We start from the raw sequence: 144,179 nt of genomic DNA on the forward strand, positions 1-144,179 counted from the left end.
CACCATAGGAACATACCTTCAATAGTGTCATGGAGTATGTGATTATCTGAAATTTAATGTTGGAAATTTTAGAGAAATCACTGATGACTCTCTATAAATTCTTGACATATTGATTGAGTCTTTTATCAATGTCATTGGTTTGAAAAATGGCAAAATTCTGATAATGGAGTTCTTTAATTTGGCAACTGTGTCAAAATTCTTTTATCATTGAGATCAACTTTTACATCAAATTTCTTCTTTAAGGATATTTTTAGGTACAGCTTTTCTTCAGATAGCAAGCACAAATTAAAAAGACGGAAGGAAGCAGGGAAGGAAGAAAGGGAGGGAGGAAGAGAGGAAGAGAGAGAAGAAGGGAGGGAGGGAGGGAAGGAGGGAGGAAGGAGAGCAGGAGGGAGGGAGGGAGGGAAGGAGGAAAGGAAGGAAAGGAAGGAAGGAAAGGAAGAAAGGAAGAAGGAAGGAAGGAAGAAGGAAGGAAGGAAGTGAGAGGAAGGACAGGAGGAGAGGAAGGGAGGGAAGGGAGGGAGGGGAGGGGAGTGGGGGAGACAGGAGGGGAGCGGTGGAGATGGGAGGGGAGGGAGGGAGGTGAGAAGGGAGGGAGGGAAAAATAAATAAAGAAATAAGTAAATAAAGATGTTACACAGCAGAATGCAGGTATACATTCAGATCTTCTCTCCAACTGAATTAGTGTAGAGAACTGAAGAAAAGATTTGACCTCTCACTAAAGATTATTATACTTCAAGAATAAAGTGAGCTAACAGTAATTTTCTTATTAAGAAGAAACCAGGGACATGACACAGTTGCTGGAGAGATGCTTGCATAAACTGTCAGAGAACACAGAAGATGGGCATTTTTTAAAAAAAGTATTTGGGTAGCAGATTGTACAATCATACTTTCTCAAGAAAAATTAAATGTATGTAATTGAGACTAAATTATTATTTTCTCCTTTACCAGAGGAAATACAGGACAGAACAGATGAGGCAGTTATAATGCCCTTATCAATTGCTCAAACATCTACCGCCTGACTGCTATAAGTAACTTTAAGTTAGCTAAGCAAATGAACATGCAAAGCACTTTCTTTCAAAAGCCTGATTTAGACATGAATAAATAAATAAATAAATAAATAAATAAATAAATAAATAAATAGAGGTTGAAACCGAACAATAATTACATTTTTGCTTCATTTAGCGTCTGGGACTTTTGCTACTGTGCTGCCACTTGTAGTTCTGTGACTACCTGCAGAATTGCACAGTGTTTTCCTCAGTTGTGATTTTCAGTGGCTTTAGAATTGTGCATTGTTTAACAAAATAAGAGGATAACATATAAAAAAAAATAGTCAGAACACTCACAAAAGTTTGTTTGTTTGTTTGTTGAGTATGCTAAAATGCCAACATGACTTCACCTCTGCCACCTGGAGGAAGCAAAGCACGTTTTTTCACACCTATCACTAAATTTCTTCTGTATGTGACAGCACACTGGGAAGAAGTACAGTTTGGTTAGGGCAGATGCCTGAATAAAAGGGCTTCTGAGTTCATCCTTGGCTTTGTGTTTGATTCAGGGTTTGGACTTTGGTTTGTTGGTTTGGGTTGGGGTTCTTTTGTGTTTGTGGGTTTTTGTGAGATTTAGTTACTTTTTCAAAAGGATTTTAATACCTTGGTAGAAAAGTGTGAAGGTTTTAAAATTACTGTTGCTATTGTTATCATTATTTTTGCTGCTGCTGCATCTACTACTATAATATGGATTAATTAAAGTGAGGTATAATGCTGTACATAGATTTCTGGAAAAAATAAAAATTAAAAAAAAACCACCAGGAAAATAACCTCTGTTATAGACAACACAAACCTTATCATATGCTACTGAAACAGACTGCCTGATTTAAAGACAAGGAAATTAACTGAAGTTAAAATGTCAGTGGTTAATCCACTAAAATATCACCATCCTCTGATGCAGTTTTCTCTAACTGTGCAGCATAAATAAACACTTAGCTCTGTAACTAAGATTCAGTTGTGCTTTTATTTGACCATTTTATGGCCTCATAATAAACTGGAGATCATTCATAGGGAAAATGCTAGTTCGCTGTGCCTCAAAAGATTTGTTAGACAACATTTGGATAGTGAGTGAAATTGCTGTACAATGCATGTTGGCAATATTGCACTCACGGATAAATGAAAATGTTGCCACCTAGGTTGACATGAGTCAAAGGAGTTTATATATGTATATATATATATGTAAGCATGTGTGTACACATACCTGTGTATACATATAGAAAAACATATGAAAACATACAAATGCATTTACACACACAAATGATTTTACCAGTTATATAAACCCAATACCATTCTTTGTATTTTGCAGTAAGATTAAACACTTGGATCCATTGAAGTTATTCTCCCACAAAAATAATGTGCTGTGACATGATTAATGATGGTTTTATTAGCAGAAAAAAAAACAAACAAAAACTGTTGAAGGCAAAAATATTTTCTGTAAGTAAACCAATTCCAGGCTAATTTGTTGCTGTTAAAACAATCTGTCTGTGGTCTGGTACTGATTTATGCGGTAAAGCTTATGTAGCTGCTTTATAGAATCATAGAATGGTTTGGGTTGGAAGGGACCTTAAAGATCATCTAGTTCCAACACCCCTGCCATGAGCTTCCACTAAACCAGGTTGCTCAAAGTCCCATATAACCTGGCCTTGAATAGGGATGGAGCATCCACAACTTCTCTGGGCAATCTGTTCCAGTGTCTCACCACACTCACAGTAAAGAATTTCTTCCCAATAACTCATCTAAATTTATGCTCTTCCAGTTTAAAGCCATTTCCCCATCTATGTCCCTGCTCTTAGTAAAATGGTTTAGTGGTGGGCTTGGCAGTCCTGGGTTAAAGGTTGGTATTGGATGAGCTTAAAGGTCTTTTCTAACTTAGTTGATTCTACAATTCTATTATTCTACATGCTCTTGTAAATAGCCCCTCTCCAGTATTCTTGTCGGCTCCCTCTGGATACTGGAAGGCTGCTCTAAGGTCTCCCTTGAGCCTTCTCTTCTCCAGGCTGAACAAGGCCAATTCTCTCATCCTGTCTTCACAAGAGAGGTGATCCAGTCCACTGATAATCTTTGTGGTCCTCCTCTAGACTCTCTCGAGTAGGTCCATGTGCTTCTTACGTTGGTGGCTCCAGAGCTGAACAGAGTACTTCAGGTGGGGTCTCACAAGAAGGTAAAGGGGCAGAATAACATCCTTCAACTTGCCGGTGATGCTTGTTTTGATACAGTTGGTCGTCTGGGCTGCAGGTTCACACTGCTGGGTCATGTTGAGCTTCTCATAGACCAGCACCCCAAGCCCTTCTCCTTAGGTCTGCTCCCAATCCATTCTCCATCAAGCCTGTAGTTGGGCTTGGGATTGACCCCGACACAGATGCCTTGCACTTGGCCTTGTTGAACTTCATAAGGTTTGTGCTGGCCCACCACTCAAGTGTGTCAAGGTCCCTCTGGATGACATCCTTTGCTTCCTGTGTCTTGGCTGCACCACACAGGTTAGTGTCACCAGCAAATTTGCTGAAGATACACTCAATACCTCTACCCATATCACCAATGAAGATGTTAAACAGTGGCAGTCCCAATACCAACAAATGATTGCTTGAATTTTTTTTTTCTCTTTTGGTGATCAGATATATTTTTTAATATACTTTGTTTAGTTTTTAGCAGAAAATTAAGTCTTCTGAGGATTAGTGGTGTGCTATACCCTGAATTATCTGCCAAAGATACAATGATTTTTCCCTTCTGCTTAATTGTATTGCGGAAGCAATCAGTCATGCAGCAAAAGCAATTACATTTTTGTTTTTATTCTATTTTCTTACTATTTTTGTTAATATCAAAGTGCATACAATGTTTGAAAAGTCACACTTTCTCAAGCACACTTTGTGAGAGCTAAGAAGCAAAACAAATCCAATGGTAATTATATGAGTTTTGAGGTACAGTGTAGAAGAAAAAATGCTTATTCACAAATACGTCATCAAAAATATATTATCAAAACATATTTAAAAGAGTTTTACAAAAATAACACAAACTTAGAGAGATGTGTCTGCCCTCCACAGAAAATTGCATCTATTCAACAAAAAGAAAACACCTGAATGTCAAAAATTCTCAACTGAAATATTTTTATTCCCATCAGCTGATAATAATGCCCCACGGGAATTCAAAAGTCTCATGCCACTACTCTCAGTAGGTTTGGCTCATTAGCAAAGACTTCTCGCCTTGATGCGTTTTTGGCCAACATGTACAAGACTCTTTTTTAAATGTTCTGAGTTTTCAGCTCCTAAGGGAAAAATATATCTATTTGCTAAAATTTGAAACTGTTATTGAAAAAATTCATGGATTTTACAATTGAAATATTTTACATCGAAAGCTGCCTGTTTCTCAAGCAGTTTTGTTTGTAAACTTGGCATTACAGAGATCCAGTGCTACAGAGTATAATACCAAAATAAAGGCTGGATCCCAACCTCAGCTACTGCATAATATAGGTAGAAAACCCATAGGACTTTTGAACAAATTTTGCTTTGCTTTTCAACAACACTCACAAGAATGTTGTCCATTCATTTGTAACACACTAAAAGGACTTAGTCCATCGAATGCTGCATCCAAATATAACGAAATAAATTTGTCTTCCCCACTTTATAATGCCTAATTATACACCGTTCATTTTCATCACCCAAAGAGTCAGATTTATTCCCAACTTACAAGTGATGTTCTGAAACCTCTAAGGATCCAAACCTCTAAGTTTCTGATGAGAAGAAACACCACAGATTTCTTTGGATCACTTTTTTTAAGCATGTCAGAATTCATCAAGTTCAAAAAAAATTAAATAGTCTCCTTTTTAAATATCTTGAACAACAAAGAGTTACTAAAGCTGGCTTAGTAGTATCCGATACCTAAAAAGATAAATTCTACATTAAACACGGAAATCTCATCAGTAACAACCAATTCATGGACTATAACACTTATTGGTCATACAAAACAATAGTTTCGATTGATGTCTCATTATGCTGTTCATCAAATTACACATGTAATATATTTTCTCACATTTTGTACATAATATTTAAAAATACCTTGTATACATTATTTGTTGTACCATGGCCTCAGTTGGAAAAATCTATGAATATATTTACCAAACAATTCATTTAATAGATTTTACAATTTTTCAGAATAAGATCTTGAACATGTTTTTTATTATTCCTCCAGCTCTTATTATGTAAAATATTGCGCATCTTAACATTATTGATTTTTTTTCCCTTAATGGAATACTTTGGCTTTCAAATTAATATTAAGTAACTTTGTTTAAAGCTCTTTTGCTCAAGTCTTGAGCTTAATAGGCTGAAATTGAATTATTGGAGCAGAGAGGAGGGTGACTGGATAGGGAGAGCATGTGATTTTGGAGTGTGCAGTGCAGCTGTGTGTGGTGGGACTCAAGATCTAGCTTCTGAGTTTCCTGTATCATGCTCAGTGTAGACTATTGTAATGCACTTTATATTCAGGATCAATTCCAGCTGCATCTGGAATATGACAAGTATCTAAATCAGTGCACTGCAAGACCCATTGTTTTTTATACAGTACAATTCACCAGCTGGACTCCAGATGTCTGCCAAAGCTGCTCTATCACTTCCCTCCTCAGCTGGACAGGGAAGAGAAAATATAATGAAAGGCTCATGGGTTAAGATAAGGGCAGGGAGAGATCACCCACCCTTGGCTATTATGGTACTGATACCTATACTGCCACAGGCAAAACAGGCTTGACTTGAGAAAATTAGTTTGATTTATTACAATGAAATCATAGTGGGATAATGAGAAGACAAGCAAATCTTAAAACACTTCCCCTCTTCTTCCAGGCTTAACTTTGTTCCTGAATTCTCTACCTCCTTCCCCCCAGGGGCACAGAGGTATGGGGAATGGGGGATTGTGGTGAGTTCATCGCGTCTCTGCCGCTCCTTCCTCCTCAGGGGAGGACTCCTCACACTTTCCCTGCTCCAGCGTGGGTCCCTTCCATGGGTGCAGCCCTTCAGAAACAGACTGCTCCACTGTGGGTCCCTTCCATGGGTGCAGCCCTCCAGAAACAGACTGCTCCAGTGTGGGTTCCCCACAGGCTCAGAAGTCCTGCTAGCAAACCAGCTCCAAGGGCTGCAGGTGGAGATCTGCTCCACCATAGACCTCCATTGGCTGCAGGGGCACAGCCTGCTCTAACATGGTCTGCACCATTGGCTGCAGGGGAATCCCTGCTCCAGTACCTGGAGCACCTTTCTTCCTTCTGCCCTTGGTGTCTGCAGGGCTGTTCCTCTTGCATATTCTCACTCCTCTCTCCAGCTGAAGTTGCTGTTCTGCAGGGTACATCCCCTCTCCCCTCCCCTTTCCTAACTGTTATCCCAGAGGCACTGGGATAACCTTTGGCCTTGGCCAGCGACAGGTCCCTCTTGGAGCCATCTGGCATTGGCTTTGTTAGACACAGGGAAGCTTCTGGCAGTGTTTCACAGAAGCCACCCTTGTAGGCCCCCTGCACCAAAACCTTGCCATACAAACCCAATATATACAGTTTTAACAAAAATTGCTTTAACTTCCTGTTTCCTTAAGAACCCTGGAAAATGACCTGCTTGAAAGGCTACCCTCTCTCCTTCCCATGCTGCCATGCTGCAGATGTGATCAGCAGCCAGAGCACGCCTGTAGCCTCACTGTAGTGAAGAACTTGTGCTGCTGCAGGGTCCACATGTCCAGAATATTCCAGGGGCCTCTCATTCCAGGGGTCTGGCCTAGGCTGGAGTCAGGTCATCATCAGAAACTGGCAGACCTCAGAAACGCTAGCAGGATACTCAGGAAGACACACTTCCCAAGCAGCAAATGGGGCCTGAAACAGGCTAAACCCAGGACATTAGGGAAGATGTTTAGTTTTGGTATTAACCATTTTATAAGAATTCTCTACTATATGCTAAAAATGAGGAAATGAGTTGCCATAGCACTTAAATATCTACTCTAATAGCAGGAGCAGACCTGAACTTTTGTCTGAATCTAGAAACAAAGACCTTCTGTGTCCATCCAAAGACTACAGAAATCATCTGGAAATCTCTGGTACTTCAGACAGTGCTAGGGAATGATAACTGTGCTCTTCATTGAAATGGTTTTCATTTAGCCCCATCATTTGGAGATGATGAAAAAGGGGAAATTAAAGGTAAAAGATGAATATACCTACACTGAATGGTGCATGTATGCATGAAAGATGATCCTATGCAGCAGACCAAATATAGCTCTAAAGCAAAGATCCATGAGTTAATGAGAATGTCAGTAGTGGTTAATGCATTGCTCTGCATGAGATATGAATCAGGCCATACCTTCCTATGGTAAGTGTAATTTCAAATTGTCTCTGATATCAACATGCACTGACTGTGAACAAATATTGAACTCATAATGATAATCACTGCATTTTAATTACTGAATAAATTATGTTGCATATTGTAGACAGTAAACTTACAAATATTTGCAACTTTGCAAATGCTAAAAATAAAAATCAACAGAGAAAATGAATCCTGTTCTCTCAAAAGCATGGAAAATTCAAAGGAAAACAATATTTTCCTGAAGTTGATAACAATTTTTTTTTAAAACAAACACGATAATTGGAAAAATTATACCATAATAGAAAGTTTTTCCTTATACTTATCTTCTACCTTCTCCTCAACTCTTGGCTTAGATATTCACAACAGTATCATCTGACCTGTGTAGAGAACTCAAAGTATGAATGGCATTGCTGAGTAATCAGAATTTTCCCCCTAGAATGCCCATTCTGTAGTCTGAGCTAATACACTATTCTGAAAATTGAATATCTTTGCAATCATTTTAATATAGAACAGTACAAAACTATGCTGAAAGATGGTTACATTTAAATAAATTAGAGCAAGCTAGCAAATTTCAGAGGCTGGGATACAGGATGAATTGTAGGCATAAGGCAACTTTATCTAAAAAAAGGTTCAAAACATGTTTTATCTCTGAATTCTTGAGAGGTGAAAATAAAATAAAAAATAAAGAAAGCAATAGAAGAAGCTAGCATTTTTACACAGTAACCAAACCTTTGTAAGGGCAGATCCACTGCATAATCCCTATTTACTGGAGTCTAAACTCTTGTAGGCAGATGTAAATATTCAGCATAAGAATGTGTGCACAATGCAGACATTCTTTATTCCTCCAAAGCAAGGCCTCTTCAGTATAGCTCATTGTCAATACAGGATAGCTGTCTATGTACAGAAAAGAAAAAAACACATTATCCACTGTGATTAAGCCCTTGCTCCAAAATGAAGGTTACTCTAATTTGAAACAAGGCATTCTTGAATCTTGGAATCAAGATATTTTCAGGCAGTAAATATGTATAAAGCTCCTTATTAGAGATTCCACAAAGGGCTTTATTCAGGTCTCTAAGTGAAGGTTTTAAGAAAAGCCTTTGTTTTTGTGGGTGTTGGTAGTTTCCACATTTGTTATATTTGATTAATTTTTTAAACAAACCAGTCAGGATTTTATTAAATTACTGTGGCATTCAGAGACACTGTAAATAAATATGATTATTGAGCATAATCATTTCTGGAATACACAATGTCTGGTAATCTTTTAAGATTAAGGATTCTCTAGTTCATTGTGTTTGTTTTGCATGCTGCCAATGCGTTCTAGTGATAGTGTTTTGGTATTGTGAAGTTCTAGTTTAGTTAACGGCCATCTTGCACCATGCAGTGTAAACAGCTTGAATGTACCAAAAAGAAAGGGGGGTGTGCGTGTGCGTGTGTGTGTGCAGGGTGTGTGTGTGAGTATTGTTGCTCAATCATCTAAAAAGGTCACTATGTCATTTTTTTTTTATTTTATAATTATTTTGCAATTTTGCTTCCCTAGGTAGAGATTGGCTGAAGAATTCATTACAAACAGAAGCCTTCGGGGAAGAATGTTGCCTAATGAAATTAATCATTATACAGGTCTACTCTTTAATAAAGTACTTAATAAGAGATTATTTCTGGATGTAATGTATTAGTGCAGATTTGCTGTTTTGACAGTCACTACAGTATATGAGAAAGAGAGAGAGAAAAAAAGAAGGAGGAGGGAGGGAGGGGAGGGGGAATAACTTTCCAGTGACCATCCAGCAGTGTTAGTAGATGTCTGGCACTTCATGAATTATCATCTGAGATTTATACAATTGGAAAATTGTGTTCTCATCTTTCTTTTCATTAGCTTTCACAAAAAATTTGTGTTGCCAGCAGAGTTAATTCTACAGGCAAAAAAATCAGCATATTATGTTGGGCATGAAGTCAGAGTTGTCCCACAAGTCAAAATCAGACAGTTTGGCAAGTCATCCAAGGAAGATGGAGCATGACGGAGGACACCCTGCTTCAGCTTCATGTGTGCCCGGTTAGTTTTCTTCAGGCTGCATTTGTACAGGGAGACATGGCTTCTGTCTCACTGCTGGAGCAGGAGGAGCTGTTTACAATGTCACACGTTCCTAACAAAAAGGTGTATGGTGGACTATTTCTCCCTCTCTTTTCCATCTGTGTGTATTACCTCTTGCAGGTATCTATTTGTTTTTTTTACTTCAATATTTGTTCTCAGAATTCACAATAAAAGACCTTCTGAAGCAAAAACTTACTATCCTCCAGCAAAAGGTCTACTATGAATTTAACATAAAAATAAGAAATGTTAAATATGGATAAAGCTTATGAAATAGCATGGCATTTTACTTAGTTTTATTGTTGTGAACCCAGGTTTAATTCGCAGAAATTAGCTAGAGATCTACAGGTTTAGTATTTTTCTCAGGTAAAAAAATACAATCTGCAGAAGAAAAGAGGAAAAAACTATTATTTTTATGAGCATAAATGATAAACTAGCAAATTTGCTAATTTGGACACTAGCTTCACTCCGAAGTTTAGCCAGCCTTTTATAATTTAACAAGCAGCCCTGATAATCTGCTACATTGTGCATGATTCTATAATCATTGTGCCATTTCTAATTAAAATTGACAAGCCCTCTGAAATTTCTTTTAAACAAATGTGGCAAGTTTAGAACAGCTTGAACTGTCTTAACTCCTGGGGACTGTATTTTTAAGTAGGCACTTTTTAGAAGAAAAGCAACAATATTATAAAATATTATAAAAGAAGATGACCATTTCCTTTTTGGGTAAGAAATGACACCAGATGCATATCTGCAGCTACTCATGTTAGAGACTTCTGGCAATGATGTTAACACCTTTGCAGGCAGAGTACTGAAGCAGCTTTTGCAGATGCATTTCATTCTGGAATGAAAGTACATTTTTATAGATAGTGGCTTCTTTTCTCTTATGAATACATAATAGAGGACACTGAAGTCCCAGTCATGGCTAAGACATCTAGCTAGTGTTCAAACAGATATAATATAAAGCACATATTCAGGAAGCATCTGGTTTATAAGACGAACAGAACTGTGTTCTCTGCATGCATGTTTTGCAGGTGGTGAAATCAGGAGATTTGTTGAAATATGTGATTTTGCATTCCTACCTCTACAGTTAATGAAAAAAAAAAAAAACAAAAACAACAACCAAACAAAAAGTATTGGCCAGAATGCTTGTGGTTTCTGAAAATATATATTTTCCTCTATCTTGCTGTTGTGCCTTCACATGTGACTATAAGGTGCAGGAAGAGAGATTTGTTTCCTTGAGAACTTAATGACAGAGAAATTTGTTCAGGGAAAGGAAGATAGAGTTCTACATAAAAGTTCTGTGATTTAGAGAGAAGAAAATTATTACAAAGGAGGAAAAAAAAAAGTACTATCTCTGTATTTCTCATCTTTGTGTGTGTGTGTTTTGTTTTCTGATGCAGATTAGTGAAAGCAAGAATTTTGAGAAAACTACTTCCATTTATGGCTTTAATTTGAAACCAATTTTTGTAAGTTACTTGTGAAAAAAGGGGAGATATAAAAGCCCATGAAAAGCTATAGACACTCAGATTTCCTAGTGCAATAAAATGAGTCTCTTTTGTACACCTGTTACTCCTTTAGATTGAGGAATGCACCTGACCTAGCCTATGCTTCCTTGTTTCCATCTTTGCTGGTGAGACACATGAACAACATTTATTCCCTGGCTGCCCTCTCCTCTACCTTTTCTCAAGTACTTGGATTCATGTATCGCATATTTTGGCTTCATGCATCTTGTTGCATGATGAAACATCTGCCTGTGGTGCCAAAGCTACTGGCAGTGCCTGTGTTTGCCCCAGAGCACATTACAGATGGTAGTGTCATTGCAGATAATGATAGCCTAATATACTTATGGTCGCAACAGGGGACAGATGCTGCTTTTGCTCAGTTTTCAGTGGCTGATCCACCCTACAGACTGGGCCGGAGAGGTGAGAATACTAAAATGCAAGCAGAGCTGGCAATTTAGGTAATGACCACTGGGTGGGGCAAAAGTGCACATCAGTAAAAACCAAATAAACAAACGAGCTCCCCACCCCCACCCCCCCGACCCCACCCCCCAAACAACAAGAACAAACAAAAGAAAAGAAAAATCAAAACGTGGATGATTTTTCAGAAACATCAGGGGACTCAAAAGAAACTTTTTTAGGGTGGTCAGGAGATTCTCAAACATGCAAAATAACAATTTCTATATGTGAAACAATAGACATTATTCATTACTTTTATTATTTCCACAACAATCTACATCAGATTGCGTGGGAGACCATTTCAAGGCATTTTATCTCTCAGGATATGAATGTGAGTAAATCACACCCTATAATCTTCCATCATCCCCATTCCTTTTTCCAGGGGGGATTTATGCTCACACATAAAATAAACACTTAAACCTCCAGTGTAGAATGACAGACCTTTCTTTCAGAGACTGCAAGGGTCTAAAGTACATGTTGTTTATCTTTTGCCTTTGTGCAGCATAGTCAGAAGAGGAAAATCTTACCAGATCATTATATTAAGTAGGCATTTATTACTATTTTTGAGTGGAATATTTTAGCAAATTTCATTTTTCCTGTTTCTCAGTTTAATAGCTTGAGACCCTAAAACAAAATTTATATGTTTTTGATGATTAACATGATTTTAGTACGAAACAACATTTTTTCCTCCTATAGTGAGCAAGACTCATGAGATCATGGACCTCAGGTTATTCCTCATCCATGTACAGGTAGCTTATCAGAAACACAGGAGAGAAGCTGAGTAAAAAAACCCACCACCCTGCATGAACTTAACTTCCTGAATATCCTGTTACCCATACTCAGATCCACAGTCTGTTTTCTGCTCTAATGTGATTGCTCTGCTTGTGGTCATTAAATAGATTTCTTTCTATAGAACTTTTTATTTTGTATTTTTCTGTGGGAGAGAAAACTGTTGGCCTGATTTCAGCAAGTTCTCAAAAAGGAAGACATAAGGAATAAGGGAGGAAATATTACAGATATTTGTAACAATTTTTCCCAGACTTATTCCTGAACAGCAATCAGGAAAAAAAAAAAAAAAAAATGACCTTTTTCTTTATAAGATTATAAGAATAGTTATCTATCTTCTAAATTAGCCAAAGGAACTGATCTGCATGTGGTTGTCCAAGCACTAAATACAGGACAGAGTATTGCCTTTTCTCTTTAGAGGGGCCTTAAAAATACAATTTTTCTTTTCCTCTTCACCTTCCTACTTCTTCATGACTGTGTCCATCTATAACTCTAGATCTTTTGCATTTATGAACTCAGTAACTATTATCACTTGTGTCATAGGGTCAGTGGACAGGACAGTTTATAATACAGTATCATTTTCTGGAGGGTGAAAAGAACACCATATCTTATTTTCAGCAAAAAGACTAAAGCAAGGTGATAAAAGCCATTATATTTCCTCAGTCCTTTAACTCCACATCTGGCATCATTTTTCACTGGCCTCACAACTTGCTCTCTTTCTACAAACATTAGAGATACTTCCTGTGACTATGGCAGACATCTGCCAATGCTGCAAGTGCTTTTGTCCCTAGAGAGGATGGCTTCACCTCACTTTTTTTTAGAGGGACAGGCCGCCTGGATATATTTCTACTTGCTGTGTCTGGCCAGAAAAGGAACTGCTGATTTAAGCCTGTTTCCTGTTCATCAGATACACCGATCAGCAAAAATCATTAGAACAGATGTTACTATCTGTTAGTGGCTTTAAAAGTGAAGACACTGGTGAGCTGAACTACTTTGTACAAATTTCAGGATGTGGAATGATCTAATGCATGTCATTTTCTTAACGTTCCTAGCCTATGGGTAAATGAACTTCATTCTCCGTTGTTGCCAGTTTTGCATTTTTCAAAATATTAAAAACTAATGTGAAGAAAAACAAGCACAGTCACAGACAACAGAGCTTGGACTGCATAGAGTGCTTCAGAGGACTTTGTCTTGCACTAAGATAATAATGTTTTTTAATAATGTTATTACTGATAGTATTTATTACTTAAAAATTAGTCAGTGTTGTAGTACAAGTGCCAGTCAAACTGTATCTATCTGCTTATACCAGAGCTGAATTTGTTTCATAAGGTATTTCATAATAATATTTGAAGCACTTCCAACATGTAAGTAACCATGACTGTATACAAGTGAGGAGATTGGAAAATAAGTTCTGTTTTTTCCTCCAGGTAACTCTATCTATCCACCACTACAGTAAAAATCAGTCTTTCAAATTAATTAAATTTTGGATCCTAGTACTGACTTGAGCATAATCAAGCTAGGTCTTCAAAGGTATCTTCTTCCAAGCATTGGAAGTTTGTGACTTGATTCTCTTCTAAAAATCAGTCATGACCCTATCTAAAGTAGTCACAGTTTTCCAACCTGCACAGTGAGTACACTGCAGATTTCCATTTAGATTTATACCTCCTGTCTTCCTACACTTGTCTTCAATCACTGAGAAATTCTGCTCTTTCATAATTGTGTAGGGAGTTCAATGTGGCAATACATTAAACGTAGGTTCGATAGTCAATAAACTATTGTCAATAGCAACTTGAAATATTCATTTAGGGCCTAAAGTAAACTTAATAAAAATTGCATAAGAGCTAATTAACATAAAACAGCCAAATGCAAAATGAATTAAATAAACTAAAATAAAGTTCATGTTTTAATCAGCAAAGCCTTGTTGCTTAACAGCTCCTCCAGGCTTAATGTTCAGCTTAGTTTCTGGATCACACTTTCAAATTGCTCCGCAGAGACATAAATCTGACTCTAGCTACTACGTACTCTTGTGAGAGTGAGTACATGTGTATATTTCTGAGTGGGAATGTAAAATATAGTGTACTGGTGCATTGCATGCAAATTAATCTTTTCTGTAGTAGGAAAAATAGATTATAATATTTTTTAATTTACAGAACACTTTCAAATATTTTCAACTTTCTTTTGTTTCAGGTGATACCAAGGAAATTCAAGAGTAATATTGGATTCAATTAGACTGTATGAGAGCAGAATAAGATTTGTGAACTCACTGGAATTTTCCTGAATAAATACTATCATATTTGAAATCTGATGCTAACCCAAAGTTCCCTTCTTTGGAGAGTCTTTACTGTAATATTTTTCTTTCTTGAGACAAATAAAAAAAACCCAAACATTTCACAATCTGTTAATCCATTGATCTAGGTCATATATATTTCAAAATAATGTCCAAACTTTCACTTAAAGCCATGCAACTAGATAAATTATCTGGATTATGCCGTATGTGCTAGCTTGCTGTGACTGATTCATCATGCAATCATAGGATCTCAGAATCATAGAAATGTAGAATGGTAGAATCATTTGGGTTGGAAGGGTCCTTAAAGATCATCTAGTTCCAACTCCCCTGTCATGGGCAGGGACACCTTCCACTAGACCAGAATGCTCAAAGCCCCATCCAGCCTGGCCTTGAGCATTTCCATGGATAGGACATCCAAAGCTTCTCTGGGCAATCTGTTCCAGTGCCTCATCACCCTCAAAAAGAATTTTTTCCTAGTGGCTAATCTAAATCTCCCTTCTGGAAGCTTAAAACCATTCCACCTAGTTTTGTCTCTACATGCTCTCGTAAAACATACCTCCCCAGCTTTCTTATAGGCCCCCTTTATGTACTAGAAGACTGCTCTAAGCTCTTCCTTGAACTTTCTCTTCTCCAGGATGAACAAGCCCAAATCTCTCAGCATGTCTTCACAGGGGAGTGAAAATGCAGCTTGAGATGTCTTCTCTCTCCAGCTTCTTACTGAAGTTCAGAAATATTTGACCGCAATATGCTGTAAGCAACAATGTCACTATTGTTTGACACGATACAGGAACTAAGCAATCAGTACACTAGGTGACCACTAGCTGAATCTAAAGTGAACAGGCTGAACTCCCACTAGACGTCCACCACCACTCCTAGATCCTGTTCGTGTTGCTGTATCTCTGTCCGAGGAGATGGTGAGATAAATGTTGTGTAACGTTAGCTGCAGCATGGAGTTCAGGGTGTATTAGACAGGTATTTTTCGTGTGCTCAAATACATGTCTGAATTTTTCCAACAAATGTAAAAAGCCCTTTAAGTTGTGTTAATTAACTACATGGAAATCTGTTTTTATGGTCACCTAGACATGGATATTAATAATCTACTCTATTCATCAGTCTATATTTCTGTTAGGGACTTCCATTATAATTTAAGTAATCTGATTTTTTTTCCTAATTTTTCCTATCTGCATGATCATAACGGTACTATTCTTTGACACAAAGATTGTGAAATAAAAGTGTCAGGAAATTTCTCACAAGTGGAAAGTGTCTTTTTGCTGTCTGAAGTCTATAAATGAATCTGCAGCTCAGAGCAACCTTGTGAAAAGCAATTCACTGAGGCAAAATAGTTCACACAGTCCTACTTAAGCAGGCAATTTTTGTTGTGGAAGTTATGTGCCTCAAGTACAACTAATTGAATTTGAGAAATGTTTATACGGGACTAATTACTGAATGAAATCATGCTAATATTAATTATTTATATTAAGCACAACTTGTTGTTTTTTTTTTTTTAACCAGAAATGATTTTAAATATCTGATTAAATGACTAGAGATCACTATTAAAGTGTCCCCTCTGACAAGCCTGTACCCATCAGTACTGAATGGTAAAGCAACACTTGTGACAAAAAGGCCAGTCAGCCTTCTATTTATTGATATGACCTAGGGAGTCACTGCATGAAGTTTTCTGGGGTTAATCACATATTCACTTGAAAAAGATTTTTAAGGGAGAAATGTAGCAACATATTGGACAGCCAGGAGAAGGCAACCCCTCAGGGTCATGCTTGACTTTAAACAAAGTTGCTAAGATTACAAGCTTTTGATGAATGATGTTTATATTTTGAAATGCTTTCTCTGGGACCAGCAACTCTGCATCAATATCTATCTCACTGATAGACTCACCTGGTAAGGCTGATTTGATTTTGATGATGTGGAGGAAGGTGCTCAGACTTCTTTAAATACAATTTCCTACCATTTCTCTTTGGTAAAACTTTCCAAAAGAATGAGACCTAGTGGATATCCAAACAGGTTTAAAGGCATCACAATCCAGAAGAACATCGCAAACTGCAAAAGTAACTACTGAAGCACAGGTGAGCTTTCCCTGTGTTGTACACAATGATGTAACGTTTCTTGTTCCCATGAAATCTCTTTAGATGGTGTGGTGAAAAGTGAGGCAAATAATAGTCCTTAAGATAATATTTCTTGGGATTTTTTTTTATTACCTGAGCATTGATATTGCCCATAAGCAAGAGTGGTCCTGTTAAGGCATCCAAGAACTTGTGACAAGGCCTTTAAATCTATTTCAAAACAGATTACATGCACTTAAACAGAGCAAGGTTAGCAGCTCTGGACCTAACATAATGCAGTGTCTCCACTGAGTTCAGATATAGAACATGCTGCTGCAAAAAAAAATGTTTCACTACAAATTTGTCAGCAGAGTACCCCCAAATCAACACAAAAAAAAATAGGTAAAGAAAAAAAAAAGAAGATGGCAAATCAGTTATTGAACAATCTCTAAAGAAAACCAAGGACAAGTTAAATGCAGCTTATACAATCCTTTTTAAAGAGGAGATTCAATAAATTTGTGGAGCTGCAATTCTGATTCTCAAGCTCAAGCAAATGAGAGTTAAGTGAAGAATACATTTTCTTCGTATCAATCTTCACTGTTGAGCCACAGACAGCTGACCCCATGGATGTCTTGAAATACAATTCTATCAATTATTGGGTCCTTGAATTGCTGTGTTTCCTTACTTGGGATCTCTGCCCAGCAGAACATTTTATCTTTTGAGAAACTATTCATCAGTTATAGGGACAAATATTGAGAGTGAAAAAGAGTATCTCTCCAGACAAGGAAGAGAGGCTAATGTCCCAAAATATTAAAAAAAAAATTAAAACATTCTAAGACAAAGCTTAGATGATCTATGATTAAAAATATTATGATTTCAGAGGACTTGAATTATTTACAGTTGTTTCAATATATGAATTGCGTATGACTTGCTCATCTCAGTCGCTATATATACAGACTAGTAAATGATTATTTTTCGTATTTTATGTATTTTAATTTAACTATTTAACACATCTTCATAGGTTTTGTGTTAATTCAGCATCTACAGTACTTCTAAATAGTGTAGCCTTATTGATTTAACTTGTAGTGTCCCAGAAGACATTTGATGCATTTTTTTCCTACAAAGTGAATTGACTTGAAAAGTGAATTTACATTTTGTTTGCTGACCACATCTCAGAAGTACTGGTGAATATTAGATGAACCCAGCAACTAAATGAATTTGTCATATTCTTGCACTCCTAGTTTTCAGTGCATATTTATGTTTTAGGTTTTTTATAGCAACATTTGTAATTTATGTCTCAGATATATAGAATCTCCTTTAAGAATTAGAGGTAGAATGATCAAGGTATTTTATTTAAATAAATGAAGTACCATCTGCATCTTTACAAACCTGAAAATCTTACAGTTATTTGCATTCTTACTGTCAACAAACTCGTCTGCGTATGGTCAGCTTTGCTAGGGGGATAGTATATGCTCAGGCTTAACAAATCAGCCCAGTATTCTACATAGTTAAAATTAGTTCTAATAACAATGATTATTGCACACAATTTTAGGTGTCTGCTGTAATGTTTTTTCCAACCTGAGGTGTAGTGTCTTCCCACTGATTATTACTTTATACCCATGGAATAAAAAATTCATAACAGATATTAAGGGGGTTTATTTCTACATAATAAAGAAGCATTCCCTCAGATTCCTTTTTTTTTTTTTTGCTTGTGGGTTTTTATTTTAATCAGTGTTTTCTTGCAAACACAGATTTCTTTTGGCTATTTGTATACTGCATTAAAATATTATGATTCTATGATTTTATCTTTTAAATGTATTACTCAAGATTTCTTCATTCCACATTACAGCAAAATAGATGTACTGAATTGTTTTTTACAGATTTCAGTGTCTGATAGATGACTAAGATTTTCAAAAGTATAGGGGGCAATTGATATCCAGTTCAATTCCTTCATTTCTCTGGGAAAATAGTAACCTTATCAGACGTAAGTTTTGTAGGGTTTTTCCTCTTTTCATTTGAGAAGAAAAGTTCCTTTAAAATGTGTTTTCTTTTGAAGGGGCTTGTAGCAAGCAGTTGTGGAATGCCCTTCGCCATGATTTCTCTAATTAGAGATCATGCTTGGGACAAAGTGACCCTGTGTGTTCCCATTTCTGAAAAATAAATTTAGTTTGTGTACTATCTGGGACCATTTCTGTTTAAAGACAGCTGTATTTACTAAGCATGAAAAGACTAGAAAAAAATACTGTTTACATTCTTTAAGGATGAAATTTTTAACAATAGAAAAAAAAATGTCAAACAACTCTAGAAATATTTTACTTCTTCCTCTACTTCATGCAAAGAAATTTTCTTAATATCTCTTTAGAAAAGGCTTCAGGATGCCCATAAATATTTCTTGGGTGATCAAAACCAAATTCTCAATTAAATTTCAAAGAAAAAGAACCTGAAACTTATTTTAAATGCATTTAATTTGATATGCAAGTTTTCACGGCTTGTGTTTTATGTTTCAAGACTTTAATGTGATTATATTATGCTTAAGCTACTTCTTATTCCTGTTCATTTTTGATAGGTGTCTTCTGCTACATTATGGTGTACTCTCACTTAATTTCTTCCATAGCCTTTTTTTTTTAAATTATGAGGACTGCTGGTGGACCATATAATTGGACTGGTAAGGACCAAATACTTTTGGATGTGAATCTATTGCAGAGTTCTGCAGTAATTATGTGAGTGTTCTTACTGTTTCTGAAGGTAAGGTGAGGTAATCTGTGTATCCCTCAGCTATTCTACAAAGGGAGATACTTTATAAAGTTTATTTTGTGACATCAGAGCAGCTGATACATTAATTAACACCATATTTCATATACCATTTATTGTTGTTTTTTTTATGGGACTTGCCTTTGAAAGTGAACTTTACCTATAAATTTATTAATAAGAACAACATTAAAATATCTTTGAATGTCCTAAAATCATAAAATGTGTTGAAGGCTTCTAAGTCAGGGAAGTAGCTATATCACCTTTGTAACTGTCTCCTAATGGAAAATCATCACAATTATATTTGAAGTCTAGTCAAACTGAGAGCAGTGTTTTACTCTGAACTGAAAATAGCAAAAGTAGTCCAAAATCACTTTTCCAGTCTTTTAAGGATCATGCATTCTCAAGATGTCTTAGTCTCAAGTTTTCCTATAGCTTGGTGTTTTTTCTACCCCACTTACTTATTTCTAACGTGAAGAGCACCAAAAGGAGTACCAAATAGGGCATTTAGGGAAGTCAAAATATACTGAATGTAAATGAATATATTAATGAAAACTTCTGTACTGGCAGGAAACTTGTTCTTGAGTTTTTTGTGATACTCAACCCAGCGGCATATCTTCAAGCTCATGTAGCCTGGAGGATTTGGGGAATATTACTTTATGAAACACTTAATCTTGAAAAGACATCTGTATACTAAATCTTCACTTTATGGCTAGTACAATTCTTCTTGTCTGCAGTAAGATTCTTGTCTGAATTAATAGTAAAGGAACTGTTCACATAAAAATAAAAAGAATATAAGCACACACACAGATGTATAAACATACTTATAAAAATATGGAATAGGCAATCTCAAAGTATGATAAATGAAAAAGAAATATAAAGAAAATAAATAAAAATGAGTGTCAGATTTTAGAAGTGGTGAGAGTACCATTTTGGCTGCCAAATAAGAACTGCATTTAAATTCAACAACAGTGAAATCCTTTTATTTCAAGATAGTGTGATACTATTCCATAAAAAAAGGGGGCTGAGGACACTAAATGATGTTTTTCAAGGAATTTCTAGCATTTAGCATATGTCTCAATGTACAGATAACTACTATTTGATATCTTGTGTGCAAAAAAGGAAAGTTCTACAGGTAGAGGCAGGTGAAGAAAAGTTTTTGCCAATTGTGCACAAAAGGCAATTGAGTGAACTGTTGTGCTGCCATACCTCTCATAATCACGTGAGGGCTGGTCAAGGAATAACAGTGTGTGCTAGTACACTCCATCACTCAGTTACTTTTCATGCCCTAAAATTGTCATCACATCCATTATCCATCATCTCATTTTCAGCCAACTAATTTATATCTATGTCCTGATTTTACTTCCCTGATGTTTTATTGCATTATCTGGGGATTATAGTGCAGTGTAACTTTCTATATATGCTAATCCTCTCACTCATAAATCATTTCTTTATTCTGGGTTTAAAACTAAACCAAGATCAAAAACCTTCATAATCTTTTGTTCTGTGTTTCATTGGGATATTTTTTATTATTTTTACAGATACTATCCAAAGACTAAAATGATACTGCACAAGTGGGAATGACTGAAGCCCTTTTTCTGTGAAAATACTATTGAAATTGATACTAAAACATTGGTTACGTTCCTAATTTGTTGGTATTTCAGTTTATATTTACTGTATCTCTTATCAGGTTCTATTAACTTTTAAAAATATGGAGTATAGTAGATTCCTGTGCAATAGAAGGCTTTTCACTTTGTAGAGAAGTTAGTTACCTTAGGCTCTTAACTTCATTGGGAGACTAACTACTCTTAGTGGCCTCAAGGGCCAAACAGAGCGAGAACTGTGAACTAAACTGAGATAATGAGTTCTCATGGGGGTGTGATCTGGAGCCAGCATGGTGTTAGGAGGATCACCCACCCCTTCAGCATGGCCATATGCAAATGGGCACCAGAGGTTCTGGTTAACAAATAATCACTACTGAAGGGGGCCCATGAAGGGCTAGAAATGAATGGAATGAGCAGTATTTCCTGAAGGGTTCCAAGGGATCCATAGTGAGTTAAATCTCCGAGTTGTTTTGAGACAAACACAAAAATGGTCTCTTGACCATCACACACATAAATACTAAATTAGGCAGGTGATCACCATGCATGCCAACTACTGTCAATGAAAACTGTGGTCTCTGCAGAGAAAGATGACACTTCAGAGCTGAACACTCCCTTTCAGGTTCCATCAGCTTTCTTCAGGTAGAAAGACTATGCTAAGTAAGAGTTATCATTGCCTAGTAACTTCTTTCTTCCAGGTAAATAGTCGAGGACAAAACTAACACACTGTATCCTTAAGACCAGAACATTACTGTAAACCCAGTCCCAGTGAGAAAGAAAAGATTTTAAATAGTGTTTTGGTTTTGTTTTCTTTAATTTGTAACAATACTGCAGAGCAATAGATGCAGCTTTGTGCAAATGAGGCTTGCTTTGGCATTGCTTTGTAAAGACACTCACTTCTGGGTTGTGAGTTGGAATACATTCCTACTCTGTTTTCTCTCTCCTAATTAGTTTTTAATCCATAACATGACTGTGCATCATCCCCTCTCATTACTTAATGTCCTCAAATGAGGAATTTTTTCAAAAGACTCTTGAAATACTATATCAGTTATATTGCCTGCTTCTATTATGTATTTTTCTAATTGTCCCAAGTAGTACTAAACCTTTAATAATATAAAAATCTCTGTAACAATCATCTTGTAATTTTTTTTTTTCCTTTTTTTGAATTCACCAGAGTTTCTTCTAGACCTTTGGTCAGTGATATCAATTAGGAGCCATACAGACACGGAACCTCAGGCTTAACTCTGTAGAGTTCTTACCTGCTCTGATCAGTACTCAATATGCCTTCAGTACAATTAATGTGAAATGAATATTCCCTTTATTAAAACATGGCATAGCAATAACATTCTATTAATTCTAACAGTGAAGATCTTGCTTGGTTTTTTTTAGTAGCTTATCTGCTTAAATTTTAAGGGCTTGGGTATTTGGGTTTTAGGCTACATCGTGCTGAGGCATATATGTGTATATATATATATATATATATATAACTTCTTAGATATTGTTAAAAAAAATCTGTACACACCTGAATATTAAGACTTGTGCCCTCAAAATGAATGTATGGGAACTGATACTAGTTTTTTTAATAGGATTTGCTATCCAGGAAGGGCAGGCTTTTGTACACTCCAGGGTTTTTTAGGGTTTTTTTTTGATGCACAAGAAGAAGCAGTGTAGAAGGCCAAATAACAACTCACTTCATCCAATCCATTTCTGTTCCCTGGTGCCTAGCTTATTAAAGTGCATATCAGCTCAGACTGACAACTGGCACATGCCCATACCCTTTCTACTGTTCTCCTCAGCATTGTTTGACACTGTCATTCATACGTTCCTGCTTACATGCTGTACAAATCTGGCAAGTGCAGGCAGAAGCATGTTGAAGTGACTCTGATCTTTCTTGTCAGATTAATCCCAGGAGACACCATTTCCATCTCCAGAACTTGCCATTGAAGGACTTAGTAAAGTTCAGTTCCATCCCCTTTCTCATTCAAAATCTATGCTTTAGCAAACTATGACTTGGCAGAGGCTTAGGAAAAGACCAGCAAGAACGTATTCTCTGCTAGCAGAATGAGATAAAAAACGAATAATATGCCATAGCTGATCTGCCCAAGTACCTTTTATATTGAGCTTCCCAAAGTATGCATAAAGTTTCTGAAAGAAACTTCAAGGTTGATTTGCTTGCTTCTGCCCTGTTTGTCCCTATTTTACATTCTGCATAGTTACACACGGACTTGTGCTGTAAAGTTGATTAGGGAAGCAACCAGTGCTAAATAAAACAAACTGGAAACTTCTTTGTTTTATTGCTTGATTTATCTTGAATCATTGAACTGATCTATTTCACAACATAGCCTCACGTAGTGTGATGTCACCCACTGACGGATGGTGAGTGGTAGCCCTGTGGGTAGGAAGGAAGGAGAAGAGGAATGTCTCAGATGGCTTTGTTGCCAGTGACACTGAAAAACACAGTTCCACCCCTTGCTTAGCTGAAAACCACGTGTCTTATAAACAGGAGTGAGTTTTCAGATGTAGCTCCTCAAACTCGTATACTTGGTATATCCAGTGCCTTAAAGAAAAGAAAGCTCTAAGAAGCAATATGAAGGGGATTTCATGATGCATATATATATATTATATATATTATATATTTTTATATTTATATATTATATATATTATATATTATATATATTATTATATATATAATATATTATTATATATTATATATATTATATATATTATATATATATTATATATTATATATATTATTATATATATTATATATATATATTTTTTTTTTTTTAAGGCAAAAAAAAACCCAAACAAGTGAATTTTCTGTTGAAAATGCAAACTCATCCTGGTCTTCTGATTTAAAACTTTGCATTGAACATACAGATTTTTTGTTTGTTTTCTTATACAATAGCAAGTTATAGGATGGAATGCTAATAAAGGAAGATTGAGACATACCTCAGTTTTGTGTTCATAATTCAATGGGTTAAAAGATTATTTTTTTTTTTTCCTTTTTGTGAACTCGAGTCATAGACTCTAACATACCATTTGGGCACTTTCTTTTCTCCATCTCAATGTTTCTGAGTCAATGGGCAGAATTTTACTTACCTTTTCCCTTAGCTTCTGTTTCTATGCCTGCTGACTGAGAACACAGCAAAATCTTTTTTCTTTCTTCTCCAGCTTACTAAGCTACCTCATGGATAACTGTACTTCAAAGGCCACGTGTTACACCCAGCTATTACATCTAAATGCAGAAGCAGAGTAAATGCTATAATTCCTAATTTCCCTTGATCCTAAATCCACGGTTTTATGAATTAACATAAACATCCATTTTTTGACCAGTCTGGTAAAATTACCTACATATCTGTAGAGATTTTGCTTTCCTTTCAGAGGCATCAAAGAGTGCTTCCTTTTGAAGTGGTAAGTGCTTGGTATCGTAGCTTAATGCAGTACTGTATTGTTTTGTTTAGCCTCAGAGAGATGTTGGTCTGATCCTTCCTACAGCAGAAAATACTGTGATCTGATATCTGGGACTGAACCAAGTAATTGCAGGAGCTTGGCTGTGCCAGGGGAAGGGGGAGGGTTATGCCTTCATCTTTCCCTACTAATGCCTGTTACGTGTTCTTATCTCATTTGGTGCATTAAAAAGAATTTTAAAGAGGTAAATACCAAGTTATTTTTTTTCTTTTAATTTCCTTTTCTTATTTTTGTTTTTGTCTTGGGTAACAGCTATGTAGCAGCTTCCAGTCACAGAACAGGTTGGTAATATGGTAGGAAATGGTGATGGTGATTATTCTTTTATTCCTTTCTGTAAATTGACCTCAGAAATAGTTTACAGAACTTGCAGACAATATTTCAAACTATACTGAGGTGTGGGGGAAGACACAGCAGAACTCGAATCACACTTCCATCAAGAATATTCTGCCAGTGGTTAAACAACCTGAACAGCTCCTGAGCCTGAACTGTCAGTGTTACAATTTTAAATGTTCCCCAATTAAATAATTAGGTGTAACTTAATAAATGTTTGAACACCACTTTGTCTCTCTCTTCTTTCAACCCAACTGTCTTGTAGTTTATGTCATTATGGCCCACTTTTCAGAAAGAACATGTCTTAGTATTGAGTGTATCAAATCTAATCCTACGGTTTATTGTGGGCAGCCACAGTTGGTCCAGCTCTAAGGCTTTCCCTCCCTTTCTGGTGAAAAACACTTGTACTGTGGCCCTGCTGGTGGCCTGAATCGCCTCAATTTGTTCTAGCAATCAGAGGCAGCTGCTCTATGTGAAAGGAGTGTGGACCACTGAACAGAGCATTAGGACTGACCTCAGGCTGAATGCAAAAGGCTCAGCCTTTTCTGTGAGGCCAGTCGAGCATGTGCAAACAGATTTGCTGAAGTACAAAATGGTCCAGTGATGTAAAGCAAGTTTTTTTCCTCCTTTTCTCCTTTTCTCTTTCAGAAATGAAACAGGATAGAGGATAGCCTGGGTACAATCTTAGCAACATCTGTTGCCTTTCAGTAGGGTCTTGGCCAAAGCCGCTATCTATTCAAAGAGGTACTGACATTTTACTGAAAGAGAAAAAAACCTTAAGTAGAGAAGCATTTGGACGTGTTTCCCAACACACACAGTTGGGTCTTTTTACAGGTCAGAATGCTTTTGGAGAAACACTTTCCCCCCCTCTCCTTTTTTCTGCTGAAAGTGTCAGAAAACAAATCTTCAGCAAATTATAGAGCTCAGTGGGCTTAGAGCACTGACGAACAGTTAAATTTTCCCTTCTTTGTTTCTATTCTTTGAACCAAAGGGTGTTTGACAATCAACATCTTAACCACACTTAATAGGAAGCGTGAAGGAATTTATGCTTAATATTGTTTCACATCTGTTACTTTCTAATTTCCACATTACTTTATCTTTTTTAAAAAATAGTTATAGCAGTGGAGCCACTGAAAAATTTTAGAACTATTGTGATGACTGAGATTGTATGAAGATATATTTTGTAAAGTTGTTATGTTTTCCTGTGTGCTCTCCTGCTGCCATAAACATTAATTTCATCCAGCACTTAAGAAGAGGTCGTTACCTGTTTCACTCTCCCTTTTTTTCTCACATAGCTTTTCACAGGCAATTTTGCTCTGTCCAACCATGACATGTCTTCATAAAAATGACAGATGAAGCAGCTGACTAACTCATGGGTATATTATCCTCCTGCAGGCATCTGCTGCTCAAAAGGCACCTATTCTTTTGTTGGTCTTGAGGCTGAGCATGTATATTGCATCCCATACATGAAGCCATTCTTATCCTCTATTTTGAAGGTGAATTAATAAAAGCTACTCAGAGAAGTCTAGTAGACATTTTCAATTACATAGATTAGTAACAAATCAAGATTTATATAAGCACATCTTTTTATATGCAGAAGGTAGTGCTAGAATCCTCAAGAAGAAATCTTGCAGTATCTCTAGTTTTCCAGAATTTTGGTTCATCAGGCAATGGTTGTTAAGTCCAAAGCAGCATGAATATGCAAGGATGAACAAAAGCTCCATGACATGAGATTACTTAAAGTAGTTGGCTTACATGTGACTTGTGTGCATGTGTGTAGTAAAATATTATTTATCTCTATGGTGGTCCTTCACACTGACATCAGGGTGCTGGTGCTCTATGTCTGACAACTGACATTAAAAAAAGCCTTGTCTTAGAAGGTTCACAACAGAAATACATATAACAAACTTCAGGGACTCAAAATGCCCCAAAGCAGTACTTCTGTCAAAATAAACAAGGCATGTAGGACTGGTAACACTAAGGTCAATGTTGCTGCATGATTAGACATAGCATCTTAGTGACCAGTGGCTGATGTCTCCAAAGGCCAGAGTGTCAGAGTAAAGGAAATACACTAAAAGAGTGAAGGGGATTGAATGGCTCTTACTTCTGGTGCTAGGGCACTAAACCATTAACCTGCTAAGTGTAGGAGGGTGTAGGTTCCAGGAAAGTGCTATTTTCTTTCACCTGACCTCAGCCCTTTATTATTTTTTTCCTTATACATACAGGCATGGAGAGAAGTAGGAGTAAATGGGAACTGATCAGCCTCTGGTTTTATTCTTGCAGTACAACCATTGGTGAAATGCCTTGGGATCTGCATCTTCATAGATATGGGCAAAGATTTCCACCACCTTCTATGGGAAGGGGACAAAACATTTTGCTTCAAACTCTGAAGTCTTAGACCTCTCATAAAACTTAGTCTTCTCTCACTGAATCAGAAGATGTTTTCCCACTTATTTTAGTGAATGCAAAATCTACCACAAGAACAGGTAGAAGCTGGATAGGATTAAGGAATTTATAATGTGTTTAACATTTTAAGTATAAAAGTAATGTCTGAGTTGTCATTCCTAAGAGATAAAAAAATTGATGGATACATTCACTGGGTGAAAAATTGACGTACCAAATTATGTCTCCTTTGGCACTCACACCAAGTAATTGTGAAAGTGGGCAGTTCAAGATGATGAAGACAGACAGATTTTTCTCTAGCTCATTTGGAAGATATTTCTATCTATCTGCTTCCTGTACAACTGCTTGCATGACATTTCAGAATTCTTTTTCCATAAATATTCAGGTATAGAGGTTTAGCATTTAGGTTACCATTCAGACATGAAAAGTCTTTCGCTTGAAGGTGAAAAAAAAAGAAGGGTCACCAGCATGCTCCTTGCTTGTAGTATTTCTTGTACTTCTAATGCTCAGAATGTACGTTTTGTAGATGCTTTGTATTTTGGGGTTGGTTTGGGGTTTTCTCTTGCTTGTTTTTTCTTTTCAGATTGTTGAGGGTTTTTTTAGTTCTTGGGGTATTTTTTTAAAGACAGACCAAGCTTGTCCAATTATTTCTGTGGTCAGAGGAAAAACATACATATAAATAAAATTTTCTTACTTAGCTGATGTGTTCACATAGGGAAGGTTATAGGCATCTTGAACACTAGTCACAATGCAGAGCTATATATAATTTTCACCATTATTCAGAAAAGTCCCCTAAAATTGTAGCGATAATCTCTGATCTTGTTCATGCCAGTATTGGAACTTGTGTCGACACGCTACATAGGAACACCGAAATCTGATTTGGGCTTAGAGGTCAGTGGAGGAGTTATTCACATTATTTTTTTTTACAGTTGATGCAGAATATAGACTCTGACCTGAAGTGATACATCCTGCTGTGTATGGGCAGCTACTGGCTTATTTGTGCATACAGTGGCTTTTTTTCACAAGTAATTTAGCTGCAGATTTTCAGATACCTGCTACACAGTAGCAGTCCCCTGAAGTGTACAAAACTCCCTGAAGTCAATTTGACTTCCTATGTAAAACTTTTCATAGGATCAGACAAATGTTTTCAGTCTAGATTGCAATTCCCCTGAAAAATTGACCTTAGTTGTGCCACAGTGTGAATGCCCTGCAGAACTGAGCTTAATATCCAGCAAAAGCTTATCTAACCTAATTTTTTTCTGCATACATCAGAAAAGAGAGGAGTGCTGATTATATAAAATGGTGATTCTTCTTCTCCACCAGCAGGATCTTGCTGGCATGAAGCATTAATCTGAGCCCCAAGTGTTTGTGGATTTATTTATTTACAATTTGAACTATTGTGTTCATCAAGAGACGCTCATAAGTGTGGCTAGGTGAGATCTATTAAGGAGCTGCTGTTTAACTTAGTACCGCTGCAGTGTTAGTTCAGGTCCAAGGATACACAAGTAGTTTGCACTTCTCAGAAACTGATTTTCTTCTGCTTTTGCCTTGACTGTGCCTTTCCTAGTATTTTTGTTTGAACCATCACCTTGAATGAAATAGAAAAAAAAGGATTTTTAAGCATTCTTCTTCCCTTTAATGCTTTTATTCTCAGCACCTTTCTTTGGCTGCTGCTGGCTTTTTCTTCTTCTTTTATTTTTTATTTTTTCTTCCCCTATTGGTAATCCATACTTCTTGCAGAGTGCTCAGTACATGACACTGCCAGCTTTGTCCTGCCATTCTCTATCTCAGTGCTGGCTAGCTTGGTACATCCACTTATAATATGATGAATAACATCTGGAGCCTGGCCACACAGCCTACATTCTGGTCTTAAGGCTTTTTTAAGTCATTTATCCTTCCCTGTACAAATAGCCCATTCCTGTGTGGCCGTAATGAAATTCTCCATTTCTCTTTTCAGTCTTCTGACAGCCTACCTGCCATTTGCCACTGTCTTCTTGTGAGGTTTTCAAAATTCTTTCCATGAAGCTCTTTTTCAACTGATTCTCCTTGTTTTGTTCTTACTGCTGTGTGACTAATAAATTACCTCCAATGGCAGAATCTTTTCCTTTTAATTTTGGATTAAACAAGCCTGTTTCTTATCTACAGCGTCAGGTTCCTTTCCTACAACTGTTGCCTTTCTCTGATCTTCCTGACAACATAAAATCCATTTTTATCTGCATTCACATTTATTACCTTAAGCAACAGTAACTTATTAGTTTTACAATTGCATTGTCTTAGATTAACTGGATTTACTTCTGAAGAAGAATACTATTCTTTCAAACATATCAGTTAGTTACACAGATTTGGCAGTATACATGGACCAAATAGGCCATCAAAAGATTGTGGAATCTAAAGTGAAGGTAGAAAGGAACCAGAAAAGAATAGGTGACGCCATGATGTTAATTTTGAATTGATAAGCTAACACTTCCTAAATGAAATGGGTGGTTGTGGAGAGAGAAATTCCCCGGTTGAATCACCACTTGTTATTTGCTACAATTTAGTTCATACTATTGTGTCTTTTTGGCTGCCCTATCTATTGAGGATATTCTAAAAAATGTCTTCTAAAAATCAGGTTGCTGAAATTTTGGGGGTTATTAGGTAGGTCCCCCTAATTACCATGGCTCTACAGGGGGTGGGAAAAAGCTCCTGGAATATAGACAACAAAGTAATTGCCTCAAAACTTCAGTTTAAATAGGGAATTAAGCCATAACTGGGAGGACACAGAAAGGCAGAGACATTCCTGTGTTATCTTGATAAAGGCAGTGTTTTCAATTTCAAAAGTCCTTTTGTTTTTCCTTCTGCAATTTGTAGAAATGAAAACAAAAGAAGACTGAAGGCAGCAATGCTCAGTTCTAGATTTGAATCAGAGCTAGTGCAACCACAGCAACGGACAGTGACTTCCCATGTGATACAGAAGGTGAGAAATTCACATCAGAATTATAGCCACCTGTAAATAATACCTATGGACAGCAGAATCCTTAACTCAGAGTCGTTTATAGAGGCATTAGTACTCTATAGTTAGTACAGCGAAACCATGTGCTAATGGTGGTAAGAAGAATTTTCTTTTAAAAAAGATCTTAAACTGCAAGCTCTCCTACTTGCCTATGAAAGACTAATATCCATATAAATTTTTAGGAAACATAAGGAAAAGTTAGCATTTTGCCTCTGAGCATAATATATTCTTGCATTGAAGGAACTCTGCAAGCTGTCGCTGAGTGCATAATGGAAGTTATTTCTGCCCACACAGTTGATGATTTACCAGCATCCAGTAGCAGTTACCAGATATTGCCTTTTTTCAGAATATATATTATGAGTGTTCAGGTAGCAATGCTAATGTTAAGAGATTTCAGTGTCTCTGAAGACAACTATAAAAAGTTTCTGGGTTTTGCCTTAGGTCAAAATCTTCCCTAAGCAGTGGACACCAAAGCTCTCATTGTCTAAGACACATTTCAAAGCATGTTTCAGAGCAGGTTTTGTGGTCCTACATCTGCTTATGGATCCACTATAGAGAAGAGCAACACAGCTTGTACTGGGAAGATGCATCCTTGACATTTTCAGAGGTCAAAAGATGGGAAAAATGCCAGTACCAATGCACCCATTGGTGCCTGAGGTCAGTCTTTATAGGGCCTATCTAAGAGACAGTCTAGCACGGTCTAATGTTTGTTTTTACAAATCGTAGACCTTTTTGTGGAAACGGTACATCCATACCTCTCAAGATGACTAAATACACTACAAAACATATTAGAAAGAAATGCAACAGTACTGTGAGTATGGATTACAGCCAAAACGATTACAGTCAATGCATTGGAATGGACTGACTCTTTGGCAAAACCCCACAAGCAAGACAGTCAAGAACAAATTGTATTAAAAAATATACATTTGCTTATGTTACTATAAATGGTAGATTGCCAAAAGTGACGAAGAATAATTGCTTCTTTGTATTTTATTCTGCCTGTGCAATGAAATTAAATTGGTCTGCTTAGTCACATTTTTTGCTTGGAATCACTGGGCTGTTTTGCTCCCATGAAGGTTAAAGAGTTTAATACATTTGATTTTGATATGACAGCATAAGCATTTAGAAAAATAATCAGACAAAAATATCTATCCTATTTTCAACATAGTAAAAATAAGTTCAAATATTTTCAGAGACATAGAGTTTAATGAAGGGTTTTGCTTGAGAGAATATAGATTTTTTGAAACATAAAGCACAGCCTTGAGAGAAGTCTGTTACATTAGTAAGAATATCATGAAATATTCTGTGGAGGTCTACACATGAAAGCTTTTTAATTGGGTGATAATTGGCTATTCCAATTCTCCATTAGTAATATCTGGATCATAATTAAAAAAAAAAAAAAAGGTAAGAATCCTTTCTTTATAAAGATTTTTAAGTAATTGTAAAACTATTTAGACCCTAGTTTTAACCTGAAGAGCAAACAGAAGTTTGTTAGGTAAAGTTTATGAAGCTCATGAACCCTTTTAGATTCATTTTTTTTTTATATCATCCTACTTCCAAATAATGATCTCTCTTTTTTTTATTTTCTCTCTTTTTTTAAACTGTTCTATTTTCACCACTGAAGTCATAGCTACTGAATTAAGTCGGAAAAGATAAGGTTTCCAAGTACTGGTTACATCTCAGAATGAATTTGAAAGAAGATGAAGAATAGGTGTTTGTGGTATTCAGTTATGAAAAAAAAGATAATCTGTCCTTGAACCTTGTCCTCTAAGGATCAGTACAAAGAATGTTATTTTGATTAACTTGTGAAAGATGAATTAGGGATTGGGGGGAAGGAGAACAAAAGGAAGAAGAATCCTTAATTACAATCTTAAGCAACTGTGTGCAATCATGTTTCAGGATTTTCTTGCCCGAACACATCTTATTAAGTTGTAACCATGCACTCAGATGCTCCGTAACTTGGAGGATGAAGATTGCTTCTACTTTTCCTCTTTAAACCACTTCTTCTGTTCACAAATGCCATGATGCTGTATTGCCTTTCCCGATTAGAAGGGTGACATTGGAAATCACATGTCTGAAAGTGAAGCTAAAAGACAAGGAACACATAACAGTTACATATTATATTTATTAAAATACTCATGCCTGTTTGCATCTGTGTATTCAAAGGCTGCAAACAAATTCAGAAATTAAAATTATTTTAAAAAAGAATCCTTCGTGATTTAAACCAATTACTTTGTTATTTTATCCTCACATTAATTACTGTTGACACCACGCTTTGCAGCACGATGTATAGGAATAAACATTAATTATAAATGCATGTTACTAGTTTGTTCATAGTCTGTTGAGAATGCTTTTCAAAAACCAGAAAACATTGGTCAAAGCTCATTCCTTACAGTTGCCCTTGGTGTGATCCATTGTTCTAAAAACAGTACGTGTTAAAAATATTTTTGCCCGTGGAAAATGTCAGTTCAGCAGCTCCGCCAACATTTGGAACCTCTGCCTGATTTTTCTTTTTTTTTTTTTTTTTTTCAGGAGGCGTCCTGACATCTGGGTGATCATGTTTCATTTGTAGATCTGTTTCATTCTGCAGACCCAAAAGGCTTCAGCAGCGCTGAAACGAGGCAGAAAGTTTGTGCTGCAGCTTTCCCAGCCGGACCAAGTCCAAACAAAGCAGGTATTCATTTCCCAAAGCAGCTCCGGGGTTGCGGGGCTGTGCGTGGACGCTGCCAGGCATCAGCCCCAGCGTGACACTGCTCCTTCTCCTCCCACCCGGCCGCTGAGCTTCAGCACGGCCACAGCCGCCTCTCCCTGCGGTTCATTCTGTGAAAACACCTGATTTACTTGTTCCAAGGTGGGGTTTATTATTTTTTTTTTTTAAATTTTATCCTCTTCCCTCACCATCCCGGTTTAAACAGGGGGCGGATAGGAGGGACAGCAGCATTGGAGAGGCAGAAGGCAGCAGGGGTGACGGGTTTTGGGTCCCTTGAGCCCCTCGGTGACAAGTCCGAGCCTTGCCCCAGGAGCAGGAGAGGGGACCCCGACCCTGTCCGCTGACCCCGGCCCCCAGCTTCCCCATGCCGGCCAGGCGAATGGGTCGGGGGGTGAGGTTTAGATTTTCAAAGTGGAAGCAGGGTAGGCTGGGGAGACTGAAAGGGCAGAACTATAAACTGGGGACCCCTCAAGTTCAAATTAGTTTTGCGACTTCGTCTTCATGCCTCGAGAGCTCAAGGCGGCTTCTAGGACAAGTGTGGAGGGGGGGTGGAGAGGGAATAAAAAATTTCTTAAACTCTCTCCTTGAGCTCCGCGTTTCAAACACAAATCGAGAGATACATTGGCTCCCGCCCCACCCCCTAGCCCGGCTCCTGATTTTTATCCAAAGCACTCCATCTGTATATCCTGTCAAGGAGGAGGAGGAGGAGCGGCGTGAGGAGTGGGGTCGAGCAAGCTGCGTGTTTGCTGGATCCCTTCTCAATAGCCACTGCTGGGTTTTCGGGAGGTACAAATAGTCCCGGTACCTCCTCCTCGCGCCCTCGGACGGAACTGGCAGCCCGCTCTGGCCGCCCAGCCGTGATATCCCCTGCCCAGAGCAGCATCCCCACCTCCTCTGCCTCCTTCCCTCCCTCCCTCCTCTTTCCCTCCCTCTTCTTCCTCCTCCTCCAGCAGCCACGATCCGCACCCAGTCGTAGCTGGGCTTGGCACCGGCACCCACTTCTCCCACCGTGTGCCCAGCAGCTCTCCGTGCAGTGCCGTGCCGCTCTGTGTTGCGAAGGAGGAGCGGAGCGGTGGCTGTCCTACCTCCGCGGGTGCGGGCGAGTGCGCGGGCGGGGGGCGCAGCCCCCATGCCAGGCAGGCGCCCGGCCGCCCGCAGCCTGGCCGCCGCCTGGGAGCATCCCGCCATCGTTTCGCGGCGGATGCACCGTGGGTCCTTGGGATTAAAATACTCACTGCGCTGTGCAGCCGAGGGAGAGGGGGAGCAGGTAAGTGCCGGCTGCACCTGTGCCTTTCCGTGCCTTCCTCACCCCTTTTCCCTCTCACGTAGACAGAGGGAGACCGGGAGCAGGAGAGGGCTTTGCGCGGCTTAGTTCCCCCGCCTTGCCCCGGCACTGCTCCCGCTCGGCAAAGGGGCTACGGCTCCGCGTGGCGGCGCGGCCGCAGCCGCAAGTTTCCCCGTGCCCGCGCCCGGGAGCGGCCCGTGCAGCATGTCTGGGGAGGAGAGAGGGGAGAAGCCGGAGCACCGGCACCAGGTGTGGCGGGGGAACCATGGGAAGTAAGAGCGCCAATGCTATAGGCGTCTGTGCACCTTCTGAAAAATAAGAACAATAGTATCTCTCCGACTCTTCGGAGAAGTCTCACAGGCACAAGCGGGGAAGTAGGTTGGGGGAAGGGAGGACCACAGACTTCTGGAAAATACAGGGAGCGTTAGGTCCCGACTGTCTCAGTCCTTTCTGCGGAGCCAAAGCACCTGTGTTGCTTCGCCTGAGAGTCCGGAACTGATGCTACAGAGCAAAAGATTACAGGGGACAGGAAATTTCCTGACTTATGTCACAGAGCTTGCCCCTTTTATGTCAAGGGTGTTCTAGAGTTTGCAAATGTTGAAATGATGGGAGCTTTTTTCTTTGATTAGTATTCAGCTGGTAAGACTAGATCTGCAGTGCTTGGCTGTTTGACACCGACCCTTCCCCCTCCACCCCGTCTCCCCATCTACCCACGTATCCACACAGAGGCATGTCCTGCTTTCCTACAATACGTTGTTTGCACCAGTAGCAAGTGGTTTGTGACCTGGATCCTCAGACTTCTAGATGCTAAATGAAAGAAAAATTATCCCTTTTTGGGTGAGATTTAACCTTTATACTCGTGATTTCAAAAGGTGAGGTAGTTCAGGTGAGCCAAGATTCTGCAGATGATATCTTCCCTGACAAATCAGGGGATTTAGGGAGGGACGTGAGATGAAAACTAGTGAGACATTCTGATTCTGGGAACTGAAATGCTGACACTTTAATCTTTTTCCATTCCAAGGATAAAATTTTGTGTTCTGATAGATAAGTTCTCAAGTCAAAGCAGGGACTTGAAAGGACAGCATATACTTCATGGTCTCTCTAACAAGACATACTGCCTTTCCATTTTTCAGCTAAAACATAGGTGATTGTACAACTTTGCAGAAAATAAATCACTTTTCCAGGGCAAATTTACAGCCAAACTCTGAAGAATGCCAGTTTCTGAAGCAGTCTCTTCTTGACAGTGATATATGATTTTAGTTTTGTACCTGTATTGCATTTACTAATTGTTCCTCTGTCACATAATTTAAAGTTAGCAGGGATTTTTTACTGGTGAAAGCTGGATATTTACCCCATTTCTGAAAAAGATAGGTCTACATATTCTTAGGTGAAGAGCTATTCAAGATGGGCAATAGCATGAAGTTGCATAAGTAAATTTAGTTTGCTTAGAGCATCACTACTCAAGATACAACAGGTCAAGAGATAAAGAACAGTTGGAAAATGATGCTCATTTGCTCGTAGTGATATCATAACAGTTTTAAAGATGCAAAAGTGAGGTGAGGATGTTCAGAAGTAATATGACTGTGCCTCATTAGAACTAGTTCAATGTGACTGGTGAGTTATCATTTTTTTTGGGAAAAAAAGGAACAAAAACCCCATTAAACAAATCCAAAAGAGCTATCTAGGGACCAAATGTAAGATCCTGTTTAAAGTCCTTGTGCATGCTTTTCTAGCTCTTCAGCCTGCAACTACCAGGGGATCTAATCTAGGCACACTTTTATAGGGTCAAGAAGAGGGGCTAAGTAAGATTTAAAAAACAATTATGATAAAATCCACAGCAAAGTGAGAAGAGCAAAGGAGCTAAAAGCTGCCTCTGACAACTTTTGATATTAAGCATGTGAAGTATTTTGGGTTTGAGCCCTTAATATAGATTAAAAACTACCTGGAATAATAGGGATATATCAAAGGTAATAATCTGAGCTACTACTGCATGTTAGAAGTGTGCATCAGTTAATGTTAATAAAGATACAAGCATAAGTAATGTTGACTATTTTCTTGCAAAAAGCCATTAAAGATTGCTATTTTAATCAGAGCATATTTCACCCTTATAATAGGAGTTCTTGCTGTAATTAAAGGCTTATTTAGGTCATTGGAATTGTGTTAAGAGTCAGATGACAGCCTCACAACTCTCTTAAATCTACTTTTGCTGATTTAATAACAAAAGACTCTTGATTATTTGCTATTGATCTAATAGCAAAACATTGCTGTCTTTCATCTAAAAGGGTAATTGTAAAGGATTTGTGTAACTGGATATTATCCGTGAATTATCTGATGAGAAGAATGTATAACTGTGTGTGTGCATGTTGTGTCCATAATTTTCTATGTTTCTTCAACAGTCAGAGACTTGACTGAAGAAAATCATTATTAATGCAAACCCTTAGATTGCTCTACTCTAAATTAAAGTCTCTGCTATAAACCTGGTTAAGCTTTTCCTCAAAAGTATTCAACTCACAAATTAACTCCAATGCGCAATGCAAATAGAAAATATTTGAAAGTTCAAATGGTTTGCTGTTAAATGTACTGCCTGGGAGTCAGTTCTAGTATCAGGTTGGCTAGTAAGCTTCTGTATATATTTTGAGTATTGGCTTCAGTATCTGATGTGTTCTGTGGTTCGTCAGTGAAGGCCTTTCTTGAGCCATTCAGTCTAGTTTATCATGCACTTTTTTTTTTTACATGTACGCTTTCATGCTACTGCTGCGTAGTGTTTTCTGATGTCAATAAAAGTCAAACTCTAGCTGAGGAAAGGTGCATAAAATAGATCATTGTTATTTCAGTTCTTGTGTCAAACCAGGCTTAACTCTAAGCAGTAATGCAGGAGTGCCTCCTCTGGGAATTCAGTGGTTCTGCAAAAAGTCATCCCCAGGTATTATGCGAAGTTCCTCAGCTTAAATGAGGCTGAAGAAATTGACCTTGTAGAAATTTAAATATTTGACTTGATTGGTCACAGACATACAAATACTGCTGGCTTTTCTTTTCAATAACTTATCAAATTAGCATATTCCTTTCCAGATCTATAAAATGTTCCACAGCAAGGTGATAAAGCAAGAAAACACTTTGTCATGGAAAAATGATATTAAGAAAAAAATCTTTATTTTGTTAATTTTTCTTGGGTGAAGAAAGAAAATTACCAAAACCCCAAACAACTTAGCACTCTAACAATCTTATGATCAGCTGCAGAGCAGTATGAAAGACCAAAAGCTGTTGCCTGGTTTTCTTTACACATGTTTTTTGAAGCCATATCATGTGTTCAAGAATGCCTAGTGTTTTTCTGCTGTCTCATCAGGTCCTTTCACCTGAATCAGAGGGTATTGGAGCCAGTTTAGTGTAACAGTGCCATATGTTTGGAGCAGTGATAGTTTTTTGCTTGATAACCAGATGCAGACTGCAGGATGTGCACTACATTTACAGATCTCCCATGTGCATATTTAGGCCAGTTAGCAGCAGGAGGATATGGTCTGTAGTTGTAATGTCATCTGACACAGGGAGCTAATAGGTTTCATCATATTGCAAAGCTTCATTTCATGGAAGGGTCCCCACCTCACTTACTCTAAAGGGACCCTCCTTCTCTGCCTTTTTTTTCCTCGCTTTCCAGGATAACCAGACATTGCAGTCGACACCATTATTAGACATGTTATTGTCTCTAAACCCTTTGTTTCAAGCATCACAGAGTTCTTGTGCATGTGAAGGAGTCTCCTACGGTATTTAGGATGCGTGACATAGATGAGGTGCAGGCTTATAACGAAAGGGAATTTTCTCTGCCACAGAGGGTGACACCCTTTCCAATGGGCACTGTAAAATTGAATGTCAAAACATAAATATTTCAGTGAGGGTAGTTCAGCTCTCAGGAGGCTCACCTACTCATTATACAGTGTTTAAGGGATCATGCTTCAAGATCCAGTGGCAACAGTTACCCTCAGAGTTACCTCAAAATGCAGGGTCTTATTTTATTGAATGACTAAAGTAGGGGAAAAAAATCCAACAAACACAGTGTCTGTCCACTACTGACCAAGCTAAAACAGGATTTACTAGCGGGTGTTGTCTGGGCTGCACTTTCAGGGTCAGTGAGGTCCAGGTTTTCACAATAAATTTTGCAATGGTATAAAAAATTTAAGCAATTTATGAGAGGAAAACAGTGGTGGGGCAGGGGGGAAGAGGCAATAGCAGTGGAAAACTCTTCAGTTACAACTTCAGTGAATGCCCTGAGCTGACAGCAAGATTTCAAAATAGACAAATGTAATCCAGACTGGTGGAGTTTACTAATGGAAAAGGGTTTGGATTTCCACTTCTTCCTGAAGGATTTTACACATTGGAGAGACTTCAGGACAATATACCTTGAAGTACAAAATCTGCCTTGAAGGGGTGGACAGGGAAATGGTTCATAGGTGCAGCTGGCACTATGATACTGGTAGCAATGTGTGAGTGGAAGTCTGCAGGAATTTGCACTTTGGCTGCAAAGGTTAGGTGGTGTGAACATAAATCTCAAGAATCTTCAGCAAACTGCCGTACAAGGCTGGGAAAATCTCAGGCCTGGGGGGGCTTCTGTGAGGATATCTGTGAGACTGAAGATGTTTTGTCCATATCTACTCGTGCTTACTGCTATACACAAACAGCAAGGACTAGTCATGATGCGTTGTTTTAGAAATTATGGAGCAAAGCAAAATATTCAGAGAGATTTTCAGTGGGTGTAAATTACCCTTAATTGCTTGCAATGAGGGGAACTGTTCCTTAAAGCTTAGGATCTTATTCATGATCTGAATGTTTTCAACAAATCAAGATTGCCCCTCAGAGACAGTGCATAATAGTGTCTTTTTGACACTAGCAGATTGTTTTGGCAGAGTAGAGTAGTAACATTTTTCAGATTAGCAGTGTTCACCAGAACACTTCTGCTACTAGACTGTGGCTTAAATATAGTTCAATTTCTATATAGCAGATGGAAGAAAAGGAAGGTTTTATGGTGTATATTGCATAAGGAGGTTATTATTTTTCCAAATGTATATTCTTCAGCCTGATGTTTTATACATCAACCAGCTGTTTAGGAACACAAATATGACAGATATTTAGTGGATATTTTTTATGTTTTAGTGATTTGGTTGGTTGGTTGATTAGTTGTTGGGTTGTTGTTTTTTTTTATTCTAATAGTTGTTCACATAGTATGTTACTGTTCTATTAAGACATACTATGCACGCAGTCCAGATCACATAACATACTCTTTGAATTACACACCAGCTTTTATAATTTATATTTTTCACGTTTTTCTGATTGTCAGGATTATATGTAAAATAAATAGAGGATAAAATCTTATACAAGAAAAGTAGTACCTGGTGACTTAAATATACCAGCAGACAAATGAATTTTATTTTTAAAGCCTAAATTATGTAGGCAAAGTGTGAGTGAGGAGGCATGATTGTATTTTGGCCCTGTTTGCAGTGAGGAGCAGCATTTTGCAGATCCCGAAATAAGATGTAAAGGTGCACTTATGTCCTAGGGTAATTAATGGCATCAATTAAGCAGAAATATTTCTCAGTTCTGTGTACTCTGAGTCCCGTTTATGCAGAAAGTGATGCATTTTATACAATAACATCTTTAAACACAAAATACAAAATGGTTGCAGGTCAATTTTGCCTTCAGATCACACTCAATCCTGTAAACGCAGATCACGGAGAAGGCACTGAAATCAGAGCACTGCATTACCTCTGTTGCTTTCAGTGTTAGTCATATCCACCGCTACAAGTGCAACCCTAAACACTGAAGTTATACCTTGACAAGGAAAAAATTCTAACAGCACCTTTTAGTTTTTAGTTTTATGAATGCTGTGAAGTTGCTTATGTGGACTTGTGGACTTCATGCTTATGGACTTCATAGAACTGGTGATGTTGAAGTGCTACTTGGACAGATATATGTATGTGCATATATATATGCAAATATATAAATTCATGTATATATATTTAGATATATATTTTCTTGAAAATTCCATATAAAAATGCTTATCTATATCAGTTAGAAAGGTAATAAAATGCAGTTTAACAAATATTTATTCCACAAAAGGAAAAGATTTTTAAATACCAGACACTTTTAATTTTGCTTTGGAAAGTATCGCACTCAAAAGACAGTGTGCTGAAAGAGCTATAAATAAAAAATGAAAAAGAAGGGCTCTAAAGAGGAGTAGGAAGACATCCTGTAAAAGGCAAGGAAGAGAGGAAAAAGTGTTCCAGAGCAGAAAGTGTTGCCCCACAGCTGAATAAAACCAATCAGAATTCTGGCAACTATGTGGTGAAAGTATTTGAGAGTGAGTAAATGACAACATTTTTTTTTTTTCAGGGGGTGTGAGTATTCTGCTTTTTATCAGATTGTGCTGTCTAGCATATGGACTGTTTTTCAGTTTGTATTTTGGGTGCATTTTTCAGTTCTGTGCCGTGGTGTGTGTCTGGGGACCATGGCACTCCATATGGTGGCTTTCATACTTTCCTGCAGGTGTAAAAGAAAGGATACAAGAGAACACTACTTGAGAGAAAGGTTAGAGCAATTCTAGGTTTGAAATATCTGTTCAGAGCAAGAGCAAGTCACTTCAAACTGCTCAGTGAAAAGACACCAACATATTGTAAATGTTTTACTGACATTTCTGAAGAAAATCCATTTCGTATTTTTATCTGTTAAATAACAATCTGCTGCATCTTTGAAACAAACTGACAGTTTATCAATATCAGATGTCCTTAACCCTATGTAACTTAGACACAGAGAAGGAAAGTAAAGGGTGCACAAACAGCCTCTACTACAAACAATGCTTTTCTAATTTGAACTGTGTGGTAGGAAGTGAACATAGCACAGAAGCAGCACAGCTACTCTTCTTAACACTAATGGCAACCCTCTCAGTAATTACTATCGCATATGGTCATGATTTACTCAAAGGGCCAGATCAAAACTGGGCTATGACTTGTTGGGATTAACCATTTTAAACTATGCTCTGCTAGTGAGGATGACACCTGCATGTTAATCCCACTGTGGAAATATCCTTGGTCCATGTTGGAGAGACATCCTTTATAACCATAGCATCACATTTTGGAAATTAGGGTCTTTAGGTAAGACATTGTCTATTTTCTTTGTTTTGGCTGTAGGGTGACCCTGGATTTTCACATACAGAAGCTTTCAAATTGCTGCTGCTTAACAAACATGCTCAGTGGGTTTCTAGTTTATCCCACCAGTCTCTAAGTAAAGCCTTTCTGGTGCAGGGCAGTGCCACAGAAGGGATTACTATAAAAAGGCTTTAAATACAGTCTGTAATCAGAAGAGCTTTTTATTTGTTTCATGTTTCTGCCTTCTAGGTACCTTTGGCAGCACGATGCATAAGTGTTCTCCAGCTAAAAGAGCCTGACATACTGAAAATAGGAATCCAAGTTCACATTTCACTCAGTTTTAATAGCAGTGGGTAGGGTTATAATGATGATGTACCTAGAGCATTTAACGAGTATGTGATTTAATGTCAAGCCTTTTTAGATTAATTAAATGTAAAAAGGATGAAATCTTCTTTATTCCATTGCTTCCTAAGTAGCAGTGGTTCCCTCCAAATGAATGCCTTGTTATCTGTTTTAATTTCATCCTCATTTTAACCTTGTTTTTGCCACTTCTTAAACACTTCTCAACTGCCTCATTACTCATTCAGGCAAGGAGGATGCTTATTTTAGGGAGAGCATTGCTTACCTGGGTGATATCCTGAAAGACAGGGCTATGTTTGGTTCTGATTGACAAAACTTGTAGTTTTAGAAACATTATAGTAAGTATATATTTTTATTTGGCCAGGAAAGGCTCACAACTGTAAAGGGCAGAAAAAAACCCACTTGATTAAAGTTTTGGGTTTTTTTTTAATAAATCTTTATTTTCTTGTGGTTTCTACCAATTATTTAATGATCAAGATTTTGAAATAAAATTGAAAAAAATGCACAAAAAATAAAATTTTTATGTGTTAGTGCTGACAAATCATTTGTCATTAAATCAACATTTCATTGAAAACACAAAATCGCATTGTCCTCTGATTTTCTGAGCATATTTGTGTAAAAGTATATAAATTAGTCTTTCGTGCTTCTTACTGTGCCTGATACATTCTCTAGGAATGTAGTAAAAATGAGTGGGGTTTTTCGTGGATCAGATTCAGATCAGGATAAATCATAACATCTGGTATCCAGTGGCTAAGAATCAATCAGAATGTTCCAATTCATCTTATACTCCTTTATTTTACTTTTCACTTATCTGGAAGAGAGTTTAGCTACCATATGTCCTTGCCGTTAATATAACTTTCTGCCTATAACTAGTTTGGAATTATATCATGGTAATGGCCAGTAAAAGCAGACTGTAACAGACAGAGGAAAAATCAAAACAAAATAGCTGTAAATAACTACACTTGATTTGATTATTTTAAAGTGAAAAAAAAAACATCTGTACTGTGGAAACTGGTGTATTAAGAGAACAGTCATGAGAAAACTTCATAGCTACCAATACAGATATATCAGCAGTAGCAATGCTATCCAATGAACATGCTCTAAATGCTCAGACACTTATTATGTAAACTCAACTGTGTTGATGATAAGAAAATTCATAAATAAACATTTTTGATGCATTATGTGAAAGCTGCTAATAATTTGCATTTTGGGGGAAAAAAAAAGTAAATAAAAAGGTTCTGACAACAGTTCTTGTCTTTTTCCTGGATAGGTACCTACTACACCATTTCTTTGGTGAAGGCTATTCAGCAGTGGTGACTTCTTCCAATCAACCACTTCACAAACTATTATCTCTGGACTCCCAGCTGACACCCTGCCAGAGGCTAGAGCTACTGAGACAACTGGAATTGTGCCCATTCTCATCAAGGTTTTTTCTTTCACAAGGGAAAAAAAAAAAAGATGAAGTTTGGCAAAGTGGAGTTCTGCCATTTTCTGCAGATTCTAGCTCTTTTCCTCTGTCTTTCTGGGATGAATCAAGCAGAGTTCTCAAGGTCCAGGTCAAAGCCCTACTTTCAATCAGGGAGGACAAGAACCAAACGCAGCTGGGTGTGGAATCAATTCTTTGTGCTGGAAGAATACATGGGTACAGACCCACTCTATGTAGGAAAGGTAGGGGATTTAAACAAACTTTGGAGGGTGCAGATGCTTGCTTTTTTATGTGTTTGTAGGATGCAACCTCAAAATTGTGATTCTGTCAGCAAGGTTGACTTAAGCCAGGATGGGACAAGGTTTCATAGTTTGAAAAAGAAAATTCAGCACTTCAAAACAATTACATTCCAGATTCCCCTTGCTTTCAGAGCTTTACGTATGACCTATGCTTCTTTAAAGGGTTCAGTAATGAAAGTATTTTGCCACCCCTGATACAAGGAAAATATTTTATTACTAATATTATGTATACTTCTTTACATAGGAATAGAGAAACATAATGATGAATATTCTTTCACGAGAGCTAACAGCTAGACCCAGAAAAATAGAAGTTCTGTGTTGTGTTTGAGAAACCTGGTCTAGAAGGTTTCCCTGCCTGTGGCAGGGGGGTTGGAACTAGGTGATCTTTACCATTCCTTCCAAATCCCAAATTATTCTATGATTCTGTGATTCTGTGATACTATGATTCTGTGATTCTATGATTGTGTGATTCTATGATTGTATGGTTCTATGTCATTTGCTGCTTAAATATCTTCACTACTGAAGGCAAGAGAGAAAGAATCGGATGTCTGGGGGTGTGACAAGTAAAAATGAGGGCATGTCTGCATTACAACTTTGCTTTGACGTTGACTGGCTGGCAGATTGGCACCTTGGGGGCCTTGCTGCCCTCCATGCATATAAGAGCCTTGTGGCTTTACCTTCCTCTGATGGGCACCAGGCCAGTAGAGAGGAAGCCCTCACATCAGTGGATCCCAAATGGCTCCTTTCGAGTTCCTGTCACTACACATGGAGCACACTGAGCACAGCTGTGAATCCAGGCCTTAGCTTGTGCTGGTGAATAATATGCCTCCTTCAGCAATTCTGAAGGAAAAAAGATAACCAGGGAAACAAAAAACCCTCTTGTGTTTCTATATAGTATTTATGTGTAACCATCTTCTTGAAAGAAAGTCCCATTTTTCTATGTAATAACAGAATCAGTAAATACAGTTTCTCATTAAAATATTTTGCAAAGGCATAGAAAACAAGGGAGTGAGAGCTTTTGGCAAAATGGCATGCTTACAGAAAAGGAAGTGAAATAATCTGAAATCCACAACTTCAAATATATGAGTACAATGAATTTAAGCTTACTTAATTTCTCCTACTGAGACAAAAACTTTGATGTTTGTGTTTGCACAGTTAAGCACTTATAATTTAATCCTGCTAACTGAATAATCAGGTTAAATGGAGGATGGCTCTCCTGATCACAGCTATGTCTGTGTTTAGGTGCTTTTCTGAACTGGGGCTGGTGATTTTCACAGTTGAGCTGTAAGAAAGATACGCTGGAATTAGAAATATTTCTTATTACAGCAGATCTGAAGGTTTTTGTTAAGTTTTAAGTTATTTGACAGTTTCCATTCTGATGCCATGCAGCTCTGCTTGGCTTTGTGAGTTTTGTCTTTTAGGCAAATTTGGTCTTAGCTTGGAGCTTCTCTTGTCTTTGGAAAATAGCATATTGGGCATTGTGGCCTCTGATAAAAAAGGAAGCATGGCTTGCAAAGTAGAATTTCTCTCCTGGAAAAGAAGTGTCTTTAAATACTTGACTAAAGACTGGTTTTGATCCATAGCAATTCTCATATTCATTCAATTGCTATATTATGGCCAAAGATGCTGTGGTAGCAATAGAGTACATGATATTTGCATGTGTGCAGTTATTTTTAGCTTCTCAGTCTGCACTTTCCTGTCCTTTATAGGTTTCATAGCATTCATAAGCAGATATCTTCTGAAAAGCCAGCCTTTTTTTCTGAAACAATCTGTACCCAGGCTGCTTTTGTATCAGCAGTAAGAATTGTTGGCTCAGGAACTCACATTTGTAGCAGCAATTCATTTTGTAGGAAAAGCAGATAAAAATTTGCACTTGCTAAAGGAAGCCCATCTTCCTGGAAGCAGAGCCCTTGCTGAGCATCTTGTAAGATAAGATGTGCCAAGTTCCTAACCTTCTCACTGGAGAGGATTTTAACTGTGCAGTTTCTGAGGTGCAATCATGACCGAAGCTGCATTCCCACGCAGGGTGGCAAAAAGGTGAAGAAGTGATTTTTTTTCTGTATGTTAACATACTATGTATAGAACCACTCTGAAGTGAGCAGCAGTTTCCTTCCTCCCCCTCTTCTTCCCTTAAAAATATTGCTGTTCTTGTTTCAAATCCTTTCCAGGCAGGCAGGGACTGAGAGGACTGAGATTTGGATAGGAAGGTTGTTCTTTTTCTTTTTTTTTCACTCTCCCCTTGGTGATGAAGCTACGGCAAGCAAAGAGCAGGCATAACTCACTTCTGTCATCAAGTGAAGTGCAAGCAGCAACCAGACTCTCCCTCGTGTTCTGCAGAGCACTCTGCTCCTGGGGAGGTCAGTCCTCCACTACCTTACATTCAAGATGCTTTGCAGGGTGCCAGTCTAACTGCACATCCAAGAAAGAGGAACCTTCTTCCAGATTTTAAGGGCTGTGAGATAAAAACGTTTCAGAAACAGTCAGGCAAATGGAGCTGCAGCAAGGAATATTTTCTCCCTGCCACTATTCAATTTTACAATGCCCCAGGCAATTCTGGTTGGAAGGCAGCATTTGGAGAATGCTAAGGTTACGCAGCAAATCCTTCAACATGTCATGAAATGCCAATGTTAATTCCATGTTGAGCATTAACTCTGTCCTTCTGTGTGTGTGAATTCTGACACTCTCATTACATGATCATGCAAACCAAAATCCTATTCCTTTTAAATAGTCTAACAGGATTTCTATTCACCTCAGTAAGATAAGTCTCTCACTTAAAATAATTTTTCAGCATTCTCATGTTTGTTTAATAAGGATTCAGATCCATACTTGAGGGATGTTACAGCATTCCTTCTTGTATCCCTGACATCCATTTATTGGCAGGATGTTTTTGGGTTTTGTTTGCTTGTTTTTGGTTGTTTTTTTGTTGTTTTTTTTTTTTAAGTATTCTTTTTTTCTTTTTAACATGGCAGTGTCTTATTTCTCGTGTCACTCTGAAGAAATGTCTGGAGGAGTTCCATTAGTTTTATACTAATAGGAGTCAGAGGTGACTGAGGTTTTCTGCTGCTTTTTTTTTCTTTTTTTCTTTTTCTTTTTTAATGTAGGTCTTTCCTCTCCATGGTATGAATTTTAATCATCTTGAATTCAATTCTGAGTAATTCTGAGTGCCTCTTGGGAGGTGCTTAACATGTAATCAGATTGTGGACTGAACCATATACAATTTCTCTCTGTCCCTCACATCACAGCATATGTTATGTTGACTTAAAGGTCTGAAGCATGTAACTATTTAGCCCATTTACCAGTTTGGATAGGCACTGCTATCTTTCTGACATGCCATGTAGGAGATTAGGTAGTTAACTAATTTAGCTAGATACATAGGTGGCTTCTGTTTTCTGGAAAATGTTTACCATTGCTTGGTAATATGTTTTCTGAGATCCTTTACCTCATATTTTCCATATAAATGACTTTGATGGAATGTATTTGGACATTAATAGTACAGAGTAGTTTTAAATTATTCTATACGTAAGCATAAAAAAATTGGAAAAAAGTGTATCCTATTATATTGAATATTTGAAAAGATGTGTACAGTCCTGTAATTAAAGTCTATATGTGCACACATTGGAAAAAAGGGGTGCAGTTCAAATAGAGCTTTTAAATTTTGTTTTTTTGTTTTGGTTTTGTTACATAAGAGCCAGACATCCAGGATTTGTTTTTGTTTTGGTTTTGGTTTTTTGGTTTTATGTCAGTTTTTGTTTTGTTTTTAGTTTCATTTTATGTGTTCTGCTGCAAGAGTGTCAGTCTCCTCAAAAGCATTACAATGGAAGTCTTAGGCAGCAATTCTTTCATTTTTCTCATTAAAAAAAAAAAACAACAAAAAACTAAAGAAACAACAAATAAACCTGAAGAAATGAAACAAGACTGTGAACTTCATGTGAGAGATTGTTTGATCGCTGGCTTCACTGTTTACTTTTGGATCCAAACCAAAGTTCCTTTTCTAATATCTTCAAATTTAGATATAGTTAAAGACAAGGACAGTTTCAAGCCCTTTGCTGAGTTTAACTCTTTTTTCCCCTGAAGCCCCAATGAGATATGAAGGACTGAAAGTAAACTAGAAAAAGACATAGGCTCAACTGAATAAAACCCAAGAAATTGGTATTTAAGTTTGAGAGACTCATTGTTACTTCTCAGAAATAACTCCTGGAGCTTTTAAGGTGCCCTGAATCTAGTTGTTACTTATAACGTATGGGGAAGGAAAGCATAAATCCCAACCTGCATTTTCTAGATGGCAAAATCAAGAGAAAAAAGGTGGAATGCGTCGACTAAGAACATGCAATTCGTTAGAGCTCACGGTCATTGTCTTCATGTTCCATTTCAAGCAGTAAAATAACAAGAATTTATGTTATTGTTGGAATAAAGAGGGTATTGCTGGCATAGAGAGTGGATTGTCCAAACCTCCTCATTTTGGGGGGAAGGAGGCTGGACAGGGGAGGCTACTGATTTTTTGTCTTTGCTTTTTTTTTTTCTTTTTTTTTTCAAAGGCGTTAGTCCGTGTGTCAATAGGATGACAGAATTATTTGCATGTGACATTTATCTGCAGTGTGAAGTTATATCAAGCCATACAGGTGTAATCAGAAGTAGGGCTTTTTTCTAGATCACAACCTAACACTTTCAGTTGCAGCTGGTGACTTTTTGAATGACGTGGGTACAAGTGTCTTTGCTAAAATACTTTAAGGTGGTGAGTACTGTGGAAGTGCTGGCCACTCAGTCAAATTCAGTGATATTGCAGGAATATCAGCTGCTGAGAAACTGAGGCAACATCAGCTGTGATGAAAAAGCTGAGATTCTGAACAGAAAATATCCCAAATGGCTTTTCATCTTTAGAAACTGCACTACAGATATTTTACTGACACTTTGGGACATGGAGAGGCGATGGGGTGAAATTACAAAGGCTGAATGTAGGTAATAGAGACGAGGCTGCCTCCCTTGTAGTTAACAGAGCAGAAGGTGGGTTGAGTGTGATTCGCTGGAGGGCTCTGTTTCTCCCACTGCCTCTGAAGGCAACGCACAGTGACCTGTGCTCTCTGACTATCCTCAACCTGGGGTCTTACCCCTCCAAGCATTCTGCACAAAATGAATATTTATGTCTGCTCTGCAAATAAGCTCCCAGATGAGAGTAGTTACAGCTCTGCATAGAAATATTTTTATTTCCCAATCCCCATGTACTTTGGGGAAAAAAAAACAACCACAAACCCGACACAAACCAACTATTCTTCATCTATCTTTGTGGGCTCTTAGAGAAAAACTCCCCATTTATTATACTTTTTTCTCCTTCGCTATTTATGTTGTCTTTACTTTTTAACATAATCTCTGAAGCTCTGCTGTTTTATATACTCCCAACAGGCCATTTATAAAAGTGTAAAAGCAAATCTGCCATAATTCTGATATTTACCCATCTATATTTACCCATCTCAGGAACTCTTTAGTGTTCTATGAAACTGCATGACCTTTTGAGAAAAAAGTGTCATGCCATTCCTGTCAATGTTTTTCTACCACAAGTGTTGCAAATGAAACAAATGAACAGACAAAATAGTCAAGTTCTGCTTACCCACTTTATGATTGAACAGGTCTGGGTGAAGGGGTACTTCAGCTGTACAGCAGTGGTAGGAATTTATCACCTCAGCTTGTAACTATTCAGTCACTAGCAGCATGCACTTTTCTTAACTGTATAGTCACTGTGGGCTTTGCATTATTCCACACTTTATTTGGATTACCCCGAATAGCTGAGAGCTGACTGACAATCTGAATGTTTCCTACTTAACATGCAAGGCTAAAGTGTCTCTGTAGAGAATGGTGAGATTAAGGCACACAGGAAGAATTATCCAAAGGGATAACTTAAAATCTACTGCTTTTTCCTGGTTGAATTCATTAGCCTGCACAGCTATAGTGTAATTTCCTCTTTCCATTTTCATAAGAAGTTGTCTTCTCATATAGCTGAATGGATACAGAAATGGGTTTTATGCTGGGGATTTAAAGTGATGACAATTTCACATGCTCAAGCACTAAAAGACAATTTGTATGTAATTTCATTATTAGAGACGATAATAGAGTTGAGAGACTTATGGTTGGATACTGAACCAGAACATGCAGCTTTTTGATCTTTTAGTATAATATAGAACATTGATCCTTAACATGTGCCATTACAGAAGAGGAAGGTTAGTGAAGGTGATGACAACATCCGTAAACTAAGTAGCCCTCATGGCAGCTTTTTATTCAATGGCACAGCTATGCTATTTATATAATCCTGTAATGCCAGCTCTATGTTTCAGTAGACGAATAGGCTCTACCTGTAGTGCTCTGCTCTGAATTTCTTTTGAGCATTATTTAAAACTATATTTTATGGGTCTCTGACAAAATAGAAAAGCAAGAGTAAAATCTAATTTTTCAACTATATGCAGATGCAAGTCTCCTCTATGCTTGGTTGGCCATCAGAAAATGCCTGTTTTTTCCATGAGGTTTACAGTTTTGATGTCAGTCAAGCTCATGCTTCAGCTGACTTATTTTTAGCCATGTTCTAAGGTTCCTTTTCCTTTTCATCTGCTGAGCTTGTTTTTAGTCCTCTAGTTCATGCTACTAACTGTCACCTAACATCCAGTTTTACCTCTGTCCTCTGTTCTCACAGTTGTATGTTGGTGATGTCAGAAACACAGCGCTATGAGACTAGGGCTACCAAGAACTGTATTTGCATTATTCCAGGGCTAAGGAAGTCCAGTCATGAACCAAATTCCCCTTGTGCTAGGCACAGTGCAAGCAAACACAACCCATGCCCTGAAAGAGTGGTTTTGTAAAACAAGAGGCAATAGCAGATTAAGAAGCAATGACAGAATCCAGAGAAATATGGAGATGTTAGTCAACATCCCCAAAATAGCTTGAGAACAATAACTCACTATTGTTCTTTGCCATGAAGATGGAATATTATGTGTTCTGAAAATGACAATCATGCAGCATTTTTAGACATTATGAACAGATAACAGTGAGTTTTCTCCTGCTTTTGTTCTCCATCCTGTACGGATGACAGTGTAGTTGAAATTCAAAAGTGTGGTTCTATTTGATATCTATGTAAGTACAAGGCTACTTCTTTCAGACCAGTGAAGATAAAGAGTATTTTTCCGTTGCTTTCAAAAGATCAAACTGCACATGCTTAAAAGTTTTACGTCTTGTAGCCTGCTATGACACTACCTTTTCTGTGTAGCCTTTTTTCTTATACCTGTACTGCTAGACATAAGTGTCTGTCTACAGACTCATTGGGCATTCATTCCATGTATTTAGTATTTTCCATGTGTTACAATATAAAAGTGCTGCCAGGACTATTGCTGCCTTGTCAAGATTCTTCTGCTGAATTTCTTCTTTGCTGCACATTATTGTGTTTATTTCTTTTCTTTTTTTTTTTTTAATATTACACTGCACTTCTCAAGTTCCTTGACTTTTTTAATTATTATTTTTAGTACTCACTTAATAAAATAGTACCTGTGTGCATATATTACTTTTTTAGTGCTAACTTTTACCACTTAAGGGGAGTACCAGGGGCAACATATTTAGAGAACATGAAAACATCAGGGAATAGGCAATGTCAAGTAAATTTAGTCTCATATAAATATACTGGTGATAAATCCCAGACAATATCTGCAATATAATCTTTTTCTCTCAACATTAGGCATTACCCTAGAAGAGGTGGCTGAGCTAAGTCGCTAATGATGGAACTGCTGAGAGAAGAAGGAAATTAATACTCTAGGTTGCTCAACTCTCTCAAAATAGCTTATCTACTTTATGCTACCAGCATCTTCTCTCACTTGTGGAAGAGACACTTACTGTCATGCAAATTAGAGACAAGGAGCTCTTAGAAAAAAACACTGGATTTTGTGCTGTTAGGAAAAACTAATTCTGTCCCAGCTGTTCAAACTCTGATTATGATATGAATACCAGCCTACACCATGAGCAGAAGTTTGAAAAGGTCATAATGCTTAATCTCTCATACCTTCAAGTCTGCAAAAGGAGGATCGGCCAGTTAAAAATGGGGTGGAGGAGGAGAGTTGTTGTTAACACCTAACTATAAATCACGTCACCTCAATCTATAAATGGGAACCACTTTCATCTTCCCAGGCTAAGTGTAAACTTAGCCAATTAAGAAACTCCATTGACAACAGAAGAACACATCATGAAAATATGCTTATCACCCAAATCAATCAAACTATACAATACATTTAGGATTAATTCTTACACGTTTTTGGCCTAGCTAAAAAATTTGCTACCATTAATAGTTCCTTCCATATTCAAGTTTTGCTGCTGCTACAGCCCTGTTCTGTTGCAAATGTAATGTTGTTATTTACGTGGGTGTAAAGAACGCAGTACAGTAGTAGTACTCTATAAATCATAAGCAATATAAAGAAGAATACACATGACTTTATCTTCCCGATAAATAGGAATACCAAGACAAATATAGATCTTTTGTTTATAGTAGTTCATGCACAATTATTCATGTACCAGAAAATACAAAATATACCTTACTGGCTCTTTCTCAGGCTGCCTTTTCCAGAGTGCTCCCCTGGGAGAAAAAGACAGTTCTAAACATTCAAGAAGGTGGCAAAAGTTATTTATTGTGTTGTTTATTAAGTTGTGCTGTTCATACAGTAACTGAAGATTTAATTCAGAATCTTGAGATCATTTATGTTTATCCTAGTAGACCATTTGAGAGTATAAATTTTGGAATACAGCTATTTGGCTGTTTTAAGATTGAATTTTTGCATGTTATTTTATTTGGTAGGTTAGTAATAGAGGAATACTGAGGACTGATTGACAACAACAACTTATTCCACATTTTAACAGTGGAAAAAAGTAGTGCTTTTCTTTCTTATAGTCACATAGTATTCTTAGAGCCCTGAAGGCCTGTATTCTGGTGTTTCATATGGTTGAATAGGATGAATTTTGAGAACAGTTAAGGGCAGTCTGATATAATGTTCTATCAACACCACAGAGGAATTTTTTGCCCTCTCCAGGTCGGGAAAAAACAAACTTAATGCTATTTTCCTAGGTGATAAAAGGAGATTGTGCTATGTGAATTCTAAAAAATATTACCATAGTCATACTATTACATTTAGATTTCCTGTTTCTGCAAATAATGAGAAATTACCTTGAGGAGTATAGAGACATGCAATTTTGTTGCTGTGAAAAGAATTGAGCCCACAAAGTTATTATTCATTTGAAATGCTTCCAAAATATGGAAAATCTGGTACTTGGATACATGTGTGAGGATGATAAGCTGCTTAAGCATTTAATCCTGAGGTACCAAATTATAACCTTGCTGACTAGGCAATCAATACATTAATTTTCCTTACAAGGTAGGCAGGTGCTGTGTTAGACAAAGTTTAGCTTGTTATTGTGTAACAGTGAAAAGTTTTCTAACACAATTGGGAAAAGCAGCTCATCATTTCTTAAATTTCCATAATCATGGTATAAATGCATTGCCATAAATTAGTGAAATTATTAACTTGTCTTTCTTATGCAATTTATACACATTTTATGGGTAGAGTTATATTTAGGAAAGTATTTGGCATATTTTTATGTTTCTTTTTTAACTTGCAGGGCTATAATTCTGCATAATGGTTATATTAAAAACTGTTATATAATTCCTCTCGCTTCTGGATGTTTAACATCTTCATGCATGCGCAAACTGTTGTCGTCCCTACCCTTTACCACTTACCTGTAAGCACCAAGCCATCTTCACACTAACCTTCAGGCAACCATCCTAGGAGAAGAAAAATTCTAACTTCAGACCCAGGCAGATGGAGCTCATCTAGCCTCGTAAGGCCTTCCATCTAAGAGAACACTCTAATCAAACCTACGACCTGAGGACTTTGCTGTCACCATCCTAGCTAGCTAGGCCCTGGCAGATAAACCTCAGTTCCACGTACTCTGTACCTCACTTAAAAAATCCACTGCGCAGGCCCAAAGGGTTTACTCACACTTGCAAAACACTGTAGCGAGAGGTGAGGGACAAAACAGCAGGTGATAAGATGCACTGGAAGCTGCAGACCCAACCCTGTGTGCAGGCGATTCACAACGTTGATCACTTGAGATTGACCCAGGAGACGACAGTCATGTTCAGAAACATCCTGAATGACCAAGCAGCCTTTTTTCCAACTGGTTTTGCGTATCCCACATTGCCCTTTTAGTCATCATCACACTTGTAGTAAGGGTGGGTAAAGTCCTTCCCAAATCTTTGTTCACGAAGACAAGACGTCAAGCAATACACTTTCAAAAAGTTTCCCTTAGTCAGCATTGCAGTCCTGTGTTCATCCATATTTCTCTTTTATTCATTCCCTCAATTTTTTCAATGCCTTCTTGACAATAAAAAGCTGTAAACAGGAACACTCTATTATAACTTCAGCTGAACAAGAGATAAGCCAAATGAAACTGTTATTTCCCGTCTTATTGTATGATTCAAATTGCACAAGTCATGTTTGTTTCTCTCTTCACAAGCTCATATTGCTACTAGTCTGAAGATCTTAAAGCTTTACTGCTTTTCTGTTTTATTCTTTCTGTTGAATCAAGTGTACTCCTGAATGGGTATCAATCCCTCTTGAAAAATTTGGACAGCAAAAGAAATATTAATTGCTCAAAAAGTTGTTTCAGTTTATCGATTTTTCTGATAAATTGAATGAAACAATGTCAAAGGAAGTTTTATGCAGGAAACCAGTAGTAATTTGAGTGATAGCAGTGATGGAGTACGTCAATGTGTGTGTATGCATGTGTATATACATAGGAAACAATAGAAGTACCTCACATTGAAGAATAATTTCAACTTGTACTGACACATTTATTCAATTCAGATTTAGCTTAAGAGTGAAAGAAAAACTGAAGGTTGTAGTCTTAACAATTTTAGCGCAGGAAAAAAGAGATTGAAAAAGTTTAAGAGGAGGAAAAGCATCCCAAAAAGTGTGAGAACGCAAGGACCATGCTGAAACAATATGCTATGTTTTTCTCACTCCAGATCCTGATATAAAGCTGAAAAGAACATAACAAAGCAATCAATTAAAAGATTACTTTAGATTAAGGTAAAACAATCATATGTATATATCTTGATTCCCTTTGCTCTCTGCTGAGGATGTTCTGTAGTTATATGGGGCAGACGTTGGTTTAAGATACATCGATCCATCACACAGGGGTTCTAGAAAGGCCTTCTAGGTACCAATGCTAGCTGACTTATGTTAACACAGATGGGAAAGGAGGGCAGCTAGCCAGAGATCCAGTAACTCCCAGGTTTGAAAAATGTGCAGGAGCCGAGGTCTGCTAACTAGCAGATGCAGTTGAAAGGGAAAAATATGTAAGTGAAGCTCATTTGTAATCAAAAGAAGAAGATGCCATGTACAACAAGGTAGTCTGTGGTGCAAGACAGCAGCAAAAACAAATACTAAGACAAAACATGGTAGAAAAGTGAATTTATGTTTCTTTTCTGGGAAGTGGGAAGCAAAGGATAAAAAAGAAAAGATGTAAATATTTCTTAAAAAGCATTACTAGAGAGGGCTAGAGGATTCAGAATTTGATAAAAAAAAAAAAAAAACTTAAAAAATAAGCAACATGTGCCAAACAACATAGCACAAGAAAGAAAAGCTTTCCATCCATAGAGCTTCCAAGAATTTCTGGGTCAAGACAAAGCATGGATAAGCAAAAAGGCAACATGCAGATCTGGAGCTGTCCAAGCAAGTCTGAACTCTCAGCAGATGGGTGGAAGGATGCAGATATGTGCAGCTGTCAGGGCAGCAGCTGGGCCATGTCCAAACTGTTTCAAATTAAGAGCTGAAAATGAAAAGGACTAATGCCTTAGTCTACCACTAAGGAAGTCAGTCTGCACCTCATGAAGTAAATTTGCTTTCAGAGTTAAGGGGGTGAAATAATGACACCTGTGGGTTCTTTTTTTTTACTGAGTGTCTTTCAGAACCTCAGTAGCCACTTTTCCTTCTATACTGGTACTTTGAAGCTCATGATTTCATGTAACTGCATTTCCTTCAATCTATTTGCGGGGTACATAAGAAATTTTTCCTGAAGACTAATATAGATTTTGTTCCATACTAGGTGAGCTGCAGTATCACATTCAGCAATTTCCCTTCTATTGTTTTAGTAAGTAGAGCTGAGTAGGAGATGATAGTCGATCTTGCTAGTCTGGTGGCAAAATCATCTTTCCAATCTTGCTAGTCTGGTGGCAAAATCATCTTTCCAAAATGTGTTTTGTTTTTTTTTTTTTTGCCAATTGTATTTCTACTAGCACAAAATGAAACAATGACTGCTTTTCATGTGGGATGATACAGATCGAAAGCCCAGGTGTTTTGTCTTGCTTCCAAAATATCCACCAAACAGTCAATGAGGCTATGTGGAAGAGGGAAAGATAAAGATGTCCGCTTTGATGACAGATCCTTCTGATATATTTAGAAATAGAGGAGTCTGTATCTGCAGTATATACTAAAAATTAAGATATTTACCTTTGCTCTGAAATAATGTCACCTTCTGTGTATTAGAGGCAGTGTCCACTTTCCATTTCTGACCATTTCATGTGTGCTTTGTACTATGCTTAAATTGCAAACATCAATTTGGAACAGAATTTTGAACTGTAGCAGGATGAGCTAACAGGGTGTGGATCAGAATCAATTCTCTGTAAAATTACTTTGCAAGATAATTAGCAAGATACAGGGGAAACATGCTGCAGCTTAACCATCAAGGTCAGAAGAGTTAAGTAAGTTCATTATGGTGAAGAAAGTGATCTGCAGTATTGTGAATTTTCCTGGAGTCAAACACTCTTACACCTGTAAATAATCTTCACTGAGAACAGAATTGTGACAGAACTGATACGAGTGCCATTGTGGAGACTAACGGGGAGAAAACAGCTCTTTTTTTTCCCCCATGATTACTTGGATCTGTTAAAAATATAAATACAAAAGATGATGAACATTGCATTAAATGCTTTCCTAATATACACTCAAAATCAGAGTACATGTTTGATTTTGTTGGTGGCAACAACAGTAATGCAATAAAATAATCTTAAAACATTAAGACGCTATTCAATAATGTTTGGCTAGAGAATAACATTATGTTATAAGTGATGTTTTGGAAGGCAAAGTAAGAATTGTTCTTTCTTTGTGCTCCTAAAGTTGTATGGTTCATCAGTCAACAGATCCTTTCTGACATCTTGCTATAAGGTTGGGCTCAAGGAAAACATTCAGTACTGCTAATTTTTCTTTTACCTCAGCTGGAGATTTAAGCACCTTCAGGGTGGAGTGTGGGACTGTCAGGTGAAGCAGCAGGTTGACTCATGGAAAAGGCCACTCACGGCCCTCACCTTGGCTTAGAAAGCCCGGGTGTCCTAAATAGATACAATGCAACAGTCTAATATGTGTCTGACTGTTTACAGTGTAGCAGAAAATTTGCTTTTAAAAGTGACTGTATAAAATCATTCTTCGTTACTCAGCAGATGGATCCTACGTGTGAGTCACACCTGCCAGTTCTGGTGGGGTTTTTTTCCTACTTATTATTGCTATTAATCCTGCTGAGCTAAAACAGCTGAGAGACAGCAAATTGCATTCTATTATTTCTTGAGTGTCATCCACAGACGTGCTTGTTATGTTCCACTGACTTACACCTGCAAACCCCAGTTGTAAGCTATGGAAACCATACATTTTTACAACCAGAACAGAATCTTAAGATAGCAGGGGTTTTACTTACTTATGTAACTGGAGGCATAATTCATCTCCTGAAAGAAAGCTTGTTTTTAAAAGGCTCAGCCAAGGTTGCAATATGAACAACTTACATATGACTTTTCCACTGAATCTATTTGAAATGCAAGTCACAGAAAGCATTGCTGGTTTTATACTACCACTTTTCAGCATGCAGCACAGTAATAGAAAGCCTGTGTACTGTCTTAATGCCTGTTTTACGAACAAATTTGTTTACTTGGTTAATTCAGTTTGCTCTTTACCAGTTAACATTGACTTCGCTAGATTTGGTGCTGAGTAACTACTATCCTTCCACTTGTATTGATATTTTTGTGTATATATGGACACAGCAACATGGCTCTATTACTTAACTAGTATGTTTCCTCTTTGATAAAAACCTGCAAATTTAATAATAGTACATACTGGCTCCTTTGTTCTCTCATATAGCCATTGTTTTTGCCTTCCAGTCTTCCACCTGTTTTAAAAGTAGCTTCAGAGCAGACTGAAGGGTATTCCTTATCTTGCGCTGTCATGAGCACTTGACCGCCAGTGGTTGGTCACTTCTGTTAAAAGCGTGTTTTAGAGTCTTTCATGTATTCTTCACTGAAAACAGATTAAACAAAACCCTGAACAATATTTTTGCCTTCTGATAAATTTTATTGAGAAAATATGAATAGCGATTAATGGAGAAAACAAGAGAGGAAGAAGCAATATAAAGGATGTATGTAGGAAAAAAAAAAGCCAATACTAGCCAACCACAAACTCCCAGAAGACCAGAATATCTGTGGAACCATTAGGAGAACAAAGTGTTCACCAGTTAGGAATGAAAAGAACAGCTTACAGTTGAAGAAACACAATGAACATTGAAGATGAATATGAACTAGAGACAGGTGGGAAATATAAACTCTGTGAACTACAAGTGAGATTATTAAGTAGAATTTTCTGTTCCCTTCAGAAAGTTTGATTTTTACATCCTTGATCTTCATTAGGTTGGCTGGTCTGTTTGTGACTTTTCTTTGCAGAAGATTTTATTTATTTGTCACATTTTCACAAGTTAGATTCCATCTATTCATAAGCAATGCAACTTTTTTTCTAAACTTCCATTGTATTTAAGTGACAATTTGCAAATTTTTTTAAGGGAAAAAGTATAGAAAATAACATAATAAGATATTTCTGGTTTATGTGCAGGAACAGTTACTATTTGGAGAATATTTACTGAATTTAAATTAACATTTTTCTTTTAAAAGATACATTTTTTTTGTCAGCATCTATAAATGTACAAGGTTCAGAAGTGCATGAATGAGAATGTAATTGTTTGTTCTCCCTCAAAAATATAAGAGCACATCCTCAATGAATGGAAATTGCTCTCTCCCTCCAGGGCACAGAGCTGTGCTGATTTACACCAAGCCATATCGAGCTTCCCTAAGGGATAAAATTTAGCACAGTTTGTTAAATTAAGTGATCATTTTAATGGACCACACAGAAGGTATGAGACAAAAGTGAAAATGCCATGAGTGTAAAGTTCTGAACGTTACAATTGGTGACAGAAGGCCTATCAATGAGACAGTAATCCTATAAAAATACAGAAAGATCAGATTGCTTGTCGAATTAGAATTGCTTTAATATGGATGCATGCAAGGGGATAGCAAAGGAGCTGGAAACTTTCCATCTGCTTTGTATACAAAGTGATTAGATTGTGATCACTTAGACCAAGAGGATAGAAATGAGGCACAATTCTGCCAGGATGAGACATGCAAATTGGATCAATTAAGCTTTGAGAGTGCTCAGACAATCTGGTAGAGACGTTTACATGCTGTGTCAAGTGAAACTTAGCAAAGATCAGACTTGAATGCTGGGGGCAAGTATTATAGTGATTTAAACTCTAATCTCCAAGAGTAATTCATTGCTTTCAGATTCAGTTATAAAACTGATCAGATACTATAACAAAACTATCAGATACTAAAATAAAAGATCCCTTTAGGAGAATTTTGATGATATAAACAAGAAGCATGACAGACAAATTAGTAACAGTCATCTGAGTTGAAACATTCGAGGAAGACAAGAGTAAATTCAGATGACTGATACTGTCTGCAGTTGGTAGAATACACAATACGAGTAACTCCTTTACCTTCATGTTGACCACAATGCATCAGAAGCAGGGAGTGTTCTCATAAGGAACTCATTCTGTGCTCTATTTTCATTGAACTAGAACTCAGGAGAACAATATGAAAATGATCATCAGGTAGAGTGCTCTAGCTTCATCAGGGGCCATCTAAGAATTTGAATTCTGTACCCTATGCAACGTTTCACAGTGACAAGTGGACACGTTGTTTCAGATAAACAGAGGGGGCTTTATGTAAATATAAAGTTCTTAAATTATTTGAAATACTGGAACCTTGAGAAATGAGTTTCTGAAGGAAAACTTTGAACATCTTCAGTAGAATCCAGATGGCTTTCAGAATTAGAAACAGGTATGCCCAATTTGAATGTTAATGTAGATTCAGCAACTATACATGATCAGTGTAAAATAACACCCGCCATTTCAGTATTTTCTTATCATCTGTTTATCAACTGCATATAAATTTCTTAGATTTCCAGCATTTAACAGCAGTGAGTAAGAAACACAGCAAGAATGTGCTCTGGTGAAAACATGAGGAACAAATGAAAAAATCCTGGGTTGGCATCAGCACTGTACATGGCAAAACACATATCTCTGGATTTGTTCTTTGAAAAATGATGAATGAATTTCAATTTTAATCTATAAATATGTTCTCATTATTGTAGTAATAGGACAAATTGTAATGGATTCAAACTTCAACAGGGGAAGTTCAGGTTAGATATGAGGAAGAAGTTCTTTACTGTGAGGGTGGTGAGGCACTGGAACGGGTTGCTCAAAGAAATGTTAAATGTTCCATCTTTGGCGCTGTTTAAAGCCAGGTTGAACAGAGCCTTAGGCGACATGGTCTATTGTGAGGCGTCCTTGCCCCATGGCAGAGGGGCTGGAACTAGATGGTGTTAAGGTCCTTTCCAACCGTAACTATTCTATGATTCTATGAATGCATAGGAATTTGATGAGATTATCTTTATTATACCTTCATCATACTCACCAAAATAGAAAAAGGCATCAGGAGAGCACTGCCCTTTACATACAGCTGTTAAAATCCTTCTAAGCTGGAAGGCTTTACAGTTAACCTAGTATTGTTCATGTTAGTTTGCTATGGGTTCAAAATACCAATGCATTATCTTCTCCCCCACAGCTGCTTTCCCGAAAACAGCACAAAACATGGGCATTACAAGAATTTATTTCCCAGCCCTTAATACTATAGAGTAAAAGTGCCTATCAAAATATGAATTACTATCTTGAGATCAGTCTGGTATAACTGAAAACCCTGGCAGATATGCAAATGTGAATGGTTAAAAAAAAAAAGTTAAGAATAAATCAAAACTTTTAAAGTATTTATTTGCAAAGGATCATTTTAAATGATGTGGACAGTTTAAGGCAGAATTTCAAATGTTCGTACTTACTGTGCATACCCTACTTCAGCTTGTTCTGAATACTTAACGGCTACAGTGTAAATTTATGTAATGGAATCACTTAAGCTTTCAGTTCTGCTGCTTACAATTAGTCTGTGATGCACATTGCTGTTCATTAAAGTACCCTTCCTTTGCATAGGGATTAAGGCTCTATTTCAGAAAGGCGCTTAGGCATATGCTTAGTACCAACTTTTACGAATGTTAAACAAGTCCTGACATTCTGTACATGGGTAAAGATGATTTTCTTATTCAGAGAATTCTAAAATAGAGATTTTGTTTGATGTAGCACAGGGTTAAATTTTCCTTCTCTCAACTAAATTTTGAGCAATGGGCTGTTAATTAACTTGACAGTATATACAGATGGCTAGATATGTATTTTAGAAACACTTGGGTTAAAAACCACTGTGATAAACCATCATCATTGAAATACATAAGAGTAGGGGGCGGGGAATTCTAGAGCCTACTGAAAAAGAACAACTTGTTTGTCATTCGGTGCTTTACCTTTACTGAGCTGGTCACACTAGTTAATAGAAAACACTACAGAAGTGTTTAATCAAGCCAGTCTGAAAAAGAAATTCTAAATGAAGTGTAAACACATACTGACCACAGTAACTTGTGTTGTAGGGTAAAACATTAAACAAGGTTTTCTTCTGCTTTTCATAGGGGAACTCATTTTAAGCCCTGTAGACACAAGACAGGTGTCTACAGGAAGATATCTAGTACTGCACTTTATTTGGTCATGCATTGTTTTATCATGTTGTGTTGTCATTCTAGCTATGAAGCTGTAATGCTTTGCCCTAGATTTTCATTGCTGCCCTTTCCATATGAAATAATTTATTCATATTAAAATGTTGCAGTAAAATTTTACATTCAAAATCCTCTGTTCTTTCTCTATTTCCTTGACTCACTGTCAGCTCTGAGCAGTTACGACTCTTCTCCCAGCAGGACTTCCCACTGACTAATTGTGTGTGATACAGGCATTGTGTCAAATTCTCAATTTTGCACTTTAAATCTAGGAGTATCTTGATTTTACTGGGAATACTTTTGGGATTAGATTTGTGGAAATGCTTTAGGAAATGTCTGGGTGGTGTGAAATATTTTATAATATATAACCAATATTATCATATGAAGAATTGTCAATTTGAAGGTGACTGTAAATCTGTCAGGAATGTTATCACTAAGTATTGCATTCATGCAAACATATAAAACTTTATGATAAAAAAAGAGTAGGAATTTAATTTTTAAGAAGCAAACCACAATAACAAACACTGATGCTCTATTATAGATGTTATCATTTATGAACATTAAATGTGGAGATGTAACCCAACATGTTAATTCTGCTTTACTTTAGCAGTTTCATAAATATTATTTAACAAGTCCTTAACTGTTTTCAGGGAACTACAGGTTCATTTGGCTGTGGACCCAGTTAATTACATTTTTCCTCTATGGTAAAACTTTCATCATTAAAATTATCAGTTCATGCTGTTGTCTGTAGTCCGGTGCAGTATAAGCTTCTACAGTCACAATTACTCACAGTAATTACTTCAACTGCTTTATAGTTACATATTTTACCATTGTCTTCTATTCTATCAGAGTTTCAGCACTTCCTATGAATATGCAAAGCAAGATTATAAGTGGATTTTTAGTAGCATTAAACTTTCAAGAGCAAATGAAATCTCAGGAATTGATACAACATAAAACCAAACCCAAACAACAGAAAAAAGCTCTGCACCCTCTGGGAATCTATTCCTTGGTACTAATATTCTTTGGAAGCAGGTTCCTATGAGAAAAATCATTATCAACCAAGCAACGCTGCAAGCTATTTTGGATAATTGAAGCAGAAACAGGATAATCACTCTAAACTATAGATCACTAGTTTGACAAACAGGAGACAACATGGGAGGTATAATTTTCACTTTAAAATAAAGACATTCAGCATAAGTACATCTCTTATCTCAGAAAAGACTTTCATATGAAATGAATTTTTGTTTATAAATTTGATATTATTGATATGGTTATCAAACAAAAAGTGTATATGATTATTTTTCCTGCTCAGTGCTATTACAGATAATTCTTTCGATTAACAGAGTTAGCTATCAAAAAATAGAATCTCTAGTATGTTTTCATTTTCCATCAAATCCTAGGCCTGAATTACCACAGCTAAGTAGAAAAAGTAACATGGGAGAAAAAACTTTCCAATCAGTGTTCTTTTTTCTTTTTTCTATTTTCAAGAACAGGGAAAAAGTAAAAGCACTAATTTTGCCTTATTGCAGGTATGCAAATTCTGCTATTGCCTTTCTTCTTTCATCTCCCCTCTTTTACTGTGCCATAGGGCAAAGTGTATTCATGCATTCTCTAGTCATATAAATAAATAAGGCCCCTTTTAAATAATAATAATAAATGATGTACAGTGGTAAAAGGACAGAAAATATTCCTATCATTGTAAAAATATATTTTATGCATATATACATGTATGTATTTCATTCAGGAGAATTGTATACTCAAGGAACAGTACTATATGTATATTAATATTGTGCAAGAGGAGATTAGTTCATGTGTTGTGCAGAAGTAATTTGAGAAGAAGAATGAGTGACATTTCTCAAAGGCTCTGTTATAGTAAGCTCCTACACATGCACAAACTTTTCAAGCCATGTACATCTGCCAGTCCAGACATATATTTCTATGAATTATACTAGGGTCTTAGGTATTTATTTGCCATGCTACCTTTTTTTTAAGCACGATCACTTTCATAGAAGCTATATGTGGACAATGCAGGGAGAAAACATCCTGAAAAATTTTATTACACTGCTGAAATAGACAGTAGTGATTCTAAGAGAATTTTGTCTTACAGCTTCAGTGATTCTTGGCAATAAAATAAATCATATCACTGAACCAAAATAAATCACTGGACATTGGTTTAGTCTATTACAGTGAATAGTATGGTGCATTAAGAACAAATGTGGATCATATGAAAATACTATTGGTATGTATGGAAGAGAACTTGGTCCCTTTCCTGAAGAAAAAGAAAATGCAGAGACCCAACTACAGCTGGTAGGAATAACCATTCAAAAATTTGTAACTAGAAATTCACTCTGTTGGTATTTTCAAATTATTTAATTGCTTTAGGCTTTTTATTAAATGAGCATTTAGTAATTGTGGGTTTTTTTTATAAAAAAAATCTATTTGGGTAAAAACAGAAGCAGTTTTTATATGCTAAGTCAGATAGCAAATCTACTTAGTTTGTCAGTGATGAAGCTTTGTTACTGAAATACTCACAATGAGTACTCCAAGGAATAGGTACTTATAGACTGAGAGCGGTTGGGAAAAAACAAAAAACCCCAAAGCTGAATGTTGAACAGGTCTGTAAGGTTTCCAATGTGCATATTGTTTACAAACACTGTAGTCTGTTTCTGCATTCTAAATTTAAGCAAGATAATTTCTGAAAAGCTTGAAGTGCGTGTGAGGGGAAAGCAGGTCTTTTTTCCATTTGTACTCTGAACATGTTACGTTGCCTGCAGGCTCTTGGTGGTGCTACAATACAGTATTGCTATCCCCCCACTCCCAATAAATATTATGCAATTAGCACATGATGATGCACAGCATACAGATGGCTTTTACCTCCCAAAACTGCCAAACTGTCTTTTTAAGAGTGTGAATGACAAACAGTCATTTTGGAGAGTGACATGTCATGATGATGGCGCTTTAAAACCCCTCAAGAATACTCAGATGGCTACATATGCCCACTCAGCTCCATCTACAGCAGCAGTTGCTTCTGAGTTCTTCCTGTAGCTGCACAAATCTTAATGGGCTGGCTGCACAATTCCCTGTCGCCACAGGGCATTTCATGTGCTTATTATAGCTGGGGGGAAGAAAGCACAGATTTGTGATTACAGCATCTGCAGACAGAGGAAAAGAAGAGGGAAGATAAGGAAAAATATGTGTGTGTGCATACATATGCACATGTATGTAAACATACATACACTTTAACGTACACATACATTGTAAACATATAATCGCAATCACTATGCCATTATATAAAGGGCTAAGTTATACAAGTGTACAGAGAGTGAGAACACTATAGACACAACTGAATGTTTTTAAGAGAAAAAATGTCATAAACATGTGACATGGTTGTTCTAATCATATCTAATTTTCAGTATTTCCTCTTAATTATTCAACTTGCTAGACTTTAGATGACAGTATCTCTTATTCCTAGAGGAACCATTCATCTGAACTTTGTCATCCACTTGGGAGCCTTGAGGGCTTACTTAGATAATCACTGGAATGTTATGAAGTGTAAGTTTTAGAGATTTGGTACATCTATTTTGAATTTTGTTTGAACAATAACTGTCAAGGAACTAAGGAAGTTTCACTGTTCTCTTGACCATTTAACCCCCCTTTATTCAACAGGTTAGTAAAATTAAACATTCACTTCACTTTATCTGGCTGAGGTGATAAGGTTATTATCCTCCTGGAGCACCGATCAGTCACTTGAGAGTATAAGATCTATAAATTTTTTCACTAAACTCTTCCACTAACATTTCTGAACATTTTATTGAGGAAACAACACAGAGGAAAGAGAGGCTAGTAAAGCCTAACTGGTTATTCAAAGTTTGATCATGGAAAAGAGTGTATTTGAGTAAATTAATAAAAATTCTTACTATTTTAATTTCTTTGGCACAGAAACATACAGCCTGTAACAGCAAAAAAAGTAAAGAAACTACTTTAAAATGGGAAATGGGAAGTTTTGTTTTAAAATTATACTTAGTTCATTCAGAGCAAGCTGACCCTTACGTTATTCTCCCTGCCCATTGGTCATGGTTTATGTTTGCTCCGCAGTTCCAGCACTTTAAAATGAATGGTAATTTGATTTATACCTTCTTTTTTCTTTTTTTTTTCTTTCTTTTTTCTTTCTTCTCTAGAGTAGGTTTTTCTGTAGACTTGGAATAGTATTAATATACACTGTCAGTAAAATTACAGCTGACCAGATTCAGGTTATCGGCGTTTTCAATTACCATTACACTAACCAGAGCGTGAAAGGAAGATGCTTGCAAAGTTATATAGCTTTACTCCCAAATACTGTTCTTGCCCAACACTGATTAGTCACTGACGATCAGCTCCACTTACTACTTCAACATTTTCTTTCATTTGTACTTTTCGATTTTCCTTCCTGTTTCCTTCCATTTTAGCTTGTCATTTCTCCTTTGGCCTGTCTTCACTGGTTTTCCTCGTGCCCTATCTCCTGTGTTTCCTCTCTTCCCTCTTTATCCATCTTATTTATTTTCTCTCTTATGCTTTCTCAATCATGCATATGCATAAATAGCTTGATCATAGATGGAGCTTTGTTCTCATTGGCTTTAGGTATATGTTAATATGAAGACCTTGGAGGTCAAAATACACCAAATGACATACAATTTATCTGCAGAAGGGCTATTAAGGACAAGCTGTGGGATGACACAGCTGGTAATCCCAAAGGGATGTGGCCTTGTTTCACCTTGAATGTGAAATGTGCTCATGTGATAAGTAATCTTTCATTACCTCAGTGCCTTTATGATGATCCTGGATAGATTTATTGATTTCCAGTCATTTGTAGTGCTCTAGCATTACCCATAGAAAGACAATAGAGGAGTCACAGGGACAGTCTGAGTTCAGGCAGCCTCTAAGGACAGAGCTGGATGCGAAGAGATCTCAGGAATGTCTGGGACCACATTTGTCTCAGCAACTCTTAGATCTTTGGTCAGCTCTGTGCGCTCTAGACAGAATTTTGTCAGTTTTAGATCAAGACAGTAAAGAAATCTTGTCTAGGCTGACTGGGTTTTGGACAAACCTGTCAGCAGCTGCTCGTGTTAGATAAATATAATATGGTTATAACTGTGGTCTACAGCATGGGACCTTGTACTCCCACGTGACTATCTCTGCACTTGCTTGACAAGGAGAAAGTCTGGAGGCAATAAAACAGTGCATGAAATTGCTAGTATGTCAAAGTGGCAAATTGTGCCACTGTAGCATAGTTGTTGTCTGTGCTGGTTCCCTACTATACTGAAAACATTGCCAAGACAAGGAAATTCTGGCAGCATTACAAGCTTATTCCTTCTTTTGAAACTCTAATTAGAAATGTTAGGGGTTTGTTTATAGTCCTTTATATTGACTTGATCTCTTGTCCTCAGTATTATCTGTTATCCTGAGAGAACAGAACAGAGACAAGTATATTTCTTTCTGAGATCAGGCTTATCCTATGGTTTTACATAAATTAATAAAACCAAAAGGAAACAAGCACCCTCCAGGAACTTCTTTGTCACTATCTTAATGTTTCTTGGGGAAAAAAAAAAAAAAAAAAAAAAAGACTTTTGTAAGAAATTCATTCATTACCTGCTGAATAACACTTTCACTAGAGCCTGGGTGTGAAGTCAATTTTATGAATCATGAGCCTTTGCTTACATCAATAAAATGTTGGGAAATCTTTCCCATGTGACTTCTCTAATGATACTAAAAAAGAAATTTAAAAAGTGTCATAAGCTGTTGATATTGAAATATGGTTACAGTTTATAAGAGTGAGAATTTCATAGCTCTCCCTGAAAACAATTGTATTAGTAACTAATCGTTCATGATGCCCTTAAATAAAACATGGCAAATATATGGCGTGTGTGCCCACTGGATTTTATTTAAATTTTAACTCCATTGTCTACAATGAATTTTAAATATTAGATATTATTTGATTGAAATTGTTCCAAATCAGCAACATTGAACACTTAGTTATCCTGATAGTGAACAAATATAATCTTATATTTTCAAAAGAAAAAACATACAAATATCTAGATCTTTATGAGTAATCACAATTCAAAACACCTATTAAGCAGTATAATATGAGGGGAAAAGGGAATTCAAAGCATTCTAGATGCAACCACAGTAAATATTGAATCCAAGAACTGAAGTTTTAAGAATCTGACTGTTGTGATGAGCAAGCTTTAATAGAAATAGCCAAAGTATTTTTTTTCAAATCACCTGTTTTCTTTCATCTTCTGTTATTACATATTTAATATGTATACACCTGACAAGTTCCCTTTTCAAGTCTTCCCAGAAAGCAGGGAGGGGAAGGCATGTTTTATATGAAGACAAGAGTGTCTTCATCCCACAATCAGTTCTAAATTATGGTTATAAATAGACAAGACAATTGCTCTTGGCTTGGTATTCTTTCCTTCTTTTGTCCTTTCCTGTTTCCTAGTCCTTCCATGCTTTTAGTGAGAAGGAAGAAATAAAGCTACAGTTGCATCAGTTCTGTATCACCAAGAACTATGGATGCCTTCACAAGCATGAGGAGGAGGCAGTTTTCATTCCTCTCCTCCCTTTCCAGTTATTTTCACAGCAGGAAAGGAAAGGGTGCAGGCAAGGTAACTCCTCCTTGAGAAAACTTTTCAGGTGTTCTGCATGTAAGTGCACATTTCTTATGGTCTGAGGGAGCTATGGAGCTAGGTTGAATTGAAGCATCTCATGTTTGCTCTGTCTTTTTGTCAGCATTACCTCTGTGATCCTGCTGGTGCTGAAAACCCAGCAGCTCCTCATGTTCTTCCCACGCTTTTATTCTTCACCTGGAATCTGTAACTCTGCAATGAAACATTAGCCATCCTGCCACAGGTAGGAAAAACTGCAAAGTTAGATCTCTGGGGAAGAAAAAAAAATTGGGAAGAGAGGCATATGGATATTGCACCTGCTTTAAAGGAGCCTGAATTGAAAAACTTTTCATTCAGACCTCAAACGTATTGGTGGTGACCAGATATACTGGATTATCTCTACTTCCTGTTAAAAACAAATGTCCTTTGCTTATTGAAGGTACTGCATTAACATACTTTAATGGCAAGTGATGGAAAATGGCATCATTTTTGGTTGTATGGGTCTGTACCTACAAACAGACAAAATCCCAAACCTACTGATTACCGGGGATCTTGAAAAAAACACAATAATCATCATCCTAAGGATCCACATAAATGTAAATGCATTAGTGACCCTATACTGGGTTATATTGTTGCAGGGCCAAAAAATATAAGTGAGGGCAACATTCAATTCATTAAAGGACTTAGTGTAGTAGTGCCTTTGCTACTGAGTTAAACTGACTGCTTTCTTCTCTCACACTATCTAAGCAAGCATTTTCTAAAACTGAGAAGCATTTAGGACATTTAGAGGGAGGGATTTTATTTATAATGTTTATTGCATACTTATTCTGAAAGAAAATTTTTCTGGGATGTTCTAGAATGGAATCACATGAGATCTACCCATTGAATCCTTGAATCTTCCATGCCTTTTGAAACAAGGATTTGAAACTGCCTCTGTGTTGATCCTCTTTACTTTGAAAGTCACAGTCCCTATGTGCAGCTACAGGCTGAGCTGCAGTTCTCTGCCTCCTACTTGAATGTCCCTGTAGAAAGTGAGAGGGTTGATAGACAAGATAGTAGATGGCACTGCCGAAGATTCATTCTGGAGCCTTCCTCTAAACTCCTGAGGACCAAATATATAATTCTATATAATTGTTGCAAAATTAATCACACAAACAAATAAAAATTCCAGGTCTCTTTCTTAAATACGCTTCTACAAAAAAGAACCACCCCCTAAAAAAACAAACAAACAAACAAACAAACAAACAACAAACCATCAATAAAAAAAACAAACAAACAGTAAAGTATATTCTACAGCCAACATTATAAGAAATGTATTACTTCTCTTTTCCTAGGATGTTAAACTAAATAGCTGGAAGTACATGTAGTTTGAAGCCATATTTGGTAGTAGCAGAGGTGTAAACACGATACAGGACTGCTGCATTCAAAAATTTTGTTCTTAGTTGCAAATCACTGATGCTTCTGTATTAATGACTTTGAAGACTGCTGTTTGGAAGGATTATGTTGGGTTGAACCAGGATAGAGGTGATTTGAAAAATGCACCAAACATACATCTGGATTCTGCCAGCCTAATTTATTTTTGCATTGTTCTCTTGTATTGTACTTTCAAGATAACTAAGATTGACACTAAAATGCACATAAAAATGCTGGAAAAAAGTCTTTAGAGTGCTTTACACAGAATTGATTATACTGTAGTGCCAAAGATAAACTAAATCTTGAGCTATATCGCCTTTCTTATGTTAAGTGGGTAGAGAATTGAGCTTTACTAACTTGATCATGGGCCAGCATTGCTTTTTAAAGGCTTAGTAGTATGACGTTTTAATGAAAGATACAAAGAAGTTTGCTCTCCCAGAGCCTCAACCTTGGAGTAACAAAGGTCATTGCTAGTCACTTTATTAATCTGCGCAGTAGCAGTTTTCTACCAAGGCATGGTTCCAAAAAGAGGCTTCTGTTCAGCGTTTCACTTCAGGTCACCAGCCACTGTAGTGTAATCCATGAGGAGATTTATGGAGCTCAAAGTGGGACTCCTTAAAAAACAATGTTATCAGCAAGCAACTGAGTTAGCTAGGGGGAAATGCTGACGCTACAGAATTTCTTCTTTCTCTTGGACATGAAAGACTTACTCAGTGCAACTTTGAGGATTTACACTCCTGTCCTCTCCCTTGAAGGTCTCTTTTGCTTCAAAAGACTGCTAAAAAGTTATTCAGGATAGGGCTGGATCTACATATAAGGTGAAAGGGAGTTTCTTCTTGCAGTGCAAGACCCGGGTGCGAGTGCTACACTCTAGTGTGCTGATGGGCTTGCCTTCACCTCCATGAGACAGCACTTTGTTCTCAGAAAGTTGAGACATGGAATCCCTTCCTTCCTCTGCCTGAGGAGATCTACTTGTACATCTCTAACCTTGAGAAAACTGCTGTTCCTGTTAAACTGCTGCGTATGCTGGTCTCTTCTGCTTTTCTCTCATCCAGCACATCCTTAACTATGCCACAAAAAGAGGAATAACTTTTGCAGGGAGAATGGAAGAGTCTCAGCCACCACAGAAAGACCAGTACTCTGCTAGAATATGAGATATGGAGAAAACTATATCACTTCAAGAAGACAAAGGCATTGTATCTTTGTATACCATAACTACAGTTCCTGGGTAATGTGATGCTTAACATTTCAGTCTAGATTGCAGGATTCTGGCTATATAGGGCAACCCGTAAATGCCTCTGTAGCTCAGAGGAGACTTATGCACCCTGAAATAGGTCTAAGAAAAAGAAAAGGGGAAAAAAAAAGTAAACCAAAACCAAACAGAAGCCAGGCAAAATCTTAATTGCACAGGCCACTGCTCCTCTGTAGGGAAGGTGAGTACGCCGAGTCAAGTCTGAAAAAGCAGAAAGAGCCCTTAAAATCAGATTTGTGAGATGATCAGAGCTATGGTTTATTGAATAAACCTGAGCCAGTAAGGCTGAGGAGTAGGCAGTGCTGCTGATCTTGAAAGAGCCTGGATGTGAGATACATTTTACCTTGATCTGCCCACAGTGTCAGCATTGACTATTCTCCACTATACTGAGAAGCAGGACTTTAAATGTTTGGGGAGCTCCATCAAAGAAATCTTAGGCTTATTTAGATATCTCAGGAGTTAGATATCAGCAGAATGAGGATAGGTTATATTTTGAAATCACGTAGTTAATCTGGTTTAGACACCCTAGCTGTGTTTTTTGAACCAGTACAAACCTCAGACTCCATTTCTGTCTTAAAAGAGAGAGTGTACTCTAATTGCGTAAATATGAGATATCCAAACAGTATAAGGAAATAATGTGAAAAAATAAGCATCTTTTTATCCAGCTGAAAAATTCAAAACTGATCATGAATACTTCCCCACTGAAATAAGAAAAGCTTTTGCAGCTGCGCTAAGTTATGCCTGAGATAGCAATTTTCTGCATGCATTCTGGAAGCGATTACTATCTCAGTGATACCCCCAGCTGAGAAAAAAAAAAAAAAAAAGGTTAGTGGAGGAAGTGATGATGATGATGACAGTAGTGTTACCTCCAAACTCAACATGATGTTGACTTAGCATAGGTACAAAATAGGTAAAAGACATAATCCAAACATCTTTAATATTGCCCTTAGCTATTTACAAGTAGTAATCCACTTTTTAAGTAGCGAGCATGTACTTTGAAATTTACTGATGTTCTTTTCACTTATAATCATATTAAATATTCATGTGTGTATTACTTCCACATGCGATATCATATTATGATATCCATATCAATTGCTTTGTTGACAGGAGTTTGAATAGTACATGAGAACTGTTGGAGTCTGTTCTGCAACAGGAAGGTGGGACTCAGTAGACATAAAAGAGCTAGAAAACATCTGAAATCTTGCTCTGTAAATAACTTATGCGATGAGGAAGAAATTTTATTTCGGTAAACCTGTCTTGCAGTTGCAATGGAAAATACATTTTAACCTACTGAGCTGCATTTGTTCTCTGCCTGCTACAGTAGTTTCAGGGAAACTACACCTAACTTTCAATGCTGTGTAGTTCAGGTGGTGCCAGGACACTTGGTCTTTCTTACACTCTGCATTTTTCTGGAATTAGATAATGGAAAACAAGATATGGAAGTGAACTTACTGGCCCATCAGATAGTAGCAAGCAATCTATCAACCAATCCATTTTAATTCATTTGGTATGTTTTATAGCTCTACACACCAAACACTGAGGAAATCATAGAATCATAGAATAGTTAGGGTTGGAAAGGACCTTAAGATCATCTAGTTCCATGCCCCCTGCCGTGGGCAGGGACACCTCACATTAAACCATATCACCCAAAGCCTCGTCCAACCTCGTCTTGAATACTGCCAGGGATGGAGCATTCACAACCTCCCTGGGCAACCCATTCTAGTGGCTCACCACTCTAACAGTAAAGAACTTCCTCCTTATATCCAATCTAAACTTCCCCTGTTTAAGTTTGAACCCGTTACCCCTTGTCCTATCACTACAGTCCCTAATGAAGAGTCCCTCTCCAGCATCCCTATAGGCCCCCTTCAGATACTGGAAGGCTGCTATGAGGTCTCCACGCAGCCTTCTCTTCTCCAGGCTGAACAGCCCCAACTTTCTCAGCCTGTCTTCATATGGGAGGTGCTCCAGCCCCCTGATCATCCTTGTGACCCTCCTCTGGACTTGTTCCAACACTTCCATGTCCTTTTTATTTTCAATATGTCGTTTCCCATACATGCACAGCAGCAAACACACACTGACATTAAGTTTATAGCAATATTCATTTAAAGTCTCACCCTTCAGTAGAATAATAATCTGAAACCAGAAATGTGGGTAAATTCAGGTAGGAATAAAATCACAATTATAATTATGTGCATAGATAAGTGTATATGTGTGTGCGTGGCTATGTAAAACTCTGGTATGAGAATATTAGATGCATTTGAAAATGAGTTTGTTTGCAGAAAGAATGACATTATCTTTCTCAAAAGAGCAAGCTGACAGATTCTAATGGTCCCTTACATGCTGTCCATGATAAACATTCAGCTTATCTTTCCAAGAACAATAAAATTTCATGTATTGCTGCTTGACTTAAGAATTATTTTTACATATCTCCATGCCACTGACTCTCTTGTAAGTTAATCTCATCTCTCATCAATTTTTCACCAGCTTCACTCCGATGTTGATAAAGGAGATGGTTCCATCAAATACATCTTGTCAGGTGAAGGGGCAAGTTCCATTTTCATTATTGATGAGAACACGGGCGATATTCATGCTACAAAGAGGCTGGATCGAGAAGAGCAGGCCTACTATACTCTCCGAGCACAAGCACTAGACAGGCTTACTAATAAACCTGTGGAACCAGAATCTGAGTTCGTCATTAAGATTCAGGACATAAATGACAATGAGCCAAAATTTCTGGATGGCCCTTACACTGCTGGAGTTCCTGAGATGTCTCCTGTGGGTAAGTGCAAAATACACTGTTGGTACTGTGGGAAATGTTCCTATTGCCTTTTTAAAAATTTCATTTTCATTGTATCACACTAACCTAATTAATTATCTATGAGGCACCTGCAACAGTTAGATATTTCAAGGCTTAACTGGAAATAACATGCTAGATTAAGTATTTACCTTTCAAAAATGTTGTAAAACTCAAATAGATATGTAGGGATTCAGATAAGCATTTTATGATATTTTTCTCATTCTAGTGTCCAGAGGCTTTCTTTTATAATTCTCTTTAACAATAATAAGTTTCATACCTATGCTATGGTATTCAGAGGTGATAATATATTATTTTGTTCAGATAAAGTCCGTTTTCAACAAACTCTTCAAATTGCTGCTACTGCATAATTTTTTTGGTAAGTGTTGCATTTATCAGTAGCAGTTTACTATATATTTTTTCTAATACTGAAATTCAGCTCTCTGGGAAATACATGCAAGCAACGAGGACTGGGGTACTGCATGAGATATTTTCAAATTGCCAGTGAAATCAGAGAAGAATGTCTTTCAGACTCCGTCAGAAGAACTGCTAATTTTTCCTGAGTTTGAATTAAGGAAGAGTTTAAGCATCAAATCCACTATCTCCTCATTTAAAAGAGAACAAATGTTCATCAGTTGTCAGGTGCTGATTCAGAGTAGATAGGAGTTTGGCCTGGAGAGATTTTGGTAAATTTTACTTTAAATTATAAATGCAAGCATGAAGATAAAAAAGCACAACTTAATCTACTTCAGTGGAAACTGTTGCACGGGAAGTGTCACTGCAGCTTAAGAGAGTCATGCGTTTATTGAAAGTGTAATTCTTCTTGACTAATTTTAAACCATATCAAAATATGAACTCTTACAGTAAGACTGCCCATATATAATTTGCTCATTTCTAGATATTACTTCATGTGTTTTTGGACATTAAACAATGCCTCTAAATTAGATCTAGAGAGGCAAAGATAATATCCCCTCCCTAAGTGCCTTGCAGCAATCATTAGTCAACATTGCTTTTGCATTTGAAATTTAGTTTAGGAGCCAATAGGAGATAAGTAAAACACTGCTAATGAGTTTTCTCTTTATTTATTTTCCTAAGTAGTGACCATAGATACTATTTCTCGTTTGAAACTTTTTCATTGTTACTCAAACAGTATGCGGATGGCTAAAATGGTAATAATAGTTTTGGAAAGAAAAAGGGGCACCACAGCTTTTGAGGAGTGACAGGGAGGAGATGAAGTCATGATACATGAATAAGAACTTTTTTACTGCTGCACTTTGGAAAAAATAGATATAACCAGATAGTCTAAGACTGCAAAACCTAGATATTCAGTGCTTCAAAAATATGTTCTGTACAAAATATATGTATTTTTTTAATCTATGTTTTATTTTTAGAATTAGATCATTTAAGTGAGCTGAAGCATGCAGCAGTGATTAGATTTTTGCTCCCTTGTCTTGTGTCCTGAAAGCAATATCTCTAGATTTCCCTTTTGCATGAGTTACCTCTGCTTTGTCCTGTACTGGCATATTGACATATGGAAACTACTACAGAGATAAGAGGTTTACCTACACACACATGTAGGTGTGTGTACGTAGTACATACCTCTACCCCTCACCCATGCTCCATTTGTTCCAAAAATATATTGGAAATCAGTCTGTGGAGAGTGCATAGTGTACAGTGGAGAACATAAGGACTATTTTTCAAAATGAGCTGCTTTTGTATATTTTGTTGGATCTCTACCACATTAATGAGTGAAAGAAATTCTCTCCCATATGGACCATACACCACCAAAAATATATTCAACATAGGTGCAATACTATGCAAAATTTTTAACTGAGACTTGTGTACTCTCTTTAATTTGTGTCAAGTTAGGGTGGTTCCATTTTCATGAATTTCCTGAAACTGTACATTTTACATATCATCATGGTTAGTATCACACAACTGCCAAATACTGCATTATTACTGTATTAAGGGTTACCATGAAATGCATGTGTGATACTTGTCTAGTTACATCTATTCACTGTTCATACATATAACCCATTTTTAATTCATCACCCACAACATTAATGAAATATTAAGGAGAAACCAAGTACCTCCTATTTTGTTTAAAATTATATCCATGACAAGGATTTTTAATTGGATATTAAACAAAATGAAAGAGATCACAGGATTATAAATCCAAATTAACTATAAAGCTAGGAGAACTATAACCTTTAACCTAAAGGGTAACTATGAGAGTATACTGGTTCTGTATTTTATTTGACAAATATTTTAGGACATTATCTAAGGCTAATTGAAGTCAATCTTTTCTGTTATTTGAAATTACTTTGGCTCAGGTTCAAACTATATATGGGTCAGGCCCAATTATATTGATTATCCTGAACAGGGTAAATACCTTGATGGCTTGTAAATTCATTCATAACAAAAACCTCAAAGATATGGCTTATCTGAAAATCATGCGGGTTTTTTGTTGTTTTGTTGTTTGTTTTTTGTCTCTTAAAAAGTCTAGCAGTGTTATATTTCAAACAAAAATATTTAAAATTATAGCTTAAAGAGTATTAATAGTGTTCTTGTGAAGTTGAGACAAAAATAGCTGATGTGAGATACTGATCTGTTTAGCTTATAGTCAAGGGAACTGGGAACAAAAATTCCAGTACCCAACATAATTTTGGTTTTGTTTAAACTTCTCTACTCTTCAGACATATCAACTGCTTTGCAAAAAATATCTTTCTTGCCACATTTATTATTTCTGATAGAGATGGACAAAAATATTTTTTATTTTTATACCAAACTGGGAAGGTGAAATCTTGTTATCATGTTTAAATATTTGGTACAAGTGGGCAGTGTGTTTAGAGACACTGAATGAAGGGAGAGTGTCTCCAGATACAAGCCTCCTCTGCTTCACCTTATCTGACCTTGCTGCTGGGCTGGAACCAGTCTTGAGCTTTGCTCCCAAGTGAAGATTACCTAATGAGGCTGTGGGAGGACAGGGAGGTAGTGAAAACAATCGGATTTACCCCCAGGTGCTGTCTCTTCTTCACACTCCTGGAGGGGAAAGGCTGTAGAGGTATTGCTGCATCAGGTCTGGGTGAGGGCCAGTGGCAGAAGAAATACGAGAGCCAGGCTGGGCTGTTGCATGTAAGAATTCAGCAGGCATTATGGATAATTTGATAGTAAAAATGTTTAATATTTATAGTAGCAACTGACGTGATGCAGAAATGTGATGCCATCATGGAATGATCTTGTGCATTATGCATATTATGCATCATTAATTGACATCAGCCAATGCTTTTAATAACTGTTTTTAAAGGTCTGCTTTTAAGAACTGCTTTTAAAGGTCTATTTTTCAGTTGTTAATGTGTCTACAATTGACTTGATAAGGGTTTGCCCAGTTTCAAAAATAAGCATTTGTTAAGTTCTTCTAGTTTTAGAAACCAGTTTTGCCTTAAATGATTTCATCAATGTTAAAAACAGAGTCACATAAGCATTCTTTGGGCAAAGTAATTTTAAAAGTTTTCAAAATATCACACAAGGGACTAGCAAGGTTTTTAGTAAAAGCTCTGGGCAGAGGCTTCTAAAAGAATAAACTCAGAGATTTTGAGGACCTTAACCTCAAAATAAACTTTAGCACCCAGTTTATCTTACCCTAACACAAAAAAAGGATGGTGTCTTCAACTTGTTGTAAACACTGCTGAATTTAGACTTGGGTAAATTGAAGCACAAATACTGTTCTAAATTCACAGTCCTCTCTGCAAAAATTCCTCCCTTCTATTTGCCCTCATATCAGAACTTAAAGAGGTCAAGTTCTCAGATTGCTGCTATTTTGTGATATCCACTACAATCTAGTAAAGTTTAGATTAAAAATCTAAAAATGATAGCTTAAATATTCTGGAGGGAAAACAAAAACAAAGCAAAAATGAAAAACCAAAGCCCTCCTTCCCAAAACCAGAAATCTGTACCAGCTATACAAAATCCAGTGTGTTATTAGTTAGTATTGGTAAAGAAATATTCTGAACACCCTTTGGATAAACAACACTGATTTTCCTCAGTATTTGCTGCAATTGCTGAAAAAGTTCATGTTGTTGTTACGTGTAGAATTCTTTTTAATTAACTGATATTCAAGTTTGTTATAAAGACATAATTGTAGAGAAAAATAATTGCAAAGGAATTATTATCTGAGAGGGAAAGACATGTTTTCAGCAAATAGCCCCTATTTTTTTTTTTCAATCCATATCAGGTACACAAACTAAGAAATAATTAAAGTCTTAATTGTGAAGCTACAGGTTATAACAAGTCATTAATGAAAGTCTGGGGTAGGGATAGTGTCCTCTTTACACCTGCAGTCTAGGGCTCTGAACAACATCGCCATGAACAAGATTTACTGGGACACTCATTTAATTGGATGAAGTGAAGGTGTGGTGCTATTTGTTGGCTGTCTCAACAGCCCTAAAAAAAAACCAGCCCTTTTTTGCCCAAAAGACCTAATCTTGGACATATGTGTGGCAGCTGACCACCTGCATTATGAAGTAGGGCAAAATGTTCAGGAATAGAAAGACTTAATTTCAGTGCAGGAGCACAAACTCTCCCTTTGTAGTTGGAACTACGATGCAATTACCCATTTTTCCTCAATCTTTATATTTCTTGACTATCCACGAGTATCTCTACAGCACATGTGTTTATGTGTTTGGGTTTTTTTTTAAAAGAAAATAAACATATGAATTTGACATCCATCCGTTGCAAAAAAATATAGGACATCTCTGAATTGCAATAAACTTGAAGGAATACCTGCTCTTCAAGAGAAATATGCTTTCTCTGGGAAATTCTCTGGAAATCTTCACTTACTGATCTTTCCATGCATGATATTTCCTTGGAACTGATTTCCCATATGTAGGATTTATCACATAGTTAGCATACCTTATGTTAGCTTGCATATTCTTTTTAAAAAAATATATTGTGCAAAAATCTCCCTCTAGACACAGGACTTCTGGAAGCTCAATTTTTTTTTTTATGCAACTGGCAAAGAAACAATGACAATAGCAGATGTTTTAAAAGATTTTTCTCACATGATTAGCACAAAGGGACAAGAAAATTATCCTTGCTTTCAGTTGCTGATTATGCTGAAGCAGGATGAGTGCAGAAAGTTTTGGTGTTAGAATTTCTACCTTAAAAAAAACCACCTTTTCTAAAGGATCTATGTGCTTTAGGAGAGAGCCAATTAGATTCAGATACTGACTTTATTCATCTCACGGAATGTAGAGGGTTTGTTTGCTACATTAATAGATTTTTACAACAAACAAGCACTTCTAAGCTTGCAGGATTTCCAAAATGTCTCTGTTGAGGTTGCTGAATCTGTAATTTCTTTGATCTTGTATTGGTCTGGAGTCCTTGACAGCAGCAAGAGCAAGGAGCAAAGACGTAACAGTGTGTGAGGTTTATAAGCACTTTTGCCAATATTTGCAGACGTTGTAAGCTTCATTGGCAGGGCTTAGGGACTTTGTAAATGTGGTAAGCCTGGCTTACACAAAGAACACAGGATGTCAAATAATCATTATGATACCCTTGTACTCAAAAGCTGGAGAGACTCTGGCAAGTTTAAAATAGGTCCCTGTATGAAATTACATTATAGAGTGATCTGTAAAATCAGTTTGACATACTGAATCAAAGTTCTTAGTTACTGGTGAACAGAAAATTGATGTATTTGAAGTCCCATAACTGATAAATGACTTGATGGATTAACCACCAATTTTCTTTTTAAACTTTCCATCTACCTAATAGTTGCATGTGAAATTTCAGATTGAGAATAACCTTTTCTCTGTCCGAAAATATTAGACAGTCCACAAGAGAGAAAAATTGCATTAAAATAGATTTGCAATCATAATACTTTTTCATGGATACTTCAGGAAGAGACATCAGGAATGTGGGTTAGCTAGGCCATAGCTTAAGTGAATAAGGTTACCTTATGAATGATCACTTCTGGTCAGAATTCCTTCAAGCAGATCCCATCTTTAGTAATCTGTACCATTTTATGGGGGGCTGTACTCAGTCCTCTCCAAACCGTCAGCCTGGTCCCAGGACTCATTTGTGATCCTCTACTTAACTGAGAATTGTAAAGCTGAAGAAAATGGACAGAGGACATACTAGATTAGACAAAGAATTTCAGAACTTTGTCGCACCCATTTCCTGAAAAAGTCCAAATAAAACTGACCAGAATACAATTTCTGTTATGTTTACCCTGGACACCTGCTGTTGCAGTATGTTCTTAAAGAGTGATTTCTAGATTCTCTGGTCTCATTCTCGCGTGTCAAAAATGCGTTCATCCTGAAAATGAACACTCTACATTTAAATGAGCACTTAACAAATGCTTTTCTTTAATCTTTTGTCTAAATCCAGTTTATGAAGGGTCTGATCCTGTGCTGAAGACCTTTTCTGGGTGTTTGCCAAATTGCTACAATATTAATTTGCAACCTAGCCTCCAAATGGGTCCCTGGGCTGTTGAATGGAAGGTCTCAATGTTCCAGACAATCTGCCTGTGAGAAAAAATAGCTCTTTCTGGCTGCCAGAGGCTGATGACCATGGCCAAGGCCTCCCAAGTGTTTTATCATGTTCTCAGCATACGTCATAGAAGCTGTTGTAAAAACAAAACAAATAGGAACTGGGATTGAAAGTATAACGAATAGGATCTAGATACAGAATGAGATCTTCACAGAATATATCCTTCTTGATAGCCAGTTAGACATTTCACTTTCTTACACCTGTCAACATAGAGACATTTCTTGCTCAAGAAATGTTTATGCAGCAGATTAACTGAATTGATACTGAAGTATTGCAGATTACTGAAGAAAATAGGTACTTTTAAAAGGAATTTGGAGACATCTCTCACCACTTTTCCTCTGAGCTGACACAAAAATTCTTCAGCCACTTTTTCAAAAAAGGATAAATTTATAGGTTACAATTAATTATATGTATGTACAACTCCCAAAATATATAAACATATATATATGTATATTTGAATTTCTTAACTACTCATTACAGTTTTAGCATGCAGACTTCTCTTCAAAAGTAAGCTATTACTGTATTTCATACTTAAGCATACTTCAGGCATCACCATCATGTAAAGAATACTGTTCATATGCCCTCTACCAAACAAAGACAGAGATAGAGAGGGGGAGCTACTGTGTGAGATGTTTTTTATTGCTGTGAGCCAGAGGCAGAGAATGACAGAATGCTTCTACAGCTGGTACTACTGGTTTACAAAGAGGACCTTATATTATAAGCTGAATCAGCATGGAAATTATGAATAATTGTGAAAAACACCACCTCATACTGTTTCCGATATATATTGACACAGCATGTTGAACAAGTATAGTTCATATTTTTGGATCTTTTATGCACAATAGTCCCTTAAACATTTTGCAGGTACCTCTGTGGTTCAAGTGACGGCCACTGATGCAGATGATCCTACTTATGGCAATAGTGCTAGAGTGGTTTACAGCATATTGCAAGGACAACCTTACTTTTCTGTGGAGCCAAAAACAGGTAAATTTCCATAAGCTGTCTGCAATAATGCTGGGTGTGGGGGGACAAGGACTGGGAGGAAGTGCATTAAAACTTGCTAGGAATTTACTAATGTGGTCTTGTGGATAATTGAATAGATTTATACTTTTGTTGCTGTTTTCACCTTTTTCCAGAATAAATTATGAAATTGACACATCTGAGCTATGTGATGAGCAGACATTGATGGAATGGGAGCTTTTCTCATCTTGTCAATCTGCTAGCTCCATGTTCTGCCACTTGTTGCTTGTCTTTCTGATCAATAAAAATTTCAAGATACTATGAACAAGTTTTTTTGCAGATGTTTGTTTTAGAAATACCTAAATGTCACATAGTCAGATTTCCTTAAGTATAGATTTATCTCTCCATTCTACTTTTAAACTGAAGCTTTGTTGTGGGAAATATTTTTTTTCTTTATTAGTTTGAAAAAGAAATCATGAAACTTTCTCTCTTTATCTGATATAATATTTTGATGCCACTTTCAAAGCATATTGCTGGTGTGAGATTTTTTTCCTATTTTTAGTGAAATTTTAGGAATATTTTAAGGCACAACAAAATACAATCTTTACTCTTCTGACAGTTTAATAGCCATTACCCATTCTACTGTATCATTCCACAGAATAGAAAAATAGGTTCTCACTCTGCTCAGTGGAGTTCGGTGCCTGAGCCTTCACTTACACCATTATGGAGAAGATTTATACTTTTTATTTCAGAGAAAGACAAGCTGATCAAAAGAGAAACAAACTATTTACCCTATTTATCATAACCTGTGATGTGAATCAGACCTGAATCCCAATGCTACGACGAAAAGGCAAAGCTATTTAACATTTGAACTTGCAGATATAAGTAATATCATTATCTTCATATTGCAACAGCTCCACAATGATATGATAGTTTCTTCTAAGTTAAAATCTTTAATGGTTGAGACTGAAATGTTTGCACACATTTTCATTTTGATGTGATACTCAGATTTCCTGTGTGCATGATAATTAGCTTCCAAATCATTGGTTAACTCTGCCTGGCAATTTAACTATGATAGAAAAGCCAGCAGACCAGAAAAAGTGGTGTAGAAACAATAACAATATAAAATTGTATGTTAATTGCATTTTAACATCGCCTGTAAAATTGGTGAAATAGTGCCAAACAGCCTGTTTGTGAAAAAAACTTTTAAACGCAGAGATGATTAATGGCAAGTCCTGCATTCGTAAGGGAAGAAAGAAATAAAATTCTAACTAAACATTCAGCAGCTATCAGATGAAGAAATATGTGTCCCAATGCACTTCTCTTTTATTTAGTTTGTTTATATTTCCTTTGCTGCTGACACTCAGTGCTGGTGGAGTAAACGGTTGCCTCTCTGGAAATCAAAGTTAGTGGCTGTACTATGTACTGAGCATGAAATATTCATAAAGTCATCACATTTGAGAAGGCATATTTATTTTCTGATATATATATCAACAGAACTGAAAGGATAGAACGCAGAGTTTTCGTCTTGCTTTCATTTCAGATCAATTAACTACAAATTGTTTGCAGATCATCAAATGGACAAACAAAAGCTATTTCAGACATTACAGTATTTTGATTAATAAATACTAAAAAAATCTTAATTATACTAATGCTTTAGCAATGCATATTTTTAGAGCAAATATATGCTCCCAGTAAAATGAGATAATTACATGTGGAGTGTGGTATGATATCAAAATTATTAAGAGTTTATGTGGTGAATTGATTATTCAAGAGATTGTGAAATAAATTTTGACCTTGTAATCTTAAAAATGAATACAGAATATTCTTTTCCCTAGCTCTAAAAAAGTGTGAAATCAAACACAAAATATGACATCTTCCAGGGAAGGGGGTGTTACCCAAATTATTGCAAATTTTATAGTTATGGGAGAAGATATTTAGAAAGCAAAGTCATATATGGCATTACACAAATAAAGTTGTACTAAATAAAAACTGGGGGGTTTTGGTGACTAAAAATAAGTTCAGCTCCTAGTCAAAAACTGAAATATTAATGTTGAAATGAATTCATTGCAACTCTTGTTGCAATCATTGCTCTGCAGCTACCTTTTAAAGGCAAACCCAGCTTTCACAGTAACATATTTGCTTGTTCAACTACTGCCATGTCTTACTGCAGGCGTTATCAAGACTGCGCTTCCAAATATGGATAGAGAAGCCAAGGACCAATACCTACTAGTTATTCAAGCAAAGGACATGGTTGGGCAAAATGGTGGATTATCAGGGACCACATCTGTAACTGTCACTCTGACTGATGTTAACGACAACCCACCTCGCTTTCCAAGACGTAGGTTGCTTTGTAAAAATATGACTTGTAATATTATTTGTAAACATTGTTATTTTCTTTACATCATGCTAGTCCTAAAAAAAAGAGTTCTCAGCTTCCATGTGCAAGTACTTTGTGAATCACTGACAGCAAGGAATATTATTGTTGTTATCATTATCATTATCATTATTATCATTATCATTATCATTATCAATCATTATCATTATCATCATTACTGCTACTACACTGGAAGAATCTTTTTTCCTTACCTACTGCATTTCAGATCATTTAAAATGAAATGATGTATAGCAGGTATATTTATTAATGTATTTTACTTCCTCTCTACAAATAAAGACAAAAAAAGGATACACCTCAATAGATATGTAGCTCTTAACACTTAGACCTCAGAATGCATAATTCTTAACTTGGCTCTTAATTCTTCATGTTCCTTTGGCATTTTAATAGGATTTACCATTAGGGTGTTTCCCAAGATGTTAATTGCAGAAGAGCCAGAAAGTTATCTTCCTTCCATTTACTCTCTTTGACCAGGGTAATTCTCATCCTAAACAAAGAAACAAGCACGGTTATATGTTCAAAACCAAAAAGCTCAGTTTATTAAGATCATTGGGGTGCTTTCTTCTTAAATAAAAAAAGGTCTTGCTAAGTAGAATCAAAATAATGTGAATAATATATTCATGTCGTCCCCAGCCTCACCTCCATTGATATAAAAAAATAGATCTGTATGTAACAGATTATTTCAAGCCACAAACTGATTGAAATAGTAGACTAACTGAAGTTATTTTTGAAGGTGAGGGTGTTATTGGCTGCAGATTGCACTCATATACCCTTCTGATAGCATATATATAATTTTCTACTTAAATGAAAAACTGTAATTATCAAGAATGCAGATGATGTACTTACTGTTAAAGAAATTGATATATAACTATTTCTGGTCACATTCATATTGCAAACTGCCTAATCAAGATGCACAGCTATGAAATAATAAGAGTTTCTGCTGTTATTATTTTACTTACTTGCTTTGTTTCCCCTTTTATGGAAAAAAAAGTAAAACATTTTCTGTGTTGGAACTCTGTAGCAGGCATTCACCTCATGATTTGCACTTAAGTTTTGAATTATGTTTCTGCAACTTTGCCTTGTACTTTTCTCATCATAGGAAGAAATTCTGGCCATAGTAATTAGAGTCCATCATAAGGAAAACCTAGCAAAAAGAGCAATTCTATTTTAAACTGAAGAATATATTCTGGTAGTACAAGTAAATATTTAAGTGTTTTAAAAGAAGGTAAATTTTAACAAGGCTTTTTTTTGGTGTTTTGAGTTTTTTTTTTAATTTTTTAGCCTATAGTCACAGAATGCTCTAAATTCATTAATTTTTTTTTTTTTTTTTATTCCACAGGATCATATCAGTATAATGTCCCAGAGTCTTTGCCAGTGGCTTCTGTGGTGGCCAGAATAAAAGCTGCAGATGCAGATGTGGGACCTAATGCTGAAATGGAGTATAAGATTGTGGATGGTGATGGCTTGGGAGTATTTAAAATTTCTGTTGACAAAGACACTCAGGAGGGAATCATAACAATTCAGAAGGTAAGTCTGATTTTCCTCACTGATTTGATCTGTATTTGTATAATATAAGAGCAGGCAATAAGAGTACAAGCCTTTGTTTCTAAAAGCCTTGTCTGCTGTAAAAGTTTTCATTGGCATATTTCATCTGCATTTCTGTGAGTTTGTGATTTTTGAGCTTTTTAATGATTTACACTGAAAATTATTGTGCGTCTTTTTGTCAATAGCTGTATTTCTTTCTTGTTTGTTTGTTTTTTTAAAGCTCCTGCACAAACAAGTTAGGATGGGAAACAAAATTTTTGTCTCATTGTTCTGGTAACAAAGAGAAAATGTGAAAATATATCTTACAGTAAAATATGCAAGCTCCAAATGCAAAATAGAACCCAAACATAATTAAAACAAACAAAAAAATATATTTCGTTCATTGATACAGTTCTATTCAGAAGGCACATATTGCTAATGTTAAAATTACATATTGAATCATAGAATACTTAGGGTCAGAAAGGACCTTAAGATCATCAAGTTCCAACCCCCCTGCCACAGGCAGGGACACCTCACACTAAAACATGCCACCCAGCTTTGTCCAACCTGGCCTTGAGCACTGCCCAACCTCCCTGGGCAACCCATTCCAGTGCCTCACCACCCTAACAGAAAGAATTTCCTCCTTACATCCAATCTAAACTTCCCCTGTTTAAGTTTTAACCCATTACCTCTTGTTCTATCAGTACAGTCCCTAATAAACAATCCATCCCCAGCATCCTTATACCCCCCCCCCCCTCCCCAGGGTACTGGAAGGCTGCTATGAGGTCTCCACACAGCCTTCTCTTCTCCAGGCTGAACAGAACCAACTTCCTCAGCCTGTCTTCATACGGGAGGTGCTCCAGTCCCCTGATCATCCTCGTGGCCCTTCTCTGGACTTGTTCCAACAGTTCCATGTCCTTTTTATGTTAAGGTCACCAGAACTGCACACAATACACCACGTGAAGTCTCATGAAAGCAGAGTAGAGGGGTAGGATCACCTCCTTTGATGTGTTGGTCACTATCCTTTTGATGCAGCCCAGGATATGGTTGGCTTTCTGGGCTGCAAGCGCACACTGAAGCCGGCTCATGTTCATTTTCTCATCAACCAACACCCCCAAGTCCTTCTCTGCAGGGCTGCTCTGAATCTCTTCTCTGCGCAACCTGTAGCTGTGCCTGGGATTGCTCCGACCCAGGTGTGGGACCTTACTCTTGCCATGGTTAAACTTCATAAGGATGGCATCAGCCCACCTTACAAGCATGTCAAGGTCCCTCTGGATGACATTCCTTCCCTCCAGGTTATCAAGAGAACCACAGGGCTTGGTGTCATCGGCAAACTTGCTGAGGATGCACTCAATCCCTGCAGAGTTGGGCAATGGTTATCCCTGCATGATGATATGTGCTTGTTAGTAAATAATCAGGGAAATAATTAGATCTGTAGCCTCGAATCTGTCTAAACATTTTACTATCCTGCATATGATGTTCTGTACACCTCTGACTGAAGTTAACACCCTCCTTTTCATGACCCTGAAATCAGCTGAAGTATTGAGAAACAGCTCAGACTTGAAATGTATGCCCAAATTTTGTAATTCCTGTGTATATATATGTTCAGGTGACATGTCTGAGTACACATTAAGCAGTAAAATTCCAAAGCAAAAACTTCTGAAAGTGCACACTTTGGTTCTGAAAGGAGATGCATGCTTTAACTTTGCACACTTTTGCTGCAGCCGTACATAGAAATGAACATGCTAGGCTTGAACATTGCTGCCAGTACTCTGAGAAGATGAAGGCACTGCTCCATTCAGTTTTGTGCTGGATGTTGTGGAGAAAGTGTATCACTTGGTTATTGTAGTCCTACTACAGAAACTAAGGATTTTACATACTGTTTTTAGAAAGATAACCATTTTGAGATAACTTGAAAAGCTGGCTTCCTCACTAGAAACTAAGATATTCCTTTTTTTTTTTTTTAACACGTAAGGCGCATCAAGTAAAAAAAGAAAAATTCTGTAAAAAAATTTTAGAGAAGTGATATGTGAGTATTCAATGAGCAAAGCAGGACTTTTGTATGTTCCAGGTACATGGAATATGAAAGAAAATGCTAGGGATCAGCAAAAATTGCAAATAAATTATTTATCTATATAAATTCAGGGTAACAAACTTTTGTAAAAACAGAGAGATACAAAGAATCTTGATACTAGAAAATTATTGTGGGTTTGGGTATTTCCCAGCATTACTTATGTATAATAGACTTGAGTAATTCATATATTGTTTTGAAAGGTGGGAAATCAGTGAATGAGATATGGGTGTGTTTAATTTTTTATTTGGCTTGGGTTTTTTTCTATGCACATTTGAACACATTTATTCTCTGCACCCAATGACACAGAGATTTCAAAACATCAAAAGTCAGCAGAAAAAAATAATGGATTTACTCTAACAGTGATTTTCATCAAAATGCAGAGTGTATTCTTCCCTCATGTGTATCTCTTCTGCATTGCTAAATCCAGATATGTCTTTGGTTTACATGGTTTATTCAGGTTGGATTTTTCACTAAACGTTTTGAGAACAGTGCTATTTTTCAAATAGTAGTAGTAGTTCTCATCGTTTTATAGCCCTGGAAGGACTGAGGATTACATGCGCCCAAATATGCCTAGCACCCAATGTTAGTATATGCTAGCTATTAGACTAAGCCTCAGTTCAAGGTAACATTTTGACAATAGTACTCATAATAACTCTCTTGACAATACAGTATCAGATAAGGAATATTTTCTCTGTGTTTTCATCCACCTGCCTGGTCTTTATCCCTCCAAATAGAAAACAGTAGGATTGTACTACGTTATGCCCACAACTAAGGATCATGTATGTACCATTATACAATTTTTGCTGCTATGTGTTTTCTCACACACTCGTGACAACTTATTTGCTTTTGTGCTGGTTAAGATATTTGAATAAAAGTTTAATTAGATGTGAAATTCATGTATTCCAGCAAGTTTCTTAAGTACACCCCCCCCCCCCCCCCCAATTTTTCAAGATTTTCTTTGGACAAGGACTAAATTTTGTTTACGAATTTATGGCTTAAATAATAACAGGAGGTTAAATCTGGGTAGAACTGATTTTTTTGTGAGATCAATGAAGCTAGAATTTAATCATATGAAGGGAGCTAGTAAAACTCAGTATTTAACTGTTTACTTGGTTATTTGCACTAAAACATAAAGTCTACCATCTTCATCAATACATTAGCTAAATTCAAATGCAAAAAATTTTGTCCAACATGTATCTAGGATGGTATATAAAACTGCTTAAGTTGTTTTTAAGATGCCGCGCTCTGTTTCCAACCTGCAAAAGATATGAAAAATGCTAAAAGACAATCTTTTCCAGCAACTGATATAAACAAGTGAATGGGATCCATAAGTGCAGTTCAGAGCAGTATTTTCATCTTACAGGATGGGTGGGTCAGTGGTGGGAAAATGGGTGAGGATCTTTTCCTGTAACCTGCTATGCTCACACAATTTGTTGCCTAGTAGTTTAAGTCACTGTGAAAACCTTCCTTTTTTCTTTTTCTTTTCCAATTTTCTCTCTTAGTTAGTAATAATAATAGTAATAATACTATGTAAGAGAGAAGTTCTCACTTGTCAAGTGAAATAGAAAAAAAGCTCTTCCTTTATTTTTATCCTGTACAGAGCAGTCTAGAGATACCACCTCCTCAAACTTTGTGCTAGAGTTCTGATGTTGCAAATAGAGTTAGAGTTTGGCTATTCTCCACCCTATAGTCACACTCTCTGTAGTGAATTCCTAAGTAAAGCTAAATTAGATATGTAAGTTACTTTTAAGCAGGATTTAGGAAAACAACCATCTTAGGTGATCTTTCCAGAAAAAAAAGAAAAAGAATATTTTGTACTTTTGAAAAGGAATTGGGTATTTATATTTCTTAGAAGTATTCACACTGTGACTCAGTTCTCCATCTGTAAAGTAGGATCAATTCCTTCCTGTGGTTTCATTTGTAAAGTACATTCTGATATCAATGCTCTGTTAGTACGGGCTCCCACAATTTGCATAGGTGCACTTCACAGTGGTGAGAGCTTTTGGAAGAAAAATGTAATTTTTCTGAATATATTAAAGTTTTTAAAAATGTGCTGGATTTGTCTCTGTGGTGTCAGCCTTCAAACTGCAGAAATGTTTGTGGAAATGAATGTTGATTCAGTTATTTAATACAACAAATTCTGAAGTGTCTATGCAAACCTAAGTTTGTGCAATTTCAAAGTGAACTCATGTGGACTGTTCACGGAAACCTAATTGTAATAAACATGAATGAAATCCTGGCTTCACACTCTAAGCAAAATGCACATACAAGACCATATTGTCTGTAGTTTATAGCACAATTCCTAAAAATAATGTACAGAAATACGCCTTGTATAAGTACAGACCTCACTTTATTCACAAAGTTGCAGGCTATAGTTAGACTTCAGTAATAATAATAGTTTAGTAGAAAAAAATCTGAAGATAAAAACCTGATAGATGATCTGTATCCACCTACAACTTTATCAAATACTTGGTGCTTAAAGTAGTGATGCTGATTTAATAATAAAAAAGGCTGCAAAATCTATTTTTATTGGATGCATCATATATGACTTTTTGGAATGTTATGAGATCTGATTCGAACCATTTGGAAGTCTATGGAGAGATTGCAGTAGACTTAAGTGCAAAAAACAAGAAGCCTGAAGACTATAGAGAGAGGGTTGTCATGTCTTACTAGAGCTAGGGGCAAGCATTAAGAAGATTTTTCCCTGGTACAGTTCTTGCTCAATTTGGCTTAATTTTTTTTCCCCCTCAATGCACAGACCTACCACCAATATCAACAGCCAACTTGAATGTTAGAGGACAAGATGTGAAAATAGTGTTGCAATGTACTTTGTCATAGAAACTGACTGCTAAGAGATTGTTCTAAAACCTGGATTCATTCCAAGAGTAATATTAACAATTTTATAAAAATGAGAGGCTTATGCAAAAGCTTTTAAGTGAAAAAGCTATCCTTCTATTACAGTTAACATTTCACTTTTTTTTTTTTCAGTTAGAATTTTTTCTTTTAATTCTTTACTGAAGTTCACAATGTAAGAGCTTGAGGATTCCATGGTTCCTTTGAGGGATACTGTGCATTTGTTTGATGTACTGCAGTTTTCAATGTAAAACCTAAGATGGACTTAAAAATGGGATTTTCATCTCTGAAAAGTGCATTATCACGAAGTCACCATACGATAAAAGATAAACATTACAAAAAGATAGGCTTCCTGTGAACACTAACTTCATATCCAGCTCCTGTAGTATAGATGACTTATTTTCCTTCAGACAGGATAAAATTCTTACCCTTTAAAAGGAAAAAAAAGCAAAACCCAAACAAACCAAAACCAAAAAAAGGCCTCACAAACCTCCGTATGAGAGAAAGATGAATGGATCCTGCACAGAATCTAATCAGATAACATTAATGCACAGATATTAATGAAGCTGTCAAGCTCTATTCACTGTACTGAAGGACTGAAGCATACATTTTCCATTTAACCTTCAACACAAAGTGATTTGTAGTAGTCTGTTGACTTGGTATTCCATTATTGGAATCTTGTCCTTTTGTTATAGCAAGAAATAATGAAGATATGATCTAAAGGCCAGTTAAATAATACTGTCTATATAACAGACATTCGTGATAATTAGATAAGAAGAAACAAAAAAAGAGGAAATGTTCTCAGTTCATTTGTTCAGTCTTTCTTTAATATCCGTAATATGTAGTATCTTCATTATAATATCATTGAATTGTTAACACATTTCCACGAGGTCAAGAACTCTTGCATGCTAATTATATTTTAGAGGTTTTGTTTAATTTTCAAGATTATATTATGCGTCAAAGCCTGGTGCCTGTGTATTCACCACTGGATCTGAGGATGTACCTTATAGGACCAGACTGAGGATGATTGCAGAATTTTTAGAGATTGTCACAACCCACAGTAGATAAACTCTGTTACAAAGATCTAAAATAAAACAATAATATTGCATCTGTATAACACACTACATTTAATGTCTTAAAAACCTTCTGACAATCCATACTTCCCTCTTTTAGATGCCAGCTCTTTTCCACTGTATATGTTGATGTAATAGATTTTTTAAATTTATTTATTTTTAATTTTAAAAGAACCTTATAGCTTTTGGAAACTATCAATAACACTGGATACCAGCAGGTATCTAAAGTAATCCTAAGGCAGGATTCATGTCACTGAAAGCAGATGTTTATTTCTTCTACTTATTGAGACTTCCTTACCAGTGACTGGTGAAAAACAGGCATTTAAAAGTAGACATCTGATTTCTTCTCTACAAGAATTTTGCTATACTCATAGTAAGCACTATGTGGTGATTTTCTCAGATGTACATGGCTAAGTTAGAGAAGGTAAAAGTAACACTTAGTAAGCAAGCCTGCTCAGAATATGCATCTATATCATTACTTTTTCATCCTTCTCAATGAGGAAATACCTTTCTAATGAAAGTGAGCTTTGTGTATCCTCTGCTAGTCTAACACTCCTGTAATTCAGTCAAATAAAGAACGAATTATTTCTCCAAGAATGAAATTCTATACTTTAGAAGTGTGTCAGCCCTTGTGATAAACATTCACATGGAAAGCATATTTTTATAATTTCAAAAATTAGAGGTCTAATTTAGTCTTTAATCAATAAACATGGGGATATCTTAAAAATTAATTTAAATAATATTTTGTTATTATAGTCTTTAGTCTATTAAAATTAAAATTTATGTAATTTGTCCAATCACATAGACCATGCTCTACACACTTTCTTTATTAAATCAGAATTATTATAATATCTTTTCTTAAGATGACTGTGGTGTTGTAATTAGCGTATCTCGAGGATATCTTGTCTTCAGTCTCATAATATATATTATAGAATCATAGAATGGTTTGGGTTGGAAGGGACCTTAAAGATCATCTGCTTCGAACCCCACTGCCATGGGCAAGGACACCTTCCACTAGACCAAAAAGCCCATCAAACCTGGCTTTGAACACAGCCAGTGATGGGGCATCCACAGCTTTTCTGGGCAACCTGCTCCACCCTCATAGTAAAGAATTTCTTCCTAACTAATATTCTTCTGAATGTTTAATCTAATCTCTAAATCTCTTTCAATTTACAGCTATTCCCCCTTGTATTTACAAGGGCCCTACATGCTTCTGTAAGAATTGCCTCTCCAGGTTACTTGTGGGCCCCTTTTAGGTATTGGAAGACTGTTACAAGGTCTCCCCAGAGCCTTCTCTTCCCTAGGCTGATATTTTAATGTATTTGATTGCTGTAATCTCAGTCATTCAATTTCAACAGATGTCACTGATTAATGCAAATGAATTAACCTCCCCTTTTCCACTACATATGTTTGTACTGTCTGATTGAAAATATAGTTCACTAGAAGCTTGGGTTTTGGTTGTTTGGTTGGGTTTTTTTTAGAACAACAAATCTCAGTCTTTTGTCTTTGACATTCTTCAGGTTATAAATTCTTCAGTTAATATGATGCTTTTACTAGAAAATGTGAAGACTTTAAGATATGTGTGCTTGATTGTCTTCTCCTTAACCTTGCTTCTCATCTGGTCATATCAGTTTCTTAAGTATTACCATCATACAATATAGTTTCTGAGGCACTTTTCATCATCCTGTCACCACATTACGTTTGCATTATGCCTTTGAGGTTAGTTTCCTAGCACAAATATTGTATTTTAGGTATAAAACCAAGATTAAATTAAAAAAAAAAAATCCAGCTATGCTTTAGTAATAAATACTGACCAGTTGTATCCAGTATAGTGACCAGTATCCAGAAAACCTTTCTTTTATGGCATATCTGTGTTTGGAGAACTATACGTACTACAGCTCTGATTCAATCCAAGAGTTTGCATAACATGAGAATCACATGTATTCCCATTTGGAGAAACCTTTTGTTGCTACATAGAGGTTATAAAATTTCAGTGCCTTTGTGATGTGTTGGATTACATTTTTCATTTTTAAATCTAGACTTTTTGCAACAGTATTGTAACACCAGCATAATTGCTTACTTTAAGTTACTCATTTGGGATTTATGCTACTGAAACTCAATGAAGAACTTAGAGCCTTGCACTTGTAGGTCAACAGATGTGTGTTTCACCTCTGCTGCTCCTCTGAGTGAATACAGTGACATTTTGCAGATGATGTCAGATTATTTTGCAAACACATTTTAGATCCCTATGATGCATTCAGAATCAGAACTGTGGAAAACCTTTTTTAATCTGTTTTATGCACTTGGAATTCTAGTTTTTAAAAAATAGTTGAGTAACCAGACTGCAGTTTTTTAGAAATGCTTGGGTGTTTTGTTGTTGTACTTAATCATTAAACTTGGAATTTCAAAAGAATAGCTGGGCATTTGGTGTGAGTGGACAAACTAAGACTATAGATATAAGGAAAATGGTGCTAACATTAATGTGAGGCTTTCATTTGATAACCGCCTGCAAAGTAAGATACTTTTTTGCCTCCAAAATAATTTTCTTTATGGGACTCTTCTCCAGACAACAAATATACCATTAGTTGGGGGTGGTAATTTTTAATTCCAATTCAGTATTTATTTAAACAAACCCTGTACTTATCAAAGAAAATTAAAGCAGAATGAAGGTGAAAGAAAAACAATGTGCATTTTAATTAATAAGAAAAATAAACAAAAACAATCTCAAGGCTGCATCTCGGTACAAAATATTCTCATACAAACAATGCAGTTTAACTGACTGCCGCATTTTCTTCACAAATTCATACAGAGATTAAAGTCAATCCCAATGCTCTGCAAAAAAAGCCCCCAACAAAAAGAACAACCCACCCACAAATTTCTGAATGAGGTGTTTTCACTAGTGAATTTTATAGAGTTGTTATGTTTGGGTAGTATAGTATAAAGTATATGACATTACCTTAGATAAAATGTGAATAAGACAAAAAGAAGTATTGATTCACAGTTATGAACTAATGGGGGAGAATGTGGTCCTCACAGAAAGTTTTGCCATTTCATTCACATGGTAGAAATACTTTTATCATTAAAGTCATTGGGTAGTACTCACTAGCAAGACACTGCAAATAGTGTTTTGACAAAGCTAAAAACTGAGCCATCAGCTATGCTCTGCCAATCAAAAGAGGAGGTTGGATGCAAGTGGCAACGTTCATTTTGTATTTATTGATAGCTTTAAGTGAAAGTTTTATGTCAACATCACAGGATAATAAAATTTCCAAATAACTTCACCTGTACAGGAGCTGGATTTTGAAGCTAAGACAAGCTATACGCTGAGGATAGAAGCAGCAAATATGCATATTGACCCTCGCTTCCTGAGTCTGGGACCCTTCAGTGACATGACAACAGTGAAGATTATTGTAGAAGATGTTGATGAGCCGCCTGTGTTTACTTCACGTTTGTACTCCATGGTGGTGTCTGAAGCAGCAAAGGTGGGCACTATCATTGGAACTGTAGCGGCCCATGATCCAGATGCCTCAAATAGCCCTGTCAGGTAATTATGTCTTAACTATTTATTCATTTAACCATTGAAGTCATTCATTTTGATGTGAGAAAGTCTTTAATTACAATGAAAACAATTATTATTTTTTTTTCCCTCGCAAAAGAAGATTGAGATGTTCTAAGAGTTTATTTTTACTTTTGTATGCTTGAACTACACAATCTCTGAGAAAAGAATATATTTTAATCTCTATAAAACAAAGAAGTGAAGATATAGTTTCAGGATTACAAACGAAAAATCCTCAACATATTACTCATATCTATTTCTCTGTAAATTTACAGAGTCTTTTATTATTTAGAACAATTATGTTCTCTTAAATCAACATAGACAAAAAACCCCAAACAAACAAAGCCGCCATATATGTGTGTGTATGTGTGTGTGTAATATAATTGCACATAGAGTCCTCCATGGTAAACCAGAGACAAGGTCCCACAGTAAAACATTAGGAAAAAACTCTTATTGTGAGAGAAATGGATAGGATAAGACATGTCCTGTCCTAGTCTGAGTGGTTAAATGGAATTATCTTTTGATTTTTGCAAATTTTGCTGCAGACAAATGCTGAATACTAGAGATGTGTGAAAACTGTCAAGGGTTTCTTCCTTTGCTTACAGTCTGTAAAGTACGTACACATCTTCCACAGTATAATGTCCAGGTTCATAAAGAAACCATAAGAAAACACAAATTATCAGTCTCATGTTTGTCTGCATCTAAGGTCAAAGATCAGGAACAAAGACTCACCACTTGAGTTAAACCAATAGAGTTACTTAGAGCTTTTCTTATGGAGAATAGTGATAATAATTGTCAAAGGAACATGCAGAGGATCTAAAGGGTAATACTTCTGACTCAGGAATTTTGAGAACTTAATAACCTGTATGAGAAGGAACACATTCACAATTGGAAGTTAGTACCAAGTTTCATTCATTATTATTGTTCATTTAAGGCATACGTAGAAAACAGGTACAAGCCTCATTTAGAGATCACCTTTTTTGTGATGCTGGATTTTTACTTTCATGCATTGAGGATGATATTGGAACTGTAGTGTATCTCTGTAATTTCTAAAGCAGCCATCTCAAATTGAAAAAATAAAGCACTCTGTTTCACCCTTAGAGGTGACATAAGTATTATCTCTCTCTTTCATTATATATTTGCAACATATTCAAAATAACTGATTCCTATCATTCATAAACAAGTCCTAGATGGATGGTTGGCATGTATTTACTCGTGAAATTTATCTTTGCTGAGATTTTTCTTTCCTGTGGCAGTGTTTTCTGGCACTGATGTTAGCATCTGTTGCACAATATCTGGTTTAGAGGAATCATGTAGGGTGGGATTAAATGCAGTTCCATAAATGCAGTCCATACTCAGAATTTCTTTGAATTCTATGCAGACATAAGCATGACTTTGATTTGATCAGATTACTTTTAGAATTCCAACATGAAAACTAGCTATATCACCAGCTTAACTAACATCCTGGAGAATTCTTCTGCTTCAAAGTCATATGGAATTTGAGAAGGAAGAAAAAAAAAAATAGTGCAAGTTTATCTATACACTTGTGAACCTGCAATGTACCTTGTCAGTGGTACTGCCAGCTCATATGATATAAAGCTGTCCTGCATCTGCTATGATATACATCAGAGCCAGATTCACCTAAAATTAGAATGTGTTAAGGAGGATTAATGCATAATACTTTTCATGATCTATTTAAGAAGTTTAAATTGTTAATCTACAAATAAGTATTCCAAATTCCAAACACTGGATTATATTGATTAAAATTAGATTTGATACAGTTCAAAAAATGTCAAAGTTACAAGATCAGAAACAATTAAAACCTTGACAATACTGGGTGGGAGGAGGGGGAAGCAATAAATATTTTGAAAATAAGAGGTTATCATGTGAGGACCAAAGAATTATTTATGTTCGAGCTAGCATAAATAAAGGATTTAAAACTCCTGCAGCTCAAAGATTTTTAAGTCTTAATGGCTGCAAGGAATTAAAGGATTAAAAGTATTTAAAATATATATATATTTTGAATTTGAATATGGATACGATACTTATAAATAAATTAAAGGAAACTGCTTGCTTCCTGTGTATAAATTTTTTTTTCTTGTTTCATAAGAATCTATAATCTAACTTGCATAACTTGTTTGTTTCCCTTCCTTCCTTCCCTCCCTCCCTCCCTCCCTCCTTCCTTCCTTCCTTCCTTCCTTCTTTCCTTCTTTCCTTCCTTCCCCCCTCTCCCTCCCTCCCTCCCTCTTTTCCTCCCATCCTTTCATCCTTTCTTTCTGACTCCCTCTGTCCTGCTTGTCTCTCTGCCTGACTCCCTCCCTGCCTTTTTTCTTGCCTCCCTCACTCCCTCTCTCTCTTCCTCTTTTCTGCCTTTTTTTATTATTTATTGATTTTTTTTTTTCCTATCTTTCTCGCCTTTCTTTTATTCTTTAGTCTCTTGCTCTTTCTTACTATTTTTTTAAAGAAAGGTCTTTGGTTCTTCAAATTGCATAGTTATAATGTTAATGGTTAGGAAATCTGAGGGCTGTCAGGAGACTGAATCCCAGCTACAGGGCCTGCCATGACTGACTATATAGCAGAGGTCTCATGGGAAACTTGCCATGGACAAAACAGCTGAAGAGCACTGCTGACTAGATAGACAATAGTGCTAGCATGAAATAAAGTCAAAAATAAACTACAGTTAAAATAAAATAAATCTATGTTGTGGTTTAAGCCCAGCTGGTAACTCAGAACCATGCAGCCGCTTGCTCGCTCCCCCCCTTCATCTTCCCCTGCTCCTGGAGGGATGGGGATGAGAATTGAAAGAATGTAACTCCCACGGGTTGAGATAAGAACAGTCCAGTAACTAAGGTATAACACAAACCACTGCTGCTACCACCAATAATAATAATGATAAGGAAAATAACAAGAGAAGAGAATACAACTGCTCACCACCCACCAACTGATACCCAGCCCTACCTGAGCAGTGATCTAACCCTTCCGGGTAACTACCCCCAGTTTATATAGGGTGCATGACATGCTGTGGTATGGAATACCTCTTTGGCTGGTTTGGATCAGGTGTCCTGTCTGCTTCCTCCCAGCTTCCCCTCCTCCCTGTCAGAGCATGAGACTCAGAAAGTTCTTGGTCAGAGTAAACATTACTTAGCAACAACTAAAAACATCAGTGTTATCAGCATTGTTCCCAGGCTGAAAGGCAAAAACAGCACTGCAGCAGCTACTAAGAAGGAGAAAAATGACTGCTACTGCTGAACCCAGGGCAAAGCCTGAATACATGAAAATTGATGCTGCTATTGTTGTGGCTTTTTATTTTGTTCTCTCTCTTCATTCTCTTCTTGGGACATAATATGGCAAAACAGTTCTAATTATGTAGCAAGCCTCTGCTCTAAGATTTTGCAGCCAAGAGAGATAGATAAAAACACAGTAACAGAACAAAATAGGAGTTTATATATTACAACAGAGAACAAACAAACAGTGTCAGAAGATCATTATATCTGGGGAGTCCCATTTTTGAACTGCCAGAGAGGGACTGCATGCAGGAGAGGGACTCTTCATCAGGGACTGTAGTGGCATGACAAGGGGTAATGGGTTCAAATTAAGCCAGGGGAAGTTCAGATTAGGTATAGGGAAAAAGTTCTTTACTGTGATGGTGGTGAGGCACTGGAACAGGTTGCCCAAAGAAGTGATAAATGTTCCATCCCTGACAGTGTTCAGGTCCAGGGTGGATACAGCTTCAAGCAACCTTGTCTAGTGGGAGGTGTCCCTGACAATGGCAGGGAAATTGAAACGATCATAAGGTAATTTCCAACCCTAACCATTCTATGATTCTACGATTCTATGATTCTGTGAAACTATCTTCCATAATTCTTTCCTTCTACCTTGTTCAGATTATTTGGTTAAAGTTTTATCAGTAATCTATCATCAGTATGACAGTAGTTGCAATGATCTCACTTGGTCTGATTGAGACATTTTAATTCACCTTGTGTGTAGGGAAGAGCTCTGCAGTACATGCTTGATCTAAATGAGAGTGTGAGAATCTGACCCAATATTAGATTAAATATCAAGAATATTCCAGTTGTAAATCTAAATCTGCCTAATCAACTGTCCCTTTCTCTCAAAAGGGTTATAAGCAAAACACCCACAGAAATTTTGACCTTTTCCCCTATGCTATTTTCTGTTTGCTAAGGAGCTCATTTCCCCTTCCTAAAGCAAATTTGGAGGAAAAGATATGTTAAGCCAAAGAGGTAAGGGCATAAGCCTGTGTTTGTCTAATGAAAGTAAATCACCAAGAGCTGACAGTGATGAGAAATAATCTCTTGACCTACTCTGCATCATCTCTCTCTTTCCTGTTTTCTCTCTTTCTTCCTCTTTTTTATCATCCACTTTGGCTGACTCAGGACCTCTTCTGTTCACACGAGGAAGGACTGTACACAGACTGACAGCCCCCATAGGAGCAATGCCAGGATGGTACAGCCATGTAGCAAACTTCCATCTCTCCTTCTCCTTTTCTGGGGCTCGGGAGGGTGCTATTCCATGACTAAATGAAAATTTGCCTTACAGCAGAGAGGAAGAAAGAAAAGAGAGGGGAATACCTATAACCTCAGTTAAAGAGGACACTATAACTGCACAGGTCATTGTGTAATTCTCTCACCTATGCATACTCTCAACACCCCAGAGAAAGTGTGTAGATCAATACCCAAAATAGTGAAAGAGTGGAGAACCTTTCTCACTATTATTTTTTTCATTTTTACAAGTTGTACCTAAACATAAATCAGAAGTTTTCTTTCATTCTTCACATAGGTACTCGATAGACCGAAACACAGACCTGGAGAGGTATTTCAATATTGATGCCAACAGTGGAGTCATTACAACTGCCAAATCTTTGGACAGGGAAACTAATGCTGTTCATAATATCACGGTTTTGGCCATGGAGAGTCGTAAGTAGCAATTTAAATATTTTATTGGATGTTTATGTGTAAAACTTCAGGCTTAGCTGTGATCAGCAGCACTCTAAGAAAAATTATGACAGGTTAATAGCATGGCAAATAAAAATAAGTTCTTAGTGTAAAAGACTGTGATAAAAATTAGAAACACAACAGATAAAGTATTTGCTCTTTAATTCTCCTCACACCTTCATAGTCTTTAGTCTTCTGAAAAATAAGAACAAAAAAGGGTGAGATATGTTAAGTCAACAGTCTCAGACCAAGCATCATTAGAGGAAAAGTGACACAGAATACAGAGGAGACCAATTAACCCATTTTAATGATGACACTCAGAGTTGGTTGCTGTTGGTCAACAACAGCATTCCTAAAAGGCATGAAAGAAAGGGATATGGCTGCTTGTGTGGTTTAACTTTCCTAAGGTAAGACTGTAGATATATTGTACTTGGTATCTTTTCTCTTGTAAAATGAAAAGTATTGAAGAATCAAACCACTGAAAAACATAAAATGAGAATTCTATTAATGCAAGTTTAAACCTAAACTTGCTTAGCTGTGAATACATTCTGTAAAAAAATATCTATTTTTGCCTTTATATTCAAAGAAATTGTTTCTTCAGATTTCATCCTTATTATTACTCTGTTGGGCTGTGATAGGAAGAGTTATCCGTTCTCTAGCATGCTATTTTAAAAATCCTCACTTTTTGCTTGTGCTGAGGTTAATTTAGTTTTTAATCTGAAAGCTAACTTTTACATTTGGTGTCTGTGCGAATTTATCTTGTATTCTCAGGAGAGAATTTTGGTCTAGGAGGCAAGCATGGGAACCAAAAATTTTCCTGGGTAATAACAAAACTAACAAGGCAGCCAAGTGACACAAGTGAGAGTCTAGGAGCACAAGTAATACCCTACAACGCTTTAATTTATGTTTATGGCCTGCTTGGCTTTCAATAAGCTTAAATCAGCAGAAGAAAAAGTTGCTGGTGGAATTTGTTACTCCTCTGGTATTTCAGATGTGGGAAAAAAAAAAACAAAACAACAAAATAAATTCCATTTTGTGATCTATGCTTGGATGCACTGGTTTAAATACTTACTAAATACTTACTAAAATGTGGTTGTAATACCCTATAAAAAGATAGATACATTTATGAAGGTTTGTATAGTTTTTCATTCTGCCCTGCTGTATCACTAATATTACCACTTGTGGTAAAAAAATAATACAATATCTTTTTTTCTGCTCAAAAACAGAGGTGTTATCTAGAAAATTTAAGTAAAGCACACACTGATGTCCTTTATACGTAGTCAAAAAATATTTACTGTTTAAGATTAAATTATGACATTGAACCCTGAACAGATTTGTATATTAGCTAAAGGTGTGCATCAGTTTAAGAATGTGGTTAATATTTAAGGTGTTCAATGTGTTAATGACAGTGTTGAAATACTTAGTTCTGTGTGACTTTAAATACTTTGGGATTTGCTTGGGTGTATAGTTTTCTCTTTTTTTCTGTTACACATAGCTGATGGAATTCTGGTTTTAACTTGTTAATATACTGATTGAAGTTGCAACAACAATGTATTTAACCCATAATAACCATGCTATTCCCAATATTCAGAGCACTGTTCGGGATAGCTATACCCTTTGGCAATGGTTTTACACCATCTTGCTTTTATCTTTCCACATGATGTGTTTCAGTGATGTAGATTTTCAGTTCATCCCTGAGACTAAAATCTTAGTTTAATTGAGGAAGCTGGAAAACATAAATATTGTTTCCACCAGGTACAGAAGATCAAACCAAGACTTTCTTTGTCTTTCTAGGAGGCATTGTATTTGATTTGACACGTATATGCAAAAGAAGAATGCAAATGAGAATGTGCTGACCCAAAGAATAATTTGCAAGAAGATTTTCTTGATTGTTTTATTGCCTTCTTTCTCCATAGAGAATCCAGCACAGATTGGGAGAGGCTATGTAGCCATAACTATCCTTGACATCAATGACAATGCCCCTGAGTTTGCCATGGAGTATGAGACAACTGTCTGTGAAAATGCTCAAGCTGGTCAGGTATGACTTGATAATTTTTAATGTTTATTTTTAGCAGATAGGCAGCTATACATTGTGAATGCCTTCAAGATGAAATAGAATCGTCTTATGGCAGTAAAAATGATGCTTTGATGAGCAGCACAAGCAATATTAATCAAACCATGCCATCTAGAGGGACCTCGACATGCTTGTGAGGTGGGCTGATGCTAACCTCATGAAGTTTAACCATGACAAATACAAGGTCGTACACCTGGGTCAGAGCAATCCTAGGCACAACTACAGGTTGGGCAGAGAAGTGATTCAGAGCAGCCCTGTGGAGAAGGACTTGGGGGTGCTGGTCGATGAGAAAATGAGCATGAGTCGGCAGTGTGAGCTTGCAGCCTAGAAAGCCAACCGTATCCCGGGCTGCATTAAAAGGAGTGTGACCAGCAGGTCAAAGGAGGTGATCCTGCCCCTCTACTCTGCTCTCATGAGACCTCACTTGGAGTATTGTGTACAGTTCTGGTGTCCTCAACATAAAAAGGACATGGAACTGTTGGAACAAGTCCAGAGAAGGGCCACAAGGATGATCAGGGGACTGGAGCACCTCCCATATGAAGACAGGCTGAGAAAGTTGGGGCTGTTCAGCCTGGAGAAGAGAAGGCTGCGTGGAGACCTCATAGCAGCCCTCCAGTATCTGAAGGGGGCCTATAGGGATGCTGGAGAGGGACTCTTCATTAGGGACTGTAGTGACAGAACAAGGGGTAACAGGTTAAAATTTAAACAGGGGGAGTTTAGATTGTATATAAGGAAGAAATTCTTTCTTGTTAGGGTGGTGAGGCACTGGAATGGGTTGGCCAGGGAAACTGAATGCTCCAACCCTGGCAGTGTTCAAGGCCAAGTTGGTTGAAGCCTTGGGTGAGATGATTTAGTGTGAGGTGTCCCTGCCCACGGCAGGGGGGTTGGAACTAGATGATCTTAAGGTCCTTTCCAACCCTAACCATTCTATGATTCTATCTTCACCATACCTCTGAAGAGAAAGACTCAGGCATAAAAATTGTTAGTTTAAGGGACTGATGAAACATCTGGGTTTTTTACTGATCTAACTGACACATTTTGCAAGACTCACCTAATTTTAAAAACTATTAAGAATGCATACTTCCTCCTAATTTTACTGGGAAGTGGAAAGTCATGACATGGAGGTTTTTCTCAGACAAAAGGCCTATAATTTCTAAAAAGTGTACTTATTTTTATTTCCCTTGAGAAGTATGGTCCATAAGTCCATAATTTCATAAGGGAGATATATTCTTACCATATTCCTCAGTGCCTTTAACTCCCTTAATGTTTTTCAAATAGTCCTAGACTCAACTAAAACTACCTGGTATTGTTTATCCTAGGTATGTCTTATATTTGGACTTTTCCCTTCTACTTTGTAAGAACTCAGAAAATAAATATATTATCTCATTCTCTATTCTTTCTCCCAGAAAACTAGTGAATGATTCACCTACGTTGATCCCACATATTCCCTGGGAGACTTTGCACTTTTGTTTCTCCCTGAATATTGCCCTATTTATGGCAGGTGATGTTATTGCACATTTCAATTTCACAGCATAAATTTGATCCTTAAAAGAAAACACTATGATTATTGTTTTGTGCTCATGAGAAACACAGAATATGTGTGTTCTCATTGAACTATTATTTTTGGTTCTCCTGGGATCTAGTCTGAATATTCTGAATATCTGTGAATATTCATTTTTTATGGATTGTAAACAACGGTGAAACTCTTTTTTAGGGGCAGATTTTGACTGAATTTTAGAAAATAAAATTGGAAAAAAAAATCCAGTAATTATTAATATAGTAATGACTTGGCTTTTTATTTTTCATATTAAAATAAAAAAAAGTGCATGAATTAAAATACCCAAAGGGATATTTGCTTCCTTGTGAAAGTTTACAGCATGGATTTCAGTCATTGATAACTACATAAAGGTCCATGCACTTCTACTGCCAAGCAGTTTATACTCCAAGGTCTGTTGAATGACAGGACCTAAAACTTTCTCATAGTGGCTGCAAATCCTTGCTTTTGGACAATATATTTGGTACAGGAAAAGTAAAGAGTCATGTCACTGTTTTTGGTTTTATAGTGTCTACACATGCTTAGGAGATTAGAAAGAAAAAATGCAATATGGGTAAGACTCAAGGAAGGATTGATACTTTAATAAGTATTAGAGGAATTATACAGTGTATGTGCATTTGTTTCTTACCATTCCAAACAATGAACCCTGATGTACCTCAAAACAGGTGATCCAGAAAATCAGTGCAATTGATAAAGATGATCCACCGAATGGCCATCAGTTCTACTTCAGTTTAACAGCAGAGGCAGCAAATAACCACAATTTTACACTGCAAGACAACAAAGGTAAAGGCATTTTTGGGGAGTAAATATTCACCACTAACACCTTCCAGTCTGAATATATTGTGCTGATTATTACCTACATAAACCTCTATTCTGGTAAGGAAGCAAACTGAACTACAATCAGCCTACAAAATAGACTATCTATAGAGTTGTAAAGGAAATTAAGTTGTTATTTGAATTATTTAAAACCTTGAGCCAAACAAAGTAGCTTCAAATATATATATATATACTTTTATTTCCAGAAGTCACTCTTCTTATATTTTTTCCTTGTATTTATAGATTTTTATCTAAATTAGAGTTAACCTTGGGGTCGCGAATGAAAAATGTCCAGGAATTTGTTTTATTAATATAACTTAGTGCATAAAGAACAAGTGTTGCTTTTCTGGTTTTGTGTTTGTATGGGGTTTTGTGTTTTTTTGATTTTTTTTTGATTTTTTTTTTTTTTTAGAAAACCAAATATTTTCATTAAGTATACCACCTATTGAAGAATCTTTTTGATAATGGAAGCTGCCTACAATATCTATGCAGACATCTTATGGTTATTTCCCCAAAGACTTATACAAAGACTCCCATTGACATCATGTTTCTATTAGCTAAAATATTTGAGAACATGCTTCTAATTGGTGTTCTCGTTAGTTGTATTGCATAGGAGGCAGCTGGGCATGTGTCAGTCAATTTAACTATTAGCTGAAGCAAATAGAACTAAATAGACGCTATGTTACTCTTGCTCTTTTATGGATTAGTACTAAACCAGAGCTACAAAGCCATCCTTATTAATAAGAAAAGAAAAACAGACATATGGTGGACTAAAGGATATTGTTTGTACAGACAGACTTTGAACAACATTCACTAAGTATAATGTGACCTATTAAAGTTCTCTCACACAGTTATTTATTGCTTTACCCTGCATGTAGTTACTGAGATGCTTAATTTTCTTCATATGAGCAACTTGCAGTTCAAAACTAAAGACTGTAATAGTAATAATGATCAAAATAATCAAAACATTATTATAAAACACTTTCTATGCAGAAGTCTGACATTGTTACAAGTACTGTGAACTATTTAATGGAAAGACAGGCCCTCTTTCAGAGAATGTATAATTGGAAAAAAAAAAAGTAATAACAGACTTCTGTAATGCCAGTAAAAATAAAAGGATTTGCAAAACACAGCAACAATTGCCTCTTTTGATGTTAATTAATTTTACGCATATCTCATATGATGCTGTATGAAGTGCTTTCATGTTTTGCCAGATAGGTCGTAATAGATGACGCAATAAGGTAACTTTACAGGACTATAAATATGTCTGTCTATAAGTAGATAGCTCAGTAAATAGATAGATAGATAGATAGATAGATAGATAGATAGATAGATAGATAGATAGATAGATAGATAGATAGATAGACTGACCTTCTCTATACATTCTAGGAGATGTAACTCCCTACTTCTCAGGAGCTGTCAACCTGTATTGAACACAGTGAGCTTTGTATGTATTTTCTAGAACACAAGGACTTTTGAATCACACCTCAGAGCAGCATCAAACCATGCATTTTAGGTGGATTATAGTAGTCATCTTGACACTCAGATGAGACGAAAACAAGTGCATTAGGGTTACACATTGCAATTACTTGTATTTGTGTACCAAATGGATCTTTTTTTTCATTCAAAAATATTTCCTTGGTCTTCAAACTTCTTCTCCTGTTAATTTGTTCATTCCTTACATTAGCATGATATCTATATCTGTAAATAACTGAAATAGAGCCTTGGAAATTAGACCTGAAACATGTACATAGATAACCTGATTACAACAGGGTAAATTTTTGATTTAGGGTTTTTTTTTTATAGTGAGCTCATCTTCAACTATCTATCAAGAGTGTGAAACTGTGAGCTGAACTAAAATTAAACAGGCATCTGCAATTTTGAAAGTCATTTCTGAAAATTGGAAATCTTTTGTGTAGTTAAGTATTGTTCCTCATCTGATTCTCTCTGCAGCATCAAAAATATATGACCAGGAAAGATAAACTTGTTGAAATAATATAAATGTGTTTAAAAATCCTTTTAAGTGAAAGACTGTTTTATTTATAGGCTTGTGGTTTAGAAAAGTTTTGTAATTTATATTTCTCTTTTTATTCCTTTATCTAGATAATACTGCAACAGTATTAACCAGAAGAAATGGTTTCCGAAGACAGGAACAGTCTGTCTTCTACTTGCCAATATTCATTGTGGACAGCGGATCACCTTCACTTAGTAGCACTAATACTCTCACTATCAGAGTCTGTGATTGTGATGCAGATGGTATTGCTCAGTCATGCAATGCAGAAGCATATATCTTGCCTGCAGGACTTAGCACTGGAGCCCTGATTGCAATATTGGCTTGTGTATTGACACTGCTAGGTATGTTATTTTCCTGTTACCTCTATTTTCCATTCAATGTATAGTAGTGATAAAGAGATAGATAGATAGATAGATAGATAGATAGATAGATAGATAGATAGATAGATAGATAGATGTGTACAAAAGCTTCAACACTGCTTCCTCCTCCTCCCCCACCTGATTTCTGTAAACCGGGACACCTAGGATTCCAGGCAGACCAGCATTTTTTATCATGAGGCACACAAATTTTTAATTTGGGATTTTCCAGTTCAGATACTTTGTTCACATATCAAACTGCCTCCAGACATATATATATGAAGTAATAGTAAATGAAAAACAAAGATCACTTGCATCAAATGTCATGTTTAAGAGATAGAGTGTTTGGATTAGCATACTTACTGTATCAGCGGTACCAGTATGTGTCCTTTTTTTCAGAGGAGATGCAGCTATTTATTTTTTAACTTTTATTGATTTATATAGAGCAAATGACATCCAGAAAATACAACAGAGGTAATTCACTAAAGGAAATAATATATAGCTGATTATCTTCCACAGAATGACCTTTCCTTAGTTCTGCAGCTGGCAGCAGTGGGGTTTTATGTTGTTTAATTAGATAATAGACACTGGAAAATAGTGGAATAGAGTCAACATTCTAGTTTTGTTAACATTTCTTATCCCATGCTCAGCCTTTAAGCAACATGACTGCATGGTAGTAACAAAGGCCCAAATTAGAAGTAAAGACGAAGGATCATCCTGCATCTACAGGATGCAGTTGAGTAAAAGTGCAGCTTTCCTTATTGTTGGAAAGTTCACATGTTAACAAGAGTACCAGTTCAGCACACAATAGTTCTTTGAGTGTTATTATTAGTAGAGAGATTTTTGTATTCCATGGCAGTAAATACCAGTCTAAGGGAAAAGAGTATACCAGAGTCTCCTCAGGTTGGTATAACCCCAGGGGTGATTTATCTGTCACTGTTACTGAAGTAATTTGAATAGGTCAAATCAAGAGACTTTTGTCCACACTCCTATTCATGGCATTATCTCATCAATGTATAAATATCTCTTCTTATTGACTTTGATTCACCTTTCTGTGAGTTATTGGAAGGAAATTTCTCTTCGGCTACAAACATTTCTAAAAGAGACAGAAAAAGAAATCCTCTTGCATTGTTGTTACAGAGTGAGAAAAATCATTACTTCTGCATTGAACCCAGCCAACTTACTCAGGAGCTATGTATAAGCAATGGCATTTACAGAGTTTTCCATCTTTGTGACAAAAACCCCTAACAGCAAAAGATTGTTTAAACTCACTCAAGACATGGTTAGGCTTAGGTTTAAGGAGAAATGGAAGGGAATGATTGCCAAAAGTTTTAATGAATATTTTTAAATGCCATATTTCTAGTAACATTTCTAGGCCATTTATACAAATAAACTTTATTTGGACATGAAACTAAATGATAAATTTTGAAAAAATGTACAAGAGATCCTCTTATATCAACTGGCATAGGCATCAGTAGTAAAACTTTGGTCTAATGTACGAAAAATTCTGTAACAGTAGCAATTCAATGCATCCCAAATTGAAGCATCATCATTTCTGTCATATACATAGAAAGAGAGTTTACAAAGATTATAAATGGTTGTAGATGCAATGCAGCCTGGCCTGGCAGTAAGCTTTTCTTAAATAGAAGCCATAAAGTCTTAAAGAAGACAACTGAGTGGAGACACAGTATGTTACCAGGCAATAATTGGCTTATTCTACTCTTTAAACCAGGATTCAAACACAACAAATAAATCAAGAAACTTGAGGTTTTGTTCTGGTCATTTTTTGTGTGCTGAAGAAGCTTTTCATAAAGAATTGAGGAAAAGCTTTTTGAATAATGGGCTGTGCACTGTCGAGGAATCTTGCATATGACCAATTCACCATTGATTTTATTTGTCAAAGAATTGGACTTCGAAACTCAGCTCTCTGAATGCGTCACCATTGTTTATTCAAATAGACATTTGTATGTGCTGTCATCACTTCCAATATAAACTGCTCCTTTTGGGTAAAATTCAAAGCTGCAGGCAGTTTAATCAGTGTTTGTATGTTAACCCTGGCTTTGAGTCCTGCATTTTGGTTCTTGCATCCTGCTGCTATATTTTTCCTAGCCAGGTGCCAAGGAAGAAGTGCCTAAGCATCACTGTTGCCCAGTAAAATCAGTCAAATGTTGTTGCTTGTCTGGTCCCAAAGCCTTTCTTCTTCTCTCATTTGTTCCTAGATACATTTTCTGGGATCAGCTGAATGCTGAATGCTTTCTCCTTTTATTATTTTTTTTTAATCTTCACATATATATTCTTGAAAAAATAATCCTGAAAATCCAGTAGCACATCATAAAAAACAGGTTTCAGCTATTGGCAAGTGATTGGAGAGCTGGGACCAAGGGTGCAAGAGTTTATCAGTGACAAATGGAGACAGGCTACCAAATTGAAATTTTTTTTCTGGCCCAAGGTTCACACGCAGCACAAATCCAGTCATGTTCGTCACTGTGAGCGCCAATTGTAAAGCAGAGGAGGCATGAGATTTACATAAATATCATGGATACATGCGTTCTGGCACTGGTATCTTGAATTCTTAGCAAGCTCTTATATTCCTAAAGTTAGTATGATGTGGTTTGGTATTTTTTCTTGCCCCAAACATCCTTTTGTCTAAAAAATAACCGTTTGTCTTGACCAAGAGTCAGATTGTCTCAGGGGGATTTCTTAGTGTTATTATTTTTACTTAAGCAACTTATCAATTTTAGTTAAACACAATGTTTTCACTAATGCTAAGAAAGAAGAACGTTACTAAATCACACTGATTCATTATAATTGCATATAACATGGTGTAGACTAATTTTTCAAACTAAAATAATTTTTAAAAGTTAAAAACATTTTACCAAAATTTTTCTCTCCTCATATTGACTATGGAGATTAAATTCTAAATTTTATTCCACAAAAAAGTTGCAGTGCTTTGTTAATTACTCAAAACTGCTTTATAATTATTCAGTCTGCAAGTGCAGTTATGTTTTAAAGACAAAAACTAAAAAAAATATAAATAAATTCTTTCAATTTATTCCATAAAAAAGCATATGAAAAGGTAGGTTTTATTCATTTTAGACTGTATATAATTTTAGAGAATTAAGTAGAAATTTTCTTAACTCCTCTGAAAATTATATAATAATTTAAGTCAAGGTAATTTGTTTTTTTCCAGTTAACATCTTCCAGACATGATAATTGCTTTTGTAACAAGTGTTTAGCATAAAATGTGTACATAAAATCACACAGAAAAGAATGTTCACCTGTAGATAGCCCAATTCTATTTGAGAGGTTAAAGATTTTCTTTGCATTGAAACAATGATAAGCTAGATTGCCATAATGTTTTTCTCACAATTTTTATTTTGCATACTTCTAGATATAATCTGCTATTACTTATTTTCTTAAAAACACCAAAGAAAGCCTCATATCAGTGTGATACTAGAATTTGCAATATAATAATATTTTAGTTAATGAATACATAAATAATAATATATTGATTAAAATTCAAAATATAGATTTTTTCAGTTGAAGGATGGGGAATTGAGTATCACAATACCTACAAGAACACAAATTAGCACACATAATTGTGTGATTCATAAACAAGAAGAAATCGTCTTAGTTATAAGGATGTTATTCTCTAAATAAGTAAAATGTGTACAGAATGTGACTATGTAGGATGCATGGGTTTTGGTCTTGCATTTTAAAGAATGATAAATATATAACTCTTTTAATTTAGGGGTATCCAAATTAAGTCATTTAAAAGGTGGTTGAGTAAGCAGTGCTGATGCTGTTTTCTGAAAGTTATGGAGCTGATTAGGGTCACTCAGTGTAGGCATTTAAAGGTCACAGTCTCTTTGCAAATATCAATCCAAACTGATTACACAACAGTTAGATATGAAGCTTATTAACAGAATTAAATGCAGGTTTCCTGAGACTTGGCCTCTGTAATCCCCAAATCTCATCTGACTACAGGCAACTGCAAGGTATAACTAAATAGGTTATTAGAGTGCCGCTTCGATGACTGAGGATCTGCAGTCTTCAGATTAATGAATCATAACACACCTAAGGCACAAACCAATGTGCATATTTGCTCATAGCTGATGTGGCTTATTGCTATAGTAAATACCAGGCTTAGGGGTGTAGCATGTACCTGGCATGATAATGCTTGTGATTTAGCTTTGTCCCTTACTGTATAGCTGTATGTCGTATTCTCCCTCAGGTTATCTCAGGGCTTTTATGGCTTCCTTATAATTATGTTGCAGTTGCCTTGGATACAAAAGGAAAGATTAATACCAAAACAGAGAAATATGCTCAGGTGGCTTAAACCTGACTTTTCACCAGATCATACAAAATAGAAGTTTCATAATAATTCCATAAAGCCCACTGTAAAATAGCAAACTAAAAAGGTGCTCTTGTATTCAGAAGTGTTTGTTTAAAGACTGATTTAGGTGAACGGAACTACTGATACTGTCACTACTTCTATACTGACACAAGGATGAAAAATACATATTAGCACAGCTAATATAAACACAAATGACATTTTCTCTTGGCTATTTTACCTGTTTTTAAAAAAAAAAAAAATCAACATTTCTAACAATTCAGATGTAAATCAGAACAAAAAGGTTAGTTTTGATCTATCTCTATTAGTTCTGTATATTTAGTGCTTATAATTATTTCTAATGTTGATTGGTTTATTCATTTGTTAAAATCACATATGAAATCAATATTGCCATTTCATCTATTTAGCATGAGTTCTGTGCATCAGTATGGACCCAAACTAGTAGCCTCAATGTGCAATGCATGTGTCCCTTAAGCTTTTCCATTTTTCCATTCATACCTCAGTGGCATGGTTTAGGGAGGACTTGGCAGTCCTGGGGTAATGGTTGGACTTGATCTTGAAGGTCTTTTCCAGCATACTTGATTCTATAACTGCATTATTTTGTCTGTAAAAAAGCATAAGATCTGGTTTTCTAGATGTTCAATTAGTGAATAATTACAGATTTAATCTCTGCTCTTGTGATAAATGTAGGGGATCTCCCTCCCCCTTTCTCCCCCCCCCCCCCATCATTATTTAATAAAAAATGGATAAGCTTTAAAAACATTTGCACTTGATTTAGATATCGGTGAAATTTGTCTGGGGCTTGTATTCAAATCCACAAGTCCTGCAATGCAGCTAAATCTTTGTTTAGAGGTTAAACTTTCCTGTTCATAACTGCTGGAAAGACTAGAAATTAATATTCCCATAAAGCCATCTAAATACTGAAATATTTAACCTTTAGAAAGATTCCATATTTTTCTTGGCTTTAAGCAACTGTGAGATGTAAAAGGAATACTGTATAAATCTTTCATAGTGTCTTGATTTTTATTGTACCTTTAGGCAAACCTGCCTATTAAATTTCATATTTTTCACTTATTAGCAGTTATTTAACTTTCAAAATGAAGCATGTTAAGAGTGTGTTAGGAGAGACAGTGGTGTGAAAAAAGCATTTACACTTGAGTAAAGGAAATTATTAATAGTAATTAAAAAGTTATGTCAATGGCAATCTTGGCTGAAATGTATATTTACTGTCAGCAAGCTAATTTGTCTTTAACTTTAAAATATATCATATACTAAAGAAAAACAATAAGAGTAGAGTGCAATTGTTGCCTCTAAGATGACAGTTTTATGTTCACTGCTGTATAATTTACAGCTCAATTTGTATTATAGAAATATCAGAATGTTATGAAATTTCATGAAAGCCACTTTGAAGGTCAAAAACTGATCTTGTCAAACTGCTTATGTAAATATTGTTCAAATATACAAAACCCAAAATGCTCCAAACTAGCAGCTTTTGAATTTAATACATAAAGCATGAATCAGGGAGATGCCAGGGGCAAAAAAAGTGAAAGAGTGATGCTGATGCTGCAGTAATAAAGTCACAAGGCATCTGTTAGTAGATGGATCATTAGATGTGTCCCTGGTAGCTACTGAAAAAAAGGGGGAAAAATATTGCCTAATATATTTGTCAAAAAGTTTAGAAAAAAAAAAATAAATTTTTCCAGTGTTATTTTTAGACATGATTAGCTCCAAAGAAAAATAAGAAGGATTGCAGAAAGTCTACCCTTAAAATCACCTTATGCTTTAGTCAGTTCTAAGTAGTACTGCAATGTCTATAGAGAGTTTTCTGCATGTACAATTTCTGATTGACTGTTTTATTCTAACCAAGTGATCCTAATATTAAATCATGTCTTCAGGTGACTTAGATTGATATTGATTTTAAAAATTCTTCTATGAAAAGAAGGGTTTTCAAGAATGGCAGTCTTATACAATTTATGGAGGCCACTTCTGAGACTACCTAGGGAAGCTCATGCTTAAATTTATCTGTATCAGCTTTTGCTTTTCCAGATGTTTCTACAGCATTCGTCATTTCAAAATTCTATAAGGATTGTAAACCTTAGACATATGAATGCATATAATCACATATACTTAAGATTAAAAATAAACATAAAATCAGATAAGAATAATTGAATGTGGGATAACACTTTTCAACGTACTGTTATGTTTACAGCCATAGTGATGCCTGTTGTTATCTAGGAGTATCATTAAGTCAGTGGATGCCCAGATGCTACAGTATAGTATTAATCATTTTCTAGGACGATGGTTCACATTCCATCATGTTCCACAGATGGGTGCAATTATCATGTTACTGGTTCCATATTTTTTCTGTCAGCAATGATGTTTCTCTACCAAAACTGTATTTGAACTAGAGGAGCCTTGAGTTAGTTTCTCCCAGTTCTTTTGGCTGTCACTGCAGTTTAGTACTAGATTGCAAAACTGAATGAAACTTTAGGGATTAAAACAAACAAACAAACAAATTACATTTCTAGCATTGGCTGATCCAATAAAATCCAGCCCCAGCAGTTCTTATTAGATGTAATTCATAAACCTCAAGTACAGTACTTTGCACTATACAGGAAAGTGAGGTCTTATATAGAGATACTTTCAATCCGTGAGCTGACAGTTTTATTTTACATATTGCTTAACAATTCAATGTTCTCCAATCTATGATTTCACAGAGATTGACCATATACTTTAATACAGGCACTTCCCAAACCATGGCTGTTAAATTCTATTCAGGTACTTTATGAATGTGCTTTTATCACTTGGGCAATTAAGAGTTCAGGAAAAGGTCTTTTTTTTATTTTATTTTATTTCATGACTGTGAGACTGTAATAATCAGACTGAATCAGTCCTAAAGATTATGTTTAGTGGACAGCATAGGATATAGAATTAGAGATGAAGATGCTAATTCAGAGTGGTTTCAGAAAGAGATTCTTTAATGTCTAAAAAGCTTATGGTTTAAAAGCTGATTCATGATCTCCTAGGTTTCATATCTAACTGCATAAATTGCCTGTTATTTCCTTGGGTCTTTGCCATATAGATTAATGAGTACTTGCACCACTGGGACAAATATGAGGAAACTTTAACACTGCTGAAACTCTAGTTTTTCTGTATTCCAGTTCTTGTCTTGCTGATTGTCACCATGAGGCGACGGAAAAAGGAGCCCCTCATTTTTGATGAAGAGAGAGATATCAGAGAGAATATTGTCAGGTATGACGATGAGGGTGGTGGAGAAGAAGACACTGAGGCTTTTGACATGGCTGCCTTGAGAAACCTCAACATCATCCGAGACACCAAGACCAGAAGGGATGTGACACCTGAGATTCAGTTCCTGAGCAGACCAACTTTTAAAAGCATTCCAGATAATGTCATTTTTAGGGAATTTATCTGGGAAAGACTAAAAGAAGCTGACATGGACCCTTGCGCGCCGCCTTACGACTCTCTGCAGACATATGCATTTGAGGGGAATGGCTCAGTGGCAGAGTCTCTCAGTTCTTTAGATTCTATAAGCTCAAACTCTGACCAGAACTATGATTACCTCAGTGACTGGGGCCCTCGCTTCAAAAGGCTTGCAGATATGTATGGGACTGGACCAGAATGCTTATACTCATAGCCTTGGAACCTATCTCTGAAAATGCACTGAAGAATAGTAAAACAGAAAACTTAACCTTACAGACTAAAGAAAAGTTGTAAATATTTCTCCATTTTTAAACTTTTAGGTTTTTTTGCCTTGGTGGAACATATCTTCATTAGAGTTGTCCTGGGGACTGCACTGACCACACAAAATATGAGAATTCAGTGGCATTTTTGATAAAATGAAATGCTCAGCCACGTTCAAATAGATAGCAACCCTCAGATACCTGCAGAGGCAGCTCACTTTCAAGAGTATATTTTGCACTGTGAACTCAACGAAAAATGGTACTCTGTAGATGCCTTTACAGTATTGCTGTATCTAGCACGCAGTGTCTCTGTTAGGAGATAAGTGTAAGAAGAAACAAATTTACAAATACAATATATAATTCAATGCAACATCACAGTATATAGTATTTATGGATGCAAGAGTTTTTAAGAAATTTTCTTTACAGTATTGCATGTAGCTTGCTATGATGAAAGCAGAAGGGCAAACATTAAAACAAACAGAAAGCCAGTAGATCATCTTTTTGCTTCTCCCTGTTTATTCTCAGAGATATTCAATCAGAAGTTTCTGTCATTTTCTGAGCAGTTTTATGGAAAATTGCTCTTTGTACTGAGAATTTCCACAATGTTTGTCATCAACATACCAAAGTAGTTTGCAAACCACATAAAATGAGAAATATGGAGGGGTATTCTTATGGTTGAAAAGTTTAGTGATGCCTATGTAGGTATAGAAAAGATGTTGCTATCTATTTGCTATTTTTTATTATCTCTTCTGATTTGTACAGGAGAATTTATCCTTTTTTATTATTATTTGACATAAAGCGTTATATTTATTTTGGAGCTCCAATTTTCACTAAATTCAGGTCCATTCTACTGCCTCATGGTGTTAGACTCATCAGAACACGCTGATTTTTTTCCAGTCTCAGATAAATGTAGGAAACGAAGCATGGAAATGGAGAAATTACAGTAAAGCAATCTTGCCCACCATTCATCTCTCAGAAAGGAGAGCATCTCCAAGGACATGCAGTTTATCTTCTGAGCCATTAAATAGTCTGAGATGTTTAAATAAAATATTTGTACATGAATTTTTTTTGAAAGAAGGCTACAGAGGTAGCCGGGAGTGTCTTTAATGCAAGATTTAATTTTCAAAGTTAAACATGCTACATGCTTCAAAGACTGTAAACACCTTGCTTTTTGATTCCCCGTCTCTTTTGTTGCTGAGGAATCACAGTAAAAGACTCTTCAATTTCCTTCTTATGTTAAGCAATGCAATGCTATTAACTCCAGAATGCATCTTTAGATCCTGCTACACATAAGTATTCTTCCCCGAAGGTAACTCACTACACATAATTTCTACGCTGGTTCAGGAGTGCCAAAACAGAAGGACAGCTGCTGTTGGTTAAAATGCTGTACAATTTTGAAGTAGGATTTCTTAGAATAATACAACTTTTTTATGATTCTGACAGTATTTATACTTCACCTTTCATGATTTATTACTAGATAAGGCATATATTCAAGTAAAATAGTGGGTTTAAGTATTATTTCAGATGGATTTGGTTTAGATAATCTGTAGATGAGTTCTTAAATTAGACTCTGCTCCTGCAAACATTTTTGCTTGTACCGAACTTGAAATGACTTGACTTGCCTGCAATTACTGAGAGGCATACAGAATTGCTTGCAGGACTGTGCTTGTGAATAGAAGGTACTCCATAGAGGATGATGCTCACTCTAAAAGTACTTCTTTCTGAAATGAAGGATCCTTGTAATGAAATCCTAATGTATGGTTGACACCAGGCTGGAAGATGGGAAATTATCATTAAGGCTTTGTAATTTTTGCAGCGCAGCATTATCAGTTAACTGTGTGAAAGTGGCCTTCAGCTCCATCAGAGAAAACAAAATATTTTTTAACATCTGCGGCAGATTTAATTTGAGTTAAATTTTCGTAGACAATCATTGTTTCATAATTCAGTAGATTTGCTTCTAGTTGTATTAAATATATATATATAAGTATATATATATATATATGACAGATTTTGTAATGGAACTGAAAGATATTGCCCATGACTTTTAGTCATACATGTAAGATTTTCAATAAAAAAAAAATAAAAAAAAAGCATGTGTAAGCAGTTTAATGAGAGCAAGATATGCTGCAGGAGTTAAGCAGGTATTAAATCAGCAAGGTGCTGAGAGAACAATTTTTTATTAATCTCCTTGTTGTTTGTCGGAAGATAATTCATGCATCTGGATTAAGATGTCAAAAATGCTGATTTAAGCTTATAGCACTCAAAGGAGATCTAAATGTGGTTTAGAATAAACAGCACAATTCCCTTGCTTTTCTACCTTCTATATCTGTCAAAACTCCAAGAAGCTCCCATGTTAAGAAATTGTGTTAGGGATTTTTGGGGATGTATTTTCATAGAAAGGAATATGCTTTAATGCCACAAAAGCTCTTGCATATACAGGGTGTTTGTTACACAGTTCTAAAATAATCAAGTATATTTGTTATTCCTTTATATATGCTTACATACTGATTATATTATTGCAGTAAGAAAGAACAATCCCTTACACTCAATGAAAGCTGTTACTGTAATATATACTTATGGTATGCATAATACACATACTATACAATACTCTTCATACACTACCATGAGTATAGGTTTTCACAGTTGATAAGCTGATTCAAATTCTTTCTTTGAGTGATTTTTATATTACATATTCTGATGTTATAAAGTGTATTTTACTGACTAAATAGAGTAAAATATGAGACATATTGTCTCTGTCCTAGAAATGTTATGAAATATTTTAAGCAAATTAATTAGAAAGGCCTTTTAAAAAGACTTATTTTATTTATTTAACTTTCTGAATAGCTCCAGTATCTAACCAGAGGCCCCAAGTACTCCTTAAAAAGTATGTCAAACCTTGCAACCACTCCCATCTTATAAAGCAATGCCAATGCCTCTTTCCTTCCACCATATGACAGTTGAAGAGATTTATTTTAAATTCAGATTCCCAAGAACCTTGGAAAGTATATAGTTTTATGAGTGCCACTAAAAAATCCATATAAATTTGACCCATTTGAAGAAGATTTAAGGCAAGAATCCTTATTCTGCTTTGACCAGTATAAAATCTACTGAGTTCAACAGGGTTGAACAGCGGACATTCTGACTTACATATTTTATTTGAAAGAATAAACTTACTGTAGCTTATTAAGCTATATCCCTGCTAAGATATAATACAGGTCTTTCTAAACCTACAATTCTGATGCCTGGGTTAACTCAGTCACTGCAGGACTCATGAAACTAATGGCACTATCTGAAACCTCTCCTTCTCTAGAATGAAAAAGGGAAGGGACGGTGGAGGGGGAGGGAATGCTTCCTTCTTTTCCTTTATATCCTACAAGAGTACTTGTCCATAAAGATAAGATGCTGCCATTTTGTATATCCTAATATGCTCTCATCCAAAATCTCTAAACACAAAAAAAAGGGCAGGTAATATTTTGCTATTGAGTGACAATACCTGAAGGGTAAATAGAATAAAATAACTGTAAAAAGACCACCCCCCTCCACACAACAAAGATAACAAGTAAATAGGAAAGATGAACGCAATTACCTATATAAAATCTAGTCTTAAATTATTGGTTGCAGCCTACCATGTGGCAGATTTTATTTTTATATATGTAGAATTTCTGTCTACTTCAAAATAAATGTAGAGTAATTATGGTTTCAGATGATATTGGTACTTCATTAGTGATAGATGGGGTCAAGTGTGTTTTTACTGATCTGAGACTTGCACAAATGAATTGCAAAAGATAGAAATGTAATTTTATTTATCTGACAGAAACAGGAAAGTCTACAAGACAACCAGAGATCTGCAAGTTGTAGTCTTAAGTATGGGTTCACCAAGTTTTCCATACATATATGTATATATATATTTATATCTAAGTTTTCTGAATACATCTTAAGATATACTTACATCCCAGTATCATTTTTTCCACACCAAGAATTCTTCCTTTGCTCAGTATCAACACAGCTACAGAAGTGTTGTATTGTTCACAAAAAAACTTTTTTTATAGATATCTACCCATAGTTTTGTTCTTCTAAGAGAAACCCAGCACATAACAGGAATAATTTATTTCCTAGATAAAGGAAATGGAAAAATATATTCACATTTGGATGTTGTACTTTGCTTTGTGTTTATCATTTCTCACAAAAGAGAAAAAAATCTTTCAAGGTGGTACATAAATCTGTGAAACCTTAGACCATAGAATTTCAGACAGAAATATACTGGTTGAAAAAACTTGTTTTACCTAGGTATTATATGACACAAGTTTTCCTGGAATCTTTCTGGTTTTAATAAAAAAAAAAAAAGGCAGAAAACGGCATAGGAATTTCTTGGAAATCAGCGCAAAATCTGACCTGAAGCCACAGTGTTATATCATATACATCCTTCTGCTCTTATCTCATATGTGAACATGTATTTCCTAAAACTATATGTATATCTCAACATTCCACCCACCTACTATTTATTTTAAAATACTATATATAACTAGAGAGTATTAGAAAAAAAAAATTAACCCTACTATCAAAAACTTTGTTTATCCTTATTAATGTCTGATGTAGAAAAATACAGTTCATACTCAAGCAAAACTTCTAAGAAAGATTGGTGTTTAATATTTTGTTGGTTAACTAAAGTCATAAACCTGTTGTGCATCATAGCAGCCACCTGAATGCTAAACCAGGAGTAGAAAAAAAGTCAATTATAAATTCTCCTTCTACTCCCCATCATCCCTGCCAAAGTTAGAATTTCTTTTCATTGTACCTCAAAGCAAACTCTTGTGTCTAAGTTAGACATAGTGAGGAATTAGATCTTAGACTCCTTCTCAGAAAAGCTTTAAATCTATTTACTAGGTTATTCCTGTATGAGGATGTCTTGACTCCTTCTAAGCTATGTTACCAGAGACGTGTGACATTGTTTGGGTTTTGGTGTTTTTTTTTGTCTGTGTTTTTTGGGCTTTTTTTTTATTTTATATATCGTTAAAACTGCTGTTCTTGGTCAAAAATATACATTTGTATGACTCAACTTTTTCATTGGATTTTTTTATTTCCCTTTGTTAAAAACATACTAGCCAAATATAGCCTGACTTCAGTTTTGACTTCAAACCCACCTTCATTTGTTATAATAGAACAAAAGAAAGTCCTGAGATCTTCCTTCTCTTTGATGTCAAGAAGATATGGCTAGAAAAACTAAACATCAGCAGACTGCAGTGAAACTCATCTGTCACTTTCCCTAAATACAAGATCACAGATAGTTAATACAACAGTTAGGCTGCCATTAACACCATTTAAAACATGGGTCTAATCTTACAACTTTAGAATATACTGTCATTTTGTGTCACCACTATCAGCAACTTTTATATGTTTAGCAAAATTAAATTTTAGAATTATCAAGGTCTGCTGCCTGTAGTTCAGTTTCATCATTATTGCTGACATCATGTTCTTGGTGAACAGAAAAAGAGGGAAAAGTTACAAAAGTAAAACAGCACAAATAAAAAATCTCCCTATGTGCACTGATTGTTATTTCAGTGCTTTAATTATTGTTCTGCCTTACTTCTCCCTAATACATTGATAGCTTTTCCTCTCATCAATTAGGGTAAGTGTGATATCCAGCCAGACATTAAATCATTCAAGTCTGACAAGAATGGTCAGGTTGAATTTTAATGTCCCTATATTTCCCTAATGATCAAAACATTATCATTATCCTACAGTTGAAATTATATAGAGAAAGAAGTGTTTGCTGATGAACCTAAAACATGTTGATCATATTAAAGTGCTTGGAAAATCTCCCTAAGGCTTTCAAGAGGTGTCAATATTTATACATTGTTGGGGGACACTGATAAATGACCACTTGACTTACAGCACCAAGATAAGAGATTGTTGCTTTGAGCTGGATACCTGTTCTTTTTACTTGTCTTCTACTGACTTTCCCTTTCTAGAAACTACAATTTGCATCTTGTAATGATAATTCAAGTTCTTGATGGAATGGTTTTAATGGCAAAAAATTAGTTCCTATCAGTATAGTACAAATAACATCACTGTAACAAGCCATACCCTTGTTCTCCAAGATAATTTCTGTGCACATGATAAATACAGTGTTACAAAAGTTTTATACCTGATGAAGTATGAATGATGAAATACCGACTGGGGACAAAGAAATCCCCAAAACCAGCAACAACAACAAAAAATCCAAACCACAACCCCCCAAAAAAACCTGATACACTTTCTCCCTAAAATTAAGAACATACAGAATTTTTGAGCTATGAAAATCAAATATTATAACTTTTTTTCAGACAGCATGACAATCTGTAGCTTTATTTCTATGACTGAAAGTACAATTCAAATGAGTCATAATATTCTCGTTTTGGAATCTCTTCTAGGTGATAAGCTTAATGGTAAATTTGCTATTCCTAGTTTATGTGTGATGAACACATGAATGGACCTCTCATAGGACATACAGCCTGTTGATCAGTTATAGTTTCTGGCTGGATGTTTATTCATAATTTCCCCCCCTTCAGTTTCTAGTAGAGTTTGACTGTGACATATGGAAAAAAACTACAACAATGAAAAAGTGAGGTATATTTACCTTCAAGGGCACTGGAGATTCAAGCAGTGTAAAAAACAATTTCTTTAAAAGAGCTTAAGGAAGGTTGAACATTTTGTCTCCCTCTTTCTTTTCTTCTCTCTGCTTCCCTTCCCTTCCATCCTCTGCCCCCTCAAAGATAATATATGACATTAAAGCTTTTGCTGCTTTTGGTACACATTCATTTACTTTTGTAGTAGTCACACGTCGAAGATGAATGGAGAACAAGCCAGTGTCAAAGTCAAGGCTTGGGAATTAAGAAAAAGATTTAACAGTTTTCTTCTCTTTATATAACCTTGACAAACTAGCTTTGAGGTAGAACTATGATTTATCTTTCAGTGTAAATTATAATATGAAAAATAATATGAAAAATTGAAATATGAACAATAGATTAATGTAACACGTATGAATTCTGTTACTGTGACTTATCACAGGTCAATATAAACTGTTGGGACTCAAAGATTAGTGCAGACCATGTTTGCTCATGCACAAAAACACTTTCATAATGGGATTTTAATTCAAACAGCTAGTGTGAAATGTAGGGGTATTTCAATGTTCAAAAGCCACAGTTCCTTTGAAATAAACAGAGGTAACCAATAATCCAGAGTTCTGGAACAAGTAGGTGTATATGGAGAAGACGGGAAGGATAACATTTTAGAATTAAACACCTGTAGTGAATGTACCTATAAATCCAATTGACTAAAACTGAAAGCAAGACAAAAGCAGAGGAGGCATTGTTAAATGGTACCCATTTTAATCAGTCTCTTTTAGCCAATTATTGCCATCTGTATTAAGAGTTGTTTTACTTTCATTTGGCCTTTGTGTACTACAAAAAAACACGAATTCAGAAACCGAAAAGATGAGTGTTGTCTTCTGGGGTATTTGCACTCATGAAAAGGTACAGCAAATAAATGCTAATGCTGCGGCCGACTGACAGCCTATTCTCATGTACAATATATGTACAATATAAGATTCATGGCATGCAGAGACCACACTGGATGACGATGTCTTGCTGTCTCATTCTTCATTCTTTCCTGTAGACATTCACTGCTCTTTTCTTTCTCTAGTTGCTACTTCCTAGACAGAAGTCTTATCTTTTTTGATTATCTCTGAATGGTGCTTCATACAATTGGTCATAGATGATGATTAGGCCTACTAAACAGAACAACAATATTCCTGTTTCTCCTCCTACTAATAATGATGCAGACAAAAAGACATTGTTGGTCATGTATTTGGAGTAACAAGTTATGTGCCCAACTTTGTCACTGATCTGCTCTGTGACATTTCTTCAATCATCTGTCTTTGTCATCTGTTGATATAAAGAACTGAAAAGGAACAGAATGTTTTCAATATTTTGGAGAATGAAAATAGTATGGTAAAAGCGGCGTAATACACTTTGTTTGTTTCTTTGTTTTCACTTTTGAATTGAAAATATGAAGTATACTCATGGATAGGATTCAGTTCTGGCATAAGTCTGAAGTAAACCATTCCTCAGCCAATGTCAGCAGCAATGTAATTTCAGTGTTGTATATGGGATGGTAAGGGAGCATCAAGAGACAATAAGCATTTGTGAAAATGGTTTGGCATTAGGAAGGCATACGAATGCATTATTAGTCATAAAAGTAGGATGGAATTCTGTAGAAAAAAAACAAAAATAAAGGCTGCCAACTCTTTAATTTCATATACCTCATGCTCCACAGATTTTCAGAAAAGGATTGAATTAATTTTCTCATTTATTCTCCCTTTGAAGAAAGTGTTCTCTCAAAGGTGTAACAAAATGATGCATAAATATATTGGAGGGCTAGTCTACTTTGTTCTTAGGTAAAATAAAGCATCATGTACTTCTCTTGAGTTTGCAAGTAGATAGAAAAATACTTAATTGATGGTTTAATATGGAAGTAACCATATTTTCAGGTAATCAGGACCATTTTTGAGAAGTATACTCTCCTCAGCTGATATATTTTGATATGTTAAGCTTGTTAAAATCTGTTCCTAAAGTAAAAGATATTTTTGTAAACCTCATAAAATTAATCTAGGATTAATAAATATAAACTTAATTGACATGGAAACTTTATTTGAAAAAGGAAAATTAATTCATCCTTTTTGCCATTCAATCATTAAAAAAAAACCAGCAACACAATAGTTTTGTAAATTTAAAATCTATCCTATTTTTGGAAATAAGAAATTAAAAGCTCCTTCACTAGCAAGTGGTATTGGCAAAACAATGCATAGGAAAAGGTCTTGACCAGACTATCTCATCGAATAATATTCTCCAAAGTTTGTCTGCCATATGCATCAGGAAACACTGCTCTTTCAGAAAACTTAAGTGGAGGGAGCTTAGGTAAGCTATCGTCAACTTCATTAACAAAATATCACTTTATCTCTATAATTTGATAGTGGATGGAAATTATAAAAAACAATTAATACAGACAAAATTAATACACTATTAATTTTAAAAGTGGTCATACTTTTGTCAAAAAATTGTGTGAAATAATTTATCAAGATTCAAGCCAATAAACCTGAATTGCTCAAACTTTTGCTGATTGAATTAAAAAGAATGCCAATACTATGATACTAAATGATACCAAAATTATTTTCTAAAGTAAATGTGATCTTATATAACACATTCCAATGTTTGATTACAACATGTTTAAATGAAAAAAAAGTCTAGGAAACAGAAGACAAGAGTTCAAAGAACTCAAAAAGAACTTTTTGTAACTACACCAGCTGTTCTATTTTTGATACAGTACCTCAGAATTTGTGCAATATAGTGGCAACAATTTTGTACTAGAGCAACAGTGAACTGACCCAGAGAACAGCATACCTTTCAGTGAATGAGGACAGGTTCAGAACTTCAAAGGTATTAAGGTACATGATCAATGGTAGCATGGTACCTAAGGGCTAAGATCAGAACTCTTCCTTCCATCTTTTAAATTCTCTGGAGAAAAGACATCTAAGCACAACACTCTTGGAGAATGAAATGCGACAAGATTCTCTATTTTTAGGAAAGCTAGTTATAAGAGAAGAAAAGGTCATGTATAACTTTTGTCTTTTTATATTTTGTTATTGTAGTGAGATATACCAGTCTTTTACCTATAAATACCCAAAGAATTGCATGAAACTTCCATTAAAGCTGCATAAGCTAAATTCTTTAGAAAACCTCTGATTTTTCTTGGGAATCTTTGGCAGTTCCCAATGAAGTCTTTCATAATTTCTAATTATTTTTCAGTTGCTATGCTTTCTTTCTACATATGCTGCATGAAAACTACACTATGTCGACAACAAAAGTTCTGTTTACTATTTATTTTTCTAATATAATCTAATTTTTTTGACACTCTGTCTAATCTGAAATATAAAAGCAGAATAACTTTGTGTTAGATAAGCAAGCTAGCTGGGCTTAAGAGAAAACTGTAATAACTCTGAAAACATCCTATTTTTTTTCTATGATTTTTTCTGTAAATAAGATCCTACTGACCTCTACATTGCAAGACAGAGAACACATTTAATGGGCTTTGCACATATTGTCCAAGAAGCTAGAGACACTTGTTACTTAGAGCCAACAGGCAGAAGAGTGAGAAAAGGATGTGCAAGATGACATAATGTTAGGCTAAAAGGATGTAACTTTATCTTAGAAACAGGACATTTTGTTTACAATGCAATGTATTAATCAGAGAGCTGTTAAGCATGAATTATTAAACTTAGTTCACTTCAGAAAATTTAATTGAACACGAGAGACCAAAAATATAAATTATAGTCTGCAGCAAATAAATTTACCCATCTTTTTGCTATAAAATAGACATAATGTATAATACTAGCATACAATTTAAAGGTCAGTTAGTTGTTGTAGTCCATCTGTATTACATAGGTTAGCCATCTTGGTAGCTTAAAGAATAAATGACTAGTCACATGATCTTATAGGCTTCCCTTAAATCCATACTTTTCAGCTTTCTCTGTCATTTTTTCTCTCCTCAGTCCCTTTCACATTTTTTTTTCTCCTTTAATAAATCTCTTTAATTACACAGCCTTTCAATCTCTAAAAGTTTGAGATGTACCAGGCAATCTCACTACTTGGGTTTACAACCCAAGCAGTTTGCCGCAATGGTTTTCGTAATCAGTGCTTCTGATAGTGCTGCCTTCTATATCCACCTAAAACAAAATTCTCTACCAGTATTTACATGTGGTCAGGATTTTGTCTATTTTGCACAAAATATAGGCAAAAGACATAAACCCAATACACTGTCTGATGTCTTCTCCTTATACGTTTGTATTTTATGAATTCTGGAACCACGTAGAGGAAAAGAGAGAGTAAGAAAAGGGACTTCATGTCTCAGGAAGTTAATAATTAATTAGGAAGACCACTATCTATATAAGCTGAATTATTAGATGGAAGGAAGTGCTAGTCAGTAATATCTGAAAGACATTATGAAACTCTCATCTGATTTAAAAATGTTCCCATCAGGTAATTTTATTTATTTTCTTTTTATTATTTTTTTAGTTCTATTGTTGAAAAAAACTGTTTTAGCTGTCATAGAGCAAGATCAAGAAAACTTCAAGTGTTAGCAGACTGTTAGTTCAGCACCTTTTAAAATAGTATTAGGAACAAAAAGAAAAATAGTTGTCCAAGCAAAGATAATTCAGCTTAAGGTCAGTCATCTAACCTTTCTCATATTTAATCAGCTGCTGTGTTCAACTTTCTAGCACTTCTTATCAGTTCAAAAATAATCATTAAAAGAGGTATGTAATTAGATAGAAATTAAATTCAAATTTTGACAGAGTTTCTATGTCTTCCTTTTTTCTTATATTCCTTTTTTTTTTTTTTACCTTTAACCTACATGAAATTGTTCACTATGTAATAATCTCACTAGAATACTGGAAGTAACAAGTAACATGATTATGAAACGCTACAGTTTTCTACACATATATTGTGAAATAGATACCATAATAACTGTAGGGACAAGGTATTCTTGTACATGGGGCTGGCATATATCTCTACCATATACTGAAATAGAACAGTGAAATAAATTCTTTTAGATCAGAAAGAGTATTTGTAACAGAATTAGCCACAGAAAGTGATCTGTGGTTGAGGTGTTTAAATGCAAGCAAAAATAAGCTTCTGACTGGTTAGTTTCTTACTTCTGATTGGTGATGTATGATTAGTGTAAATGAAGAAAACAAATATCTGAATGTGGAACAAGCAAAGAATTATTTTCTTTAAAAAGGGGCAAACTTGAACAAGATGTTTTATTCAAAGCAAGATGACAAAAATAACTGCTATAGAAGAAGTACAAGATGATTTATGGAATAAAAGGAAAAACAAAAACCCCACAAAAAACCCCACTAGAACAACTTCAATCATGTCCAAAAGAATATTAAGAATACAAGCACAAAGTATGAGAAATACTCTGCAAGAAGGATTCCTATAACACTATTGTAAGGAAGTACAGGAAAAAAAAAAAGAAAATAGTAAAAATATAGTTTATCTGGACTTTTAAAAGAAAATTACAGCTGCCAGTGCCAAACATAAAAATAGGAAAGGGTCATCAGGGGTAGGAAGCAGAAGAAAATTGGTATTAATACATGCTTATAAAAGAGTAAAGATCAAGGTTAATCTATTCCAAAGCTTAAGGGATATTTTTGTCTCACATTTCTTTTTTCTATCTTTCAATATGCCTGCAATACATTAAAAAAAAATTAGTTACCCATCATAAAAATCCAAACCAAGCAAACCAACACCAAAAAGAAGTATGTAGCAGAATATCTGAAATGGAAACAAAGCTTAGAATATTCTAATAAAACCAGGATTGTACAATAGTCTCTATCCTTGAAGAATGTATTCCTTAAAAAATCACCACTTGAAATTGAAAGTCCGTTACAATGAATGAATAAGGGTAGTGCCATCTGAATGGAGAACAGGGAATACAGCACAGTATGCACATCAGATGTATGTACATACTAAGTCTCAGTTCTGCATAATGGCTTAGAGTATATTTTAAGAAAAAAAATTACCAAATCCATGGAATTTCAAATACCCTTGAGAAAGTTAAAAGACTGTATTAGAGATAGCATGTTAAATTCACTCTCTATATATGTGTTTGCAAGTACATATACATGCACCTTTTCTGACAGCTGATCTATTACATCATGATTGTCAAGTCAGTCCAATTTATCTAGACTTACAAAAGAACTTGATTACGCTCCCTACAGAAAGGGATATTTCAAATGAACTTATATTCATCAGAGATTATGAATTGCTACGTAACAGGAAAGCAACATGAGTTGCATTGAAAAGATCAGACTGGAAAGAGATTAGACAGTGATCTTCCTCAATCATTATTCTTAAGTAGACTTGCTTAATATTTTCATTAGAGACCTTCATGCAGGAAGTAATTGTGTGCATTAAGATGTGCAGGTGATGCAAAGTGGAAAGTATTATATGTACTCTGGAAATGCAGATTGCTAAGTGGAAGAATTGGATGAAGTTGTGGACTAAAGCAATGGAAATTAAATTAAGTTTTAATAAAAAACCCAAAGATTTATACTTCAGGATTAATGAGAATTGTAGCCTATCAATGTAAACTATATCAATTGTATGTGACAAAGAAAAAGAAAAATCTGAAGACATTGGGAAGTAATAAATGAGATGACAGTGTGACATAGCTGTGAAAATGCTAATATCTTAGGATGCATCAAGCAAGGCATTTTCATCACAGATAGGAAAACATCTATGACTATGAGAATGAAAAAATCCTTATGAAATGTTAGAAGAGATAGTAAAGTGAGCAAATATATTTAAATGTGCAAATATAAGGACAAGAATATTCTGCTTTAGAGGACAGTGCTATGCATGACCATATGGATATAAAATAGCCATGAGTAATTCTGTCATCGCAATTAGAAAGATGCTTCTAAGTGGGATCCTGGGATAGCTTTTCAAGTGATTTTGGCTTTAACACAAAAGTTGCAAAGATCATAGAAGAAGGAATCGCATAAGACTAAAATGCATCAATCCTAATTTTCATGAAAAAAGACTAAGTCTATTCAACTTATTTACATTTTCAAAGGCTTTTGAAATAAATATTTCATTGATCAAAAATATGGACCCCATTTATTTGGTACTCAACAGAAGTTACATGTTGTTGAGATTGTCTCCTAGATGAATAAATTGGCTTTTTTATGGTGTTCTGTCTTTTAATCTCCATCCTGAGATGGCACTTTTTTCAAGTGCCTACATGGTATTTATTGCTTAGATACTCAAGTGATCATCACACATCACTAAATTAGTAGTCAGGATGTCAACCCAGACTAATTGGCAGAAAACATTGGAAAGTTGTTTTAATTTGCTATACAATGTCCTTACCTAAGTGGTTTCATCTAACAAATGCTCACATTCTTCCAGGAATCTAGGACAATACCAATGCCCTTGATGTTCTCAGCTATATTTCTGTATATTTTTGTAGCTTTTGATCTGATGTTGAAACACAGAAGTCTTTGGATTGTTGAAAGAACATAGTATTGTTATTTGTGAGAGTTTTCTGAGTGCCTATCAAAGATGTTATTTAATCTGTAAGTGGTTAACACTGGGCTCTATTGCTATAACTTTTTTTTTAACTTTCACTTGTTTGTTTGCTTGTTTTCCTGCAAATTTTATTTAGTTATTTATGAGTTTAAACTGTATTACTGTTTTTCCAGCTTGATAACAGAATATTACATTTTGTTTCTTCAGGGCCTTAAAACAGCATTCTGAGTCTGTGCTATAGAATGGGTATAAATTGATTTGGGATTAGACAAAATTCATGTAATATGTTAAAATTTAGGATCGATATTGTAAAGAACGAAATTCTAGCTGTTAGAGTGTTTTAAACACTGCCTATGTATATACCTACAGAATCACTGGTTTCAGTTAAAGAGCTTCAACTATTTTTTTTTTCCCTTTATTAAGACTTATCTTTCTCAATTTCTGTCATTTCTGGCTAAATACCTGAAACTACCTGTTATCATTCCCCTACTCTATGTCACTCAAGCCGACTTTCCCAGTCATTAATTGGGAAAAGACAACTCAACCTAGCAGGTTCTAGCCCCATGATAATTGCACACAGGAGTTTTTATCACTCAGTTATCATACCTGACATTGCTCTATATTTCATTGTATATAAAAGAGCAAAAAATTTAGAAGACAGCTCCAGTATGTTTCTGTACAGTGTTGCAGAACAGAAATGTAAGGAAAGAGTAAAGATGTTTTGTTAGAGAGAGATAAAAGATGATAAATTGAGGTAAGTGAAGTGAAATTCGTATTTTTAGTATTGAGGAGAAGATATAAGATTTTCATAATTTCAATAAGAAGCTTTACTATTTTTATATGCAAAAATAAATAAAACTAAACCAGTCTGAAACAGACTTACAAAATTAATTTTTTTTGCTTCTTCAGTTTGTGTTCTCCACTGCTTTCTCTAATGACAAGAAATTGTAAGTTTTATTTTCTCAATTCTTTTGTTGCTTGTTTTAAAACAGTGTTTACTAATTTATACATAATAGCTTTAAAAAGTGCATATTTTTGAAATAAATGATTCATCTACAGAAAGCAGAATGTCTTATAATATTAAATTCACTGACAGTTGAATAATGCAGTTGTTCCCCCTACTTAGGGAAAGGTCAGTGTAGAATGAGAATAATAATCATAGTAAAAAAATAATTACATTTTGTGTTATGCGCTGTGTGTGAAGAATTCAGAGTATTTTTCAAGCTTAATAACATATAGCTAAATATTAGTGATCTGTTTACACAGAAGCTAAGAATCAAGACATAGACAATTTAAGTGACTTCCCCAAAGCCACACAATTCAATTCCAGTAACAAAAAGATATCATAATTTAAGTTTCCTTTTTTTCTAGCTAGACCTTATTCCTGCCAAAAACCTGTCTTACAGACAAATATCCTTGTTCTCAATGGTGAAGTGATACAAAAGGAAATTAAGTCACCTTGTGTGATATTATTAGCTGACCTACCCTGATGAAATATTGACTCCTCTAAAGATGGTGCATATAATTTATCATTCTGATTCTAAATATGTTAATAATACTTTTTTACTCCTTCCCCTGTAGAAATTTTTGATATAACAGACATGTGGCAGTATCACCAGAAGTGCATCCTTGCTTCATCATCTTTTGCAGCTAGGTAGACTTAAGAGTAAAAAAAGAGCAGATGTTATAGCAAAGGACTTACAGCATTAACAGCTTTTAATAAAAAGTAAATGCCATATCAGACAGAAATATGAAGGAAGTGAAATACCTTCTATCTAAATATACACATGCAGTCACAGCTGTTTCCGAGGTAACACAATGTGGCTTTCTGAACGGTAATTCCCAAAAGCAGGTGTAGGTTTCAAGGGATGAGTCAGTGTAGAAAGACATTATATAACATTTCAAACACCAGCAGTTAGTTATTTTAGGTGACATTTTCCTTGTCACAAGCTTTATAGAATCACTAGTAAAAGTCTGCCAGGAAAATAAGTGCAGTCTTCTGGCAATCTCTGTCTCTGCTTCTTGCAGGGATCTGTGCTTCTCTATGTCAGTAAAAACAAGAACGAAAATAAGTTGATGAGAAAGTCAAGGAGGAACAAGAAATAGTATTTGTTTAGGGCTTCACTACCTGACAGAACAGCTGTCTATATAAAATTTCTGCACCTCTTACCTTTGCAAAACTGGGCACTAGTTAGTACTGTGAAATGCTCTGTAGACAGGGTATTTAATTCTCTACTGCCTTTGTAATTTCTTTTAGCTTTTCAGAGTGCATGTAAAATACCACTATTCTGATCATACTCACATTTGTTTGCACACAAGATAGTGATTACTTAAGGCAGTGTGGAATCAGACCAAAAAAGACAAGAAAGAGTTATCTTTCCTAATGATTGATATTTTAAGTGACAAAATACATAATAATAATAAACCTATGCATTTTTATGAGATTTCAGCTTTTTTCTAGTGTTTGCAATAGCATTAATCAATTTTTAATTATGAATTCTGGCAGGTGTTAAAATTTCAAACTGTATAAAATTTTCCAATAGATTGCCAATGCATTCAAACCCACTTATAATTATTTTTTTTCAGCATTCCTATAAAACCTGTTCATCTCTGCAGATCTGTTTAAAATTTATTTGCAGATTTAGAAAATTAAACTCTTGCTGTGTTACTTTTGGATGCTATAATGTACCTATGTGCGCTTTGCTCAGAGTGCTAGTGGACTAAAATATCTGACAGTGCATGGAATACAGAATATCTATTTGCTAATCTTTCATAGTCTCTGAGTATGTCATGGTGCACCTTAGTTAATTTGTCATATACTGTAAGGATGGTTTAGAGTGAAGGACTGCAGATTTGCAATTTTAATGTTCTTTCTGAGTTTCTTATTGCATGAGGTCCCATATAACCTTTTAAAAGATGTGATTAACTGTTTGTTTCTCAATTATACTTGTATTTTCCATTCCCAGATTGAAAACAAAGGTCTACAGTCAAGGGAGATGTGACTGGTTGCCTTTCAACACTGTAATGGAAAGTAATCATCCGTCATTTATATTCTTCTCCCCTCTCATGCACTCTTGCTTTTATATGACAATAATTGTAGTCTAGCTGAAACTGCAGAGAATATAAAATATCCATGTTCTGCTATATTTTGGAGGAATTGCAATAATTTTTTATATTACATCAGCAATTTAGGTAAAAATAAGATGATGTTGTTCAAAGAAGCCTTGAAAATTTAGAGATGCATATCAAGACACAGATGAGATTAAAAAAATAATATCTACAAGAACATAAGAATGGCTGTAGTTCAGGCTAAAGGCACTGGAATCTAAAGTGAAAGATTAATACTGAAGAAACCTTACAAGAAAAGGATGTGCTGAAATGTTCTCAAAAGACTTTCCTAGCCTTGAGAGGAGAGTTGCAGTTCCAGGGCTCAGAGTGGCTTATATGTCCTGTCTGTACTAACCAGATGAAAGTAGGGAAGGAAAGAGCTTTCACATCTCTAGGCAGATATGTTCTTCTTGCCTTTTATCCCAGTCAGACTTTGTTTTCCTCAAAACAATCTGCCCATGATTGTATAAATATATTGCAATTCAGACATGGTAATCATCAGTTTACTAGTCAGAGAAACATGGACCATTGTGAGTTCACTCATATTCCTCAGTTGTCACATCTGATCAGACAGTAATGGTTACTGATTTGCACAATTTGCTTACAAACTACCTAAAACCTATAATATTGCATTCTGAGAAATGGGTTTTATCTATTAGTTGGCACAAGAGAAATAAAGAGAAACAAAGCAAATTGGTTCTGCAATTTTCATTTATAAGGAATAGGAGTAAGATCATTAAGACTGGTGTGAAGAGAGAATGAACATGATTTTTCTGCTATGCAAGTAATGGAAGGAAAAGCAGAAGAAAACGAGGCTTATAAGAATAGCATGTGTTGATACCATGTAAATTATCACGTGGTCATCAAGAGCCACACATGCCTACATGTTGATCCTCAAAGTATTTGTATCAATAGATAAGTAACTGAGTAAATTCAGAGCACTCGTAGAGATTGCACAAGTTAGAGACTAATCTCTGAAGAGTCCAACAGACACATGTAAAACTAGTATATAGTCACCAGCCTAAGAAAAAATTAGGAACTGATGAGTAGCTGTTGTTCCTTGGAATCAGAATCATCCCGGGACCAACTGCCATTGTACAAGCACCTTGGTCCCTGCATGCTGGAGAGGCTGAAGACACAAAAATCTTGGTGCCTGTGAGTATGAGTGACTAAGGAATTAAACTAGCTGGCTTTTTTGGTTTGATTTGTTTTTTAATAAAATCTTTTCTTCCTAGAAGGCCTGTGCTAAATCTTACTACACAATGTCATAATATTGATTTATGACATTGCATGCTACCTTCTTTATTTCTTTTCTTCTTATTTTCTTTTTTTTAGCATATATCCTCCTTTACATGGGCTGAAATAAAAAAACAAACAAAAAAAAACAAACCAAAAAAAGCCCCAAGTGCCCCAGATTATCAATCAAGATGTGGTCCGTAAATGTTTGTTTCATTGATAGTGCTTTCCAGCCATAGAAGTATTGAAAAAAGAATGAAAAAAACTGAAATGCAGCCAGACTATGGACAAATTCCAAAAATATCTTAACAGCCATTAAACAAGATGCCTTCCATCAAGAGGACCCAATTCAGTCTGACTTTTGGTACTGCATAGAACTTGTATCAATGTGTGGAATCATTGTATGGAATCCAGTAGAGATTAAGTGGTTAATCTGATATGGTGGTTGCATGACTTGTCTATGTAGTTTGCAGAAAACAGAAAATATATCAAAAGCACAGATTCAAATAAGATAATGCATTTCTTGGTTATAAAAATGGAAATGGAAGTGGAATGAAATACCCCTAAAATGGCTTTAGCACTGTGAAGTGCAGCTGTCTTCTGCACAGTCAAATAGCTTGGCAGGCCAGTGCAAAGGGGCAATAAAAGCTATTCTTCCAATCAGCTTTTGGAGATATCTTGTTTTTAAAGGGAGTACATAGATAAAGTAAATTCTGATATTAAGGATAATTGTATCAGATCATGAAGGATGTACCCTAAAAATGGCTATCTGACCAGGCGCGAGCTCCATGTTTGTTCAGGAAATCCAAAGTGAGAGGAAATAAGAAGAAATACCTCAATTAAATGCTGATGTTTCTTTGTGCTTGTTTTGTTTTGTTTTGTTTTATTGTTTGAGGTTGTTTTTAACCATTTCTATCAAGTGAGGTAGTTCCAGTCTCTACAAGCTATAAATGAAGTCTGTACATGAATGTCACAATTAATTTGCAGGTGACAATTTGGAATGTTAGCCACCAGATGCCTATCTGTCCAGATAATTTCAAAGTAATTAGGACCTCCTGAATATCAGTTCGGGTAAGCTGTTTATCACTGTATAGTTAGTGTTCTTCCATATTATACTGCCATTAGTTTTAACACCACTGGTGTTTGATTGCTTAGTAAAAGAAGGGAAGGAAGAAATGAAAGTGGCAAGGTGACCAAAAAAGTAAGAAGCAAGCATGTAGGACTTAAGAGCTATGAGGTAATTTCAGATTTTTAGCTAGGAAACATGCATATGAGGGAGTGAAGGGGGAGAACCACTGTTGTTTTCAATTTCAGGTTTTTGATTAAACATTTTAATGATTCAGTTCTGAATAATGTCCATGGCTTCATTCAAAGGCACAGAAACAGCCATACTGATTTTGCTTGTCTAGGAACATGCCATTGACAACCAGATGTATGGCCCAGGCACAGATTTAATTTTGGTGTCCTGAAGTTGTATTTTAACATGTAGGAAAAAAACAACAACTGCGGATGAGAACAAGAGAGGACCTGCAAGTCTGAAATTCAGATTTGCAGCCAAAGAAACAACAGCAGTAGCATTCCCCAGCTGTGCTTATTACTACTGCACAACAGTGATAATTACCGAATTTCTATATTTATAGAAAACTGGTGCCTCATAAATATCCAGCTGTGCTTTCATCTAAGTACAATATGTGACCCTTTCTATAAATATGGACATTTGGTAGAAGCATTTTGTAACCGTTAAAATGCAGGATTAAGTTAGAAGAAAGTTCAGTACTTTATTTATTGATATATTTTAATGAAGAAAAATGTTTTCCAGGAAAATCGGTATGACTTCTTGCCATTGTCAGTGAATCCATAAGTGATCATTTAGTGATTTTTGACCATGAGGACTATATATGAGTTTTATTTAGCAGTGTGTCTTGACAGGAAGCAGGCAGTTTAATAAGGTTCTCGATCACGATGGCTAATGTGTGTAGTCAATGACAATGCTGGCTATAATGTTGGAAACACGGGTACCAAAAAATCTATCAGCTGTGCGGAGCTGTGCAGATAGAATAAAACAGAGACATTGATTCAGACAAAATAGGTGGAACATTTCAATTATTTATCAGCAAACAACTGTAGAAGCAGCAGCAAAACTCTGACATGACACAGGATGGTAAACTTTGAACTTGGAATAGATCTTATAGTCACCAAGGCAGCTCAGAGGCAGAAGGGAAGTTGTCAGTAATTAATGGCTTGTGGATTTAAGAAAAAAGCAGGGTGTCAGCATTTGTGCAGTGAAGGATCGGAGAGTACATGGGACCAATCTAGCTGACAACTGCAGGGAGTTTTGCAAATGTTTGCAAGTGGCTTCTTAAGAAATACTCATCTGAAAATGACTATGCTTATAAATGGATTATGGTATCTACAACTCCATATGCCTTTTATTGTCAATTCTAGCTGCTGGTCTTCTTCCATCCTGTCTAATAATATTTACCTTAAAATGTTTGTCCTATTTAACAACAGCAGCAGCAGCCTAAGACAAGAAAAACAACCAACCCTCTTTTTATGTCAGACAAACATCTTTATTTTCATTAGTCCAAACAGTTCTGAAGGCTGTTTTCGTATAGTGCATTGTGTGTGTGTGGCTGCAGTGGCTATATATAACATAAGCACACAAAACTGGCAAGATGGATTTCAATCCACTGCTGATGAGCTGGCTCCTTTTATCCCTCTTCGCTCCCCAAAATAAACTGCTAAGCTTTCAAATGCTACTCTGCCTCCAAGTAGTCACTTGACTAAACCAGATTTTTAACTTCTCACCTGTTAAAGCTCTTCTTTTTCAAACAGAACTGAAGGAACCCAAAGCAATAAAAGCCCTGGCAAAAGTCCCAGTGTCATCTGGACAGGGGGAAGGAAAGAGCTTAGGAAACCAAATTGCTGCTCAAAATGTCAGCAATTAAAATTAATTGAAAACAACTAGTAACTCCCATCTTCTTGTTCCTCTTCAGTGTTTATTTAATTTTGCTATTATTACCATAGTAAATTCAAGCACAAGCTGAAAGCAAGTTCAAAGAGACCTGCAGTTTCATTCCTGATTCTTCGCAGGAGTGTGTCAGGGCACAGTGGGGGCCAGCGGCCATGTCATGGCAGCGCCTGGCAGCTGTCAAGGCTTGTCCCACCATCCCAGCCAGGAGCATGACAGCCAGGGGTGCACTCTGACAGCCCCAGTCCTGGGCAATGAGTGCCACCCTGGGGACATGGACAAACCAAGACTGGGCTGGGACACAACTGTGGATAGGTCCAGCTTGGTGGATCCCAGGGACAGCAACAGGCTAAGGCTAGTCCATGGTGTCCTGACAGGTTATTGATGCTTATGTCCAGGGCTCTGGAGGGACAGGACCCCCTCATCCATATGCCCTGAGTTGGCCTCAGTCCTTGCCAGTGTCCCATGCTCCAGGCCCTGATGAATGACACTGCTGCAACAATTTCAAGGAGAGTTCACCTGTGCAGAGGTCTTTTATTCATGTTCTAGGCAGGCTGACCTCCATTTGTGCTTTGGGCAGGTGTGATGTAGGGCCCTCTTTTCCTGGTTCCTCTCCTTGACCCATGGATATTATGGACTTCCAAGGCAAGGCCAGCCTCTGTAGCATGTGGCAGCTGTTCCACGTGAAGGTCCCTGATGCTTCAGCGGGCTCAGCAGAACAAGGACAGTGCAGTCTGTGGTCGTTGTCTCAGTGCAGGGACAGCCACCTCCATAAAAACCCACATATGGAAAAGTGGAAACTTTCTGGGGAATTCCATTTCAGGAAGTTTCGATAGCAAATGCATTTTTATCTTTTTAATCATGAAAATCCAAGTGCAACTAAGAAATAGTCATAACCATAAAAGAAATCTGTTGTCTTTTAAGAGCTGAACAGTGATCAATTCTTCTGTTTTCCAAGTAGAATTTTAGCAATTAAAAATTGAAATATTAATTGCAAAATTAAAGTGTGGGAGGAGAAGATAACACTTTCTAAGGAAAAACAGTGAAGAAAGTGAGACAAGGGTGTAATGGCAGCTAACCTTCTTGATTAGAAAAAATGTAGTTGTGAAAAACTATCCTTTTGAACATATCACCTCTTCTTTGTATCTAAAAAAGACGGAACAAACCTCAGACTAAGAACAGGTTGTTAGTGACTGTTAAGGTTCATGCACCTTCCTCTGGCTTCTTGCACCCCTGGGTTTTCCTTCTCAGGGTTCCTCATACTTTGTGGGTGATTCATTTGCGACAGTAAATGCCTGTAGGCCACAGGTATAAGCCAGATGAGTCAAATGATTCAGAATAACTACAAGCCTTGGGAGCTAACAAATGTAGAAAGAACCATATCAGATCACACCTGGAGTTTAACTTATGTTAGGGATAGGAAAAAGGGGAATGGTGTTAAGCTGAAAAAGGGTAGATTTATGTTAGCTATTAGAAAGAAATTCTTTACTGTGAGTGTGGTGATACATTGGAACAGATTGCCTAAAGAAGCTGTGGATGTCCCATCCCTGGCAGTGTTCAGAGCTTTGAGCAAGCTTGTCTAGTGGAAGGTGTCCCTGCCCATGGCAGGGGGGCTGGAACTGGGTGACCTTGAAGGTCCTTTCCAACTTAAACCATTCTATGATTCTATGCCCACACCCTTGTCTGTCAGGGAGTTCACCCTATCTCCCCATTTAATACGCTTTTAGTTTTGATATGTGTCTAGCATAAAAAATGTTAGGCATGGGAGAAGTAAGAAAGGTGGTTTAGACTGCAGAATAGGGAGGGCTAATTATCATCTGCGAAACATTTACAAGTGCACTGGAGAAAGGATAAGAGACAATACATACAGTATCAAAAGAATAGTCCTGTTAGACCTTTGGTTTTTAATATTAATTTTCAGGGAGAATAAAAATAAAACAAAACAAAACCAAAAATCCCAAAACCACAAAAAAAAAATTTTGATGGGAAAAAAGTTTCATTGAAATAAAGAAAAAAGTTTACCAAATGGTCTCTGTATTAGCACTTAATTTATTTTTTTTTTAAGTTTCTCAGTTTTCTTCTACAGCCAATATCTTTCCCCTATTGCTAATGTTATGCTTGCGCTGGCAGCAGAACATGGAGTGTTCCTTAGCAATAGCTTATGATATTTGAGCAACAAATTTTCTCTACTGGATACTTGCTGTCTCATCAGGTCTTACTCGCTTTTTAAATGTAAGCTGCTTTCTCCTGTCCTTTGATTCCTTTAATTTATTTCCCAAATTTCATTCTGAATCAGAACCTTTCCTCCAAGCTGCCAGGCTCCTATTTCTTTTGTATGTAGTGTCAGGCACAGGCAAATTTAAAGTTTCCCTCATCAGCACAACTCTCAGCATTACAAGACCTACTTGTAAGCCGTAAGACTATGTACTACACAAGTACAGACTGGAGCGAACTTAATCCCTTTAAAGATGAATTACAAGTAAAAAGGACTGGTGAATATGGGCTAAGCATCCAACCTTCCTCAATTCACAAAAAAATATGAATATATATATAAGTACTTAAGTACTTGTTAAAAGATATGTGCTCATTCTGAAAACCTCATGGCCTTTGTTATTTTCAATTTATTTTTATCTCAATTTTTAAATGACTCACAGAAAGTCTGCAGTATTTTACAGTGACTGTTTCGTTGCACTCCTAAATGCACATAAGAAAAATGACATTTCTTTTGCTAGAGATAAATACAGATTCTATAGATGATCTGGGTATGAAGAAGCCCTTATTAAATATAGAATTAGTAGGAATTAGTAGAAATTAATGTTATGCCTGATTTTCAGTAAAAGGTATAGGAAGAATATTAATCTTCAGTGGGTATCAAGATGATTAGGTTTCTTGCACTTCACAGTAAAATCATTGTGTTCCAAAGATTTTGGAAGGCAGGCTAATTGTTTAGGACAATAAGTACAGGCAGGAGCACGACTGCAAATCTTCTAATTTGTGCACTGCCTTATTCCTAGATCAGTTTTGCAGATGTTTATGTTTATCCTTCTAACAAGCAGCCATCCTCCTACATGATCACATGCAGTAGTTGTGTTCGCACTGACAGTTTTTAGATAGAAAGAAAAAGCAAATATTTTAAATAATTTAAGGCTGGCAAGAAAAGCTTTTTTTTTTCTAGGTGCAAGCAATAAAAAAGATGATCATGTGTAATTGTGAAAAGTCATGGGTTTTAATAATATTCATAATTTTTCTTTTCCAATATACAGAATGTTTATGTGGGGAGCAGAGAGTACCACTTCTTGAACTTTTTAACAGTTATAATCCCACTTTATTTAATGTTACTTCTGACCTCCTGTTACCAGCATTAGAAAATCACTATTCGTCACGTCTAAAAGGCATGAAATATATTTTTATAAAATAAAAGTGACTGTATCTGCCTATAGGTATCTTTTAGAGCAGGTTTTGCTGTTTTGCTTAGGTTTCTAATCTTGCAAAACAATTCCCTTCCAAGTATGCAGAAGCTGTGAATGCTACATATTTCCTTAACAGCACCTTGCAGTTCTCATAGTCGGTGAACCAGAACTGAAGGGTTTGTAGATAAGGCTCATATAACTATGCAATAAAAGGAACACTATGTAAATATTTCCATATTTGTCTTGTAAAATATTGTCTTAAATGATGTCTTGTAAAAATGATGTGAGGTAGATAAATGTTTTTATTAGGCAGCATCAACTTTTAATATAGTAATAAAGTTTCCTGTGTCTAGGTCCTGTAGTAATTTCCAGCAAGGGATATATGTGTAAGTGTCTACTGATTAAAAATACCTACAGTTTCAACTGTGGTAGGTCTGGAATGATGAATTTTACAGATTTCCTATCAAATCTTCTCTACTTAGCAGCTGCTCAGATTAATCTTTCAAAATAATTTTCAAGAGATATTTTGAACTGAATGGGTATTAATTATAAGCCAAAACAAATCTAAATTTGGGATTGAATCCCTCCTTTATTTGACCTCTGGACTCATAACCTATCCTCATTTAGCATGTTACCACCCTATATCACTTACCCTGGGTTTTGGTCAGAAAATATTCTGATTCAATGTTCCTAGAAAGGTAAAAAAAAAAAAAAAAATCCTTTAATTGTTAAATATTTAATTGGCTGTATATAGACATTTAAAACTAATCCTTACATGCACTAATATAAAGCTGGCAACTTCTCATATCCAGGTGCACAATGGAATCTATAACTATTTAAAAGGAATCACAGAGGAGAGGACACCTCAGGAAATAGACACTTTGATCACTCCTTTCTAAATGCATCTCATAGCCATTTGTCTTTCAACCAACACACACAGCTCCAGCAAAGACTCTCTTCCTAGTTATTCCTACTTCTGTTCATTTGTATTAAGAAATTATATCCATGTAAAACCTGAGATTCTTCTTAATCACATCTGCTGTAGAAAACTTAATTTTATTTGTCCCTTTTGAGTAAGCAGGATTTTTAAACCCATCAGCAAGATTATGAAGTGTATATAAGTACAGGTCAAGAGTTTGGGATTCTCCAAATGTAGAAAAGCTGAAATAATTTAATGAAAAGAGAAAAATAAAGATTGAACACAATTCCTTAATAGTTTAGTCAGAGAGTGCTCCAACATAATTTTCTTCTCTATCATTAAAGTCTTTTTAAAGAAAAAAACAAAAGGGAAAAAGGAAATATAAGCTAAAGAACCAAGAGGAAAAACAGAACATAAAGAAGGTATGATAATAACATTTGTCATGACGTTATTAGAGGAAATTAAAAAAATGGCGTAAGCATTACAAGTTTTCCCCAAAGACCCCAGATAAAAAGGTCTAGTTGTTGCTGCAATATAAAATTAATGAATACAAAATGTTAATCTGCAAAGGATTTAGGACAAGGGGCAATGGGTGTAAACTGGAGCATAGGAGGTTCCATGTGAACATCAGGAAAAATTTCTTTACTGTGAGAGTGACAGAGCACTGGAACAGGTTGCCCAGGGGGGTTGTGGAGTCTCCTATGTCGGAGATATTCAAGGCCTGCCTGGACAAGTTCCTGTGTGATGTACTCTAGGTCACCCTGCTCTTGCAGGGGGTTTGACTAGATGATCTTTTGAGGTCTTTCCAACACTTAGGATTGATTCTGTGATTCTGTGAAGGACTGGAGATAACCCACCATGATGATAGGGTAGTTTCTGAAGTCAGTGACTAAGAAGTGAAAATAAACTGACTCTGGGGCTGCTGATTGCAGCTATGTATATATGTTAACACTTTTAAGGAGCAGAAGCAACTATCCTGTCATGAGTACATTTTTGAAGGATAGAGTTTAGTCTTAGGTAAGACTTTTAATATTAGTCTGTAATCAATTTTTCATGCCTTTCACATAAAGAAAAATATCATTCCCAAAAGCTCCCTAAGTTGCAGGCTCAAAAAACTTCCCAGTAGAAATCAGAGGACTATGAAATAGCTTTTGGGGAGCAGTTGAAACTGTAGGCATTTTTTGTTCAGAAAAACTTCAGGCAGTGAAAACTCTTTAATTTTTACGTCAGTTGTTGAAATATCCATTTTAATTGCACTTACAAACTTTCATTAAAACCCTTATAGTTTTGCTTTAAAAACTTAATCAAGTTGAGCTCATTCAGTAGGAGAACATTTCACCAGTATTTTATTTTCCTTTCTTCTGCCCGCTACCTTTAAGTCTTAACTGTATTGCTTACTAGGTATACATCTCTCTCTAAACATGCAAGTATTTCTTACTAATTGCTTAATTATACACAGAAAGGCAAGAATTTCAATTCAGATCCCAGGTCCTGTAACACAGCATGAGATTAGTGCTCAGTCTTAAGTCTTCAAGTGTCTTAGAGTGTGTAGTTTCTCCCTCATCAGGCCTAGTCGTATTTGCGCAGGAAGAGCATTAAGAACTGACGTTCCTCAGAACTTCTTCAGATAAGACATATAGACCTTTTTATTATTTCTCAAGTTAATTTGCTCTTTTTCAGATGGACTTTTTTTTTTTTTAAGAGAGTGTTATTGATATCTACACATCTCCTCCTTCCCCTTTCTGCCTTTAGTGATTGCCTCTAGGCCTGTTATATCCCTTTCATATTTAGTCCCCATTGATTTTAACTGCCCTGTTATGTTCTAGTTCATTGAAATGGAAGTCACCTGTCATTGTCATTAAGATGCACATGTATTAAAGAAGTTAAAGTCCAAAGAGCAGAATATCAAAAAGGCTAACAGCAAATGAAATGGTACATTTCATTATTATTTTTGAACTTCATTAAAATTTAGCACCCATTATTGGTCTTTTTAAGATCCCAACTTCCATTGAATCATCTGATTTTTGTCCTTGTAGTTTCATTAATAATTCAAAAAAAATTGTTTCAAACACCTCATGTCAGCATATCTGTCAGCATCATGATAATTTTAACTTCACCTGAATATAAAAGGAGGGAGATCAGCACAGAAAGAACAAAACCTTAATTCCAGCCTTGCAGTAGTGATCAATCAAAGGAATTGTGTTTTCCATGGAGGGGTACCAGTAGACTAAAGGGAACTTTTTTAATTAATATTTTATTGCATGCTAGATAGAATCATATGTTTGAACTGCAGAGAATATTTATTTGTACAGAGTTTAGCTATAAAATGTGAACAACAGATCATATCATGAAGGCGTCTCATAGTGGCTTATTGCCTCCTTAGCATTATATTGCCAAATATAAGAATGATTGTCATTCAAATGATAAGAAATAGAATGGAGAGAGGGAGAGAGATGAAGGGAGGGAGGAAGAGACAAAGAGACCATGCGTGAATCTTCATGTTCTGATTCTGGTACTAATTAGGCTCAAGTTAAGAAAGGAACAATTGGAATTGGAAAGAGGAATATAAGTTTCTGATATATTCCTATTTATCCTCTTACATTTATAAAATGCATTTATACATGTCATCTCATTATACAGAGATGCAATAAATGACTCATATTCTCTCTGTGAAAATTGTTTTTCAAAAGATAAGTAAAAACATTGTAATAAAGAGACAAATTGCCTGCCACAGAATTAGCAGACTCCAGAAAATTTTTTCTTCCTTCATGCACTTATAATGGAAGAAACCCTTTTCTTCCTTTATGCCCTTATAATGGAAACCATTTTATATCTAAGCAACATCTAAAACAGTCTTATGAATACATAAGCCACATCTTCTAAGATAAAAAAAGATTTGTTTCAGCTGGTTCTGTAAATGACTCTTATTCAACAAATATGAACCTTGCTCACTGGAGGCTGATTTTATTGTCCTTCAAAAATATAATTTTAACAGTTATTGTTGCTCTTAAGAAATATCTGGTTTTACCTTGCTTTGTCAGGAACAGAGAAATAATATTCATCTATGCATATTTCTTTGATTTTTATTGTTTGCAAAACATGTAAAAAAATAAAAGCTTTAGAAAACAGTATCCTAGTGAATGCTCACATATTTTCTTTAACTTCAATAATATAACAAAAAATCCATTTCTATAAAATCTCAGGTAACAATTATCTTTCCTACTACTGAGTTTGTCTGCTGGACCAAGTAGTTTCTTTTTGGAGAGTTTCCTGACAAACTGATATTCTAAGAACTTTCTTCAATATTGTCACTATTATATTCATCAAAACTTTTTAACTTAAATAAGAAATTTCACCAGAACTATAACAGCTGACAGAGATGAAATTTAGATTAGATATTAGGAAGAGCTTTACTGAGGGGGTGGTGAGACACTGAACATGTTGCCTAAAGAAACTGTAGATGCCCCATACCTGGAAGTGTTCAAGGCCAAGCTGGATGGGGCTTTGAACAACCTTGTCTAGTGTGAGGTGTTCCTACCCATGGCAGGGGTGTTGGACCTAGATCCTTCAGGTCCCTTCCCACTGAAACCATTCTATGATTCTGTGATTCTGTAGGGTTTATAAGAAAGCACACTTCAACAGAAGAAAGCAATTAATTCAATAATCAAAATTTTTTTGCAAACATTACTTTAAAACATTTGTATTTAGGATCAAGGATTTATCATATTTTACTCATTTACCTTCTAAATTTTCTGTCTACTTAGTTCTGATGCTGCATTGAAAAGATATATTTTGAATCTATAACAACAGCTGGACGCAGATTTTTCAGTTAGATTTCTTTTTTTTCCTGTCTTCTATAAATACTAAAACTTGGCAGAAACAGAAATAAATAAATACACACAATAAATCATGAAAGAAAGAAAGAAAGTAAGTACTAGCAAAACTTATAGTTATCACTAACAGGAAATATTCACTTGATAAAAAACGGATTTTTTTTTTTTGTATGTGTTACTAAAAGCATACAGAATACGGTTAGTTTTCAACACATTTTCTCATATTTGCAACAACATAATATAGTACCATTAGATATATAATTATTCTATGAACAATTCATACCACAATTTCTCAATCTTGTATTATATGTAATCCAAAATAGGTGCTTTTTACGCATAA

The 144,179-nt window shown here is 36.0% G+C and overlaps 1 protein-coding gene across 1 annotated transcript; it reads left to right on the forward strand.

Annotated features, from left to right (window-relative positions):
* Positions 1–33,921: 33,921 nt before the first annotated feature.
* CDH7 (cadherin 7) lies at positions 33,922–114,246 on the forward strand. Its single transcript, XM_061448860.1, has 12 exons — positions 33,922–34,059; positions 42,838–43,235; positions 73,118–73,412; positions 80,841–80,960; positions 83,110–83,277; positions 84,671–84,858; positions 94,146–94,399; positions 99,209–99,345; positions 101,280–101,401; positions 103,658–103,775; positions 105,912–106,163; positions 113,694–114,246. The coding sequence occupies exons 2-12, from the start codon at positions 43,026–43,028 to the stop codon at positions 114,185–114,187; spliced, it is 2,358 nt and encodes a 785-aa protein (XP_061304844.1). The 5' UTR covers positions 33,922–34,059; positions 42,838–43,025; the 3' UTR covers positions 114,188–114,246.
* Positions 114,247–144,179: the final 29,933 nt, after the last annotated feature.

Source organism: Pezoporus flaviventris, unplaced genomic scaffold (genome assembly GCF_033815535.1).
Source record: "Pezoporus flaviventris isolate CSIRO_AGI_PZ_B2104156 unplaced genomic scaffold, CSIRO_AGI_Pfla_v1 ptg000007l, whole genome shotgun sequence".
Classification (NCBI taxonomy): domain Eukaryota; kingdom Metazoa; phylum Chordata; class Aves; order Psittaciformes; family Psittacidae; genus Pezoporus; species Pezoporus flaviventris.

Excerpts from the sequence above, each read along its gene's own strand:
- CDH7 (XM_061448860.1), top strand. The coding sequence starts at position 43,026 with ATGAAGTTTGGCAAAGTGGAGTTCTGCCATTTTCTGCAGATTCTAGCT. Across the intron at positions 73,413-80,840 it reads TCCTGAGATGTCTCCTGTGG|GTACCTCTGTGGTTCAAGTG; the intron begins GTAAGTGCAAAA and ends AACATTTTGCAG. Across the intron at positions 80,961-83,109 it reads TTCTGTGGAGCCAAAAACAG|GCGTTATCAAGACTGCGCTT; the intron begins GTAAATTTCCAT and ends GTCTTACTGCAG.